General features: G+C 39.6%; 4 protein-coding genes across 7 annotated transcripts; 1 reads left to right on the top strand and 3 right to left on the bottom strand.

Moving 5' to 3' along the window:
• Positions 1 to 1,521: 1,521 nt before the first annotated feature.
• LOC125990123 (centrosomal protein of 128 kDa) lies at positions 1,522 to 19,004 on the bottom strand. 3 transcript variants are annotated; one of them, XM_049756873.2, is made up of 24 exons: positions 18,367 to 19,003; positions 17,995 to 18,081; positions 17,631 to 17,760; positions 17,348 to 17,466; positions 17,091 to 17,182; positions 16,306 to 16,378; positions 15,512 to 15,592; positions 15,360 to 15,434; positions 15,083 to 15,209; positions 14,231 to 14,370; positions 14,043 to 14,114; positions 13,743 to 13,928; positions 12,290 to 12,478; positions 11,754 to 12,212; positions 11,064 to 11,225; positions 9,661 to 9,804; positions 9,468 to 9,524; positions 9,159 to 9,351; positions 7,347 to 7,396; positions 6,672 to 6,695; positions 4,821 to 4,898; positions 4,610 to 4,723; positions 4,404 to 4,512; positions 1,522 to 3,669 (listed from the first exon to the last, which is right to left on the bottom strand). In XM_049756873.2, the coding sequence occupies exons 1-24, from the start codon at positions 18,538 to 18,540 to the stop codon at positions 3,593 to 3,595; spliced, it is 3,012 nt and encodes a 1,003-aa protein (XP_049612830.1). In that variant the 5' UTR covers positions 18,541 to 19,003; the 3' UTR covers positions 1,522 to 3,592. The 3 variants fall into 3 exon arrangements, 2 of the variants coding, with proteins under 2 accessions (XP_049612830.1, XP_049612829.1); XM_049756872.2 differs by having other exon boundaries at positions 9,468 to 9,527; XR_007488820.2 differs by lacking the exons at positions 1,522 to 3,669; positions 4,404 to 4,512; positions 4,610 to 4,723 and having other exon boundaries at positions 4,844 to 4,898; positions 9,146 to 9,351; positions 9,468 to 9,527; positions 18,367 to 19,004.
• Positions 19,005 to 19,746: 742 nt separating this feature from the next.
• tshr (thyroid stimulating hormone receptor) lies at positions 19,747 to 31,016 on the top strand. The gene is made up of 10 exons (XM_049756886.2): positions 19,747 to 20,014; positions 21,647 to 21,718; positions 22,708 to 22,782; positions 24,662 to 24,736; positions 25,042 to 25,116; positions 25,756 to 25,833; positions 26,978 to 27,046; positions 27,720 to 27,797; positions 27,894 to 28,082; positions 28,550 to 31,016. Exons 1-10 carry the CDS (start codon positions 19,854 to 19,856, stop codon positions 29,976 to 29,978), a joined length of 2,301 nt encoding a protein of 766 aa, XP_049612843.1. The 5' UTR covers positions 19,747 to 19,853; the 3' UTR covers positions 29,979 to 31,016.
• A 1,910-nt stretch (positions 31,017 to 32,926) lies between these two features.
• On the bottom strand, positions 32,927 to 39,011 carry gtf2a1 (general transcription factor IIA, 1). 2 transcript variants are annotated; one of them, XM_049756931.2, is made up of 10 exons: positions 38,834 to 39,011; positions 37,252 to 37,353; positions 36,968 to 37,160; positions 36,832 to 36,896; positions 36,506 to 36,581; positions 36,297 to 36,421; positions 36,095 to 36,199; positions 35,696 to 35,968; positions 35,527 to 35,616; positions 32,927 to 34,611 (listed from the first exon to the last, which is right to left on the bottom strand). In XM_049756931.2, the coding sequence occupies exons 1-10, from the start codon at positions 38,861 to 38,863 to the stop codon at positions 34,504 to 34,506; spliced, it is 1,167 nt and encodes a 388-aa protein (XP_049612888.1). In that variant the 5' UTR covers positions 38,864 to 39,011; the 3' UTR covers positions 32,927 to 34,503. The 2 variants fall into 2 exon arrangements, with proteins under 2 accessions (XP_049612888.1, XP_049612889.1); XM_049756932.2 differs by having other exon boundaries at positions 38,793 to 38,919.
• Positions 39,012 to 40,711: 1,700 nt separating this feature from the next.
• ches1 (checkpoint suppressor 1) lies at positions 40,712 to 85,281 on the bottom strand. Its single transcript, XM_049756920.1, has 6 exons — positions 84,825 to 85,281; positions 65,634 to 66,233; positions 57,052 to 57,203; positions 51,357 to 51,415; positions 46,027 to 46,135; positions 40,712 to 44,709 (listed from the first exon to the last, which is right to left on the bottom strand). Exons 2-6 carry the CDS (start codon positions 66,213 to 66,215, stop codon positions 44,160 to 44,162), a joined length of 1,452 nt encoding a protein of 483 aa, XP_049612877.1. The 5' UTR covers positions 66,216 to 66,233; positions 84,825 to 85,281; the 3' UTR covers positions 40,712 to 44,159.
• Between the last annotated feature and the right edge of the window lie 30,861 nt (positions 85,282 to 116,142).

Consider the following 116,142-nt stretch of genomic DNA (forward strand, 5'->3'; position numbering starts at 1 on the left):
TTTGACCATGATTTTTCCCTAATGAACTGGCCTGTGATTAGGTACACCTGAAAATGGCGGTGTACCTAATGGAGTGTCCATGTGACGTCACAGAGCAACCAGCCAATGAGGAGGTGGGGGTGAGGGCGACCTCCAGTTCTCGAGGGGCCGCGTTCCAATATGTTTTCCAAGTGACCCTCGTTAAGTGCAGGTGCGTGAAAAGTTTTAGCCACTTTCACGTTCAAAAAGAGCTAAAAGTTTTCACGCACCTGCACTTAACGAGGCACTCACACGGACACTCCATTAGGTACACCGCCATTTTCAAGTGTACCTAATAACAGGCCACTTTATTAGGGAAATATCCTGGTCAAAGGTCACGTGTCAAGCTCCAGTCCTCGAGGGGCCGCGTTCCAACATGTTTTCCAAGTGACCCTCGTTAAGTGCAGGTGCGTGAAAAGTTTTAGCCACTTTCACGTTCAAAAAGAGCTAAAAGTTTTCACGCACCTGCACTTAACGAGGCACTCACACGGACACTCCATTAGGTACACCGCCATTTTCAAGTGTACCTAATAACAGGCCACTTTATTAGGGAAATATCATGGTCAAAGGTCACGTGTCAAGCTCCAGTCCTCGAGGGGCCGCGTTCCAATATGTTTTCCAAGTGACCCTCGTTAAGTGCAGGTGCGTGAAAACTTTTAGCCACTTTCACGTTCAAAAGGAGCTAAAAGTTTTCACGCACCTGCACTTAACGAGGGAATCACACGGACACTCCATTAGGTACACCGCCATTTTCAAGTGTACCTAATAACAGGCCACTTTATTAGGGAAATATGGTCAAAGGTCACAGGTGTCAAGCTCCAGTCCTCGAGGGGCCGCGTTCCAATATGTTTTCCAAGTGACCCTCGTTAAGTGCAGGTGCGTGAAAACTTTTAGCCACTTTCACGTTCAAAAGGAGCTAAAAGTTTTCACGCACCTGCACTTAACGAGGGAATCACACGGACACTCCATTAGGTACACCGCCATTTTCAAGTGTACCTAATAACAGGCCACTTTATTAGGGAAATATGGTCAAAGGTCACAGGTGTCAAGCTCCAGTCCTCGAGGGGCCGCGTTCCAATATGTTTTCCAAGTGACCCTCGTTAAGTGCAGGTGCGTGAAAACTTTTAGCCACTTTCACGTTCAAAAGGAGCTAAAAGTTTTCACGCACCTGCACTTAACGAGGGAATCACACGGACACTCCATTAGGTACACCGCCATTTTCAAGTGTACCTAATAACAGGCCACTTTATTAGGGAAATATGGTCAAAGGTCACAGGTGTCAAGCTCCAGTCCTCGAGGGGCCGCGTTCCAATATGTTTTCCAAGTGACCCTCGTTAAGTGCAGGTGCGTGAAAACTTTTAGCCACTTTCACGTTCAAAAGGAGCTAAAAGTTTTCACGCACCTGCACTTAACGAGGTAATTTTTTTTTGGGTTGATTGTGTTTTGTTCTTGTACAAGGTGAACATACAGTATAAGTGCAGCTGGAAACCACAAATAAATCAATCAAAGTCAAAGTCTGCTTTATTGTCAATTTCTTCACGTCAAGACATACAAAGAGATCAAAATTGCATTTCCTACTATCCCACGGTGACAAGACATATTACACATCCAAGTAAACAATACAAAAAGTAAAAATAAGAAGGCACATACAATGAATAAATAATGCTGTCCTGATTGATAAGACTTGTCACAGATGAAACAGCCAATCAGGAGGTGAGGGTGGGTGTGGCACTTTTTACTTTCAAATCAAAACAAAAATATTTGTACGACAATTGTACTCAAATGTATTATGTTTGTAAGCAGGGGAAAAATGATGCTGAGACTTTGCACTTATTGAATGGCTTTGGCTGGATGCACTTGCAGCCCTCTGGGCTTAAAGAAAAAATCAGAGCATGGTTGCCTGATTGAATGGCTTGTAACACAAGCCAAATAGGTTTGCCCTAATGGGAATGCACTTGGCGACGAAGGCTTGCACCTCGGTGGAGGTAAGTAGCTGTGGACAACACTTTTTGTGATTGGCTACAGGGCTGTAGATGTTCTGGGGGATTTGCATTTAATGGCTGTTTTAGTGAGGAGATATTCAATGAGCCCTGACAATGTATTCATGAGACTGTCTTTATGGGAGTGTTTGCATAGTATGCACCCGATTTATTTTGAACCCTCTCGTGTCTTCACGGGGGCACAGTGGGTTTGAAAATACAAAACCTGTTGTAATGGACACTGAGCATATGGAAGCACTGCTGTGACTAGAATATCCAAATTTTAGGGGACTGATGATAAATCATCCTTTTAAAAAAGGCTGTGAAATATTAATAAAAAAAAAGTCTGCCTGTGTTTCATGAAATAATCCAATTTTGTCAAAGTTTCTCTCCAATTTCAATTTTTTAACTAAGCTTTTTTTTTGTTTTATTAATAAGCATTATTTCCTCTATGGTAAGGAGGATTGCAAATCTGCGAATGCATTCATTTTCATCCGTCACCTGACGAGCTGAACTAAAGCTGGACTAATGACAGGGTGGGAAAACGAGTGTGCTGGGACCAGCAGGATGAATCTGTGTGTTAAAATGTGTTTTTGCTACCTAACACAGTGAAAATAAGCAGGCGAAAAACCACGTTAGGGAGCCAATGCCGTCTCCGAGGGGAAAATAAATGCTAAACCCACCAAATGTGATTTATTCAGAAAAGTGCAAATATCAACGTAAACGTAATCTGTTGGGAAATAGATTAGCCACCCTCACAGGCTTTTATCAGATTGCAAAAAAATAATATTTTTGCGAAGCTGTTGGAGCTCAAGCTTCAAGAAGGAAGTTGTCATCTTGCATACATTAAAATACAGATCAGGATCTATAATGTACATTAAAACATATGAAAAATATGCAGAAGATGAAGCAAAACACTACAACGGTGAAATAAGGAACGTTATTTGTAACACTGTCAACATAAAGATTGTAAACTAAAAGTGCATGCGGCTCAAAAGAGATAATGTACAGAAGAATATTTACACAGCAGGCTCAACAACAAGGAACTTCTCTTTGTTTGATTTAGTCAATGAAAAAGTACGAATAAATATCTCTCGGAGAGAAGCTGCAGTCTCTTGCCGCAAAGCAAATCCTTAGCAAACAAAATTAAATGAATCGGCACCATGGGTTCCTTGGAAAACAAACATTCGGCCCCATCAGGATTTATTTCAAGAGCTTCACAGTTCATAAAAAAAAAAAAAAAAAAAAAATACAAGACTGATGACACAAAGAAAATACTCTCATGATGACACATTGTTTTAAAAAATGCAAAAGGCACTGAGGTGAGCTCTTCAGTCATGTTTGTTGTGTTACACCGTGGCAGCTTTGAACACATTGGCTGATATACTCTATAAATAAATTAAAATCCCTTTTTTGTTACAGTTGTAAATTTGCACCTTTTGAAGGGTGGCGACATCAGTGGTTGTGTGTTTGAGGTAGTCGGGGGAGATTACTGCTGATTCTTTTAAGTGGAGTAGTTCTTTGTTGGGGTTGAGCACCAGTTGGGTGTAACAAAAAAAATAAAATAATAATAATAATCACTTGTAGTAGAGCTGTCAAAGATCTGTGAGGAATTTGGCCATGTTGACTGCGGGGTCGTCCAAGTCGGAAGTGGTCAGGCGTTTGTGTGGAGCTGCGGGGAAAAAAAAAATCAAATGATTTTACAACAGTGGGTCTTAGGTTAAACGGTCTTGAATTTTTTTTCCATCTGAATGGATTTAAAAAAAAACAAAAACATCAGGGATGTGTCAGAAACAATTTCACAGGAATTGTGAGGATACATGTATTTTTACTTTTTGTACATTTGTCGAAAAAAGCAGCTGTTGAAACATTGAACGGCTTGAAAGCTTTCGAAAAGGTCAATCTCAGTTCACCTCTAAAGGTAAGAGGAAATTTTATGTTCCTCCTGAAATCCAAGCAAAAAAATTTACACCTTTTCAAATCTGATAGAGACATGTGCCTTTCCTGGTATGCTTATGTATTTGATGTCCATTTTCAATCTAGCATAAATGTTCTCGGACAAATAACACGTAAACGATTTAGTATCAAATGACTTTCTTCTCCAAGTATACGATAATTCCTGAAAGTCCAGTAGAAATTATGTCTGCGAGAATTTTGAAAACAATACGTATTGATTTGATCTTTAGCCTTGGGTATGCGAGCAATCATGTGTCACATAAGATTATAAAATAAATTAAAAAATAAATATTAATAAAATAATAAAATATAAATAAAATACAAAAAAACATATAAATAATAATAATAATAAATAAAATAATAGAACAAAAAAAATATATTGTTATGCCTTTGATATGGGATTGTAAAGTAATTTTTTTTTCTTTGTTAATATCAAAAATACAAACTCACACAGTGTATCGGATCTCACAGAGCTGTTAAAAAATGCACTGGGGCTCTTCATAGAGGAAGCCAGAACAGCAAGTTTCATACTTCTGGTAGTGGCGTCTAATTTCTCCTCCTGAAAGACAGGATGACGTTGTAAGAAAAGGCTGCACACCACAAGCACCTTTTGACTTTCTGCAATGCAAATTTTTAGCAAATCGTGTGTATCCTACCCTGCACTCATGGATTTTACGTTTCGACTCATCAAGCTGGTGCTGCAGGTCCCAGACGATTTCTTTGTGTTTAGTGTAGCACTGCTCGACCACCTCTTTTTGCCGTTGTGATTCCTGATGGCACCAGATGGAAAGCATGTAACATCTGAATATCAACTTTTGTTTTTTAATAAATAAGCACAAATAAAAAAAAAAAATCGAGCAGCCTTACCTCTAAGTCTTTGAAATTGTCTGTCAGATATTGCTTCTCTGGGATGAACTTCAAGTAGTCCGTTGCTGCTCTTGATTCCTAGTAACAGGCAGAGAAAAAAAATTCATGTAACAGTAGCGATGGGGAAAATGAAGCTTCAAATTAGTTTCATGAACCACTTGTATTTGGCACTTTGTTTAAAACTGCATACTGACTTATCATTTCTTAAACCTTTTTTAAACCCCAGACTCAAAAAATAAACTGGTTCATGAAGCAAATTTGAATCTTCCCATTATGTAACAGTAAACAAGTGACAATCAAAGCCACAAAATAATGAGCTTCCCTCCCTTAATGGTTCCTCCTTAAATACTGTTTACAGACTCCCTCCAAATCAAAAAAAAATAATTCCAAGTGAAATGAGGCATCATTTCCAGTCCAAGGCTCATGTGAAGCCATGATTACATGCGACGGGGCTGCAGGCCTGCATGAGTTCTCTGCGGATAATAACAGCTCTGGATCATGTGACAGCGTATTTGTATTTCCACAGATGATGGAAGAAGCTGTCCAGTAACAATGGTGCCACAGTTGCCACCATTATTGTTCCTTTCATGGCAAATCCGAATAGGACCTTTTTCCTATTCATTATCTCCTGACACCCACATGCACTGCATTGACTTTGGGTCACTGTTGAATCTATGCAGATTCTAATGATGCTGGCAGGATTCGAATTGGGCCGATTGAGCTTTTGGCATTCAGCGGTTGTAAATGGTCAAGAAAAGAGTCTGCTTGAGCGGCAACGGGCATAATGTGCCACCGTTGGCCAATACAAAAACTAATTGTGGATCTCTGTCAGCTTGCTGTCATTGCATTTTTTAATGAAGAGACCTCTTAAACAGTAGCGTGTTCCATTTCTCTTGCGTCTTTTAATAGCCTCCTGACCCAAGTCAGATGGAGACGTTTTGTCTAAAAAGATGCAGTTGTTACATTGCTCGACTCTTGGATGACACACTCGCATAGTGGGATGACACCCGGCCAGGCGGGGGAGAAATTGGGTCGATGGATACTATTGTTGCAGAAATGATTTAACTTGATGGTGGTCCGCAGTCGCTGGCTAACTAACGAGAGACTGGAGGGAGCAAGTGAGCTGCATAATTCAAAGTGATAGACAGCTTTTGTGAAAAAAAAAAAAAGAAAAAGCTGGAGTCTTGAATTAATTCTCAGTTAGTTCAGGGCTAAAATTTACAGTAGATTTATATTTTGGGTATTAATTTTATTTTAACTTCTGAATTTGTTATGAGTATTACCGTATTTTCCAGACTATAAGGCGCACCCAAAAAGCCGACAGTGCGCCTTGTAGTCCGATGCGCCTTATATATGGACCAAATTCCTAAATTTAAACTGGCCCGAAGCATTGTGTCATGAAATCAATCATAAGTGGCCCGCTGAAGACTATGAATCATGAATCAAAAAAACTATGGATCATTATTTTGTGATTATAAAGTAATTTGTTGCATCTGAAGTTAAAATAAAAAAGATAAAATGCAGAATGATTTGGATTAAAAATCTGACATGATGCATTAATGGTGCGCCTATATAGTCCGGTGCGCCTTATATAAGGACAAAGTTTTAAAACGGGCCATTGATTGAAGGTGAGCCTTATAGTCCGGAAAATACAGTACACGCTATCTTTACACTGGACGACAATAACATCATTATTTACCTCATTTCTAAACAAGAGCCATGATCGCCATAGCAATTTTTTAGAATCGATTATTCCATCTATTAATCGAATAACCATTAAAAAGACAACATAATAGATATAATTGCACCTAAACTTGCATTTTAATGTCTAGCTCATCTGTATCACCTTACCATCTCAAGATCCAAAACACGATCCTGCAAAGACAAAAGATGGCAGATGATCACAAAACCGCCATTGGCAAATTACCCGAATACACATCTGTGCAGAGAGACATTTAAACCAGGTAATCTGCTCGAACACGAAAAGTGGATTCCGTGCGATGACAGAAGAGGACTCATAATGGGAAACAAGGGAAATAAATGTTAACGTTTTGACAGACAAATGGCTTCTTATTTCAAACACACCGAAGCAAATTTTCCCGACTGCTCATCAAGCTCCTGACTGATATGCCCCCGGTAACGATGCATGTAAGTGATGCTATGATTCTTAAATCCCCCTCTAACACCCCCCCCCCCCATCTGTTTTGCATGCATTGTCAGTTTCTAACAAGGGTTTCTTTACCTCTGAAACTTTACCCCTACTTGTCTTTCTAATTTACTTTCCGCAGCGCTCATCCTTCATAATTAATGACTCGACTGGGTACGGGACAGCTGAATAATTGCGCACACGTTTTTGCCAGGTGTCGTCGAGTCCAAGCAGATGGATCTCGGGGATTTGACTCTTGGCAAGTGAGTGGAGGTGCTTCGTTGGAGCAGTCCGACACCAGTAAAGGTGATGGCGGATGTTGTCGCACAGTGGGAAGGAGACAAGTGGCATAATGAAAGTGAAGAACAATGAATACTAACCTGCAGGCTTCTCATTTCTTCATCCTTCTTGCGATTCCTCTCCAGCAGCTCTAAGAGGAAAATTTGGATATGTGATTAAATTCTAGAATGGCCGTTCAAGTATTGTTTCAGCTTGCAGATCATTACGGCAGCAAATTGTTTTCAGTTGCAATTACTGATTGTTTGTCTAATTACATTGTTATTTGGTAACTGATTATATTGCACACTACCCCACAATATTTACACATTTTACTTTGCATGATAATGTGCTAAATTAACCTAGCAAGCTGTGTCAATTAACTCCCAGCAAGACATTCAAGCGCGAATCAAAATGCAAGAGGCGATGTTCAAACACATTTTAAATGGCGATTGTGAAATTGTTCCAGTGATTACTTTGCCACGTTGCTTGATATTAGTCGTAGGGTTGAGTAAATGCTCGCAGGATGGGAAATGCTTTGAAATTGAAATGCATCTTCACTGAGCCTTAAGTGCATCCTGATGCAAGAACTGCTCCCCTGATAAATAAACAGAAAACACTTGATGTCTCCAGCTACTTTTCGCAAACCATTTGCGCTTGGAAATGCTCCATAAAAATTACTTGTTAAGCGTACAAAATCTTTATGTGCTCATCTGAAATTCAAACATCGGCCTGGGGATGACTGCACACCTCCATCTCTTCAACCACAGAAAACAAATATACCGTATTTTCCGCATTATAAGGCGCACCTAAAAGCCTCCAATTTTCTCAAAAGCCGACAGTGCGCCTTATAATCAGGTGCGCCTTATATATGGACCAATATTGAGCCACTACAGCAGAGTCCAAAGTCCAGACCGCGGGCCAAGTGTATACATTTTACACATATATGGACAAAGTTTTAAAATGTGTTGAAGGTGCGCCTTATAATCCGGTGCGCCTTATATATGGACAAAGTTTTAAAATGGGCCATTCATTGAAGGTGCGCCTTATAGTGCGGAAAATACGGTACTTCAAATGACCAAAATATTAATTTAGAGCTGAATTATGGATCTTTATTTTTAGCTCTTATATTTTAGAGTCCTCGCATAACTTCTTTGCATCAAGTCAAACAATGTTACAGGCATTAGAAAACCAAAAATGAATAATAAATAAGTGTGTGGGAAAGTTCTGCTGACTGCTGCCATTAACAAGCAGTTGCCTGAGGTGAGCAATTAAGTGGCTTTAATAAAAACATCGCTCACATTAGAATTTGATGGACGAGTCCACGACCATAATCTCGCAAAGGTTATAAGTGTTCAACTACGGCAATTGGAATGTCACCTTGTTGAGAAGATGTTAAGTCACTGTATACACTACAAAATCAGTAATTCCATTTCCTGTCTAAAAAGATGGAAGCTATTTTTTGTATTAATGGCTGATTGGTTCCAGCCATACTGATCTTGTCTGCCCTGAACGTCTATCGAAATGAGCTGACCTGCTGATGACACGACTTGATGATCTAGACATCACATTACTGGATGAGAGGTGAGGGAAGTGGATGAAGAGATGAAGCGTGCGGTATGCTGAGGAGGAGCTTCTGCGAAATCAACTGATAAGATCGGAGGCGAAGGGAACACAATCTGAGACGCTGACACTATTTAAAAGGATCACAGAAGCTATTAAAAAGGGGTCAAATTACTAGTGACATTTTTTTATTACTGCTGTTAGATTAGATTAAGTATTTGTACATCTGCTGATGTTTATCAGGAATGGATGAAATCCCTTAAGTTTGCACTTTGTTAATTCTGAATTTAATGAGGTCAAATCAAAATGTCACCATGTGCTCGTATGCTAACAAACATACCAAATCGATGTACCTTTTTTTTCAGCGCTGATCGAGAGCAGCAGTTTTTCTTGTTCGTCCAGCCGTCGCAAGAGAGCATCTCGGTCTGTGGCCCGAGTCTGCATGAGAGCCTTCAGCTCATCCCTAGTGTGCTTGTGCTGCATCCTAAGTCGTTCTCCTCTTGTGTCATGCTCCTGCACCTCCTCACGCAGCCAGCGTATCTTGGACTAGTTCATCAGAATAGGAAAAATACACAATGAATGGATTGGCGAGTGTTTTCTTATGTTGTAGAAATAAATTTGCGGGAAAAAAATCTCTAGATAGAGTCACACAATAATCATACCTTTGTCTCCGCTAGCCAAAGGGAGGAGTCTTTTACTGGTCCAGCTTTTTTAGTTGCCTGCTAAAACAAAAGTAGCCAATTGTAAGCAAAATGAAAATTAATGCAATTCAAATTAAATCCATTAAACTACATGTTTTGGTGTCATTTGATGAAGATGGACGCATTGAAAAAGAAAGGGCAGAAAGTCGCATACCTGGAAGTCATTCCTTGGGAGACCTTGGAGAGCTCCATCTAGTTCATAACTAATGGAAGAAAGAATGGCCTCATGTTCTGTTTCCATCTGGGCCACTTTCTCTTCCAGTCTGACAAGTTCTGCTACTGTCATATCTGACTTGACCTTTGGAGAATATAAAAGTTGATCAGGATATACTTTTTGGAACAAAAATGCTAAATGCAGTGGAAAAACACAACCAACTTTAGGCATTAAAGTGTCATTTGCTTTCCTCCTACACAAACAGAACCTGGTTAACTGGTCTGCTCTGTCAATAGTTTCAGGGTCTCTTCCAGGGCACAGTCAATCAATATGTCAGGGATGCAGGAAGTAACTGAACAGTGTAGCCACGGGGACTGTGGCTCATCATTCTGTCTCTTCATGAAAAACTACCCACGGTACATGAATAACAGTCTCCTTTTTTTTTTTTTTCCTTCAGCCGGTTTAGAGTCAATACATGGATACCCTGAAGAGATCCTCCTCCCTGTCAGAGAGGAGAGTGAAGACTCCATCTGTTGTTGTAAAACACCTACCATTTAAAGTACTTGAAATAGTGCTGACAAAGCAAAAACCTTCTCACCATGTTTTAATTGTGTGTAATAAATAAATGGATCTGATCACCTTCTGATTTGTTCCTGTAATGCACAGGTGTCAAAGTCAAGGCCCGGGGGCCCAGATACGGCCCGCCACATCATTTTAGGTGGCCCGCGAAGACAAATTGTGCATCGAATTCATGTCAATTCCAAAATTTAAAATTGTTTTCACTTTTAAAAAATAGAGATACTGTAAGCAATTTTAATTATCATTCTTTTTTTTTAAATAATTTTTATTTTTAAATATTTGATTTGATTTCAGTATTTCATTTTTAAACATTTGAAGAGTTTTTAACTAGTCTCTGTTTTGAAAACTCGTAACCGTATTTTCCAGACTATAAGGCGCACCTTCAATGAATGGCCCATTTTAAAACATTGTCCTCATATAAGGCGCACCGGACTATGGCGCACCATTAATGCATCATGTCAGATTTTTAATCCAAATCAAATCATTCTCCATTTTATCTTTTTTATTTCAACTTCAGACGCAACATTTGACTTTATAATCACAAAATAATGATCTATAGTCTTTTTAATTCATGATTAAATAGTCTTCAGCGGGCCACTTATGATTGATTTCATGACACAATACTTCGGGCCAGTTTGAATTTAGGAATTTGGTCCATATATAAGGCGCACCGGACTATAAGGCGCACCGTCAGCTTTTGAGAAAATTTTAGGTTTTTAGTTGCGGCTTATAGTCCGGAAAATACGGTATTCATCAGTTTGTTGTGTAGCCTATACTATACATACAATATAATTTTTTACCATTTAAATAGAGATTCCACTCACTTCATCCAGTTCCAGTTGAAGCAGCTGGTATTTTTTATCGAGGAGTGCGTGTGCATCCTCTTTTGCGTTGAGCTGTGCAGCCAGCTTGTCACACTCATCCTTCATCCTGTCCAACTTGACGCGTAGCACCTCGCATAACTTCTTCTCCGACACCGCGCCTTCCTAATGGAGAGCAGGTGTGTTGACGAACGAGAACTACATCATGAACTGCATCGAGTAATTATTATAGAGTAATTAACATTGACTGAGAACTTGGAATGAACTGTGTGCCGCTGAGGAAAAATACAAGGGATAAAAAGATGCAAGGAAAAAGAAGTCAAATGAAAAATTAAAGCTGGAGGGAGGCGACAAGGGAAGGGATTACGAGGAAAACGGATAATACAGTGGAGGGGAAACCAAGAAAGGACAAGGACAAGGAAAAAGAGCTATTTTAAGCGTTTCTTATAATTCCTCAATGATGGCTGAGGCTGAACGGGAATATACGCTTCTGGCTCTGCTATTTGAATATTGGGTGGGCTTGCAGAGGACCCATGGGGCAGAACTTTCTAGAACACGTCCTTGTCCTCACTGATAATGCCAATGAGGACAGCTAATGTCCTACATTCATCCATATCAGGGAGGAACGTGCACCTTCATAGCCTTAAATGGGGGTTAGTGGTTCATGCTTTCAAAAAAAAAAATAATTATAACCTGAACGTCATTTAGATGTGACTGGATTTCATCTCGCTGCTGACGGCAGAGTCGGAGCATGTCGTGCACTTCTTTGTTCTTCGTCTTGCCTTCTTCAATCGTGGCCTTCAGGTTGTCCAGCTCCTTCTGATGAACCTCTCTCTCGAGCCGCAGCTGTTTCCTCAACGTGTCCGGCTCTTCCTGAACCACGGCCAGCTTGGCCTGCAATTCTGCTGTGACCTTCTGAAGCTCCTTCTTGGAAGCTTCCGCCTCAGTCAAACGGTGTGCTAGCTGAGCATGAGTTGAGGTCATTTGACTCAGCGTAACCTGGAGCTCCGCCTGTTTATTCTGGTGTCTCTGACTGAGACTTATTTGCGTGTCGGCTTGTTCTACAAGCCTCCGATTCTCTTCCTCCAGTCTTGCCAGGTTGTCCGACTGCCGCCGAACTTCTCTTTGAAGACCAGCCGAGGTCTCCTTCACCTATGATTCAATTTTCAGTTAACAGAGTGTCAAAATGGCCACCTCCTGAGATGTACACATTATTGAGGGATGTTCACCTCCCGGGTTTCCTGCTCTAGAGCCAGTTGGCGCTGGCAGCTCTCGGAGAGCGCCACATCCTTGCGGTGAAGCTCCTCTTCACACAGGGCCAAACGTTGTAGGCTTTCAGCCAGCTCTCTGCGGGCAGCTCCAACTTGCTGGCTCAGCGCCTTTAGCTGGGTGTGGGAACCCTCCTTTTCTTTGGCTACCTGGAGAGAAGAACAGAAAGAGTGGGGGAGAGACGGACGGGGAAAAAAGAATCACAGGAGACGACGGGGAGGGAAAGCTCTGCCAACATCTGACGAGGGAAGGAGGAAGTGTCGGCAGTTCTTGTACTGACAGAAAACTGCTTGGCAATGAGGCAGATCACGTCTAATACTTCGACATTTTCAGGACTTTACTGTCGCTAAGGAACTAATAATTCATTTGAGCTCTTTGTAATACATCCTGATTCAATAAAAGGGTGGAAATTAATTCATAATTCATTCACATCACAGCAAATATTCCAGGTGGGAGTCTCCTGCCGTTTTCACACTAACTAGTAAATTGGCTCATCATCTCAAATGCATCTGGAGAAAACGGAAAAGTATCCCACCGTCCTCTTATTTCACAAGGCATTTCTAACTGTGAAAAACCATCATGGAGAAATTGCAGCAAATATAAAAGCATAAATAATTCAGCCACTGTAGTTTTATGCAAATCGGAGAACGCTTGAGTGTCGAACCACTAGGCTAGGTATGAGATGTTCTGCTTCTTTTCTCACCTCTTGGAAGTTTCTTCATGAATGCTAATGATGCTAGTAATGGCAAAGACTTTAAGAGATGTTCTCCATTTTTTAAATCTTATCTTTTTTAACAGTGAACATGGGTTCCTCTTTGCTGTGTAATTGTATATCGACGTCTCGGTTGAAAATTAGGTTTCTCAAGTTACCACGTTAAGTCGCTTACGCTTAAACGTGATGAAGCTATCAATTCAATTACACAATAAGAAGTCACTGTACTTGGGAAGATTTAGTTCACTGTGTGTTTTGATACACACAAGTTTTTTGTTGTATAGCAACTAGTGATAAGAAAATGAAGCTTCAAACTTGCTTCATGAACCAGTTGTATTTTTTGACTTCCTCTAGATGGCACTGTTGGTTTAAATAAAAGGGTTCATGAAAGATAGACTTCTTTCAGCCCACTTTTGTGGGCCATCCAAAGAAATGGGGTGAAAAACTATAAAACTGGTTCATGAGGCAAAACTGAAGCTTCATTTTCATTAATGATTAGCAACACTAAATCAAAGCATCAAAACGTGAACCTGTGTGTTATTTTCACGTACTGTATGTTTGACAGCATAATAATGAACATGAATTACTCAAGCGTGGGGGAGAGCTACCTCAATTTTCACACCGAGTCTGACACAGACGCAGAGAAAAACTAGTCAGTAAGTACTTTTCATGTCATTTAACAAATGCCTGCCCTGACTGACCTGTGCTGCTTTGTCAGTGTGCATCTGAATGTGAACCCGAGCTTCCTCCAGTTCCTTCTGGAGTCGATTGCACTTTGCCCTCCATTGACGCACGGCCTTTTGGGCCTTGGCCCTTAGTTCTTCTCTGCTCCTTGTGCTCTCCTGGAGTAACTCCTCAGTCTCAGTCCTCTCTGTCTGCTGTCGGCTCTGAAAAGAAAGGCAAATTTGTATATTTGGAAAAATAGACTTTATGATGCTAATTAAAGAAACAATACTAATCAATCATTGATTACAGCACGAGCTGATGAAACTGAGAAATACCTGTAAATCCCTCAGCTGTTCAAGCATTCGCACTTGTTGTTGCTCCCGTCTTGCCAAGTCTGCAGACAAGCCCTAGTGTAAAGAGGTCAGAGAAAGGTCAGATTCAGCAACTTCAAATTGGAATACCCTTTAAACAAGTGGAAAAAACAACACCGAAAACAAAAAAAACTAAAATAAGATAGACACACCTCCAATTGGATACTCAGCTGGATCCGTTCTCTCTCCTTGCGGTCCAATGAATTCTTGAGCTCCTCAACCTCACTGTTGACTGATACCTTACGCAGTTGAGCTCGGAGTTCCGCCAACTCTTTCTCCATGTCTGAATCGTCTACATATATTCAAAATAGATAAACACACAGGAAATCATTGTGGTATAAACATGTTCTGAGCTCATAACAAAAGTAGTTGTCAACAGTATTTTATGTAACGAGAGGGTTTAATTTAACAAGTTCTGGTCTGTTTATAAACCCCAAAAAATCCAGCGAAGTAGGTCCTGATCCACTGAGGCTTTCTAAAATTAAACCCATGTTGTTTTCTAAATTTCCAATTTATTCTTGCTACTATTTTTTCCCCCCACTAATTTAGTTTGGTTTTAAAAAAGATGTCAACTGTTAAATAGTTCTTCATGCACCAAAAGCTAGCACAAATAAATGTTTTATTTTCAAATTACCATTTTTTTCTTTTGCCTTGGAGATTTTTTCCCCCTCTCAACACAAAAAAAAAAAAAAAAAAACACTGCAGATTTTTGGTTGATTTCTCAGTGTACTTTGTTTTTTTCCACCCCAGAAAATAATCGTAAAAGTCTCGTTTTACAACTAATGTTCCCACTTCGGTGTACTAAAAATGACATTTTCTCACTATTGCTCAAACTGTTCTCCATAATTTTTAACTTCCCTCGCAGGATGTATTAACTTTCTACCTACCTACCTTTTCTGTTTTTCCATTATTCATTCATTACAAAAAAACATTAATTAAATAGTTTCGCAATAAAATAAAAACTAATTGCCGAATCACACTCCTGACACCCCTACATTGCGCACCTCGTAATCTTCCCTCCTCCCTGCCTGCAGAGTTGCCAGGAATAGGCTGACTAGACTGCAGCCAGACCTTCTGAAGCTCCATCTTCTCCATCCTGGTCCGCTGCAGCTCGCCTCGCATCGTCTCCACCTGTGAATCATCATCCGCACGTGGCAGAAGCGTCGGAATATTAAACAACTGGGATTTCCTTCGGGGGAGTTTGCAGGGAAGACTCCAGGTTTCCTGTGTGCATTCACATTTACGCCCAGCATAGTTCATCCAGATCAAATAAATACAAACCTGTTGAACCAGCGACTCTCTGCTGTCCTCCGACTGAGTCAGTTGTCGTTGAACTCTCTCAAGCTCATACTCTATCTGAAGAGTTGATGTTATTCAATGTCAGAAAATTTTAACACCTATAAATCTACAATATATTAAAAATCTGTACTCACCTTGGTCTTTTCCTTTTCTGCGTTCAGTAGTCTGGACGTCACGGCGTCCTCTCTCTCGCTGAAACTGTGTCGCTCCAAAGTCTATAGAACACATATAAGAAAGTTGTTCTTACAGGACGGGTGCTTTAGTATGACATCATCCAGACTCCACATCTCTTTTAAATAAGCCACTGTGTGGATTTGTAAGGGGGGCTTCACATCCCACTCGATCCCGAACATTATAAGCAAGCTATAGTGATGAATTGTCGGGTGCTAGCAATAACAGCTACCCAAGTGACTCATCATCTATTTGATTCACATCACAGCGGGAATAAATGTGCCCTGCGCTTCCCCTCATCTACTTAACTTTTGAGATAAAATAGATTCATTTCCTCTTCATCATTTTCTTATGCGTTTATTTGTTTTTGTTTTTTGAGGGGGTGGATTTTTTTTCCTCACCCTTGGGTGTGTCATTCTCCCATTAGGACACTATGGTGGCGAGGGATATAAATTGAATTAGAAGCTGCTTCATATTCAGAAATGTGAGCTCATCTCTAGGTGAACGGTATTATGAAATATTATAGTAAAGCATCACAGTGCCCTCTTGTGGTCTACAGTAAAACTACAGTATGGAAAATGCAGACAACTTTGGCTCATAGAAGTTTTTTTTAAGACAATATTTAGGATGAGCATATAAGCTGATGTAAGGGCATCCGAAGTTTATTTAATTTTTTTTACAATTAGCAGATACATAAGTCAAATAATTGCGATAGCTTAACGTGGGACAAAGTGTACACAGATACACAATCACTTACAGAGTCATGCCGCTGTATAGGGGTCACATGATCAGAGAGGCTCTCGATCACAATCCTGGTGTCGACATCAGCCCTGTCCAGAAAAGAAAAAGTGAAAATGTTACACAACACACTCTAAAACAATTATACAGCCTTCAAGTGGCAAAATACGTTCTCGGTTTGACCCAGTCAAGTGTGTTTAATAGGTTTGTCAAACTTTTTAATTATACTGAGAGACAAATAGCCTTTTTGACTTTTCAATGTGGCCTTCAACAGCTCTCCAGAACATCATTATCTTTTCCCTCTAGGTCACTAATCTCGTTAAATCTTGAAAATAGGTGACTATCCACATGCAACATACCCTGGACTCTGTATTTTTTTTTAAAGTATTTTATAACATTGTGGCGTAAAACCGTACAGCAAGATAATTCAAGCCAATAATATTTTCTATCTTGATTAGCTAAATAATGTAACCAAGATCATTTTGTGATGTGTTAAAGCATGGCCCCTTGTTCCTGTGTTGATCAACTGATTTAAATATACCCAATGAAGTGAGAGTGGATTTTTTTTTTCTTCAATATGTGGACATTGAGATAGTTCACGAAAGATTTTCCTGTGGGTTTAGATACACACTAGAGACACCTACTGGTCAGAAAGAAATAACTTGTGACAGTAAAAATATCTCTGTGCTGTGATTCTAACCAACATAAACACACCCAGTGAGGCGCTTTATCGAATACTTACTGGACACGCACCACAACAAAACTTCTTCTAATGCTCACATACAGTAGAAGATCAAATATTACCTATTTCTCCTGACGATTTCTCGTTCCAGGTCCACTGACAGTCTCCGCTGGTCGCAGCGCAGATCCCTCAAGGACTGGTGCAGTGTGTGGATCTGTAATGGTTGGTATTATAAGACATACAAAAGTGGGATCTCGTCTTTAAAGCACAATATGCTGTCTTAATTACATTCCAATCAGATTTCGATGCAGCCTAAATAAATGGAAATCCAAGAATTGTGTAATTAAAAAAAATAAAAAAGCATTTCTGGGATTCTTACATCTTCTCCTGACAAGCTGCTATTCTTGAAGCGAACACAAGCCGAGTGAGACCTCCTCCTGCTCCCTGGCGTTCCTGCGTAGTCTTTTCGTGGGGAAGTCGACTTGATATGTTTGCCATCTGTAATTCCATATTGTGGTTACATTGGAATTAATGAATAAAAAGTGAGCAGTGGAAAACTCCACCAAACACTTAGTCACATTCAGCTTTATTACTCTGCATATTTAATCTCTTTTAGTCATATTATTAACCCAGACAAGATTTTGGATGCTCGGGTTCCCTACCTGATCTAGGGCAACCGTCCAGGTCACTGGAGTGCAGGCTGGAGGCAGAAACACTGCTATGAACACCATTGGTTCTTATCAGCCTCTGTGCCTGCAACTGACTGATGGACTCCTCCAGGTTATCACGAAGCTAGACAACAGAAAAAAAAAAGATGGCTGAAGCAACAAACAACCTGGCTTGAGAAAGGACCTCAGTCTAATTTGAGTTTAATTTCAGGAAGCACAATATTAGATTTCAAGGGTAGGTTTCAATTGAAAGTGTACTAAAATAAAAATGAAGTGACCCTGACCTTGTGTAAAAGCCATCTGTGTAACGTGTAATATAATTTCATTACACTGGGAATGGATTGAACAGGTGTCTCACCAAAGCCATGGCCTCAGCCTGGTCGTCGGTATGCTCCCTGTACTGGCCCAGCATCTGGTCCACCTTGGTCAAGTTCCGATTAGTATCCTGCCAAAGAGAGAGAACAAATCGTGTGACCGCTGAAAGTCAAGCATTCACACAGATGCTACAGTAGATCATAAAATGCTTCCGTATTAAAGATATTGTGCAGTTAGTCATGTGGTAATGAAAATATGCAGTAATATTAGATATTTTCAAAAAATGTATCTTAATGGAACTATTATAGTTCTTTATTTATTCATGAGGGTGACAAGACAATTAGTGTAGTTGAATTGCAAACATTTAATCTTCTATTTGATCTATTTTAAATATAAAAGGAATGACTACTTGTACCTGCAAAGTGCTGCACAGTGTGCTGATCTTCTCTGACATCTCAGCTGTTCGGCCATCACCTGCTCGCCCACTAGCTCGGCCTCTTTCCCGTGCAAATCTACGGTGGGCTTCGTGACCCTGCGACTTGTGTCCACGCAATCTGTCGCACGAATCCGATCCACTGGATGTGTCCATATTTTGGAATTATAGCTCGGCAACGCAAATTTTTAGAACCTGAGTAACTCCCAATGACAAAAGAATTGCATTGCGCATTCGCGACAAAATTGGGAAGCTTTTGTTTTGCTAAGAAAACCCCTCTATGAAATAATTAGACTTATAAAATACATATATTTTCGCCTGTCCATTCAACGCTCTCATTGCGTTGTTTGGGATGCTCCGCTTGATAGCAACAGGTGGCAAACACTAAAAGCTAGCTAGCTAACCTAAAGCTGACACTCATGTAATTGTATAACGGTCGCACAACCTTAAATATGGCCAGCGGAAAAAGATCAAATATATCGCACTAAAGTGTCGTCCGCGTCACACAAAAGATTTTTACTTAAAAGAAAACAACGGAGATTGTGCATCCACCTACTATGGCAACTTGAACTAGCCGCGTCTGCAGAAAAAAAAAAAAAAAAGAAACGCACTCCAGTCGCAAGGAAAAAGCACGCTGGGATTTGTAGTCCTTTTAGGATAGTGAACTCAGGGAAAGTGCTACTTGTGAACTACAATATCCAAAAGGAGGTTTATGCGCCTGTAGGGCCGCGACTTAAAAAAAAAAAAAAAAAAAAAACTACACAAATTTTAATTAAAAAGTTATTTTCACTCATTTATCATATCTGTTCTTGAGAAAAACTAAAATGACAAAAGAGTGGTTCAGAAAATGACTGGATCGATAATAATAATAATAATAATTTCGAACAGTGATATATATTGTTTGTTTGTTTTTTAGTTTTTATTCTTTTATTTTTTAATCATGTTCGAAATAAAGATTCATTCATTCATAATAATAATAATAATAATAATAATAATAATAATAATAATAATAAACAGAGATCAGGTTTGCATTCTGCATTCACAAATTAGATAAAAACAGCTGTCAGATCTACCTCAATGAAAATTGTGTTTTCCAGTGTTATATTGTAGCCCACCAATTTTACGTAATCATCTCCTGCATTACACAACGCTTTGTCTTTTTCCGACGTAGAAAGTAACATAACACCCAAAATAATGAGTGAGGGGTTGGGAGTTATTCTCCAATCTAACACAAGAGTGCCTCCTAAGTCCACCCTCAAGATGAAGACCACCTCCAAAAGCTACTAAAGAGCTCCAGCTGCCCCGTCCTCCAGCATCCCTATACCTTCACAGCGTCACATAGAACCTCCTGGGACCCTTAGGAGAAAAGTGAGTGCTTTCTGCAAGGATTTGGGCAATGCTATCCTGCAAATATTTTTACTAAGATCACCAAGAGGACAAAAAAGACAAGAAGAAAGAAGAACTGGAATATGCAATTGATAGTATGCGTCCTGTTTATCCTCCACATGAGCACCGCGTCCAATGCTGACTCCTGTCCTGATGCCTGTAAGTGCTCAGAATGGAAGAGTCGCACCATCTCTTGTATTGGCATTGATATGATCCCCAATTTCCCAGCTAGCACAGAGACACTGTAAGTACATTTTCATCTGTAGCTACAAGTATTTTATTATTTTTTTTAAATGGATGTTGAATACAAAAACTGTCTCCTCTGCCATGAATTTCCCAGCACACTTTGCTGGGAAAATCATTATAATGCAATGGTTATTCCAATAAAAGTGCTCCCACATGGAACTCATATTCTGTCAAGTAGTCACATTATCACTCTATTTGCTGTAATAGTATTCTCCATTCAATAGATTTTTTTTACTTTATTCTTAATTTAAATGTAATAGAAATAGACTAAATGGCAACCATGACATATGATAATATGCAACTGCTGCAACGTAAATAGGAGACATGTACCAAATGAGTATAGGAGGGTAAAAAAGATGCCAATTATATTTTTGTCGAATACTATTCTAAAGGAGAAATGATAAAACAATTGAATAAATTATTCATTTTTTTCAATTTTGCATTGTTTGTTATAACAGTAGTCAATATTGAAAATAAAAATGACGTTAATGGTAGTTAATAGTCCCCCAATGACATAATTGACACAAAAGTCCTAACTTTGATGCCATGTAGGACTAATTTGGAGTTATTTTAATCTATTTTTATTCAACTGTGTCCTTAGTTTCCCTGTATGCTTCGAGTTTCCTATCAAAAGAAAAATACAGTGCAAATAAAAGTAGTAAGAGGTAAAAAGTGTAATCACAGGTGTACACTTAGCTCGGGGGTCTTTGAGTGTAAAAAGGTGAAGGGGAGTCAGAGAAGTGGAAAGGAACACAAAGACACACTTTAAAAGCCTGCGGAGCGTAACACTTGACTCATCGAAGGTCTCGCGTTCAAATTCAACGTTTACATTTTGCAACTTCAGATAGCTGAGAATTATTCCGAGAGGAAAAAAGACTCAACGAAAAAAACATCTATGACGGAAATTTCACCAAGGCAACGGTAAAAACAACTACCTTAGTACAAGCTAGGGTACCATTCAAATTATTTTGGAGTTGCTCATTTAGGGTAAAAGAATTACATATGCAAGTAACTGCACGGGCAGGAGGCCACGGGGTTGTTAAGACATTTTTAATAAACCTCAGTGGAACATGTGCAGGTTGATATACCACAGAGTCACTCGTTTCCAGTCAGCGCAAAATGAGATGTAGTCCATGGTAAACACAACGATGATGTTTTCTCTAGTTTTTGGTCCAAGAAGACTCAGTGAGAGTGCAATTTTCTCCTGAAGTGTGTGAGATGGGCTAATTGGTCTTCATCCTGCTTATTTGGGATTGTACCAAGTTTTGACGGGTGGGAAGAAAAATGTCAGGTGCCAAGGTCTGCTCTGTGTCGTTGTGTTTGTTTGAGTTTGTCGAAGCATCGTGCGTTATGTGTCCGCTGAATGATCTCGTGATCCAGCCACATCATATGTTTCTGAATTATTATTGTTTCTTCTCGCTGGATACAAGGAATGACATCAGCGGAGTTTTTAGATTTGGCTGGTTTTGATTTCAAAGTTAAATTGAGTTAAGTAAACACAGTTTTGTCAACTAAGACAGGTTTACAGAAATCTGCAAAAAATCAATATCATGTGATGTATTACAATAAATGTCTTTCACCATCAAAAGTACCTCAACTAGTAAAAATTTTCAATTTTCTTTTCAAGCAGATGGCTTTTTGAGACTCGTCTGTCATCTGTGCCATCAGATGCTTTTGCCAGCGTGGTTAACATCTCAAGGATGTGAGTAACAAGTTTGTTTTTTGTGATTACATCTCGAAAACAAATAAATATGGGCTACTCTCTTCCACCTGTTCCTTTTTTTACTACTTCTCTTCTTTCCAGCTGAGTCACACTTAAGGGATTGACTTGTTCTCTGCTTAATATCATCACCAGACTGAACAGCTGGAAATATGAATGCATTTCTTGAATACCAATAGTAGTCCTTTTAAATGCTGCTATTTTGTTCAAAATTAAAGAGGTACTCCCTGCAGAATAGTCTGAGGAGTAAAATAAAATATATTTGAGAAAGTTTTCTCGTATTCTATTATTCAAATCATGTAGTGTTCTCCATCTGAATGATGTAATATGGAGAATTAGCTAACTGCTAATAGCTTCTGACAACCGGCACGTTTGATTGTCCAATTAAAGAAATAGGTTATTATTAATTATTATTATTATTATTAATAGTTGTTATTTTTAAGTAGACCAGGCCATATTGCATTTATTTGTCAAAATGTGTTTGATCTATAATTTTTAATGTTTTAAAATACAGATATTTCTTTCAATTTTGCTGTGTTGGTAACTAATAAGAAAGGGATGGACATTTATCAACTAAAGAGTAAAGATAAATTTGAGTGATTATTGTATTCATGTTTCAAATCTCTATTACCATATACAGGTTGTCTAAATTTTTATTTATTTATTTATTTATGCATCTGCAGGATACCAACCAACCACACTTTAGCCCGCTGATTGTTCGACAAAGAATTTTTTTTGTCGTAACATATTGATCAATTGCTTGGTTGGAAGTTTATTTAAATAGTATCGTACTTGTTTCCAATGACAAATTGAACCTGCATAAGTGTTGACCTGCTAGTGTATACATCCAGCAGATGCCTGCAAAATTACCACCGAATTTAGAGGCTTTGAGACAAGTAATCTAAATAAACCAGGAAATAGGTCTAGATTTGGAAAAACTATTGTAAATCAATCTTGTTTATTTCTTTTAGATATATATCTGTGGATGTGACTCTGTGGAGACTAGAGAGGAACGCATTTCACAACCTGAGGCAAATCACCCACATGTGAGTATCTGAAACAAAGGCCACATTCTTTATTGATCCTGGTTGAATAAATTGTTCTACTGTATTCGCTCCCTGGCGAGATAAATTTCCGTTACGGCCTTGAAAGTGCCTCATTGTAAAGTTTAGCTTTACAGTGATCCCTCGCTACTTCGCGTTTCGTTTATCGAGGCTTCGCTACATCGCAGATTTTTTCTTCCAAATTAAAAAAAATATTTAAAAGTCAAAATAAAACTTCTAAATTGAGGAAACTTGTGTCTAACCTTTAGGAAAATGTAGTATTGCTCCAAATGTTTGTTTACATTCCAAGTCCGTTTTCGCGTGTTAGCACGACCGCATCTTTCCGCTAACTCGTTAGCCTACCCAGTACTTCTTGTTGGTAACCGTACTTCGGGGATTTAATTAATCACGGGTGGATTTTGGAACCAATTATCCGCGATAAACGAGGGATTACTGTATTTCGATGTGCGTACAATCTGAAACTAGATATTGATAATAGTATACTAATGCTGATATTTGTTCTTGCAACTATAATTAACAGCAAAACTTGAATTGAGTACTGTAAATACTCCTCAATTGCCGCCTGAATTTTTGTCGTGACTAACTAGCGGACTTATGCCGGATAACAAAAATACAGACAGAAGCAATCATTCCAACCAGCCGAGGTTGGTATCTGGTATCTTTCCGGGGGTGTTATTTTATACATCTCGGGCCTATTTGCCTCTGATTGGTGCGGTATAAGAGATAATAGCATTTCACTCAGGTTTCCTTCAGGGTCAGACACAAATGAATGCCCTGCTTCCTTTTGGCTGCCAACAGCAGCTATACATGGGAGGCGAACGAATGATTTGGGAGGTCTTGACTAAATTGAAACCACATCGTTACATACATAGTTCTTACTGGGAATTAGGAGGACACTAAGGATGAAAGTAAGACAAATTCCTCAATACAGAGTCTTGTTACATACAGAAAGAGAAATTGGTCACGGGCATTAATACGAGGTGGTATTTGGTCTTTGGGAAAGACAGTTGTGTATTTTTATTTCAAGAAGCCTGTCAAGCAGAACAAAATGGCTGAAATCAACTGAATTTAAAATACAAAATGGAAGCAGATTATAGCTGCATGTGAACGTTTGTCATAATAGTTACTTTTGTCCAAGTTTATTAGGGAAATATTGTACTAAATATAATAACTAAGGCACTCATAAGGCAAGCACTGAAATGAAAGATTTTTTTAATCATTGGAAAAAAGTGCAAACCACTGGTTTATTACAGAGAAAAATTGAAATTACCGTATTTTCCGCACTAAAAGGCACACCTAAATCCTCCAATTTTCTCAAAAGCCACTTTATAATCCGGTGCGCCTTATTTATGGACAAAGTTTTAAAATGGGCCATTCATTGAAGGTGCGCCATATAATCCGGTTCGCCTTATAGTGCGGAAAATACGGTAAAAGAATTTAACTCCACCAATTAGGCATACAGACTGGCAACAGTTCTTAATGTATCAGCTCGTAAAACAGTCTGCCCGAATAGCATCAGGAAGTGAGTTGCCTGCTAGGCCGTTAGCCAAGATGTGAATATAGCCAAAACACATTTGACCTTAGACACAACACAACTGTTCTGTCCAGCCAGGGTGAACCAAAATAAACATATTAATGAAACACTTTTTTCCCCCCCCCGTCTCATTCCTACTTCTGGTTTTGGCTGTCAGCATCAAATTTCCCTTCACTGACCTGCACCTTGTTCAGATGTTCCAGCAGGTTTTAATGAAATATTGCCGTATTCCACTGATTCCATATATTCGCTTTCACATGGAAACCAAAAGTTTTCTCTTGATAAGATTGTAAATTTCAACACAATATTGTCTCTTTTTTCAATCAGAGAAATACGGAATGCAAAGAATTTAACCTACATTGACCCGGAAGCCTTTAAGAATCTCCCGAACCTGAAATACCTGTGAGTACTTGTCATTCAATTTTTTAAAAACAACTTTCCTACATTATTAAAACGTTTTATTATTTTTAGCATCCATTTCATAAGTCACATATCTTGAGAAACATTTAGTTGACATTGGCTCACTTTACAGCCATTAAAGTTTTGATCAAACACTTAAAAAAATGTGAGTCAGATAATGTAGTGTACACATTGCTTTAATGTGTATTTTATTTTGAAAGGATAACTTAAATTCAATTGCTGATATTGGAAAATGTGTGGAATTTTATTTACTGTATCTTGTCTAACAGTTTCTGTTTATCCATCAGGGGGATTTTCAATACAGGCCTTAACAGCTTTCCTGATTTGAGCAGCGTCCACTCAAATGAAAACAATTTCATTCTGTAAGTTATTTTTAAACGCTGTAAAAAGTGCATCGATTTGGTTAAACATAACAAAACTAATAATAAATAGTAATGGAAAAAAATGTCAAAGAGAAAGTTATTTTTCAGTGCTAATATTTTTTTCTGCAATATTTTGGAATTTTGATGTTTCGTACAAAGAATAATTTCAGGTTTTACTGGTTTTTATCCATTTTGAAGCATGGCTGGGCTTATGCGGCTCACTACTTTTCCATCTGACATATTCTCAATGTGACAAGACAATTTGGAACAGACTGGCAGACAAATTAGTGACTTCCTGCTTGGAGTGACTGCTTTGGTCCACTTCCAACCAAAATGCGGCCGTGGTCAGAGCTCTCAAATGGCATTAATTGAAGTGTACCGAGCAAAACACTACACAAGCACTTATTATGTGGCCGTTTGCACTTGTTATGAGTACATGTTCTCAAGATGTTGTGAGTCATCAAGCGTGTGGTTTTTCTGCCATTGAGTCATTCCTTCAATCAACATCTCTACCCACTTTCATTTTCCAGCTAAAAAGTTGAGAAGGCATCAATCTTCCATTGCATCTCTGCCACTTTCCAGAGAAGAGTATACAATGTACTTAAAGCTTTCCTTGTTGGGCTTCTTCTCTCTTTGCAGGGAAATTGTAGATCATCCTCACATTACTGTCATTCCACCCAACTCCTTCCGTGGCATCACCAGTGATTTGTTGACAGTGTGAGCTATTGGCATGACACGTACAGTTCACACACAAATGTACACTGTTCCATACGTTTTAATGCACCGTATTTTCCGGACTATAAGGCGCACCTAAAAACCTAACATTTTCTCAAAAGCTGACAGTACGCCTTATATATGGACCAAATTCCTAAATATGAACTGGCCCGAAGCATTGTGTCATGAAATCAATCATAAGCGGCCCGCTGAAGACTATAAAGCATGAATCAAAAAGACTATGGATCATTATTTTGTGATTATAAAGTAATTTGTTGCATCTGAAGTTGAAATAAAAAAGATAAAATGGAGAATGATTTGATTTGGATTAAAAAATCTGACATGATGCATTAATGGTGCGCCTTATAGTCCGGTGCGCCTTACATAAGGACACATTTTTAAAATGGGCCATTCATTGAAGGTGCGCCTTATAGTCTGGTGCGCCTTATAATCCGGAAAATACGGTAATTTATCAATTTTGGAATGATACTGACAAAATATATATCATTCTTTAATTAATTCTAAATCCTGATGAGGTGATATTAGGAACTATGCTTGCAAAGTCATTTAGCCCCGCCCACGAATGTACTTCCATTTACTGTACTTTGTTTATCAGACTATTTCCATGTGCTCTTCCATGACTGGAAACTTGGTAAGCCATTGATCAAGTGTTCCAGGTTCTCCAGGATGCATGGAAACGCTCCCGTACATTCAATCATAACATTGGTGCAGCTGATCAGAAGATCATAAACCACTACACAAAAATAAAGAACCACAAAAGGCTTGCTCCATAAATAGTAGAAATGTAATTAAGTCCATATTAAAACCTTGAGCAGATTGCCTTTTAATGAGAAACAAATACTAAGCCTTGAATAATTTGAAGAGCTGCAGACAGGTCAGAATGAGCTCACTTGAAGAACATGTTGTGCGTATGTATTAGCACACAAACACACAACAGGCACTCATGGACATGTGGTCAGGGGGGATTGTAAATTTAATACACGGCGCTGCATTTATAGGAAATGTAAACCACAAAATTGCACAGACAAGACAAGACGTCACTGTGTTCATGGAGATGCCGTGTTCGAACGTAAGCGATTCAAAACAATGCAATTTTGTTCGATACTTTTTTTTGGTTTTTTTTCAGGATGCTTTATGGAAATGGCTTCAGAGAAATCCAACATCATGCCTTCAACGGGACCAAGCTGGATCAAGTGTACGTCAAAACTTGTTGAATCAAACTGACGACAGTTAGAAAGGAAATGTTTAAACGATGGAAAATGAGACTTCTCACCTCCGGGGCGACTAAGTACATTTCTTCCACTTTTTTTTTTTTTTTGACAACTTTGCTCAGCACTTTCAGACCTCACAACTCGTAGGATTAAACTATTGCTGACATGTGTCGTGTTTTTTCTGCTGCAAATGGATCTTCTCATATTCGCTTCAGCCAAGCTTTTGATTAGCCCACTCAAGTTCTCATGGGAAAATATTGTGCCTCTAAATTGAGGAGCAGGAAGTTCTTGCATTTACTCAAGGGACACTGGATTCTTTATGACCATCTCCAAACTCAACATTGCATTTTGTTTTTAATTTCTTTGCATATGTTCACTTTACAAGAGCTTACATTGGTGAGCGACCAGAGTCGGAGCACGTTAGTTTTGGCGTGTTACATCCAGTCAAGTGTTAAATGAAGCCAGTGCAGCTCGACCAAACCAAACACAACTCCTGATTTGTAGAAAGATGTGTGGTGAGGGAACAGTGTTTTTAAGAAGTTCTCCGTTGTGTCATTTGTCTAATTTTACAAAACTGAGCAGGGATGAGGCCCGTGGGATTTTAATATTTCTCACTCAAATGTGAACGATGATTTGACGATTTGTTTGCCTGTGCAGTGATCTTCACAGGAATAAATATTTGACCAAACTGGACGAAAGAGCTTTTGACGGCGCCATCAGCGGGCCCATGCTTTTGTAAGATCCTCACACATATTTACTTACCAATAATCAGGCCAAAATTGATCATGTGTTCCTTATCGATGTGATGCTTCTAATTTCTCTGTCCCTCAGAGACATATCCCAGACGGGGATCACCTCCCTGCCCACCAGCGGTATGGAGTCCCTCAGAGAGCTGAAGGCCCGTAATACTTGGGCCCTTAAGAAATTACCACCTATCAAAACTTTCAAGCACCTCACCACGGCTAATCTTACCTACCCCAGCCACTGCTGCGGCTTCAAAAATCTCAAAAAGAAACGAGGGTGGGTTTTATACGTGATTTTTGTATTGGTCCAACTAAATAGAGGAAGTGTGTTGAGTTATATTTTTAAAGAGAATCTATTTTTCTAGCATAATTTAGATCATAGGTTTAGATCAGTGGTCCCCAACTTTTTTACGCCACGGACCGGTTACGTGTCAGAAATATTTTTGCGGACCGGCCTTTATATAGATAAATAATACATTTATAATAAATAAATACGATGAAAACAAATGACTGGCATAAAAACAAGTATAAACAACATATTTTTTTATTTATTTATTCATTTGACCTGAATTAATTTATCGTCGATAAAAAAAAAATTTTTTAAATTCCTGTGCAGCTTGGCGGCCCAGTACCAAATGACCCATGGACCGGTACCGGTCCGCAGTCCGGTGGTTGGGGACCACTGGTTTAGATCATAGGTCATGCTCGTAGATCTGGTTTGTAACCCCCCCATGTGTTTTTCAGATTTAGGGAGTACATCCTCTGCAACCTGACGGCATTGCTCCAGAACGATGCTGACCAGCATCAGAAGCGTTCCGTGGCGTCGCTCCACGCAGCTTCCCTTCAAGGCGCCGTAGACATCCCAGAGGAACCCAACGACGACCGAGACGGCTTTCACGGCAGTTTGCACTACCACGCCTACTTTGGTGGCCATCCGGATGAGGATGTGGGTTTTGGAGATACGCTTATGAACCCTCAGGAGGATCCAAGCGAAGATTTTGATAATCGTTACGATTACGTGGTGTTGTGCGACGAGGGGGAGGAGGTGATGTGTGCGCCGGTGCCTGATGAGTTCAACCCTTGTGAGGACATCATGGGCTTTGCCTTCCTGCGGGTGTCTGTTTGGTTTGTAAGCCTGCTGGCAGTTCTGGGGAACGTGGTGGTGCTCCTGGTCCTGCTCACCAGCCACTACAAACTCTCCGTGTCACGTTTCCTCATGTGCCACCTGGCCTTCGCCGATCTCTGCATGGGGATTTACTTGCTGCTCATCGCCTCGGTGGACCTCCACACGCGAGCGGAGTACTTCAACCACGCCATCGACTGGCAGACGGGCCCTGGCTGCGCTCTCGCTGGGTTCTTCACCGTGTTTGCTAGCGAGCTGTCTGTCTACACGTTGACTGTGATAACCCTCGAGAGGTGGTACGCCATCACGTTCGCGATGCGGCTGGATCGTAAACTGCATCTTCACCACGCGGCTGCGGTTATGCTAGGGGGTTGGATCTTCTGCTTCCTGCTGGCGCTGCTCCCACTCGTAGGAGTTAGCAGCTACCAGAAAGTCAGCATCTGTCTCCCAATGGACATCCAAACCACAGAAGCTCTGGTTTATGTCATATCTGTGCTTGTCCTCAACGTCATGGCTTTTCTCGTTATCTGCGCTTGCTACGTGAAGATTTACTGCGCCGTTCACAATCCGCAATATCGTTCCGGATCTAAAGATACCAACATAGCCAAACGCATGGCGGTCCTCATCTTTACTGACTTTCTCTGCATGGCACCGATTTCCTTCTACGCCATGTCGGCAGTGTTGGACCAGCCGCTCATCACCGTCTCCAACTCGAAGATATTGTTGGTGCTCTTCTACCCACTCAACTCATGTGCCAACCCATTTCTTTACGCCATCTTCACCAAAGCCTTCAGAGGGGATGTGTTTATTCTCCTAAGTAAAATCGGTCTGTGCCAACGTCAGGCTCAACTGTTCAGAGGTCAGACGGTTTCTTCTAAAGGCAGCAGTGGGACATCCCAAATCCGAAAAGACAAAGACAAGTTGCGAAATGGAAGAAGTCCAGGTCAGAAAAATGCTACTATTCTCCAGAAGAAATCCTCCTCGTGTTCATACCATCCGGTGGTCGGCCAGCAGGAAAACCTTGAAGACAACCAGAACCTGAAGACGTGAGCTAAACACCAGCCGGAGCTCTCAAAGGAAGAGACGTCGAGGCCTTGAAGCGTTTTCCGGCGGATCTGTTTGAATATTTAACAGAATGCTCCGGCGGGCTTCCATTCCAACTTCAGCTGTTTTCACAATTTGAGCTGCGAGGATTTTACGGTTCCAGTTGGTGGAGAATATCAAATGTCACTGAAGTATGACTTTGACCTCAGCTCTTTGACTGTGAGACCTTGTTATTGAGGCACATTCAGCAGAAGGAGAATTCAAATGATCGGGACTCATTGTATTTTCCAACCATAATGTTGGCTAATGCAATTTCTGTCACAATTGCACTTTTTATTGTGTTCAATATTGATCACTGTAACAGGCAAGATTAATGATTTTAAACGCCTATTCTCATAGAATCTATTTTTTAAGATTGTTTCGCATGATTCTTCTGAAATAACTACTCGCTTCTTATGATACAGTAATCCCTCGTTTTTCGCGGAAAATTGGTTCCATAAACCACCCGCGATAAGTGAAATCCGCGAAATACGGGCACCAACAAGAAGTACTGGGCAGGCTAACGAGTTAGCGGAAAGATGCTAATTCATAATCGTGCTAACACGCGGAAACGGACTTCTAAAGGAATGTAAACGGACATTTGGAGCAATACTACATTGTCCTAAAGGTTAGACACATGTTTCCTCAATTTCGAAGTTTTATTTTGACTTTTAAATTGTTTTTTAATTTGGAAAAATAATCCGCGATGTAGTGAAGCCGCGATAAACGAAACGCGAAGTAACGAGGGATCACTGTATTACAAATATAAATCTTTGTTTGGTGTCATATTGTATTTTTGTTCAGATATGTATTGCAAATATAGTATTTTCTGACATTATAGTAAAAAAAAATACATTCTTTAAATTCATTCCCATGAATTATTATTGATTATTTATTTCCGTGGTAATACAACTTCCAGATTTAAGATAGTTAGTACCATGAACTTCATCCATTACATAATATGACAGATACAGTTTATATCTGCGTGGTAAACAAATGCAATTGTTAATCCAGTCATCCATTTTTTATAATGATTATCCTGATTATTAGCCATTTTCTTGTCATTGCACACAGGTCAAAAAAAAAAAAACACCAACATATTATGTCAGGGCCTCTACTTTAGAATGTTATGGTTGTTTTTCCAGTATATGATATTTTCCCATCTTCTTACAAGTGACCGAAACAAATCTAGTTCTACTGACTAGATTTGCACTTACTGAGAGCGCTCAAAATTATTACTACAGTGCCAGACGGGAGCAGCCTAACATCTGGTTAGCATTTCATTTGCAAGGTGACATTTTTTCAGCTTTCCTGGAAAGGACGACCAATCCAGATATTTATGGAATTTCAATTATTCACAAAGATATTTGACGACTGATTCCATTTCACCACTGATTCCGTTAGCATTTCTTTCGTTCATGATGTCAATCAATTGCATGTTTGTTTCTTTTCAAATCCTGCAAACAAACAAACCACACTCAAATATCCGCCCAATAATAACTGGATTTATTTTCACTTTGGCTTCCTCTCTGATTTTCTAAATCTATCCGAGCCTTTCCTTCAAATGATTGGGTCAGAAACTGGACTATGTTGATCCCCTGACACCAGATTACTTTCCTGCAGAGAAGTTGGAGTGCTTTCAAACCAATCAGTACTGGGAGATTTACTCTCGCCGTGATGGCTCCAAAAGCGGTTGTGATTTTTTGACTAACCATGCAGCTCTTGTTCCTTGGGAACATCAAATCCCTCTATTTATGACGTCATTCCCTTGCACTACTCCACGGGCCAACAGGCATGGACAACACTCTTGCAGGGTCAAGTTGCTGCCTCTTTACAAAGTGGAGGAGCAAACCACAAAGTGGATATCAGGCCTTTGGAAGACGAAGAAGTAAAAAACTTTGGATTTTACATCTACTGTTTTACCTGGCAGCTTCAAAGTTTATATATGGAGTTCTGTACATCTGGTTCTTAAAGTGAGGCCCACCCAGAGTCGTCAGGTAGGCCAGGTAAGCAGAAAATTTCTCTGATACCCATGAGGCCTCAATCTAAGACCAGCAGACTTAGCCACAAATAACATAAGGACCCACACTTCATCACAAGGACTCTTCAGACATTTTTCCTTCAGCAAACCTGAATAAAAAGCCTTTGTGATACCATACTTGATATAGCGGAGAAGTGACAGCCAACCTCAAGACCTATTATATAAGCGAGGACCGTAGTTCCTGATTCAGCTGTAATCCCAGACGGTACCACACCTTCAGGCAATGATTACCCACAAAGAAATACGCAAGGGATTTTATCAGGGGGTTTGGATTGGGAATTAGGAGGTGGGGGGGAGGCCCACATGGCATGCAGACAGACAAGCCTGCAGACGGTGGATTAGTTGGTAAGAAATGTGGATTTGATGGGAGGTTGGAGGCGAGCATGGAGTTGTTTGGAGTCCAGGAGTGACGAGAAATAAATATAAATATGGATAATGGATACAATCCAATGTTACAAAATGTTTGCACTGTTCTGGTATGTTTTGTGTGTTTTTTATTTTTTATTTTAAAGTACAATAATTATTAAGGCAGATCATTGCTAAAATGGGCCTATTTTACTATGACAGGAAATATGCTTTATAAATGATTCTTTTTTTTATCCTGAGGATTTTAACGAAAGCATGCCACAGAAATGTAAAAGATTGAGAAGCATTAAAAATTGTGAAAAAATAATTAACCACATTGCCTTCATACTTCAATATAAATTTGTTATTCTGCTGAATTCTTAATTCAGTTGAAAGTGTATGGAGTGGAACTTCAGTGCTATTTAATATTATATTATAAATAAAAGGCAAAAAAAAAAAAAATGGACCATTAAATGCAATTCTATGCACACCCCAAAATATAATTTGGGAAAAATTTGCAAAATCAAAATTTCTGTATTTGGTTCCAAAGGTAATTTATTATAAAATGTTTTATTGAACAATACATTTCAACAGCTATTAGAAGTCAAAACAGAGCAAAGGTGACATAACATTTTTGGGTAGTACAAGAAAAGCAGGAGTACAAATCAAAAAGGCACACTCAACACTCAAGTTACATTATGTGGGAACAACCATGAATCTCCTCTTGGAGCCGTAATCCACACAGAGCTACTGAATAAAATCAATTACTTGATTTTTGTTGCAACAAACCGTTTTTTGGACTTGCTTAAATAGTGAAAGACATCAAGGTTGCTCACATGAACACAAAAATAAGAACATTGTCTTGCTTCCTTCTTAAGGTTGTATTCACAATATAAATTTGTGGAGCCCACTAAGAAGCCAATTAAGATCGAAGGCCCCCGACCCACCCAAAAAACATTAATTAGGCAAAAGGTCACTAAAAACATTTTACAAGAACGCATTCCCCCTTCCTTCTCACCAAATTTGAAATCCTCTCAATCAAAAACATGCTTGCTTAAAAGTCAAGACTAAAAACACAAACGAGACATCATATTGATTGGGAACAATGTCACGCAAACTTTGTTCAGCCAACAGAAAATAAAAGGAACACTTATTTGATTGTAAGAGCACAGTTTGGCGCGGATCAGAAAAAAACAACTTCTACTTTTATGAATAAATAGAAAATAGCGTCACTGATGAACTAAACGGTGGCAACTGACTTTTTGGGGAGCTCAGTGATGCAATTGACAAACGCACATGTAGACTGGATGAACTTGACTGCTTTAAGCATACACACACACGCTTATCAATAAACTGAAGGCTGCTCAATTTACAAAACAGGACAGATGCAATTACTTCAGCCATGGCTCTGTTTCTATTTTTGTGGAATGACGCTACAAAAAAAAAATATATATATGAAAAAAAGGGGGATGGAAGAAAAGATTTGGAATCATTGTTGGATTTAAAATAATGCCTTTTTATACAGCTATAAATTATTTGAATCATTTGAACTTCTTCGTTATAACCCTTCAATTTAAAAGAAATGTTTTAAAACAATGACAGGTGAAGCACCTTTTTCCCCCAAAAACCTGTGACAGAAATTCCAAGAATGACTAAAAAAGAAAAAGTGAGGCCAAAAAGTTAATTCTGGTAAATGTAAAGGCAACAATCTTAAGTTTGGACTTCAGTGCAGACAAGCTGAAGCTGTCTATCAACTTAGCAGTGCATCGACACACTTTTCCATGTCAGCACACTTCTGACACGTGCATCTTGTGAAATGATGTGTGGGAAATTCACTCGGGGGGGGGAAATCGAAAAAGGCTGAGAAACAAAAAGGAGGGCAAACGTTCCCTTTCGCTGTCGGTTTCTCATCCCGCTTGCCGAGTGCGACCAGTGACATCCGGTTTGTAGCAAAGAACCTCGCGGTCCTATGTTGGGAGTTCTTAAAGACTCTATAAGCTTCCTGCAATCAAATCCAGTCACAGGTTATGGAAGGATATTGATATTGTCCATTAACTGGATAGGAGGAGTAACAGAGTTCCTGGCTCCTGTCGCTCGGCTTTGTCTTCACCACTCGGCGTCCCCGATGGCTTTGGAGAAGACGTAGTCTCTCCCGTTCAGATTCATGATTCCGTCCTTCAGGTGAAATTTCCATTTGTTCTTACTTCTGTGAATCTGCGGAATAAGTCGAGGGAGGTTGTCGAGACTGCGATGGGGATGTCACGAGAACTGTGACCGCATTTGTAAACCGCCCGTCGGTTTTTCAGTTTGTCATCTTTCATTTCAATTCCTTCCTAGTTACTCTCCTAACTGTTCAAAAAACACAGTACTTTAGATATCTCTACAAATAATTACTAATTAGAAACTAATTAATTAGAAAAAATCCGATTAAAGGGACAGTGTTCAATCATTTCAAATATTCAAAAAATATATAGATATATGATCTATATTCACATCGACATACATTCATAAATAAAATAGTAGGCATAGTAATTATATAACCCACTCACAAATTTGCCGGCTCAATGACTACAACATGTGTAACAAAATCTATGCACTTACTTCGACACTTGAATACTAGCAGTTGCGAGTGATGTAATTTTGCTTGCACGTCTGCAGAAGAAACTGGTGGTAGGCTTGCCAAGTGTGGTCGCTTTGAACGGAGCTTGTTGCATTCTTTTAGATCACCATTCGATGGCAAAAAAAAATTCTACAAAATTCTATTTGCTGTACTGGTTGGCTTTCCTTAATGTGCAGTAATGCAACCTGGTGTACCCGATGGATATATCCAAAACCAAAGCTGTTCATTGAGACTGCGCCTTATGGTCCGGAAATTACGGTAAAAATTCCCCAAGATTTGAAAGGACCAAACGAACAAAATTCATCAGTTATGGTATGCTAGTGGTCAATATTGACTTGTGCATTTGCGTTCCCACTATGAGCACTTCAAATAATACTCCACACCAGTTAGCATTCTAATATTTGACAGACTACCGTGGCCAGCCGTGCAAATTATTGTTTGATATTTGTACGATTATTCAGTCGAATGCTGGCATGTGTTGGTTACTGCAAGCCCCGATGATCACTCACCTTGTCATACTGGCACACAACTACATTCTCCGTGTCAAACAGCTCGTGGTCTTCCGCGTCACTGACATCGTCGTCGCTGTTCAGTGATTTCTAAAAAGGCAAAAAAAAAAAAAAATCATGAGCAACCAGTAATGGACTGCCACAAAAGGCGACGGGGTACTTCGCTCACCTCCTCAACTTGCCCATCTTCTCCCCCGTCCTTGTCTTTCTCCTCTTCAAGGTCATCATCATACTCCTCTTCATCATCCTCGTCTTCATCTGACGAGGTGTCTCCAGCGCCGTCCACTTGCAGCATCATGGGAGGCTGAGGTTGCCCCGGGGCTGCCTGCTGAGGTTGGCTCTGCACCTGAGCCTGTGGCACTGCTGCACCCTGGGCCTGCTGAACCTGTTGAATCTGTGCTGCTTGACCTTGTTGAGGCGCCATCGTGGCAGCCTGCGTCACCTAACAGGACGGGAAGACCCAACAAGGACAGCACTTGAGCTGAGATCAAAGTACGCTAATGCCGCTAAAGAAACCAGGAACCTGAATTACAAAGAGGAGAAAAAAAAAAACTTTCAGCATGCTGACCTGCGTGTTGCCTTGAACTTTATTTCCAGGAGCTAAGACAATCTGCGGCTGCTGGATGATGACTCCTGTTTGCTGAGGAATGCCTCCTTGTAGAGGAGCCAAGACCTTGGATATAGTGAATCCAACAAATCAGGTTGATAAAAATCAATAATTTAATTGCATACAGCGAGAACTAGCACAAGCAGCGAGTCATTTGATGTACCTGCTGTATGACTGGAGCCTGCACTGAGCCTGGTTGCATCTGCTGCTGCAGGAGGATGGGCTGCGGTGGCTGCTGGATGATATACTGAGCTCCGTTGGGTGTACGCAAAACTTGCACAAACTGACCTGAAGAACCACAACACCAGAAGACATTTGTATGATTCATGATGCATCCCATATGGATGAAAACATGTGACCTGTGGCGCTTACCTGAACTAGTGATGAGCTGTGGGTATGGTGTGACCCCAGTTGGCAAAGCAAGGGCAGCTTGAGTAGCTGCCGCACTCTAAAAAAACATTTAACAGTTAGAAACAACCAAACGATAGGATCATTTTAGAATTCAGAAAAACAACAAGTGACAAATGTGCTGCTCTTAATTGTGTGCCAAAACGAAAAGCCACAAATGCATGCCACTCCCTTAGTAACTAATTTAGCTGCCTACTTAGCACAGAACATGGGTGCAGTGTTTTGTGAAGATCCACACACACCTCTTTAATACACTAATCTGTCTTTTCACTTGTGTGTTTACTACTTACCATGCCCGTTGTTGTCATATGCTGCAGAATCTTGGAATCGGATACAATGACTTGCTGCTGGGGAGCTGCAGAAGACAATTGAGGTCAAAAGACGATCTGATATTTCTACCCGAAGTCGTAATTCTACTGAACCAACCTTGCTGCTGCTGGGGAGGCAGAATGACTTGCTGGGCTTGTGTCTGCTGTGTCACCTGCTGACCCTGTTGAACTTGATGCTGGGATGATTGTTGCTGCTGCTGCTGTTGCTGCTGCACGGCCTGGAGGGCTGCCTGTTCCTCAGTATGGAAACCCTCCACTGCCTTGGATTGCAACAGTTTGCTTTCCCAAAGCTGAAATGTGTGAAACAATCATTATTCAAAGAAATATACCTTTTGAATACACTTTTTTAGTTGTTATTGCGGCATGCAAAAATACTGTTACCGTTTTTAGCTCCAGAAGAACTTGTTCATCCACGCCCTCATCCAAGAACAACTCTCGCACCTCATTGATCACATCCTCAATCACAGTCTTGTACAGTTTAGGCTGAAAGGAAGCAAAAACAAAAATGACACACTGCAACCACACTATTAGACTCTATGATAGATATTAGAAGAGCTTTATTTGGATTTCTGGCTTTACAAAGACCACAACCTGAGCACATGTGATGTTATTTTCAGTCCACAAGTGGCAATGTTTTATTTAGAATAATTATTTGATCACAGACAAATTAAATTTAATGTTGAAATTTGCGGAAGAACTATTCCTTGCATTGTAGTACATATATTCCGTTGACATGTTAAAGTTATAGTGTATTTTAGGTTCATCCTCAAACATCACCCCAAATTAAAATAAAAAACATCGACAAAGGTGATTGCACATTGCATTAACTTTCCAAATATTCACTTTGGCACCCACAACTCAATGAAATCGTTAGTCAACTGCAGTAACGGCGTCTTCGTAAACGGTTCGTAAACGTTCGTTTTGATATATGGCCACCGCGCTGATAACAAAAGCATTCAAAATGGCCGCGTTCCTTTTTTGGTATAAACACAACAGCGAATCTACGAGGGCGACAACACGGGCCGTCGGAACTCTCCTTCCCTCCCCTCCTCGGCCCGGGCTGCTCCTCCACTATTTAAAGCAGTCTGGCGTTTATAAGCTTAGTCGGTGACGTAGCGTCGGGTAGCACCTTCCCATCCCGGCCAGTCTATATAGAGAGCCAATATGGCGGTATAAAACCAGCAGCAGCGAGGGAGGAGGGACAGAAGAGGAGACGCAGAGGGGAGACGTGGAAGCCATTTTACGGAGCAGCTCGACAGCCTTGAAAATTTCACGTTTGATATATTGTCGCTCGATTATCGTTTAGTTGGCTATTTTTGCACAAGGCATGGTAGATTTGTCGATGGGAGTAGGAATATCTACGTTTAAAATGGAGTGAAAGTGTTTTGGGGGGGCAGATTTTTAACATTCAAGTCGTGGAATGGTGGAAAATGATGGGACAGGGAACATTGACGTCGCGACTTTCGCCTACTTTATTTCATCATAAAAGAATAAAATTTGCTTCGCGGTGTTAATGCAAGGTGCTTTGCGTACATTTAAGGTCTTAAACTAAATAGTTACCTCGGCCCTTTCTCTTTGTCTCTGCTTACATGTGTTGAAGTCAAAATATTACTCGACTACACTCAACGCCATAAACGAAGACTGATTTTTTTTTTCCCGCCCCAGTTAAATCGTCCAAGTGCATGAAAAAAAAATTGCAAACCAGATCCAAACATGTCACAACTATTCAAATACTTGTCCAGTTTTGAGTCGCAACACAACCTACAGTCACAATTCAAAATATTGGGAATAAGACTCTTAATTCAATCGTCCAATTGATTGAAGCTAATTGAATTTTCTTTGGTGTGATGCTGGGATGTGTGTAAATCTTAAATGAATGTGATTCGATTAAAAAGTGTTCAACAGTTTTACGTCAACTTTACCCCCATTTCCCCCGTTGACAATCCTTGAGATTGATCCTTACCACTGGGTTCGAGTTAGCCGAGCTCGCCATTATACGCGCAGTCTAAAAACCACACGGAAATGGGCGAGAAATAAAGAGCCAAAAATGATCAAAAAACCTGTTAAAACAACTGGGAACGGTATTCTAAAACAGCCGGCATCACTTTTGTAAATAAAACAGTTTTGGCGGTCTTATTTACAATCCCGGGCTGCGAATCCCCAGCCGTCCTCCGTCCGTCGTTGTTCTGCTTTATATACTGAGCGAAGGAGCTGCGAGTGCGCGAGACATAGGGCAGGGTCAAACCGCCAACATCGCGAGATCTTAAGCGGAAACGACACACGAGTTTAGGGGCATCCTGGGAAATGTAGTTAATTTACGTTGTAATACTAAATAGTAAATGGAGTGCACTTATATATAGCGCTTTCATTCACACGAAAGCGCTTTATAAGTTTTACTACTGCACGAAATTATATTATTATAAACCGAACAGCTGTGTTTTCTTATCTCACCTGTCTTCCTATATTACTATGTTGAAACAACTGACTTAAAGCACAAACATACATACAGGATTATACAAAATATTTGCATGCATACAGGTATTCATTCTGTACCTATGTACAGGTTCAAAGTTATGTCGACAATGCAGACTCGGTCGTAAACCGAGGAGAAGTATTTAATGTAACGACACAAAACTACCACAAGAGATTGCTCACACTCCATTTGACTTATTTCAAGCGTGTTCAACACGCGGTCTTTATGAGCGCTCAAAACACACAATCCCCAATCCAATCACTTTAGGATGCAACTATTTTCCCACACACTAGCAGGGAGGTGTGAGCCTTGTCTTCTGCATTTAATCAAATATGCACTTGTCCTGATCACCGATGGGATCTCCCTTTTAACAAGAACGCTTTGCAATAGATGAGAACTGACAAGAATGCAGCTCTGCTTCCGTTTCCATGGAAACTTGCCTCACTGGTCATTGTGTGGCTATGGATGATAGTATATACCAGAGACATACAACTCAATCTGCTCTCACAATCTGATATACAAGTTGTTGAGATGACAAATTCGATCAGTTTATGCATATTTGGATTTATAAGTACTGTACTGACAAAATAAACCAGAGGTACTGTTAAAAAAACACGTGCACTTGATATTAAGCTCGAATGTATGTAACTTTACAGAAAAAACATTTGAGTTGTCGACTGCACATTTTGAGAACGTGTAATGATTCCCTTGCTGACACATTTGTCACTCCAAAACGAAAAGATGCTATCGGAATTTTATATCTCGTCCTTAAAATGAGATGTGATTAAACAGAACGCTGTTTAATGCAAGCCAATTGAGTCCTCCACTCTTAGTAACTGATGATGCCCTCTAAAGATCTTGTGAATGCACCCCCCCCCCCCCCCCTTCCATCTTTAGTTGCATAGCAACAGAGAAACTGCAAGCTCCAGTTGTGTTGATGGTGGGAGCGTGCCGCACGCACAGAAGCACTGGATGGAGATTAAGCCCATTTCAGCTTCAATTATGAATGGACTTCCACCACCATATGGTTTTGAAATGGCACCTTCACTGCCCCTTTAGATTGAGAAGGCCTTGACCAATGCCAGCTTTTTACTTTGTTGCCTAAAGGGAGAGCTAAGTTTGATCTTTAATCAGAAGTATTGAACTAAGATGATTAGAGGATGTAAATGAATAATTAACTGTCAGAGGAGGCACAGTTATGATAAGACCCTTGTTGATGGGAATGTGTGAGGTTAATGGTTTGGGGTCAGGGAATTAAACACCCTCTGGTTTCACAAAAAAAAAAAAATGTATATATATATATATATATATATATATATATATATATATATATATATGTGACTTTTCCTAAAAGAACAGTAGAACTAATCCTCTGCAACTTGGATTTTTTTTTATTATTGCAACCAACTGGAAGACAATACATCACATAAACATCGTTGCAGTTTCTCAGAAAATGGAAAACAAAATAAAACAACATTTATATATATATTTTTTTGCCACGGTATTGGACAACGTTGATATTTACATGTAGTGATGAAACAGGTCTGGAACTCATTCTTTGGCAATATGATTGCACAATAAGGAAGAGGAAGAGGAAGGAGTTGAACATTTACTGGAAAAAAAAAAACAACGCACCTGGGTGTACTCTCTGTCACGTCTCGCCGATCGATAACCGTTTTGCATTTTTGACATCACTAACCTATGGCTTTCCAATACTCAGCTTCGACAGTCAGCAAATACAATGGCAGTACTATTTTGCTCGGGAGAGCAGAACAAGAGAAAAGAAATTGGCAACTTTTTTTTAAGCTTTTTGTCAGTTTGCTTGGCAGCTTTAAACGAAATACTTTTTAGGCAGTGAAGTATACCACTTGCTTTCTCAGGAGTTCCTGAATGCAAATGAGCTAGACAGGGGAAATTACATACAATATATTTTTTTATGATTATTTAAAGCCACATATTTTGCCTCTTACCAAACCAACATGACATTTTGGCAGTACGTGAGTGGGTTGTTTCTGTAAATACAGCAGAGGGCCTGACCTTACACAGATATCGCACAAGAGAGACGGGTGGCACTTAACAAGACACTTGACTGACTGCCTCCCTTGAGCCTTAGTTTTTTGTCAGCATGGATACCATACAAAATGCAAAAAAAAAAAAAAAAAAACAGCCAGTGATGCATGCTACAGTTGGCAAAAAGGATTTCACCAGTGTGGATGGGACATGCATACGTTCAGATACTTGGCTCACTGCTCCAGTGCGTGTTTGTACTGCAGCTTCCAAGCAAATAAAAGCCACGTTCGAAGCCAAAGCACAAACGCCGGCACAATATCAAAAATCGCTTCGGAATGAAAGAACGTCTGCTTCATGAATTCCCAATTAAGTCGTTCTTTCATTCAAAGCTGGAAGAGATAAACTTAACAACCATGAAAGTGAGCGGAATTAGCTTACCTTTAGCAACTTATACAGTAGATTGAAAAAATGCTTAATACTGTTTGAACTTTTTTAAATTTAAAACTGCAAATCAACATTTCAATTAAGGATGGGCAATACAATTGATTTGCAGATTGTTTAAAACTCTCGTGGAATATTTAAGTCAAACATTTAATTTCATATTTTAATGCAGTGTTAATGTTGAAATGTTGAAATTATTAATTTATAAAGTGGCTTGCAATATTACAGACACCTTAAAAGGACTTTGGCCACATTTTAAATGAACACTAATTTGCTTCTGTATATTATTTTTTTTATTATAGTGGACAGCTATTATTTTAAGACACACTGGGTGTATAAAGTTGGAGAACAAATGGTTAGTTCAGAACTTTGTGAGAAATTTGCCCATCTCATCAAAAATAATATTTTAAAAACAATTACTCATTTGATTTTTTTTTGTAAAATGCCCATCCCTAATTTTAACAAGCATGTATATTTAGACCTATTTTTTTTTGTGTACAATGCCATTGATTGCATTCCTTGTTCTCTTCAATACCTTTCTAAAATAAAAAAAATAAAAAAAACCTTTGTATGTGGACATATGAGGTTCTTTTAGGACACTGACAACATGTCCATCTGTTTGGTACATTTCCATAAAACAATGCTGATGGAAACAACACACACACACATGTGCACGCACACACGCTGGAGGGCAAATAAAAAAAAAACAATACTGTCATGATAAATCAAATGTCTGTCAACACATGTCCGAGACATGACAACAGAGGTACTGAGGGCAGGCAGGCACAATGTTAAACAATGTGCACACACACACACACACACACACACACACCACAGATGTATTGTGGGTTAACACAAGGGTTAACACTCATCACCTAAAGTCCTAAACCACTGCATGAGCCGAAGACAAGAAGCCAACTTTTAGGGGTGGCACCCTCGGGCGTCGAGTTGCAGAGTTACGTCCCCACGTTGCTCCCTGAAGGTGTGTCTTTGAAAGCCCGCTCAAGAATCCCAAAAGGATTCGAATAAACGCAGGAAAAGGGACAAAAAAAAAAAAAAATCCAATAAATTCACGGGTATAAGAATTGGCGCAAAACTTTTTTTTTTCCTTTCCTCTAGGATCAAGGTTTATATGAAAATAAGTCATGCTTCATGCTAAATACATCATTTATCTTACATGTTCTTTGAATAAAAAAGATTTGCTTTTTATCTTATTTACAAGCACCCATGCAATATAACTGAGAAAGTCCTGCAGGTCAAATTGCTTCAATTAAGAAAAGGAAAAAAAAATAATAAAATATTTTCTAACTTTTTACAGAGTCGCCTGCGTGGGACAAATTGCTTATATCTTTATGAGGGTAGAGTGAGGAGGAAATCGACACAAACATGACCCCTAACACAGTTCTTGGACATTGTCAAATGAATATGGTAGCCATGGGAAGCTACAATGTCTTTTCCAGGTGTCTCAAGACAGGAAGTACTGGGTAAAGTTTCGGGGACGTTTACATGATGCAACAACAACAACAAAATGAAGGAGATATTGCCTCACACCCGGCACACTATCCATCTCTATGGTGAGAAACATGAGATTTTTTTTTTTTCAATATTTTAATATATCTATTCTTAAATACTATGAGTGCTCTTGAAATAAACCATGTTGCTTTTTTTTTTATAAGTGGCATAAAATAATATCAAGAATGAGTATATAATCACGTTGGGTTTTACAATTATTTTGACATTTAAGGTCGTCCTCGTCAAGCTTAACTACCGTTGCCTTCGAGTGTATTTTTTTATTTTTATTTTTTTAAAGTGTATTTTTTTTTGTCAGCTGTCATATTGGCTACATGAAGCAACCTGGTCACTTCTCTTTGGCACAGACTCACATTTGTGCTCGTGGATGTAAGGAGAGTGATGCCAGTTAGGCCCCGCCCCCTCCTTTCCCCTCGCCCGAGTTTCGTAGGCTCTGCCGCCTTTGCTGGCATCACTGCAAGATTGCTACAGGTTACGCACGCAAACAAACAAATATGCAAAACAAACAGCCATCTCGTGTCCTTGTACTGATTCACTTTTGCCCACTTGTCCGAATGAATGCTTTACTATGGCTTTCATCCCCTTTGAAAAAAATAAAATAAAACAACAACAAAAGACACATGAGAAGTACCCATTAGTGTTGCTGAACATGTAGGAAAACATAGATTTTTGATATTGCCACAAATAAGTAGGATTCACCTAATGCCCTGCAGATAGATAGAGGGAAATGAGACGTGTCCGTAGAGACTAAAACATGTCACCTGTTGATCTAGTTGTGTGTTGTACAGTGTGTATGCGTGCTAACGTGTTCACGTGATTATGTACTATGTGTCTTTTAGTTTCTCAGGGCCTCTTTCTGCTCCTTCTGGCCCTTAGCCGTGCGGTTTGTGATGTTGTTGAGGCAGGCTCGGACCCCGGCTAGGTGGAGCAGCGACCCCGCCGCCTCCTTCATCTCCTCGTCATCGCTCTCCGGCGGCTTTTCCACCGCGCGCCGCTTCTTCAGAGGCAGCGTGTCGCTAATGCCCCTCGCTCGGTTTTTGGTCCACGTGAAGCTGCTTCCCGCCAGGGTCCCGGGTCCCGCCCCCAACGTACGTCTCTGTCCGCGCAGGGGTTGCTGGGAAAGGTAGGTGGCTGCGGCGGTCGTGACGTGGGAATCCAGCGGGATTTCCCGGGGCTCGGGTTTGATGTCGGATTGGATTTCCACGGCGATGATGTCGTCGTCGTTCGTCGGAGACGAAGGGGCAGAGGCCTGCGATGACCCCAGCCTGTTCGGGGATTTGGCGGTGCTGTAATTGTGGTCTTCCTGAAGTTCCTCGGCGCAAGGCGGAGGAGAGTAGCAGGAAGGGCTGTCTTGGCCTCGTTTTAGATAATCTCCTATGGACGATCTGTGGAAGACAATGTCATAATTTGCAGATCGATTCTTGATGTCATTGATCGGATCCGCAAAATAAAACAATAAAATCTCGTTCACTCCCGAGATATTCTGCGGAGCTATCGTTAATAATCCGAGGTTTCTACACATATAGAATCAGATTAAAATGATCAAAATCCAAAATGGCGGCATTACTAAGCAACTATGTTAAAGTACGTTGAGGAGCTTCATGTAATTCTTCCCTGTTTTACTTTTCAGGGCTCAGTCTATTTCCTGGAGAACACTTTGCATTTCTCCATCGGCTTAGCATTCATCCGGTGACTGTCAATCAAATAATCATGTGGGCTCTAATTATTAGATTACCTTGTTCACATTGCTGTCTCCTTACTCTTGGCAATGTAATTATTTTATGTATTACATCACAACTCTGTCAGTAAAGCATTGATGATAGCAAATCATACAGCAGTATGGACATTTCTTCCCTCCAGGGTAAGAGAGTTAGAATATTTATATATTATATGACAAAAATGCACTCTTTGAATGATGAAATATTTACTGCATACCTTTAGTGAATGTTTAATTTAGTATACAGTAAAGGCCATCTTTTGCTTTTATGTTGCATGTCCAGGCATGCTCTGAATGTTTCGGACTCACAAGATTTAATAAACGTGCATGTGAATGTGGGACATTTATGTAATCGCCCGGGTAGAATGTTGCCAAGTGTTTCAACCATGGTCGGGATGAGTAAACTATTTGTGACTCATGTTGTGTTAGGAGCTCTCCGTTGGGCGACCGCAACACGAGGGGACTGTAAAAAAGGATTGATGGATGGATTCATTTTTTTTCCCCCCGACTCAAACTGTCTAAGGTAAACGAAAGTAAAGGTGTTTTCTGAGCGGTATTGTCACCTGGTGGTGGTTTATTGGGTCTGCTGTAACTAATAAACCTGTTGGGACTCTGGAGGCAGCATAAGAACATATTATGAGTTTTGTGGCTATCTCGTGGGTATATATATGAGGAACGAGATCTGGTTATTACATGTTTCAACCTTCCTGAGGTGGTATTATACATAAAAAAGCCCCCCCAAAAAAGTCAAACAGACTTTTACTCATTTACGTTTTGTTGAGGCACATTTTTCCAGATCATTTTGGTTGAACTCCATTTGACTTTGAATTTATCATGTGACTCTTTCCCTGGACATAAATGCCAAGCCATTTAAGTGTCTAAGCAGTGAGCCTCTCTTTGTCAAAATGGAACCGCATTATGCATAAGACCCCTGACTAGCACTAAATATATATGGTCGAAAGTGGCAGTCATAAAATTGACTTACCTTATGGCCGAGGTTCTGCTTCCTACTGGGCTTACAGGAACGGGTCTTATCACAGGGAAGAGCGCCTGGCTCCTTACACGGGCGCCATTTTGAATCACACCGCGAGGAACTAAAAAAACAATAGCAAATATACACAGTTAGACAAAAGAAACAACATACCGTATTTTCCGCACTATAAGGCGCACTTAAAAATTTAAAATTCCAGATTAAATGAACAAGATGGACGTTGGAAAACTGATGGATGGAAGGAAGAGGAAAAAGATAGCTCAATGAGACTCTGCCGACCATCTGAGGAGCTATTGATGAGCAAGGTAATGTTAAATTGAGCGGGAAAGCGTCATAAATGAGTTAAGGGCGCTGTGAATCATTCAATTACCAACGACTGTTCGGCCTCTTCTAAATCTAGCCTGTACTATGCGGACAAGCTTTTCTAACTTAAGATGAGCCAATTTGATTTACTTTATTCTGTATTCTATTGTAGTAAATAATTAAAAAGTCAAATAAATGCAATAAATGGAATTTAGTTTTGATGTGTAAAACAAAGGGAAGCTTGTGGTTGTGTTCCCACTTGAATAAAAACAATTCCACTCTGCAAACAGTAATTTAGCTAAGTAATGTTTAATCAAATAAAAGCCAAAGACATATGACAAAGCCTACCTGGAATGTTTAATCTGATCAAAGAGTGGGGAAATAGATCACTTGTCAACAAACTATTATATTGGGACCATCATTGGGAGCCAAATATAGAAATTCTCTGAAAGTGGAAACTTCCTGCAAATGGGACAAACGTTGAGCTTGCAGCATCCCGATACCCTGAACCACCGCACAGTCGGGATGATGGAATGGCTTTGGAACAAATCCCCATCTGTCCTCGAGTGACCCACAAAAGCTTGGACTCCCAAACCTTTTGAAAATCTATGTTGAAAGCTCAAGATCCCGCTTTACTCACACTGCTGATCCAACGTGATGTGTTCTACGCCAGATTTATAGCTCTCACCCACTTAACATGGCATAGCAGTGAATAAAAGAAAGCACATGGCTGCAATGTGAACTCAAGCTTTACCATTTCAAGGTCACCACTTGAGGTAGTGTAAAACCAAGTGAGTGGAAAAATCCAACACAAAAACATGCAATTTATATTATGATGCATAGTGTGAATAAAAAACCAAAATAGACGAGACACACATAAAGATAAAGAAATATCAAGGATAAATGGGAATAAAATTGAAAATTTAATTCAGAGGTTTTCAACTGCTTTTGTCCAAGGGACCACCATTATAACCAAGAAGCAATTTGGGGAATATCGAATGTTATTTTATTTTGCACCAAAGGAGGATATTTATTTTCTATTTTGGGAATCTCAGCTACATTTGACATAATTTAAATGGGTAAATGATTCACAAGATTACCTAAAAAATGAATCAATTTTATTTTTAAGAATGTTACATTTATTTTCCATTTCCAATTTCGCGGACCATCTACAATTACGCCACGGACCACTAGAGGGCCGCGGCCCACCAGTTGACAACCCCTGATTTGTTTGACGCTTTGTGTAGTGGTGACACGAGTGCCAAGCGCAAAATAAAAAATGTGCTGACACAAGAATTGATTTTCAATACGTAGTTACAGTCCGCTTGCATTGGGAGCAAAAGAGGGGATTGACCGGCCATATCCAGTAGATGGCGCTACACCAGCAGGGATGAAATATAGCCTTACAGTCATAATCAATGATAACAAATAAATTGCCCCAAAACGTTTCTAATTTGAAAAACAAACAGAGACAATGACTGAGAATGGATTTTTCACTTTCCTGAAACTACCTCTTGTAAATCAATTATACCACAGTTGAGACAACACTACCAATTTCCTGCCCTGGCCAATTTCACAAACACATTGAGGACTTCAAGCATAGGTGAATTGTATATTTAAATCTTTCTTGCCTCAAAGCTGGTGGTTGGTTCGCCGCAACACTTTCCCCGACGCAGCTGTCATCTTCTCACTCAGTTCACATTTCAAAAACTACCTGCTGTTTGCGCTGTATGCTGCCCAAGCTTGCTGAAAGATGCTACAAACACTAAGCCCCCACATCAATACAGCTTTGTTACCTCCACCGAGGAGGTTACCGTGTGTTTTTGTGGGTTTATTTGTTGGTTGGTTGTGTGCAATTTCTAGTTTTTGATATATACATTTTTCTTCTTGAATCATAATTAAATCAAATTAATTCAGCAAAAGTTAATATTTTAACTATCATGACCTAAGCCTAATGTCATAATATTTCATGAACAGTATATTTTTCCGCTTGCAATCGAGTGATGACATCACATACTCCCTCAGGTAGCGACCAATCACAGCGCAGCTTTCGAAAGTCACATGACTGGTTGTTACCTGGGCATGTGATGTTGACAGCAAGTGGGAAAATGCATTTTAAAAGGCGTTTCTTGTATTTGACAAATAATAAATTATTGACAAATATTAATTTTTTTACCATTCAACACTTAGCAGTGGAAAATTTCATTAAATCGTGTAATTCCTCAAAATTGTCTGGGACATACAAAATCTGTTATCCTATCCTCTAGTTTTCTTGTTTCCCATGCCATTTTTTTTTTTTTTACTGAAATTTCATCCCAGCTTTTATAGATCGGCTCAGTTTTTGTCCAGCTTTCTTTCCCCTTTTTTCAGTCTCATGATCAGTTTTATGGGGAGAAATTTCATTCAGTCCAGGAACCATAAGCTCATTAAAACACACTCAGTATCCCAAAGTGCCCCCTAACGAAATGTCCCGGCGACATTTATTTGGATCCAAATCATCTTGCAAAGATGACAAATTCAGTATATGTTTGAGCTATGTCACTGTTAGCTGTTCACTTTCTTTGCCCGCAGTAATCTTATTGAGTCCAGTTAGCGTGGCTCTGCCCCTGATATCTGCCGCTGTGCTCTCCATAACCTTATAAGTAAGTCCCTGCACAGTCTCTTTTTTTAATCTTGATCACTCACTGCAATGCGTGTGTATGTGCTCAGTGCATTAGGTCTCCCCGGGTTGACACGACTCCTCTCGCCTCCCAAAGCGCCCCACCTCCAACTCCAGCCAGGCTTTAGGTCACCATAGCAACGGCTCCCCTTCCACATGCCACAGTGTAGTAGATCATGCATCAGCAGAGAAAGTGACAGAAGAGATCGAGAACGAGGAGGGGGGAAAAAGGGGCTGGATAGGAAATACCAGGCTTTATTTGACCTGGACTCTCTCTGAGCTCAGTGGCACACTCCTGACCACTACTGTTTGTCCTTGACACACACACACGGAGCTCAATTCCAAGTTGTACGGAAAATTTTCATGTAATGCTATCTGCTCCTCTTTGCTTTCTCTTCATTCCTCATCATCGATCGGTCTTTCTATGTATAGTGATGACTCATATCTCCATGCCGGCTCTGCAGCAAATAAGTATGGGATGTATACTATGTAGTAAGAGAGATAAACTGTCTGTTTTTGGAATCACAAGTATTTTTTTTATTGTGTACAGAAAATGATCTACTTGTCTTCCTACATCAGGTCAACTCTTCAGGCTTTCCGACTGCATCGTCTCCCTGTCTGCCTGTTTTCCAGGGAAAGTGAAGCCCTGACATCCCCCCCCCCCCCCCCCCCCCCCCCCCATTTTGCTTTCATGTGCCGTATCCACATGCAGACTCCTCCAGCCTCCTGTTAAATGAGTTCCACATGGCCCCGCGGGCAGCCGTCTCCACGCAGCCGGCGGAAGAGTGCAGCAGACAGGCAAAAGTACACACAAAAGCGCGTGCTGCACATGCTCGCCGTGCTCAGTCACACAGTCAAACAGGTTCAAAGGTCACTCCCTACAGACCTTGACAACGCAACTGTTTGAAAGTGGCCCCTCTTCCTCCCCCTGTCTCGCTGCTAGTGTGTGTTTAAGTGTGTGCAGCAGGTCTGAAGGCAATGTTGTCTGACTAACCCGACTGGGAAGCCGGTAGGCTGAAAACGCTGGCTGTTAAACTCAACAGCTAACCGGCTTGTCTATTTGACAATCCAGCTGAGTGTCTAAGTGGTTGGGCTGACTGACATGTGCTGTTACTTACTGAAGGGGCACGACAAAGCACAAAAAAAGCGACACTCAATCACTGCAACCCGAGTCTATTGAACACACCCACATGCACGACTCATATTAAGCTGCAATGCTAATCAACAGAATTGCCTCATGTGGCTGAATAAATCTGCCGACTCAGCATGCCATGTACTTTTCTAATATACTTGGACAGGAGTACCGTATTGGCCTGAATATAAGACGACCCTGATTATAAGACGACCCAAGACTCAAGTTTGAAAATAGACTTTTAAAACACCAAATTTAATTACGTGCTAACGCTATTTTTATTTTTATTCTTCGTGACAGGGGTTCGCTTTGGCCTGGGGAGTTAAGTTTAGCATTCGCTTTAAAGATATCTGGCACCATCTAGCATTGTGAATAATGTCTAGACCCCGAAGACGACCCCCACTTTTTCACTATTTCAATGCAAAAAAACCACCGTCTTATATTCGGGCCAATACGGTAATTTGATTTATAGATTATTTCTAGGTTTTACCCTAAAAAATGCATTCCAATCAAATGTGATTATTAGTTAAAGTTATATAGCATTGATGTGGCTAATAATGAGCATGTGACATTGAAGTCATAATAAATCATTGATGACAAGGTTAAATGGGCCTCTAGCTCCACCTTGTCACTTCTTCGCAATCTCCCTCCATGAGTTCAGAGACATCCCCTCTCAGACTATGCGTCCAGAGGGAGTCCAGGTTTCCAGACACTCTCCAACCTTGGCTCCTTGACCATTACTACTCCATTATCAGCGGCGATGGAGGCCACGCCGCAGACGCCTAATGTATCCATTTCCCTCTCCATTTAGGACTCGGCAGCCCGGCGAGCTCCTGGAGTGCTCCCTGATTGGGATTGAATGTCCATTTAAACTGCCTAGCAGCCACCAGGGAAGGGAGAGGATGGGAGGGAAGCTGGGAAAAGGGGAATAATGGTAAGTATAGGGAAAAAGGGGGGACAGGGAAAATGCATGTTGCGTGTTGAATGTAAAAAAGGAGACAAGGGGATTGCTCGCCAATCTCGATAAGATTCTTTCTCCATTCCTTCTCAAATGAGGTGTCGCTATTGGTTAGTTTTTTATTTATTTATTTATTTTAACTTTCAAAATCACCACTCTAGGAAAGAATTCCCTCACTGGTTTAACATTTGGTATTCTCAAGGTGCGCTTTTAAAAAAAAGACGGCTTTGGAATTGAGATAATTCGGCACCTTCAGGTAGCAAAAATCGTACCTTGTAGGAGGACTCCGCCATTCTTCCTGAAGAGGGGACTCCCCGACCACAATGGAGGACTGCGTAAATGGGGAAGGGTAGAGAAAAAAAAAAAGTGGTCAACCATTTGATCACGTCAACCAGCCCAACAGCTTTCATTGTAAAGCAAGATAGCAAGGCAGAAATTTCAACCCATAAGCCCGCGCTTTTGATTATAGTGATTAAATTCCCGGGTGTCCCACTGTTGCCATTATTCCCTGTGATTACCTCGGAGAATTACAGCCTCGCCGCCATAAGTCCATGGGAGTAATTTCTCATGACAACCCCCCACCGCTTGCCACGGGTCCGCACACATCCAACGAAAAAAAAAAAAAAAAAAAAAAAGTCATCAACGCATTCACAGTTAACACATGTCACAAAGGCATGTTTGGGGTGACACTTTAAAACACGAGCGTCTAGCACACACAAAGCCGGGATCTCAGTTTAGGTGATCATTGCACCACTAATGAGGAAGGTAATGACGGCATTCCTCACATAGATGGAGACATCTTCCCTAACACAGGAACACGACAATACTACGAGATGAATTCAAAGTCATTGGAGAAAAGATGGAGCGGGAAAAGAAAAGGAGGAGAGCATTGATAACATAGCCCTCTCTCCAAAAAATAAACAAACGCACACAGGCGGGCTAGACAAAGAACACCCGCAGACGTTGCAAAGTCAGAAAAAGCAGCCCACTCGCTTTCCACTCATCAGGAGAGTCTCCTTTGTAATGTGAGGCCTGTTTTATGTAGCGCTAAGCTGCTGAATGAGAGGATTTGGACGTCTGCACTTGTGATGTGGCTCTCACCTCGCCAGATGCAGGGGAAAGATGGACCGGAGGCTGGTGCAAACACACACACACACACACACACACTGCACAAAATGCAAAAGCTGCACATTTCAGCCCTGAGCCACCTGCTGTTGCCATGGAGAGTTGCCACATTGCGTTGCCACGGCGATAACATATTTTTCCTGCGCTAACAGCCTGTCTGTTTTCCCTACCACCCCGCCCCCCCACCATTCTCACCCCCCCTTCTCTTTCTTTCTTCCCTTCTTTCTTCTCTTCTCTTTGCTGTCTCTCACTCGCTCAACAAATGGCCTTGCAGTGCGACAGCACCTGCCGTACATGTGTTGCCATGGTGGCGTTCCCGTTGCCAAGGCGATGCGCTGTGCATTTAATACAGTGGGCGAGGGGCTAAACTTGTGGTAGACGCTCATTCCTCAACACCCCCCCCCCTCCCTCTATTTGTTTCCTCCGAGGGAAGGGAGGGAGAAAGAAAGGGAGATGGAAAGAGAGCAAGCTCCTCTACATCCCCCTTGAGACATCCATCCTCCGCTCCTCCTCCTCTTCCTCTCATCCAGATGCTGATGGGGTGTGAAGGAATGCACCACGGAGCTGACCTCCTACCCGGCATACTCCTGCTCTCCCTCCCTTTTGCAGGCACACCCATTTAATCGAGAATACAGAAAAAAAATGGGTGGACTTCAACTGCAAACAGAAAAAAGGCGGCGAGCCCCTTACCGGTGGGGGTCGCCCGGTACGGCGTGAATTATTACAAGCGGAGAGGTGTGTGAGCGACATTAAGAGTAGAGAACAAAGCGTCGTCATGCCCTCGTCTCAGTCAGACCCCCTTTTCTTCATCCGTCTCCTGCTCCGAGTTGTGTTGAACTGCTTGAGACAGTCCTTGACCTTAACACAATGGAGCCGCTGTGAAACCATTCACCATCATTACACTTCATAACATAATAGTCTTGAGAATGAGAGCTCTTGAGAGCCACATATTGTGTTGTATTGAGCCGACCTACTGAGCTCTGTGTACAATAGAAAGCTAGCGGAGAGTTTTTATTTTATTCACTAAACAATACGAAGGAAAATAACAAAGCCTCTCAAATAACCACAACAGATCTGATGATAATTGCATGAGAAATCCTTGAAAGCCTCACTTGCGGTCTTTTGCTATCTAAGAATCTGAATTAACTCTAGGTAGTTTCATGCCACTAAGTGATGTGTTCTGATTGCTATGATTAATATTAATTGCCTTTTTCAGTGAACCCTGTTTTCTCCTTGAATTCACTTGGTGGCTATAATGATTAAACAGATGATATTCCCTTTGCGGTATTCATACCGAGTGAAAGTGACTAAAGGTATTAAAAGCCCAGGAAGCATTATAAAGAGTATCATGAAGCCGTGATAAAATTGTTTTATGGAGACTTTTTTTTTTTCCTAAATTAAATGTGGAATGTGGGATATTTAATGCTTAATATTGTCTAATGTCTCGTGAACTCGTTTTTGCTGTCTTTGGAATCTTTGACAGAATAACATGGTCGAGTAAAATTTGAAGATTCGAAATGCAGCTAGCATGATGTTTCGAGTTTTCACACTGCACTTAGCAGGGCGGAGCATGTCCCCCCCCCCCCCCCCCCCCACACTTAAATCTGTGCAGTCCATAATCAACCTGAACAGATTTTCTTATAATCTTTATTTATTTAAAACCATCACCAAAAAAAAAAAAAAGCCTACAAGCTGTTTCAAAATTTTTTTTTTTGCTACACTGTTGAAGAATATTCTGGTAGTGAGTCAAAAAAAAGTGTTGCTTTTTTCCCCGAGCCAGAAAGACATAATGAGCAGCCATGGAAGTTAGCAAAAGGCTAATGTAAAGTGGGTCAGCGTTTGCATTAAAAGTTTTGTTTAGCTCTTTGGTGTTTGAAGCTGGTCCTTAAAATCAGTGCTTCACTCCGCCAGCAGTTATCATGATAAAAGAACAACAACTAAAATATCAATAGTGACAGATGTCAGGTTCCCGGAGGTCTATTTAATCCTCTCTTTCCTCTCTTGGCATTTGTTTTGAGAATAAATGAATGAAAACAAAATATGTATCAATTAACTTAATATCAAATCAGTCAAAGAAAAAGCTTTAAACCGAGTGATTTGCATAATGAGCAATTATTCATCAATTAAGTAAGCAATTTGTGTCATTTAACAGCGTAATGAAAATTCAAAGTCATCTGTAATGATGGCAGATCTAATAATAAAAAATGTAGAAATTCAAAACTCTTGCCTGAGCTTCAATAATTGAATGATGCTTGAACCCAATTAAGCAAAAGATGCAAATGTGCTGTTGTAACTTCAACCAACACTAATAATGTCGAATATAATCCAATTTCAAAATCACAAGCTGACATATTCATTTAATAAAACACTGGACCTTTTCAACTAAAAGTGAAAAGAAAAATGAAACACTGAAAGACTAAAAAAAAAAAAGAGGTTATGAAATAGAGACAGAAATATATCGTATTGGAAAGATCAGTTGTATAAAATAATGCTGTCTTAATGTCCGAGCCAGTAAATTGTTTCTCTCTAACCCACAGGTGTCAAACTCAAGGCCCGGGGGCCAGTTATGGCCCACCACATCATTTTATGTGGCCCGCAAAGAAAAATTAGGAATGGACTACATGTGTCAATACTAAAATTACAGATTGTATTCACTTAAAAAAAAATGTTGAAATTGCTAGCAATTTGTATTACTATTCATCTTTTAATTTATTTTTTTACTAGTTTTTACTAGTCTATGATTTCAAAACAGTCGTAATGGCCCTTTAAAGGAAAATAGTTTCCTTTGTCATAGGACAATGATGCGGCCCGCGACACAAATGAGTTTGACACCCCTGCTCTAACCTCAAAATGAACTGTCCTCACTTCCCACTGTGGGTCACCATGTAAATGACTCCGCCCCCAACCCCCAACATCTCCCTTACAGCACCCAATCTGCCCTCCAATTTGTTCCACTTCCCCATACCTCATTGTTCAAAATGACACTTTTACATTTTACGGTGAACCAATTATTCTGTTTTACACAGTCCGCTAGCTCTGCAAGCCAACCTGCTCGGATCAAGTCGGCAGCGGGGTGGCGGGGTGGCACGGCGGCGGGATTTTCTTCCAAAGGGGGGGGGGGGGGGGGGTTGAGAAAGAGGGAAAGCGGACAAAAGGGAAAAAGATGACTAATAGTACCTCTCGATGACATATCCACAGGGATGCGAAGAAGAGCCAAGGACTGAGAAGTTGGAGTGGCTGAAAGGAGGAGCAGGAGAGGTCGAGGAGGGAAAGGGTAAGTGCTTCAAATAAAACAGGTAGAAGAAGTGAGACAGCATCCAAAAAGATGGAAATAAGTGAAGACAAAGGAGAAATTCATTGAATGATAAAGTGGAGGGTTGAGAGGAACCGAGAGAAAGAAAGAATAAAAATAAAAGGACACCTTCTGTGTATATATATATATATATATATATATATATAAAAGTATAATATAGGCCTGGGGATAAGCGGAAGCATAAATTGGATATTAAAAGAAGCGGAGGAGTGCGTTAGGTTGCTGGTGCTGAAGAAAAAGAGGAACGGACAGAGCAAGAGGATGAATTAAGAGATCAGGGGGAAAAAAAAAAAGTGTTCGAAAGCTTGCTGAAAGGAGAGGGAGGGAAACACGATTGAGGCCTAAAGGGAAGGAGATAGTGGCGAGGCGGTAAGAGGGGGGGGGGGGGGGGGGGGGGGGGTTGAATCCACGAATGTGGAAAAAAGGCTAGCGCTGCTTTTACCTGTGATGTGCCTGAGGATGCGGGAGATAGGAAGTAGGGTGGGAGTGTTGTTGCATGAAAACAGCGTGCAAACAGATTTAAGGAAAGATGGGGCGGGATTGCTATTCATCGCCTGAGGAAGCGCCAAATGAAGAAACAAAGGACAGAGATGAAGAAAAGGGGACGCTAATATTTAAGATAAGCAATGTTGATCAGTTGATTCGATTTGTATAGCAAGCAATTTTTCAGTATGAATTATATCAATTAGGTTTGCTGATTAATCAACTCCCGAGATGCAAGTGTCGAATCAAAGTGGTGGAATTGCAGTACGAGCGGTATACTTTTATTTTTCTTGGGCAGACGTCATAAATATAGTTAGCCTTTGCAAAATGTTGCATTATGCATGAGGTTATATCAGGAAAATATATGTGACAGATAAAGGAGAACCAATTCCATCTGCTATTTGTTCCTCCAGAAAGTACGGGAACCACAATGTACCATTTTGTCCCCCCCCCCCCAAAAAAAAAAAGAGTCAGCATACACATTGAAACACAAGTGAGAGTTGAAACATTTGAAATATTTTCAAACTTTGTGTGTTGAAAAAAGATTTCCCTAATGTAACCTCCATCTTCCTTTCTACAGAAATTCCAACTAAAGAATGAAAATAAAGACGACTGGCGAAATTGAGCAGAAAGTTTCTTTTCTGAATTGATGAATGTAAGGCAAATTTTCGTAAAAATTATTAAAATATTTTACTGATCACTTCAACTGAGCCCCCCTGGCTAAGACCTTTGGTCAGCTGTTTTAGTTTTAAAACGTCGTAACTAGGACAGACGTCAACAGTTATATTATTCTATGGTTATCATCACATTTTTGGGATTTTGTCATTATATTTCTATTATGGCATCACTTGAAAAACAGAAACAAAAACCTTGCTCATATTATAAAATAAAATAAAATAAAATAAAATAAAATAAAATAAAATAAAATAAAATAAAATAAAATAAAATAAAATAAAATATTTAAAATCTAACTGCTGATTGAATTCCGAATCGTACTTTGGAGGTTGTCGTGCATTTTCAAAAACATGCCTCCGAGTTGCCTTTACCTGTGGTGAAATGTCTGAGACAGGGTAGGTGGGGAAGTTGAGGGGCTGGCCAGGCCTGTCGAGTAGGGATGGTAGGGTGTTTTCTTCAGTGCTTGGATCAGGTTGTGTCTATACTCTGGGTCTATTGACCATAGAGATCCTTTTCCTATGCTCTGAAAGAAAGAAGAAGGGATAAAGAGAGACATAAATGGAAGTATATAAAAAAAACAGTATATAAAAGACAATATGCATCCCATCAGATAATAATGTTGCGCTGTTGTCATTAGTGGTAATTATTCGACCCACTTAAATACTTTTGAGATGATTTATAACAAAGATGGTGATCCAACAGGCGCCACACAAATGTTCCTCAGCACACACAAAATCTTGTAGAACGTCTTCCAAAAAGAGCAAATGCTGTGAAAGCAACTTTAAATGTTGCTTTTTCTATTTCTTTCCCATTTCATTTATCCAAATAAATCACTTGAAGCACACCAACGTCTTATACACTCAAAGGTGACCTCTCTCAATATTTTTCAGTCTGCATCTCCTTTTTGAAGCGTTTTCTGATTAAAACATTGGGAAACTCTTGAACTTTTTTTTTTTCCCCCGTTTCAACGGCTGCTACAGTGCGTATTTTTAGATCAAAAGCGCCCTGCCTCTGTCCTAATGAATCTGTCGCTCTCAATCTGAGTGAAACCAGCCTATAGATTATAGAACGCCGGGATCTCAAACAGGTCGCCATGAAAATACTTGGGCTGTCTCGAGCTCTCTCTGCTCCCACCGCGCTTTCATCTGCCTTGTCATCTGAACGTGGTGAAATCTCAGGTTTGTATACGGCAGAGACCGAGTACGAATAAATTTGAAATGAAATGCGTCTTGCCTTATGTTCAGCTCACTTTGTAGTGCTCTGTGATATGATATAGATACAGGATTTGGGGTGGGGGAGATGTCAGAGCGGCAGACACCCCCCATTTTCCCCGAATACGAGAAGGAATCCATTAAGAGGGAAATATCAGACACGTTGAGTGCTGTTTAAAGAAAGTAATTGGGACAAATATTCCAAAAGTGTGTTGTAGTTTGAATAAAAGTGATTTCTTCAACCACCATTGGTTCCTCATGTCAAGACCCTAATCAGGATAATCAGTATCAAAAAAAGATGGATGGATGGATGGATGGATGGATGGATGGATGGATGGATGGATGGATGGATGGATGGATGGATGGATGGATGGATGGATGGATGGATGGATGGATGGATGGATGGATGGATGGATGGATGGATGGATGGTTGGGTGGGTGGGTGGATGGATGGATGGACGGATGATGTTCTGATTGGCTGATGTCCAGTTCAGGGTGTAAATATGCTTACACAAAAATATAATTATCTATGGAAATTCAAATCGGAGTTTAAAAACAATACATCGGAATTATCATAAGCTAAATGCAGAGAAAGAGAGACGCAAGAACATAGGCAGGGTCTGAGGTAATTACTATTATTCCCTTGAGGGGGGGAAAAAAAAAAAAAAAAAAAGGAGGCATCTACTTGAAGGGAGGCACTTATTTGTATTAAGTGTATGGAGCTCCATGTGATTAATTAAGACACACTGCAATTAGAGTTGAGGATCTAACGTACATAAAAGTTTAATCACAGAATCAAATGCAACAAAATTGCAGGCCAGTTTGTAAAATGAATTCCTGTCATTTCTGGACTATAAGCCGCACTCCAATATAAGCCGCACCAGCTAAAATTCGGGGAAAATCCTGTTTTAGTCCTATACAACCCGCTCTGGACTATTAGCCGCAGGTGTTTTAATATTTAATTCCCATATATAAGAGAATATGCACAAATTATCATAAAAATCATGAAAAATCCTTAGATAAGCCACATAAGAGCTTGTGCAAAAAGTAGCGGCTTATAGTCTAGAAAATACGGTACTTAAAAAAATATGAAGTCTTACTAGGACAATGTAAATATTTGTAAGATTTTTTTCCCCTTGTTATATGAAAATAATGACACCACTGTTCATTTATTTATTGTGCAGTTAGCTCAATTTGAACTTTTTTGGTGACCTTATTAGAATGCACATCAACTTCATCATCTGAATCTCTGAATTATTAGTCTACATGTCAGTGTGGTGGTACACAGGCCATATGTGCCAAGCGTGTTTTGCCGAGTGTGTACGGCGAGCTCCCTGGAGAGTGTGATATTACCCAGCATGGTCTGCTCTTGGGAGTGCTTCTATTACTGCCAGCAACACCTCTCCTGGAGAGCATGATATTACACACACATACGCTCACTCCCACAGAGGTGACCTCCCGCTGGGCCAAATTTCCCCGAGCACCTCCAGACCGTCAACCGTTTGTGTATATATAGAAATATGTGTGTGAGGGCCCGACTAGCTGCCCGTCTGGCGGCCCATTAAATCAATATTCACTACAGAAGCGCCGTCTGCCTCTGCCAAGCAGCCAACCAATCAAATTGCCCGATCTCCAGACCGCCCTCGGTCGATAGGCCAATCATAGGGCGTGACTCACAGAAAGGGTGTGACACCTAGGTTATTGCGGTCACCTTGGCAACAGGCATCATCTGGAGGCAAGAGAAGGTGAAATGGAATTTTTTCGAAAATGAATTCATGAAGTTGAGAGAAAGGCATCATATTTCATAATCAATAATCCTGAGCTTGAGATGTGAGATGAGCTTTGATTTGTTTTTTGTGATGTTCAACTTTGATACACTGAGACAATGGGCAAAGCAGATTTTAAAAATAGGACCTGAACAAGGTTGGATATCAGAGAACAAGACCTCAGAAAGTGTCTGTTTTCTTTTTCTGTTTTTTTTTCCAAATTTCGATCCTTTGAAGGCATCTTTTGGGAACATGTTAAGCCGTCTATTTGTTTTTTCATCTGTGTCATGGAAAAATCGCTTTGCTTCATAGTGTTTGCAGCACAAGAACACAGATTACACAACAAATAATCCGGAACTCAAAATATCCCCCACTCTAGCTGCAGAAGAAACAAACTGGACTAGACTTTTGCTACACTCTGCAAAACAACCACCCTATTAAAATAATTTCCTTCCACATATCCGTGTTAATAAAGTGGCAATGCAAAGCAGAGATTTTTCAAATGTTTTAAGCAAACTGGTTAAAAAAAAAAAAAAAACATACCAAAAGTTGCTTGGATGACTTCATTGTGTGCAGAAGGGAAAAAAAAAAAAAAGAAAAGATGAAGAAAGTGGATTCAAGGGCGGGTAGAGGGAGAGATGTTGCCAACATCTGTTTCCTGTGTTATATAAACTGCCTTGGAAATGGGAACGATGAAAAAGTCATGCTGCCACTGACCTGGCCGGTCACATTTTACTAATAAAAAAATAAATAGTGTAATTATTTTTATTTAATATTTACAAATGTCACGATAAATGCACACATAATAATTTTTAAAAAAAACATCCAAATCACGCATTTATTTGTGAAATTTAAAAAATCCAATTATAGATCTGAAAAATACATTAAAAAATCCCAAATATATTTATCAATCTAAAAAACTGCAACATTCCAAAATGTATTAATGTGAATCATTTCCGCGTAAAACTTTCCCCACACTATTAAGTTTCTTTCTTTATAGCAGACTGCAATCTTCGTAGATCACGCACAACACACGCAATAAAAAAAAAGTGAACATGCAATTTAACGCCAGCTTTTTGATATCACAGTAAATCACCCTCCCAAGAGTGCAATCACATTCTACAGAGTGCCAAAACTCACAAAAACGCGAAAATTCACACGTACAAAATCCAAAGGGTGTCTTAGCAAAAGAAAAACACCACATAGCTTATATGTGACTTTTATATCAAATTATGTACGATGTGTCGCTATCTTGCCTGACATCTATAAAGACTCTGGCCTCTATAAAATCCCAACATCGCCCATCCTTAAAACACCCTGCTGCAACCCATAATATTCCCGAGCTGCTCTCTCTGCTTGGCAGCCCTTCGTTTAGCAACGTTGTCCAGTACGTTTCTTATCAATTTTAAGTATTATAACCGTCTGTAATTCGTCAAACATCCGCAGTGTAAAAGCAAAAACCATGCCTGGTTTTTAAGCCTGATTAATGCAGGGATCTATCGTTACTTACTGTATACATCCAGATAAACAGTGGATTATCCAATCCATATTACATACTTTTGATACTTTGCGTACTGGATACGTGTCGAAATATCCATTAATATATTGAGTATATAAAAGCTAGCTTGAAGGATTGCACTGTAAAACATAATCTGCAGGTGCTTTAAAGGCAACAATAATACAAAGCTTCTCAAGTAAAGGAAATATAAGAATTGATTTTTTTGATGTTGGAGGCTGCGACCCAAACCGTCACTTTCCAGCAAACCAAAAATGAAAACGACATTTGTTTAGCCATTAACATTGTCGCATCAAAGCAACTATTTTCAACATTTTCTATTTCTATTTTCTATTTCTATAACATTTCTATTTTCTATTGATCCATGCACAGGGTATTGATATAAATAATTTGTAAAATACTCACATGGGAACTAACCAGTAGAATAAATTTGTAAAAAAATATATAAAATAAAAATAACCACATTGGGACTAACCAATAGAATGAAATTGTCCCAAAAAATAAATAAATAAAAATACTAACATTGGGACTAATTAATAGAATGAATTTGTGAAAAATATATAAAATAAAAATAACCAAATTGGGACTAACCAATAGAATCAATTTGTCCAATAAATAAATAAAAATACTCACATTGAGACTAACCAATAGAATCAATTTGTGAAAAATATATAAAATAAAAATAACCAAATTGGGACTAACCAATAGAATCAATTTGTCCAAAAAATAAATAAACAAAAATACTCACATTGGGACTAACCAATAGAATCAATTCGTGAAAAAAAGTAAAAATAACCAAAGCAGTGATTTTAAATCAACCAGCAATTTCATTCAGGATTTAACTTTTCCCTGGCTTCTTTCACTGACACCTTTTATACACGTGAATGTCCTTAAGAGTGTTACATCTGTTAAAACATGCTTCCCGCAGCTATAGTGAGTGCTACGTTGACAAGAACGTTCTCACACACACACACAAACGCACACACACTCACATTTGAAACTATATCTAAAAAATATTTCACTGAAGAGCATTACCAACGTTATTTTGCGCGACAAATTCCCGCATTTGCACACCCCGGAGACGCAATATTCTCTTTTTTTAAAGCAGTAAATAACATTACCAATGGTCATATCAGTAATTTTATATTTCTAAGGCACCAGGTTTCTCATCACACTATTTCTTGCAGCAGCAAAAAAAAAACAATAACAATAGCTAAATCATGCAGATGAAACTCGCTTAATGCACTTCATGCTCCAAATTGAAAAGAACAAAAATGGTTGCTGTTACTCCACTGTGCGCCTGTCTCATAGAAAGTTATTAGTTGGTGTATCTAAAAACACTGCACTCTATTTACTCTAAACCTTAAGTGTTGCCTCGGGGTGTCTTCAGTTAGAAAACGGAATTTATTTCAGTTAGCAGGAGGAGCCCAAGGAGAGCATAACATGGATGATTTAGCCCACTATAACAAGCTAACACATTTATTACATCCACAAAGGAGCTTATGTTTTGGAATTTGGATGTTGTGCTAGGGGAACATTTTATTTTCTTGTAGAAGTTGGAGAGCTTTTACGGAGAGAATGGAAATAAATACAACGCTGACACCTCAGACACAATTCTGATGCACTGATCCAGAAGTCTGAGGACAAGGCTTGCCATTAAGACATGTTATTGTGCAAAGAGAGGAATCTTGTTTGTAAACAAAGCCATGGCAACCTTGAGACTCTCTTGAAGTTCTCACACAAGCTTGCCCTTCCACACACAAAGCTGACACGCAGTCACACACCAAAAAACAGGCACGTGGAGCAGCAGGATTATTCTAAACGAGTCTCCATCTTGTCATCTGCCTGGATATGACCCAGAAATACAGTCACCGGAACAAATAGGCCACTGTCATATTAATCTCCACCTCTACAAATTGATGGAAATATGATTTGGTGTGTCCATGGTACGCTATCATCCTGCTGCTCTTAAAAACTTTTTTTCCAAACTCAAATTTCGTTCTTTTTCCTGCGTAACAAGCTGCACCACATAATACAATAATATAATTAAAAAATAATAATATATAAAATAATGCAATAAATAAAAATCATATAAAAAATCAAATAAATGGTAATAATATAAATAATATATATAATAATATTTAATATATAATAAGATAAAAAATATTTAAACCTCAGTAGTCATTTTTTTTTTAAAAAAGGCATAAAAATAGGTAATTTAAAAGAATACAGAGAAAATAAAAAATAAATAAATAGTAATAATATAAACAATATATATAATAATATTTAATATATAATAAGATAAAAAATATTTAAACCTCAGTAGTCATTTTTTTAAAAAGGCATAAAAATAGGTAATTTAAAAGAATACAGAGAAAATAAAAAATAAATAAATAGTAATAATATAAATAATATATATAATAATATAATAATATTTAATATATAAGATAAAAAATATTTAAACCTCAGTAGTCATTTTTCTAAAAAAGGCATAAAAATAGGTAATTTAAAAGAATTCAGAGAAAATAAAACATAAAAAAATAGTAATAATATAAATAATATATATAATAATATTTAATATATAATAAGATAAAAAATATTTAAACCTCAGTAGTTATTTAAAAAAAAAGGCATAAATATGGGTAAAAGAATACAGAGAAAATAGCAGTGAGATTCTCGGTGAAAAGCTACGAGTGGCAGAGTCAGACGGAAACGACAAAGATTCTGTAATTGCAGCTACAAATAAAGCACAGTACTTGGCAGGTAGAGTAGCAGTCTGCAGAGATGTGCCCTCATTTCTACACAGACACAGCGCTCAAGCACGTGCGCCAGTCTTTTTATGCATGCATGCATGCTTGCTCCTGAGTTTGCATTTTGCCTGCGCGCCTGTTTATTTGTGTGTCTGACACGCTAAATGTGTGTGTGACTAAAAAGTGTGTGTGAGCGAAAGGGGGGGGGGATAGGTTTGAAGGGTTAATTAGTGTGCTGTCTTGAACAGTGTGCAGTGACAGGAAGACAAGGCAGGGTGTCCTTGCCAAAATCTCCTCGACACATGGAGCGCCACATGCACACTTTTACAACATCCGTGCACACATGTGAGCCTAAAAAAAAGTGGATGAGGACGTCCACTCAGCACCTCCGCATATTTTCACAAGCCAAATCGCTTTTCCCCCCGTTGCTACAGCAAAAGTATACTTTTGTGTCAACTGCAACCTTGTTACCATGGAGATATGTATACAAGAGAAACTCAGTGCCCTTGTAGTCAAGGGCCCAGATGACAGCATAGCGTGAGTGAGTGTGCACAAAGACACGCATCAATTTGTGCTTTAACACACTAAATAGGACATCTGGTTCATTCAGTGGTCAAGAAAAAAAATGCCAATGCATTATGGAAACAGACAAATAAAAATAAGCATTGATCATCACCGTTTGTCCCCTCCGCCCCCGACAGCCTGATGAAATGGTAAAAACCGTTTGTGTTATTAAATCCTCCGGTATTAATTCAGCGCTAATTGAGTAAGGGATTCATTCCCCGTTTACCCTGAGTCTTTAATGGAGTAAAATCCAGATGGGGAAAGCCTGTATAAAAGACTATATCGAGACTTAAATCAAAAGAGAAACGCTGTTCCCACTGGGGAAACGTTAGAGTGAAAGAGAACTAAGAAGGCGAGATAGAGATCATCAACTATTGATAAGGTCGGATGTGGTACAACTGTAGACAAAATACAGAATATGTTGAATTTCAAGTTGGATATCCCTGCAAACCATTGATAACTGTCTCTTTGTGATATAAATTGTGAATAATGGGACACATTGTATATTTAACATTGTATATCTGTACGAATTATAGTACCGTATTTTCCGGACTTACAAGGCGCACCTAAAAATCTAAAATTTTCTCAAAAGCCGACAGTGCGCCTTATATATGGACCAAATTCCTAAATTTAAACTGGCCCGAAGCATTGTGTCATGAAATCAATCATAAGTGGCCCGCTGAAGACTATGACTCATGAATCAAAAAGACTATGGATCATTATTTTGTGATTATAAAGTAATTTGTTGCGTCTGAAGTTGAAATAAAAAAGATAAAATGGAGAATGATTTGATTAAAAATCTGACATGATGCATTAATGGACAAAGTTTTAAAGTGGGCCATTCATTGAAGGTCCGCCTTATAGTCCAGTGCGCCTTATAGTCCGGAAAATACGGTATTCTGAATATGGTTGTCAGACTACACATGACTACAGTAGTTTATAAAAAAAATATATATATTAATGCCATAATATAAATAATATTGAATTTCTAATCCAGTTAAGGGCAATTAAAATTTTGGAGGGAGCAACAATTTTAATAATCCAGCATGATGGAAGTAGACCTCAGTTGAGCAACCGTCAAAGGATTTAAAACGCATTCAATTCATCGAGCTAATGACTTGATCATCAAACAGTTGCTGTGGTTACCTGACTGCGGTCTTTATCCACCTTCTTGAAGCATTTGTTTAGTGACAGATTATGGCGCACTGAGTTCTTCCATCCCGTCGGGGCGCTTGCAAAGTAAGGAAAATGCTCAAGGATCCATCCGTAGATATCTTTTACCGGCAGGCGCTTGTTCGGCGCATCCTCGATAGCCATAAAGATCAAGCAGCTGAAGGAATACGGCGGTTTCCTATTGGCCCCCACTGCCAAGTCGTACGCCGAGTGTGCATCGCCCAACAGGGGGTCATCCGGGCACGGCGACGTGGAAGAAGGCGAGCGGGGGTGCTGACCGTCGGGGTCTAGCAGCGGGGAAACGCTACGTAAGCCCGAGTGGCTGAAGCTGTTGAGGAGGTCGGTGCTCTCGTGGAGCCAGGAAAGACTGGTGAGCTCTTCGTCTTCAGCTTTGGAGAAGGAGGCTGATAAGGACAAGGAGAGGTCCGCCGCCTCCGCCTCTGATGCTGCCGTCGCAGCGTCCCCTTGTCGGTACGGTGGGCTCATGCCCTGTGAAGCGCTGGCTCCACTACTGGGGCTCTGGGCCTTCTTACTGGGGGGCATGGTGGGTCCCATCCAGCCCAGGGCTCACTCCTAAAAAAAAAAAAAAAAAAGTTAATGAGAATTGAGAGAGAAGGCACAAAAACAGACAACTCAATAGAAGGAGAAAAAAAAAAATCTTGTGTTATTCATTTGTCTTTCTCATTTTCTTAAAGGCCAAAGGGTAGAGACAAACCGTACTCTTTTGACCACATTTCCAATTAGAGTGTGAAAGACATGAGAAGAGAAGTGTACATCATTTTTTTTTTTTTTTTTTTTTCTCTGAGGCTTTTTATCCATTTCTCACTGGGATGGCAAATTTAGTGCTTCACTGGTTGGGGGAAATCCGACATGTTCAACTGCCAGCCAATTACAAGCGTACCATGCAAGTATTGACATTACACAAGGCTGCTGTCACAATACAAGTATTCTGTTAAAGGCTCTCATAATTGCTGGATTACGCATTCCACCATGGCCATTCTGTAATATTTCAACAACGAGATGTACTTGGAGATCTTTGAACGTGCTCTAACTAGACTCTTAATGACTTCATTTACAATATACGCAAGCAGGCGGCAAATAAACTGCCTCAGGTTTGTATTTAAAAAAAATCTCAGATCATACATCCATTAATAATGGAAAAATATTTTCTTTACCCCTCTGCACATTAAACGTTCCACTGTATTAGATCAAGTGATTATTAGTAACCATTGGAACTGTTCTTGCTGACTAATCGGTAATATCACAATTAAGACTGAATGCATTTCCATGCATAATGTGACCTCTGCGTTTACCCCTCAAAACTGCACACACACACACACCATTAGTGACACATTAAAGAGTTGGGCAACTTCCCAGTGCCTTGCTCAAGGGGCCACAACAAATGAGCACAATCAAAATTTAATCTACTCATTATTTGTTGTCACATTCAAGTGTGGGCACAATCTCAAATCCAGTCAGGATGCTTGTAAAACCAGTGATGGATACAAATTCTGGATGTTGCGTGCAAATACAGACACGCATATGAAAGGCGCACACACATCAGAGAGCAGCACCATTAGGACACGGGGATTAAGTCCAGATATGTTCTGGCCGGCCCCTGTGTGGTGCGATCACTCTCTAATCCAAGGTGATCATCTGCCAATCTGTCCCTTCACTCTGCGTGATTGACGGGCAGCTGTCACCCATGGCAACCTACCGTGCCATGACAAGCTCGCCGGGCGCTATGTCACCATGGCAACAAAATGGAAACAACACGGTTCTCGTCTCTGTCTGCTCTTTCTACCTATCCCCGCTTTCAATTTCCTACCCACGCTGATAACTCTTGGGTTGTAGTGGAAGGACTCGGCTAAATATAGATTTGTCACGTTATAGCCTTGCGTATAGTCGCCCGTAGTCGCTCCAGCTGGCTCTCCCGACAGCAGAGGGAAACGCCAACAAGCCTTTGATCGTCCTTTTCCTCTTTTTCCGCACACTTTCTGACAGCGGCACGCTCATTCAACAAGCTGTACCTGTCCGAGGAAGAACGTTATTTCACCAATATTGACATTGAACGTAATGAATTCAAATTGCCCCGGTGACTATAAATGTGGAGCATCAAAACGATGGGCAAGCTGGAAAAAGGGTTTGACGTGTGCATGGGTGCCTTTGTTAGCGTCTTTACGTTTGACAAGCTTGTCACAGTGTGTCCGTGCTTCTCCTGGAGAAGACGCAAGGGCATCTTCCTGACATTGATCCCGGAATGTAAAGATGGATCCGAAGCTCTCCTTCTTTCCATCTCTTCTCTTCCTCCTCCTTGTTATGTTGCCATAGCGGCAAGGGGGCCATGAAACATTACGGCTGACAGTAAAGTCATCTCATTTTACTGTTGCTATGACAACAAACTCCTCACTGTTGGTTGGGGCCGGCGTGAGCTGCCGCCCAAGCCTCGTGCTTGAGTGTGTGTGTGTGTAGAAACACATATGTGTGTGTGCCATGGTGTCTCCCGTGGGTTCTAATAAAGCTTAACGCACTTGCTCAGCTCTAAACAAAACTTTCATGCAACTCCAACAGCAGCCCCCCTCAAGACCAACCGCTAAAGGACAAAGGCAGATATCGCTCAAGCTCAGACAAAATGATGCGAATACGTCGGTGTGTGCGTGAAAATATCCTCGCATTTGTATGACAGATGGGACTGTGCCATTCTCTCTGTTTTCTTCATTCTCCAGATCGCTTTTTGTGTTTGCATGCCTTGTTTTGATTTGTTTGGCATGTCCACTCTTGGCTTTGTGTCTCCCTCCCCCCCTCCCTCATGAATTTGTGTGTGCACACAAGACCCAAAGTACACTTTCTGATTATCTCACTAAGTATCGCTCAATGTTAAATCCTATGCATACCAATCTCGTATTGAAGGTATAATCTGTGAGGTCTGGCACCACCCCAGCTCTGTTTGCACTTTCTAACCTGATAACACATACCTCTAAAGAGACAATTCAATTAGAATAAATGGCTTTTCCCAGTTTGAAACACCATTGGAGAACAGTTGGTGTCTCCGATTATTCCTACGCTGCCATGAATACAGATTCCAAAAAGCAGATTATAAACATCACTGATGAAACTAGAATAGCACCCAGTCAGGAACCCCCCCCCCCCCCCCCGCCCCTTACTTGCCCCAAGGCTTAAAAATGAGAAGAAGCTCTGTATTTATTTGTTTCGCCATCTTGTTTTTCTCGTTAACGACTACTAATGTGAAACATTACTAATGGGTTGCCGATGTCATTTGGAATCGGGTATGGACAATCATACATCAGCTTTTAGTTTTGGTGATCCAACGATATTTAGATTTTCACGTATTTTCTTTTGCACAACTTGTTTTTATGCACTTGACCAAAACTATTTTTCAACACAATTTGCCAAAAGAGGTCAAAATTCAATTTTCTGAAAGATCTCGTTTACATGCCACAACAAACATTCACACATTTTAATATCCCAGATTAAAACGGCGACCCTCACAGATGTCATACCGCAAACAAATGCCATTCCAAAAATTCCTTTACTGCTCCGTCTTTGAGCTGGGCCATAATCGTTTACATCTGCTTGTGTGACTTTTACGCTAGACGTACGGATTTAAATGTATGTATATACTGTATATACACACCCTGTGTTATTTTCACCATAGAGACAGAAAATAAAATGAAAACCGTGCAAGTACATCCTGTACCACAAAAAAACTAAATTCCTTGCGGATAGAGCAAACTCATAAAGGCACTTCTATTTACAACATATGCTTGCATATGATTGGGATAGGTGGGCGGAGCAACATGTTTGGCTGTAAAAGAGTGGGAGGTGTTTTTGTCACTATGAGTGTGGTTGATTTTCTTGTGCGTGGTAGCTTTCCACTCCTGGTATTTAACATTGTATACAGATTACAAAAAAAAACAACACCTACAGGTAAATGGTATTTGTTTATTATTTATTTTATTTTTATTGGTAGCTTTCCACTCCTGGTATTTAACGTTGTATACAGATTACAAAAAACCCAATACCTACAGATACATGGTATTTTATTTTATTTTATTTTTGTTTATTTTATTTTATTTTATTGGTAGCTTTCCACTCCTGGTATTTAACATTGTCTACAGATTACAAGAAAAAACAATACCTACAGGTAAATGGTATTTGTTTATTATATAATTTAATTTAATTTAATTTAATTTAATTTAATTTAATTTAATTTAATTTAATTTAATTTAATTTAATTTATTAGATAGTAGCTAAGGCTGAGGATACACAATGTTATTCAAGCCCAATTCCAGACAACACTTTTTGAATCTGGTTCTTGTTTGCTGTTGTTGGTTGTTAGGAAGACGACGGGACCAAGGAACCCACTGGAGGGATTTTTAACATTCGGTTTTGGCAATTAGGTCATATCTGCAGACCCCCCGCCACTTTACCCTCATTATGTCTGCGACAAGTAGATGAACAGAAAGCACAAATCACTTTATGAATGATGTGTTTGGTCCTCTTTAATATTTTAGCAGGGATAAAAGGGACACGTGATAAGGGAAGCACTTTCCGTCATGGCTGCTTCAATGGATGTCATGAAAATAAAACATTTGACAATCCAAAGATGAACAAACATCGGCATGATCGAACTCCAGATATGTTAATCAGCAGCCAAACATAACCCTAATAATATTGACCTTAATGCACCCTGCTGACCTCTACTGACATCCTTAAGCAGCCTTGCGAAAAAAAATCTTCTCTGGATAATATTAATTCCTATTATCTAATTGACAGAGTAATCATCTTACAATGTATTCACGCTCTCGTCTATACGAGTCTAAATCACATGTCAAATTTACCTAATCCTCGGAAGATCTTCATTCCCTGTTGGCTGGCGCTTCTGATTTTGGAATGTTTTGCACGCCATAGCCAGAAGAAACATTTCAATAATATGCTTCACATCACAACTCTGTTCCCTACTGGCTGTTATATTCCACCCCCCGCCCAAACCACATCAGTGGAGGAATATTAAAATAAAACCAATATAGTCTTATGACATGCCGTCAACGTTTCGGCTTTACTCTGGGCCCTTAGTGGACTGAAACGACTATTACAACTTTGTCAGTTTGATCCCCGCTTATGATATACGTTGCATGCCACATCCACACTTTCCTGTCAGTCTCCACGACACAGTCAAATAAAGACTGTGCTAACATTCCCCCTCCCCCTGACCTCGCGCTAAAATTACCGTATTTTCCGCACTATAAGGCGCACCGGATTGATTATAATGAATGGCCCATTGTAAAATTTTGTCCATATATAAGGCGCACCGGATTATAAGGCGCACCTTCAATGAATGGCCCATTTTAAAACTTTGTACATATATAAGATATATACATTTGGCCCGCGAGCCGGACTTTGGACACACCTGCTATAATGTCTCAATATTAGTCCATATATAAGGCGCACCTAATTATAAGGCGCACTGTCGGCTTTTGAGAAAATTTCACGTTTTTAGGTGTGCCTTATAGTGCGGAAAATACGGTATGTGGTAATGCTACTAGTGTTTGAGTTAATACAAAAGACTAGTAGGAGTTATTACCTTGCAGAGAGGTTAGCTAAACCTTGTGGCACACTCTGGTCCCAGTGATAAAGCAAACAGTCAGATGCACCGAGGCAAAACTAATCTGTACTTTTTGATGACAAAAGACGACCTTTATCACTCCTGCACATAGTCAGGTTGGCCGGGAAGGGAGACCGATCATAGGCAGAAAATGAAAAAAAAAAAAAAAAATGTGAGTGTGGAATATAATAACTTCTGCTACATATGTCAACAAGGAAGGAAACCTAGTTATGGTGTCCATTTTCAAGCTCTGGACTATCACCCCACCGCATTTCCTGTTTCCACTGGGCTTTAAGCAAGCTGAGCAAGACCAATCACATCCTGTAAGGTCGGTTTATGTCTTCCTCCATGTCACCCATGGTGGCAAAGAATTATGGGATAGAGGTCAAGGGGTCAGGGGTGTGCTGTGGGGATTGCTGTTGACCCCCTGATCCCAGCCCAATGCTCTATGGAAACCACTATAGCCTGAAATATTCACACAAGCAGAGACGGAAAATAAATACATTTTTACTGTACATTTGACTTTTTAAATATATAACAGAGTGCAAGTTTAGCGAAATAAACAATGCAAGCGGAGAGTAAAAATAAAAATATCCGCAATACAAAAAGCCAGCAACAAACAAGCGTCATGTAGAGTGCAGACTGACTGTCTGCAACTATTTTGACTGCCATTCAAACTATATTTATAATTTTATCATTGCCAGGAGATCCCACAAGATTTTTTTTTTCTTCTCACCTGTTTCTCTTTTTTTTTTTTATTCTCCACAGACAGAGACATAATAACGATGGCAGCTAAGGTAAATCCGCTTTTTCCTTGACAATCGGACTATGTTGTTTGTGACTCCATAAAATAATATAGCTTCAAATCGTTGTTCGCCAGGGGGCTGCATTTTTTTTTTTTTTATTGCAGCGAGTTGGTTGGTGTGCGAAGGTCCTGCAGTGACTGGAATTTGCTCGAGTTTCTCCATTTTTTTTTTTCTATTTCAGCCTTGTTATTCAATGTGCAGCTGGTTTTAATCAAATGTCCAAAAGTGATTCAAATTATAATGTTGACCTATTTAACAGCACATACCTGATTTTTTTGCAAATTGTTGCCAAATTGGTACTCGAAGAGTTATTCCAGGAACTTTTTATTTTGACTAATTAGCCTCATTACGTCGTTTCAGTTTCACAGTTGCTCACCAAAATTTGACCCTCTTGATTCTCAATTTAAGGCAACAAAGTAGGGCCTCCTGCAATTAAATATATTATGTTGACTATGAGGATATTTTTAAATCTCTCTGAATGTTTTTTTTAAAACTCCTTTAGCAATTGTGAGCAGAAAAATGCTGACCTCTGGATTTTTTAGATTGGTTGGAATTATTTAAAGATGAAGTGAATCATGCTCTACAACTTTCCCACAAGCAAAAAAATGCAGTAGAAAATAAATATTTATTTATATAATGCCCAAATAAATAATTTGGACAAGATATATACAGTAATGGCGTCCTAGAATGTAATTTCAAAGTGAAAAAAAAAAAAAAGAATCTCAAAATATTTCAAATGAGCCACAAAAACACTCAAAATGCTTCCTCCCAAAAAAAGTCTGCAACTACCTTTGAGGCAAATATCTCCGACACGACATATGTGATGTACAATAGAACCAAATCAAATACTGCCGGTGAATAATTCAAGACGGCACACGCAGACACACACAGACACGCAAGAGCCTCTGTGTTCCAAAGTAGGCTAACCAACAAAGCAAACAGACACTTGCGTCAGGCAAACAAAAGTAAGCTTGCTGTGATTCATCGGCATCCAGCAGTGGCAAAGCCACGCTCGCCCTCACCGCCTTAGGATGGAGACTGATCAGAGTCAGACGCATACAAACTATGAATGTGAACATTTGAAGGTGACATCTGTTGGGGTTATGTTTGTGTGTGAAGGACACAGCACTTGAGTCAAGCTTAAAAAAAAAAACAAGACGGTTTGACAATTACAACACTCACATGCTCACTCAGCCACTCATGTCTTTACTTTGCTGTCCTGGTGCCACTTAGAAAAAGTTCTCCTAATTGTGGCTCTACATGTGCAATCAAGTTTCATGTCCAGGGGTGTCAAACTCATTTTATTCGGGGGCCGCATTGTAGTCAGAGCTTCTTTCGAAGCGCCAACCCAAATAAATGTACGAGCACCTCATATTATACACAGTAAAAGCTACAAAACAAATTGACAACTCGTTTTCAAATCAGACGAGTAAAAACTGGTCAAATATTTAAAAAAATATATATTATTAAAAGTGAAAACAATTTGCAATTCTAATAATGACATTGATGCACAATTTGTCTTCGCGGGCCACATAAAATGATGTGGCGGGCCGTATCTGGCCCCCGGGCATTGAGTTTGACACCTGTGCCCTAACCCCCCCCCCCCCCTTTTAGAATATTTCCTAAAGACAACTCAAAATAAAAAGGGACAGGTTCTTATTTAATAGACTTAGTTTGTCTTATTAAATTTAGTTTGGTGTTATCAGCCCAAAAAGATGCTCAGCTTTCCTGTGGTTAATGAGCTGTCAACAACACAGTGCACAGCTTTACGCCCATTCTTATTTATCTACACGGAACTTATGAATGCAAGAAAATGACACCACACGCGTGTGAAAAAGTGTTTTGGTGTCATCAGTGTCGAGCAGAGCTGCTTCAAGGCAGTCCCAGTTATGTTCCTTTGCCGTGGACACCTCTGTCGATTATAGTTTTCTGCAAAAGTGATGGCTGTGCAAAAAAATAAATAAAAAATGGGGAAGCAAAATAAAAAAAAAAAAAGTCAAATATTAGACCCTTTGCTAATTCTGGTGCATCTAGAGAAATGTTCAGTGATGTACACTGTCCCTGTCAAATAAACAAATACATATATGAATACATATATAAAAAATAAATAAATAAATAAATAAATAAATATAATTCCCTTATATATATTTATAATTTCAAGATGTCATTTTTATGAATTAAGCAACAGTCTAAGGCTTAATAGAGAATATTGTATTTTATGTATTGTATATTAGACAATACCGTATTTTTCAAATTATAAGGCGCATTTAAAATCCAGTAATTTTCTCAAATCTCAACAGGTGCGGATTACATATCGATGACAAATTGAAGTTGAATAAAGTTTGTTTCCCTCAATGGAATTTCCCCGTGTGGGACAAATAAATTCTCTTAATGTGCAGTTATGCGCCTTATAATCACCAATCTTGCATATAATTTTAATTTTGGCAACACGTACTCGTGTTCAGCACTTCTACCTCACAGTCAGCAGATCTAAGTTTGAATCTCCACAGGAACATCTCTGCGTGGAATTTCTAGGTTCTAAACTTAATCCCGTGATATGCCAGTGGTAATTTATGAGAAGTACTAGTAGAAGCAGGTAGCTCGCAAAAAATAAGGTGTGCCAAAAAAAGGCAAGTCAGGACTGCACTTAACCTGGCACGCCAGATGTTTTGCGTCACAAGACTTTATTTAACCAATCTGGGAAAGAACCTACAAGAAGTATTTAGAGAAGAACAATTTCACCATCAGATTGAGGTATTTGAAACATGTTCTTGTCCATTTTTTGGATCGCCCACTCTCCTCTCAGCTTGAAAAAATGGATTACATTTGTCTATCTTCACGAATCCTCCCGCCTCACAGGATTAAACTACAACGAATTGAAATTTGACGACATAATAAATCGAGATTCACAAAACACGCACCTGGTATCAAACCCCTCCCCTTCGTCTTCAACCCTTCCCTCGCTCCCTCAAAGGCGTTCTCTGCTTGACAGTGAGCGGGGGTCCCTGTCGGCAGTCTGTGCTCTTTTACAATATTGAGGGAAAGGCGAACAAGACGGAGTGAGACACTGAGAAAGAGTGTTCAAAACACTATTGGGTATCAAAGCGCACAGTCACAGCCAAGAGAGCTTTGATAGCAACCGAGGAAGGGTTCAGGTCAAAAAAAGTGCCAGGAGAAAGGTTTGCTGGACTGTATCAAGAAAAAAAAAAAACGGGATCTACTGAGGATAGTGTTGAGACGAAGTTCTGAAGACAGATGTTTTTTTTTTTTTCCATCGGGATGTCCGACCCCCCCAACAACAACCCCAAAAAAATCACTATTTTCAAATAAATAAGCAGGACTCTGTCTGTGCCCTTTTTCTTTTCCCCCCTCTGGCTTCTTGACTTATCTGTAACAAACAGCAGCAGAGGCTCTCAGCCACTGGCCGACAGTTTGTGACAGACCACCAAAAAAAAAAAAAAAAAAAAAAAAAAAATGGCACAAAAACTGGAAGAGAACGTCCGGTTACATAAGCGTGCCCTCTATGGTTAATTTAGCATGTTTTTCAAATTCACAAAAACTGTACATGGGAATCATGAAAGGTATTGAGACAATAAATCTGATGGTGAAGAAAATTTGAGATTTAATTTAATAAAATAATATTTTCCGATTGCAATATTTCTATTGTAAGGAAAAGTGAGCTCCTTTAAGATTTTATTTTAAAGCACAGGTCATCGCTGCTATTTTAATGCTTCTACTTTATTAAGATTATGTTTATCATTTCCACGGCGCCACTTTTTATCCGAGTCACTGCATCACTAAACTGTCTGTAAGTTTGTGTATGTGTCAGTATCACCTTCTTTGTGTCCAACATTAACACACTTTTTTGTCTTCTTACAACTCTAGAAAAAGGAAGGTAGTAAATTACTGTTTACAGTCACAGAATTTGTTTTTATTATCTCTGCCCGTAAGATAAGAGCTGAATTAGGCAAAAGTGCCTTTATGTGCTCGTCTCCCTCTTATAGCGCTTGCTGTAAAATTATTTAAAGCTGGAAAAACTCTCCCGCTAAGTTTATACGGTTAATGAAGGTGCTTGTGACAGACTCAATAAGGATTTGTCTTTTTTTTTTCTGTTTAGACAAGATTTAAATAGGTTTGGCAATGAGCCTGCTGTTTTGAAACTTAAGCCTTGCTTAGTGGAGTGGTTAATAAGCAGTCTCTTGGCAATGTGACATTTATCTGCTTTTGATATTCTGTGTTTTTTTGGTTACATTTGTGTTTGTCAAGTTTCTTACACTCCGTCAATTTTGGCTTTTCCCTCCAAGCCACTGCCCAGTGCAACTCAATTAACGATCAGCCATTTTTTTTTATACTCGGGTTTTTAAATAATAAAAATAATACAAGGTTCTTCTATCTTTAACCTTGATCTGGAATCTTCTAATCACAAAATACAAAGAAGGAGTGACGAAGAAAAATAAGAAGGACGAGAAAGAGGGTAAATAGGAAGTGGATGTCAAGAAGAGACATTTCATTAGCATTAGCAACTTTAGCAACATTTCAGCGTATGCTAGCTGACGAGTCCTGCTAACAGAATTAGCGATGAGGGACACCATTCTTACATGCAGGGGTGCCATCACAGTTTTTGGGCTACCATGAAGAAAGTCTCCATTTTGTCACTCCCGGACTAACAAAAACACATCATCACTTTTTCTTTCATTTATACTCCTGGGCGTCATGGTCCGGAATGGATCAAGAAATCAGATGAGGTCGTCCATTGATTAGATAATTCCTGAAGCACTCACATCTGATAAACACCACAAGCTCCCCTGGATCTTAAAATCCCAAATTACCCGGATTTAGATAAGATACCTGGATAAATTGGCACTCTTTATACATCTTGAATCTTTTTGTAGATATTCATCTCGGGGTGTTCACTCCGGTGAACACAGAAGAACAACACACAATGTGGTTTATATTTTTAGTCTCTGATCTATCTTGAGCTTTTCCGACTCCATTCCTTTAGCCATGGGTGATGTGTCAGAAAGTAAGGAAGCATCCTTTTTTTAAAAGTGAAGCCTCTGTAATACAGTAACCGCATCATAAGTTTGAGCTAAAAGGAAAAACTGCTCTTTTGGAACCCCCTGCGGCCTTATCTGATGTTTTCTGCCCGACTCAGAAGCAAAGTCCGACATATCCATCTGCCTGGTGCCAAGTGTACGCCACTGACAGTAGTGTTTGTTGGATAAACTGAGAAAGGTCCATCTGTTGGCACACACACACTCCCACTCGAATGTTTACCCTAAATACAGACACAGTGGTAGAGTGCTTGTGTTGAGATCTCTGTGGGTGCCCCGGCTCGTTCCCAAAGACTAAGAACAAACAACACGAATTTCTCTGTAGGTTTTAAAACGTGAGATTTTTACAATATATTTGTCTGTTAATTAATGTTAGAGTGATTCTCACTCTAACTTATTTGCAAGAACCAGACAGTATGCCTTTTGAACACTTGCAAGTGGAGAAAATCGTTCGTCACTTTGCGATGTTCGAACGAATTAACAATCCTTAACTGATGTCAACACATTGATGACTGCAGGAATGTGTGAAGTATTTTTTTTTTTTGCTGATTCAAATCAGGATAGTTCAGGCTTGGAAGGCTGCAATCTACTAAATGCCATTCTGGTTTATAGCATTGCAGAGGGTTATGCTAATGGGAGTTCTGTGAAGCTGCTCTCTCAATGATGAAGCTAGATTTTTTTTTTTTTAATTCAGTTTGTTGCAATGCAATAGGAAAATTATAATCCACACCGTCCTGGAACTTTTCTGACACACCCCTGTAAAAGAATCCATGAATTTCGGTGCTTTGCCAATATGATTGGAAAACATTATTTCTGAATTTAGATATGGTAGAAAGTGACTAATGGCAATCAATATCATCGAATAAAAATGGCCTAGGGATAAGGAGTCGGCAAATTGATGTTCACAGTCACCGAAGAGCATTCTTGCATGTAAACGCATTTAGGTCAACTGGATCTTCCATATTTGTTTGCATTCCCAGACACATGTTCCCTTTCTGCTTTGCTCTTTGACTGTGGTTTCCTGTGCTCGCCGCCTGCCTCGCGCTACATCCAGAGCATAAACACTCAGACTCAGCAAGTCTTGACAGAGCTGCTAAAAATTCACCTCTGTGCTCTCCCTCTCTCTCCTTTCTTCTTCTCGCACGCTTTGTCCCCCACCTTAAACTCTTTTCAATTCCCCTCTTTTTTTTTCCTTTTTTTCCTAGCTCTCCACAGCTTCACCAATGCCTGCACTCTCTGAGCTCCACTTTCATTAAGGGGCTCTCCTCTGATAGCCCTTCATATACCACTTAATCATCATAACAGCAAGAGCACTCTCTCTGCGACGAATCACCTCGAGGGGCCGGTCCTAAAGACTCTTCGTTAACTGATGTCATTATCCACACGATTCGTCATTGGTCTGAACGCCACGTGAAAGCCCGCCCCGGGTGTTTGACGAAGGGTTCAGCGGTAGCGCGAAGGTCGGAAAGGCCAAGGACATTCCTCTTATGAAAACGAGGGTTGGAATTGTGTAAATGGCTCACATGGTTTGCAGTCAAGGAAGAGATGAATAAGAGGGGGAGCAGAGTGTTTGATTTCATGAATGGATCTTGAACAGGGGTGTCAAACTCTTTTTTTTCAAGGGCCGCATTGTAGTCATAGCTTCTTTTGGAGGGCCGTTATGACTGTCAATCCAAATAAATGTACGAGCACCTCATATTATATACAGTAAAAGCTACAAAACAAACTGACAAATAACTCGTTTTCAAATCAGACGAGGAAAAACTGGTCAAATATAAAAAAAAAATATTAAAAGTGAAGACAATTTGCAATTCTAGTAATGACACACATGCACAATTTTTTCCAGCTTCTATGGCAAAAACTAGACTGAAATTAACCTGTACAAATTCCTTCATGTCAATTGGTGTGTAGTTTTTTAATTCAAATGGTTTTTTTTGCCGTGCTGCTGAACAGCTCAAATAATCAGGCCCTGTCCCAGAGGGAGGAAATTCATTATATTAAAGAGCAAGCAAGAAACTAATTCCAGAAAGCCATATAAGGAAGGATGCATGTGGCCAACAGAATTAAAAATGAACAGGAAGGAAATGGGAAAAAAAAATTGACCAAGTGATGTGGAAAGTGATGAATAAATGATTTTATTACAGTTAATTATGAGTTGGACAAATCGGCAGAAAATATTGGCGTCTGTTTGCATCATGACGTCGGATATTTAAATGCGGGAGTGACTCTCTTCTTTCAGGCACCCTATCTCCGAGAATGACCATCACACACTTACACAAGCTTGCAATTATGCACACACGCACTTGGGTGCTTACATCATATGGGAAGGTATTTTTTCCCCCTAACATTGCCAGGGAACAGGCCCACGCATGGACACACAGACGCTGACTAAGGCTCAAAGACTCCTGGTGGTGGGGGTGCATCATATTGCGTATATAGAATTTGCTTTATCTTTTACCGCATTTCATAAAATGGAACCTGGAGTTTGGTACGCGATCCGTTTCTGGGAAATTGGTCAATCTCCAGTTGGTTCAGATTTAGAAGAAGCGAGATTATGTAATCTATTTTAGTGTGAATAGTCATATTCACAGAATTAAATGTCATTTAAGCATTAAAAACAATTAAAAGTCAGAAAATTTCATTGTGTACCATGTTTTTTTTTTTTTTTTTAAGTCTGAGCCACCAGGAAAAATAACCTACATTATTATTTTTGGCTATAAACAAACAAAAGTGCAAATGTGTGTGTAGTTTGAGGTTAAAGCAAAAAGTGGGACAAACAAGATGTTTGTTTTGTGAGTATGTGTGGGTAAATATCTTTTAAACTCGCCATCCTCTTAACGGGTTATGTGCTGAGTTTGGACATGACCGCCCCAAAAAAAAGACACAAACAGATCCACATTTCACAGCTTCAACTGGAAAAGTTATTTTGGTAGATTGCCATAAAAGGCTAACCAACTCTGTGACGCTGTGTGTTGTTTTGCTAAAATAAGAACCGGATGGTGTCATATGTGTGAAGTCAACACCGCATCTTCTCCATCTCCCTTCGCATTGTTGGCTTTCACAGAATGAGAATCAACAAAAGGTCAAACGGTCACAGATTGAAGGGCAATCCGGGGGATGGAGTTACCAGTTGGGAGACAACAGGGGTATCAATTTCAAACAGTAGCCACTTGAAGGGGGGCTGGATGAATGTGAAACAAATCTGCTAATAACTTTCACCCAAAAAAGTCAAATTTAATGGAGCCATTGCAGGGGAGGAATAAACAGATTAAGCAAATCAGAAGGTTCCTGAGGTCATTTTTGTCCTTACACGTGATAATTCAAAGCAACACACAAACACCACTGTGTATGGCTGCCTCCATTTGTGACATCACTGTAGCTAGCCAGAAAGAATATAAGAGCGCCATACTGACGTCATCCCATTCACTCAATGTCAATTACGTAATGGTGGGGTCCGACGCCTGCAGGATAGACACGCCATATGTGTGTGATTGCTTACAGAGTAAGAACACATAATTGCAATCTCATGTGAGAGAAGATATTAAAAAAAAAAAAAACAGGCATGCTGATGACATCATCAGCACAGAGGCTGGCTGGACTGAGCACAGTTGCTATGTCACAGTGCAGGAGCGTTTGAGGTTATGCAACACACATCCAAACTGTACAGACCAGATTTTTTTTTTTTTTCCCAGCCATTTTTCCTCTCATGTTTACACAAGGTCTTTTGTAACTTTTTTTTATGCTTATAGTTGAGGCAAAGAGTAAATTAAAAGCGTAATACTGAAATGCACACTCAAATTTTTTTCCCCACACACACAAACTCATAAACAGTGCTTCCTAAGGACAGGAAATCCTTCCGCCCACGTCCCAGCGTTGCTTGGCAACCGCAGCAGCGTCATTCTGTGCATGCCTCCGCCACGAAAAACAATGCACGTAAACAACATTTCCGTGAACTCTGCAGCTCTTTTAAGGGCACATAAAAAGTAGGCCAAAGCGAAGGAAACTGATACCTCAATTTGTCTGTTATGGATTTTATACCAAACATGACATCAACTTCCTGTAAATATAAAACCCCCTATTTGTTTGTGAGCTCTATTTTTACACATAGCTCTTTTAACGTGTGGGTCCGTGTTGATGCATGTGTGTATTTGTTTTTCTCTATGTGAGTTTGCGGCTGGCAGCACCTTAGGAAGTTGAAGTGGAAAGGTAATTTTTGGGCACTGTGGCTTGTCACTGTCTACTTCATGTCTTATCGAAGACTATTAGAACCTGGCGGATACAAAGAGCCATTATTCTTTAAAACTATCTCGATCAATTGGCCACATTGTTTTTCCACTCTTGTGCTAAAACATCGATTTAACTCGAAGCTTGTTTTGGGGGTTACAGTAAATATTTGTGTAAATTTCAAGCCATAGGTAGAAAAGATCCATCCAGTATAAACTGTTCAAATATTTTAAAAAGATGAATTATAAAAGTAACTGCTAGCAGTATCACTATTTTTTTAAAGGTGAATACAATTTGTAATTTTAGTATTGACACATAAAGTCGATGCACAATTTGTCTTCGCGGGCCACATAAAATGATAAGTTGGACCATATCTGGCCCCCAGGCCTTGGGTTTGACACCAATAGTTTAGGGCATTTATTTTGAAACCCTCTGATAAAGGAAATACAATAAAATGCATCCCATAGTCAACATGAATTCTGCCTGGCAATGAAGATCACACTACAGAAGACCACAAGCCAGGTCTGAAAAACTACCGTATTTTCCGTACTATAAGGCGCACCGGATTATAAGGCGCACCTTCAATGAATGGCCCATTTTAAAACTTTGTCCATATATAAGATATATACATTTGACATGCGAGCCGGACTTTGGACACACCTGCTGTAGTGGCTCAATATTGGTCCATATATAAAGGCGCACCTGATTATAAGGCGCACTGTCGGCTTTTGAGAAAATTAGAGGTTTTTAGGTGCGCCTTATAGTGCGGAAAATACGGTAATTCTGGGCCATTCTGATAATATATGAGATGGGAAGTTCCAAATTAGTCGACAATCTGTTTTAGAAGACACCCTTTTGTCTCAAACCAGCAGTTCATTGTACTCCCGGGCTGTTGTGTATGAATAGACTTAAGCTGACCCACTCAGTTGTCATAGCAACCAAGGTCATAGCACAGACGCTCGGATTTACACTTGTGAAAATAAGAGGTGGAAGTATGTAAGGTATGGATAGATTTAAATGTCGTTAGCATTACACTGTGATTGCTCTTTTCGGTTCTCTTCAAACATCTGAGCCTCAATAATTGCTTCTACTGATGCCAATTGGGAGTTATGAAAACTATCCCATCAAGAGCAAGGCACCTCATGAGATTTCCATCAAAACGCACAATGCAATTTTTTTTTTTTTTCTGATGGGTGTGAACCACGTCTTTAATTAGTTTTGCTATATTTGGTATGCTCGGAGTCGTAAGGGAATCAAACCCTTGACAACAGCACAGGCTGAGTCCTGATCAGGAATTCTGAAGGAAAAGGCTCGCACTCTTTTGGATGGAAGAACCGTGTCTGGTTTTTTGCTTTTACTGTGGAGCGCTATCGCAGCTGTCAGCATAGCAAATGCAAGCTTGACTTGTGAGTGACTCACTTGAGAATTTTCAAAACAAATTTCAAAAACACGGGGAGCCATAGACAAAACAGTCGAATTTCTTTTGGAGCCGCAAGATCGCATGGATCAAACACACAACCACCCACTTAGTGTTTCTACTCAACATTTTCAGTGGTCACTCCAGGAAATCCCAAAAAAATTCAGGAAAAGAAAAAGATGGAGGCGTACTGTCCTTGCCATCTGCTCAAAATAGTTGATGATGAAAAAAAAAAAACACAGCGGGAAATACTGTCCAATTTATTATTATTTTTCTATTTTATAACATTATTTTCAGCTGAGAATCACATTTTTGTTCCGAGAAAACCTAATAAATCCCTTTCGTACAAACGTAAAATTCCTTCAAACCTATAAAATATTCATGGTTATTAATTAATATATTTTTTCCAGACAATCTATCATAGATCACGTCGGACTACACCACAGTGCAGTCCAAGTCACAAACGATACAATCAAAAACATCAAAACAGCCATTTTTGAGTATTTACTCTGAATAAATCATGCCCTGGCATCCAAGACGCCATCTAACGCCTTTTATCCAAACACAGACGATTCAATTCATTCACACATGAATTATAGATCCATAATAGGCTGCTTTAGCTGTGTTAGGGGAATCCGACAAACAACACTTGTAGTGAGAGTGCTAACCCTCCGAGCCATCCATAGCAATTATCTGTGTCTAGGGTGGAGTCTGAATTCAATATTCAATTTACACAACTTAATCTCACATCGGAGATTCCGGGTGAGAAAGTGCTGCCGTCTGAAGAATCATAAAAAAAAAGCTTTTCGGAGGATCTGAAAAAGAGGAGTCGGTGCTAAGTGAACACCGCGCCACAGGGGTGTCCATTGAGAGACACCAAGAGGTGGAGGGGTTGAGAGCTCCATTGAGCGCAGCCATGGGGGGGGGGGGGTCAATATGTGAATGAACGCTTGCCACAGAGGTGAATTATGAATGAGCGGCACTCTGAGCACTCCTGGAGGGAGCACGTCAGGCCCTGTCTCCTTCGCTCCATCTCCGCCTTGCATTTCATCTCCTCCTCCTGTCCTAAAATCTCAACCCTCCCTTCTGTTCTCATCACCAAGAGGAGGAGGGGGGGGGGGGATTACTCTTCTCATCTGCCTTATTCTTTGGTCATCGGATCGCTTTTCTTTCTGGGAAGCCCTCCTTCTTTCTTTCCTCCTTTCCACCAGAAGGGAGATCCACGAAACGACATAAGAGTCATCGCCGACATACATCTCGCGTGGAGACACAAAAGGCACAGAAGCAAAAAGATAATGCAAAAGCAAACAGTCCTGCACGTGCAGAGGCAGGGGGGCATGCATCAAGTGAAACGCACACACACATTTTTCCCAGCTGTTCTGCTGGCGACGGAGCTGGAGAGAATGTGTGTATTCATTCGTGTGTGTGTGTGTGTGTGTGTGTAATGCAATGTGCTGCTGCTCAGCCTGTGCCACGCTTTTGCTCCTCTGTTGCTGTGCGTTTGATCGGATCTGCCTCCCTCAACCTGTTTGCTGTCTGACACGCGCGTGCACGCGCGCGCGCGCGCACAAAAAGGGATGCTCCCTTTAACTTTTCAAGCCGCGTTCACTGTCACTCAAGTTTCCCCGGAGAAAAGAACATTCTTTCAAGGGTCGTTTAACCGACCAGGCACCCCAGAACACATGGATAAACCTCCCCGACCTTCTTTTAAGGGTATTATTTATACCTGAATCGTCTAATGCACAAATAAATAACTTCCCAGCAGGGAAGTGCGTGTTTGTAGTTTGTTGTGGAAAGTATCCGCTCCTTTGGACCCCTTCACTCCAGTTTGCAGTGGTCAGCTCTCTTTACACTTTAGCCCCCCTCTTTTTAGAGTGTATGGAAATAACAACTATACACGCATGCATTGCACACACTTTGAGACCCCCCCCCCACACACACACACACACACCTTGACTGTTCCCTTTAAGTGCGGTCACAGCGCATGTCAACAACGCACGTCCAGTCACGCACCAAATAAAAGAGCCATAAAGTCACCTTAGAATCCTGCTGCGTTCCAGACGAGCCGCTTTCACTCTCTTCCAATCCTCTGTCAGACTTTTCTCGCCGCCCTCCTTCCTTCCTTCCTTCCTTCCGTGCGTCCTTCTCTCCTCCCGTATTTCCTCTCCGTCCTTGCAGGATTCTCTCTCTTCGCGTCAGTGCTCGGTCAATTCCCAGCGTTTTTCCCGAATCGCTCCATGTCCGCCCCGTCAGTCGTTTCTAGCGCCGAGTGAGAGCGTACACACACACACACGCACACACACACACGCATACACACACACGCATGCACACACGCGCGCACAAGCCGCTGCGTTCCGATGCTCTCTCTCTTTCTCCGTCAGTCTCTCTCTCTCTCTCTGCGCTCTCCACAGCCGAGCACAGTGAGTGTTTGTGCGCGCGTGTACGTGCACGCGTGGCTGTGTGCGTGTTGGTTTCTCTGCTGTGCCTTGCCCCGCCAGCAGCAGCAGCGGACTTACCACCAAAGTCAACGCCGGGTCCTAACGCCGGTGAAGTTCACTGAAAGAATGCGATTGTTTTGCCCAAGATCGTGTATTTTTGCGTCAGAAAGACTAACAAGATAATAATAATAATAATAATAATAATAATAATAATAATAATAATAATAATAATAATTAAATAAATATTGGCACAGAGCGTTGCTTTTCTAATCTAGATTTGATTTGATTTCATCCCATTTTTCCAAGTTTTCAAACTAGTATCGTAAATAAATAAATTCATTTTTACTCTTGAGTACACTTCAGAATTCAAAATGGTTTTATTATTACTGAAATAAAAGAATTTAATCAGTACTTCTACCTCTACTTTTTTCATTTAAAATGTAATTTGTGTTGAAAATTAAGATAGTCAGGTAACAAGTTACCCCTATAATATAAAAATAATAATATACCCCGACTGAATTTCACTTCCCTCCAGCTGCCACCATCCATTTACCACCCCAAAAAATTTAAATTATTAAACCAACTTGTTTTGAATACTACCCGGTGGTTGCTATGGTAACAGAAGAACCTGGGATAGGAAATCATATAAAAGTTTTAATATCGATAGACGATACCATTACATTTCAGCTGTGTCTTGTACAACTGTCAACTCTGCTCTCTGTGGAAATGACATGAATAAAATTTTTAACAAAATGAATGTTAAGAGTGGAATATTTACCGATACTTTACATCTTTTTATTAAACAGGTCGTCTACACTCTAACTAAATCTCTCTTTCTATTATTTTAAAGCTATTTAAACTGTCTTCTTGTGTAGCTTTTCCTTATTTAATATTTGATATTAGAGTGAGTCATCATCTCTCTTGAGCCAATCTTTGGTGCAGCTAACCTCTTCCTCATTTCTCCCACCCGCCCTTCTTCTCTCCCTCCCTTCTCCCACAGAGCGTCATCAAGTTGCCATAGTAACGGCCTGCCTATGGGAGACAGAGAACAGATCATTATGAACCATGGGACCCAGAAATTGAAGGACATATTTTTTTCCTTGAGAACGCAGGAAGTGGGAAAAGCTTGACCACTTTCTGTGTGTTAAACAGCCAGAGCAGCTCAAGTGAGCGAAAGAGTCTTTGGAGAGGAAACAAGAGTCCTCGTGGTCCATTTAAGCCCTTGAAAAGTATATATTATGCATATCAACTATCCAAGCATGTTACTAAAAATACACATGATTTGATTATAAATACAGGATCTAAACAATTGCCTCGGGAAATTGCTCACTCGAAATTCCTCAGCATTGCTTGAGTTTCACCTTCACTTAATATTAGTGAGCTTGAGTGTTATTTGTGTGTTTGTAATGTCAGGTTAGAGGCTGTGGATAACACTCATACAAATATTTTAGTTGTATGAAAAAATAAAAGAACATAAATGCTCTGGTGGGGGTCAAATGGGATTGAGTCTCTATCAGCCAGGGCCGTATAGGGGGGGGGGGGGGGGGAGGTGACCCCCTGAATCTCCTGGTATAAATATATGAACCCAAACTAGAACTTTTTGTCTACCTTAAGTCTATAATAAAGTTATAAGCTGCTGATTTAATGCTTTAAAGACCATAATGGTTAAGAAAAAAACAAAATGTAACATTCATTTAAAAGCATAGACGATCAGGCAGCCCTTAAGGGGCATCCAGCTGGGATTGAGGTGGCATAAAATTGGGAAAACTGCCCCAAAAAATATTTGAATGTAGAACACTGACTGTTCTAATGTCACTAGTAATTGTATATTTGTGCCTTATTGATCACAGAGAGGCTTAATCATGAATATATCTATTCAGAGACTAGGGACAAGATTCATAACAGCAGTAGCTGCAGGCAAGGTCTAACAAATGAGATTCTGTTCTGTGTGCCTGTGGTACAGTATGTTATTTATCACTTTTTTTTTTACTAGCTCGGGTTATATAAAAGTCTGTGCTCACAAATATTCTCAAGTTGAACCACGGTGGTGCTCAAAAGTCCCATTTCTGTCAAGCAGTAAAGTTTGGGTTAGTTTTGTGTAGTACAAAGTGGTTAACGTTTACTTTGTCAAGTGATGGCATGTTTTTTAAGGACAGGGTTGAAATGTGTTGCTTTGATATATCGACATAGCTGCCACATAACCTTGCCAACTATAGATTCTGTCATTGAAACTCTATCCGGATCAGGATTTAGTGATCCGAAACTTCTCGAGGGGCTGAAATGTAGCCCTGAACATCTTGGAAATATTGCTAAAGGTAGTCACAGTATGTTTATTTTATTTACATGCACTAAAGAAAAATAATCTTTGCATTAAATAGTTGACTTTCACCTCGACTACTTTTAGCTTTTAGCTCAAAAATCATTTAAAAGTCAAAATAAAACTTCTAAATTGAGGAAACGTGTCGAATCTTTAGGACAATGTAGTGTTGCTCCAAATATTTGTTTACATTCCTTTAGAAGTCCGTTTTCGCGTGTTAGCACGATCAGGAATTAGCATCTTTCCGCTAACTCGTTAGCCTGCCCAGTACTTCTTGTTGGTGACCGTACTTCGCGGATTTCACTTGGTTTTTGGAACCAATTATCGGCGATAAACGAGGGATTACTGTAACAAATACAGAGACAAATTCATCCCATCGGAACCAAACCCACAATGCCTGCACAGAGGTCAGGCAAGTGAACCATTACGTTGGTTTTCTTAAATGGGCAGCCAAAATATTTTTCTAAACCTCTGAGCTGAAACCATCATGCTCATCAATGAAGATTAATGAGACCATCTCCAAAGAAGTCAAGCGAGCGAAAACCATGTCGATCATGCCACTGGGTTTTACAGATGAACTTTTATACTTGGGAGCATGACCAGACCCAAAAAAAAATTCAGGAAAACAATTTATTTTGGAACAAAAATGATTGTTTCAATTATGCTAGCTACACTTTGTATGCTAACACAAACTACAGTAGTCACTCTGCAAGGATTAAGATTTAGAGATTAAGGCTAATGCTAACCGGTTGAAATGGACTAAAAGTGTATCACTCGCTTATGCACTTAATGTAAAACAACACAGAAAAAAATCCGCGCAGCTCACAAATAAGTTAGTGACCTGCCATCGCCGTCTGTCTACCCAGAATTTTCCAGTCTATAATCACATTCTGCATGTGACAGGAACCAGGCAGGCGTATTGGACTGTCAATCAAACGAGCTCTTTATGTGATCTTATTTGTGTGTTTTTATTCCTACCTTCAAGTCTTCACGTTTGATTTTCACTCCAGGAGGTGGAAAATTGTAAGCGTCTCATTTTCCATACCTGGTGGTGATTTGTCCCTTTAATTTAAACGGACTGTACTTCCAAAGCTTACTTACACTTTTTAAGTAGACATGCAGGCGTTCATCAGAAAAGAAGATTGTTTTCCAAATGCAGCTGAGCACCACCATGGATCGATAGTAATCCTCAGCGGGAGCTGTTTCTTTTAGAATGCTTGTGTGACCTAGTGAGTGACATTTGCACTCACACATGCATGCAACGTTATACATTTTACTGCAGCTGGAGTCGCTCGCACACGACAGCAACTCATTCGCACGCACTGGTGCAGACCGAGTGACACACAAACTTAAACAAACGGACAAGAACACACTTGAACAACACGCTCAGGGCCTGACAAGAAAAGTCTCCTGTTGGGCCGAGCTCCCTTCTCTCCTTCGTTGAGCACAACTCACAGGGCTTCGGGCTCGATTTAGGAGAGGGGGGGGTGGGGGGTAGGGTTCCAGGGTGATTCAACTCTGTCCCCTGCCAAGGTCTCTGTTTTTGGGGATGGAAGATCTCAGCAGCTGTGTGATGACTCTAACAATAATTTCAGAAATCATCTTTTTTTATTCACCAACTTGGGTTCTATTTGAGGAAGAAGGGAGATAACAATAATCAAATCCTGAATAACTCAAGCAGCGCATCACAAGTGTCCTCTACCTGCCATTGTCATCTTGAGCTAAAATGACCAAAGGGATGACTTGAAAAATGTGTTCAACTCACATAAAGGCACCATATATAAAAAATTAACCAATATTCGTCTCTCGATTTATACCGTATTCTCCGCACTATAAGGCGCACCTAAAAAAAACCTCAAATTTTCTCAAAAGCCGACAGTGCGCCTTATAATCAGGTGCGCCTTATATATGGACCAATATTGAGCAACTACAGCAGGCGTGTTCAAAGTCCGGCCCACGGGCCAAATGTATATAACTTATACTATATGGACAAAGTTTTAAAATGGACCATTCATTGAAGTTGCGCCTTATAATCCGGTGCGCCTTATATATGGACAAAGTTTTTAAATGGGCCATTCATTGAAGGCGCGCCTTATAGTGCGGAAAATACGGTAATTATCTTGATCAATATACTTATTAGCATGCATTCCGTTGCTTCACCTTTCATAATAATTCAGACTAACCTTGTCAGTTGTGTAGCTTTTATAATAAGCTATGAGAAACCTTATTACAGTTCTGGATGGGGGGGGGGGATAAAATGGTGCAGTATAGGCATATCCTGCATGTATAGACACATGGGATCTGACCACTTAACTATCTGGGCTCTTTGCAGCCGTCAGCAATTCACAATGCACCTCAGCAATACCCTCTTATCCTTGACGATGGAGTCAGCGGTGTCATATAGCAGAATCATCTTTTAACAGCCTCCATTTGTTCTTTCTGCTTCCTGAAACAAGCTCATAAGTGTTGACAAACTGTGAGAGAAAGTGGCAGTCATTTAATGCCCAGGAAGTTTGGATAGCATCCAGATGAGCGCCAAATTGTGGTAAAGATGCATGTGGTTGGGATAAACTGTTGTAAATCATACAAGCAATCGGATTAAGTCTTAGGAATGAAAGGTCAGTGGGGAAAAAAAAGACTTCCACTTCACTGTCGTGCATCCTCGTTTAGTTTCATCTATCTTCCTCCTTTCTCGTTGTCCCCGGGTGGGATGAGTCATCCGACGGAAGAACAGAAAGGAAAGGAGTCGTGCATGTGTGTGTGTGTTAGTTGTATACATGTGTGTTTGTGCGCATATGTTGTGTCATTCCTCCTGAGGTGCTGTGCCCTTCACACTCAGCATCTTAGTCAAACGGCAAAACAAAATAATACGCTCCAAAGGTATGCAGATGTTACGCCAAAATAATCACACACATCTGGAACTCACAGATCTCTTTGGAAATATTCGAATAAAAACCACACCAGAAATTTTGGCTCAGTTTTCGGCAGAACCACGAAACCATTTGAATGTATTTTTGGTATCTTGACAGACATTTGTCTAATTTTTTTAACATGCATCATTTTTAAATTGAATTGTCCAAAATCCCAAAAATTCACTCAGAATTTTGCTGTCCCATAGAATAATAATTGATTGATATCTTTATTTCGAACACAAAAAACAAAAAAAGAGAAGTAAAAAAAAAAAAAAACACTTTAAAGTGCCATAATGATTGATGATTTGGTGAAACACTAAACATTGAAAAAAAAAAACATCTTAAGGGATAAAGCATATCTATACAACTCGGGAAGTCATCTATATATTTTTTTTCTTTTAATGTCTCGCTCTTTTTCACCAAAAACTAGCATGACGGTTTAATAATTGGCTTCCATATGCAGTGACAGGTGTGTGTCTAATCTAAACTCTTTAGTGCCACTCGTCATTCCTAAATAATAAAACAAAACCTTTTAGACGTCACATCACACATAGACATAAATTCATAGAGTGCACGTCTAATCACATATTTATGTCGGTTGCCCTTGGCGCCACACACAGAGACATTCAAACGTGTACACAAGCAGACGTCACACAACTAACCAGTAGTCCTCCTGAGTGCATTACTGTCAATTCCATAAATACTCTTAAAAGGTGCAGCCAAAACCCGTAGCAGGGTGCGATTGCCTCTCGGCTAAGAGATGCACACACACAAAAAAAAAAGCTTTTCTTCCAAGAGCGGATGACCCACTTAATCGAACAATTTGGAGCGCTGGTATATGTGTGTGTGCGTGCATAAAGGCCTCCCAGTGCCTGGAGATAAACAATAAACAAAAACAACAAGCTTATAGTATTGCAGAGATGTGTCATGATGGCCGTCTTGCAAGATTTATGTGTGAGTGTGCTTGTGTGTCTTCCAATTAATGAGTCTCTTTTTTTTTTTTTTAAATATCTTCATCAACTTGATATTTTGGCTATTCTTTATTTGGTTTTATAGCGTTTGTGTTTTAGCTGGAATTAAAGCATTTTGTGGTTTCAGGTTTGATAAAGTGTAAGTGCTCCAACTCCATGCAAAATGCAAACTAGAAATTGACCGTTTATTTTTTTTTAGTTTATTTAATTTAGAATATGCCTCGGAAAAGATGCGTTGTAATTTTTATACCAGGTTTTATTTTATTTTTTTTGTCTTTCGTCATAAACATACACCTTTAAAAAGCTGGGTTAAAAACAACCCAATTTGGGTTAAATATATGACCAACCCAGGAAGTTGGGTCAATTTGCCCCAAGTTTGAGTTATTTAAAAAAAAAAACGTTGGGTCAAATTGACCGTTGTAATTTTTATACCAGATTTTATTATTATTTTTTTTTTGTCTTTCCTCATAAACATACACCTTTAAAAAAAACTGCATTAAAAACAACCCAATTTGGGTTAAATATATGACCAACCCAGGAAGTTGGGTCAATTTGACCCAAATTTGGGTTATAAAAAAAATTGTTGGGTCAAATTGACCCAGTTTGGGGTTATTTAAAAAAATAATAATTTGGTTGGGTCAAATTGACTAACTTCCTGGGTTGGTCCAATTTTTAACCCAGCCCTTTTAACCATCATATCAGACACATTTATGTCCTGCAGAAATGACCCATCAATTTCATTCCAAAGTAATGAAAAGTTGAAAATTCTGTCTCCTTCAGTTTTATTTTCTTTCTCTCTATCCCCCCCATCACTGGCACTCTCCCTCTTTCCCCGCTGCCATTGAGAGCTACTTTCATCTTCCTTTATAAAGCCATGAAACATCAAGCGGTGTCATAAATCCCGCAATGGATTGCTGTAATGACCATGAGTTGAGTGACGAATGGACGGCAACGGGAGCTGGACAAATGTGGGCACTCGCACAACAAATGCAGGGTCAAGGCTGCTGCTGTGTTTGGTATGCAGTGCCACAAAGCTGCGTGAAAATACAGTCGTAGTGAAATTGAGCTCATCTCACCTGAACACGCTGACATTCATAGTGTGCAAGGCATATTTCAGATGGTACACAAACCAAAGACAGGCTGAAACCAGCACTAATGGGGTTCAATTTTCTAAGTCCTGCAAAGCTCTGATAAGTCATACAGCTAGACATAAATATCACTTGTGCAGCAACACACCACAAAAAAGGAAGTATGGAGGATGAAATAGCAGTACAGACTTGCTTGGTTTTCACTCACGGGGGAGGACATTGAGGTTTTTTTTGGGGGGTAGAGCTGTTTGTTGCAAAAAAATAAATCTTAATTTTAGAAAAAGGGATTGTCATTCCAAGCCTATTATTGTATAGAACCGAGATTTTGAAAATTTACATTCCAGTTTTTGGGATTACAGTAATCCCTCGGATAATTGGTTCCAAAAACCACCCGCCGTAAGTGAAATCCGCGAAGTACGGTCACCAACAAGCAGTACTGGGCAGGCTAATGAATTAGCGGAAATATGCTAATTTGCGATCGTGCTAACACGCGAAAACGGACTTCTAAATAAAGGAATGTAAACGAACATTTGGAGCAATACTACATTGTCCTAAAGGTTAGACACATGTTTCCTCAATTTAGAAGTTTTATTTTGACTATTAAATGTTATTTTAATTTGGAAAAAACTCCGCGATGTAGTGAAGCCACGATAAACGAAACGCGAAGTAGCGAGGGATCACTGTATTTCATTTTTGAGGGTAATATTTTTATGCATGTATAAAAGATCCAGTATCCTAACCCAATAAAGGGTTTTAGGCAACAAAAATAACCACATTTAAAAAAAATAAAAATGTCCTCCCAGTGCAAATGGCTCACTTGCAAAAAAATCACCATTGAAGGACTGCTGAACAAAACATTAAGTGCAAGAACACATTTTTTTCATAAAAATCAATTCATTCTAAATTTTTATCCATCTATCCATTTTCTGTTCATTCAATATTATTATTTTATATTACTATGTTTGGCCCAGGAATGTTTATCAATGCGGGATTATGGGGGGTGATTCGTTGGAAACTTTCTGCAATCTGTTTCGGGTATTGTTGTCTTGTTAAAGGGCATAACTGTACTAAAACCCGCCTAAATGTCATACTTTAGACCCCCTATAAAGTTCAAGCATGACACAGCAGAAGAAAATGGTGTTCAATATATCAAATATAAGATAAAAAAAATAAGAAAAAGAAGAAAATTTTTTTTCATCCCGCTCGTTGGTAGACAAGTGCAACTTTGTGATTAGCGAAAGTCAATTTGAAGGTTTTAATGAATATATAGTTTGTTAATTGGTATTTTAGAGATTCAATGTTTGTTTTGAATTTCATCTGGCACAGTTCTTCTTTGCTCCAATGACCTTCATATTTTAGCAGAGACAAAAATCTCTTTTCCAGAGAGCCTTCATAATAGCAATTTATAAATCAACTGCAGACAGTATTACTGTTATAGGCCTCTAAAAAACTCATCTGCGCATAAAATATTCCAATTACGCGGCTTTTTTTTTTTTTTTTTAATGTTTGCAACTATTTTTACGAGTTTACCAACTCTAATGAAAATGACGATTAAAAGTGACACTTTCAGCTGCTTGTTGTAAATCACCATTCGGAAATTGTTGATTGTAGTCAAACTCAGAAATGCTTTTGGGTCGTCAAGTGTGTCACCATTGAAAAAAAAAAAAGCAAGACCCTATCGACAGTGCCCTCGGGGGTTGTACATCGCTGTGACCTTTCTGAGCACCACTGCAGCCTTTGTTCAGCTAACGGGCTCCACACAAAGACACTTTTGACCAAGAACACAAGAAGGAGGACAGAAGATGCAGAGATAGCGGCAAAAGTGGTGGGGAATGAATGGATTAAGGACTGGCGGTCCGCTCTAATGGCCCCTGTGTGTTTTGTAATTAGGAGCAGTGTCAAGAGATGCGGGGATCACGGGATGGGGGGTTGGTCAGACAGCTGAGAACGAGGCCATGAGAGAAAGGAAGTGAGAGTGAGGACAGATATCCAGACAGATGGAATGAAGCCAAGAGGAGAGAGGAGGGGAGGGGGGTGGGGGGATGCAGAAAAAGAATAGATTATGGGCAGATTAAGAAGGGTTGACTTCTAAAGGAATTCAAACTAACCCAGCAATGGTGCACATATTGTACGTTTCCTGCCAACTTCAGGAGATCATCTACCCTGTGGTCTTTTTCTTTTTTTTTTTTTTTCATCAACAGCTCATCACTTTGTTTGCATGGTTTGCCCGAGATGCTTTTTTGTAATCTCGACAGATCCACGGGACACCAGGGAAAGGAGACGGCAATGTCACCGACGTGGCAAATGGGAATCATTCGCTGTCAACCTGATTGCTTTGCGCACATTTGTGCCCTGATGGCAGATGTTACTAAGCGAGGTGTGCCAACCTAAATAACACTTCAACTGTGAGTCTGCGGCACATCGCTTTGTGAAAGAAAAATACGTGGACTTTTATTTCTAAGCCCAGTAGATGCCTGGAGAAGTTCTCATGCTGCAGCTGAGAATGGAATCATGGCGACAATGCTTCCCAGTTACCAATATTTCCAATACAACCTTTACAACAGACTTTAACAATTTATACTTTCTATGTGGGTTAACATTAGCATGTACATACATGTGTGCAGAAGAAGGGATGGACATGACCAGGGCAAGCGAGGCAGATCAGTCAGAGACTTTAAGCTCGTCTTCCCAACGGAGGCAGCGGTCAGACTTTGATGTTGATGTGAATAAATAGAAGGGAGCCAAAATGAGGAGAATGGATGATTATCTGCTGTGGAGAGGCCCTCTCATGCAATTGTGCTTGCTTGTCTGTTTTGCTTCCAATTGGGGAGGGTGATGAGGGATTGAGGAAGATGGTGTTTGGGATCTTCACCAAAAAACTTGGGGTGATGGAGAGGAGAAGTCGTGATTATTTAGCTTTTGTGCTCCATCTATATACTAACAAGAGCTAAATCTTCCTTGTGTACTGCTAAATTCAGTTCAGGTGACTTAACGTCCAATAATAGAGTTGCCCGTGCAAAAAAAATAAAATAATCCAGGGGCCAGGGTCTTTTTCTCTCGTGAACGTTGGGAGTGCTGGCTGCTAAAAAGTTGTAATTAGTTTGCAATACCACATCTGCTGAAGGGCAGTCATCATTAATGAACATCAGCAGCCCTAATGGAGCATAAAATGACACTTGGAATTACAAGATGTCGTGACCAACAAGGGATGGGCACATTGTAACTTTCTTCTTCTCAAGTTTGGAAAGACAATGGCTGAATATGTTCTTTGATTATGTATGATGTATTTTCAGTTGAAATATCCAAGCTGTCGATTTGGGAAATGAATGTTGTGATCAATGAAGCCCAGTTATTGTTTACTTTCTTTCCTTTCTTGGTTCTTTTTGCCTTGATTTCAAACCACTTTGAATACTTTTCCCAGGTTGTTCTGTTGTTGACTCACTATGTGGAACACTGAAGCTGGTCCAAAGCTTTGATTTATTCATACGGTTCAATGAGGAAGGCCTTTGATGTCCATGAATAATTTAAAAGTAACAGTTTTTGAATAATTCGTCTCTTTGCGAAAATTTTTCCCTCCGCGCCCTTACCGGCTGTGGATCAACGTTGAAGGCGAGTGATGATGACGATGATAATGATGATGATGATGAGAAGACACATCGGTAGAAGTCACAATGGCAGTTGGAGCTGTAAAGAGTGAGCAGTAGTCAGATATTAGCCACGGGTATCATTAAACTGTAAATAAATGAAGGAATTAAATAAATAAATAAATAAATAAATAAATAAATAAATAAATAAATAAATAAATCTGTTCATTAATTAATAAATACAATTCTAGACCAAGTGATTATTTTTTGGGGTTACATCTTGCTTGCTACTCTTTTAGTTTAAATAAATAAATAAATAATTAGAAATCTGTTCATTAATTAATAAATACAATTCTAGACCAAGTGATTATTTTTTTTGGGTTACATCTTGCTTGCTACTCTTTTAGTTTATATATATATATATATATATATATATATATATATATATATATATATATACATATTTTTTGTGTCTTTTCATTTGTGTACAGTAATCTTATTTTTTTTTCACGTTTGAAATAAACGAATAAACTAAACTAAAACTAAACAAAAATTTTCATCAAGTTTGTTCAAAGAAATTTTCCCATCCAATGTCAGCTTGAGTGAAGGTTCCTTCAGATAAATTTCCCTGCTATCTGAGATTTTTTTTCTTATTAGTTGTGATTTAAGGGTCATTTTCTTAACAATTCTCTATAAATATTCATTTATAATTAATCAATAAAATCATTATCATCATTGTGGTATCTTTGTATTTATATTTGATGAACGGCAATTAGCAGCCCCTTACTGGCACGAGCATTTCCGCCCGTTTGCCCCTCTTGTACTTCTGTTCTGATATTAGCATCATCTCTGCAGCGTGTAAAGCACGCGGGCAGCTCCTCCTTTGCTGTGTCTCGTATTTCATCGGCATACAAGTGCAACGGAGCCCACATGCACTGATTCCCTCTTTCCGTCTTACCCCTTGTCTTTGATATCATACAAGAGCATGGCATAATGTGACACGAGGGCAGCGGGCAGAGCAGTGACAAGACTGCTCGCTTGGCCACGCTCTGCTGTTTTACCCCATGCGGCGGCACCCGACGCATGCAGGAGTGATATAATTAGAATGGAAATTACAGAAAGTTACAGGCGAGCTAACCCCCCCCCCCCTCCTTTCTCCTTCCTCCCCCCCCGACTCGCCTAGCCACAGTCCCCCCACCCACCCCGTGTATCGCGTGGCTAAAAATGTCCCGGGCAACGCCAGTGGATGTATCACCATAGCAACAGCCTTCTTCTGCACTCTATTTTCAGACTGAAAAGGGAGAACCATCCAGAGAGAGCACGAGAGAGAGCGCAGGAAAGAGGGAGGGAGGCAGAGAAATGCAAACATTGCCATTTCTGTAGAAATTGATACATTATTCAAGTCAAGGAAAACATCTCAGTGGGAGACCAGGCAGGCAGGAGGCTGGGTGGGTTTTGTCTGCGACTGTCTTGAGGGCATCCGTGTGACGGTCGTACAAGGACAATGGGGTGCTGTGGGGCTGACTTCCACATTTCAGCAGAGGTCAATGCTGAGAACGTTCACCGGCCGCCAGAGATGTTAACATCAATGCATTAAACGTGATGACTCTTCCAAGCCATCACAGCGCCGGCTTCTATTTTAATCAATCACACATGGAATGGTTTGACGATGAAGCGCCTTGAAAAGTGAGTCATCTTATGGAGGAAAGAAAGTCATTTGGACATCAGAAGAAGGAGGGGGGCTTCAATGAATCTGGATTGTGTCAAGGGCAAAATGGGCTACCAAATTATGAGTCAAACCTTGCTTGTTTAAAAGTCTTAAAAATGCTTATGAACAAATTTATAGAAAATGCTCCACTTGGGAGTCGGGTGGATTCTAATTCTTGGCTTGATAGATGAGAATAAAATGCCAAGTATGAAGACAAAAGCTCCACATGTCCCTTTTTTGGGCCACACACACACGCTTTCTCACACGCCATTTCGTAATGTTCCTTTCAGCCCCCCCCTCTACCCCGAGGGTCTGATTGAGCCGACTGGGAGGGATGGATCTTTCTTTATTGATCTGCCTCCTGAATCACTTATCCTTTTTCCGATGGACCTTCATCACCACGTTGAGGTTTTAGCACTCACAGCATGCACTTATTTGCCGACTTGTGCCGCCAAAAAGGCTAAAGTTCGAAAATGCAAATGATTCAAGTCGAATCGTTTGACAGCGAAGAACTTAAGTGGAACACTTCAATTTTGTCAGACAGGAAATGACAGAGATCAGAGGAGGGAAAAAGGTGATGATCTAGATGAACCCAATTTCCTCGTGCAATTAATACAATTACTAGCAATCAATAGGATTCCAAAAGGAAATTAGGTTCATTGGTGTATGTAGTAGAAGCAAGAAAAGGAAAGATCTGGGCTAATGGACATTATAAAAAATATATATATATATATATATATATATATATATATATATATATATATATATATATATATATATATATATATATATATATATATAATTATAATTAAATTATATTATACTAAATATTTTATTTATTATATTAGAATAATTAAGAAATTATATATATATATTATTATTATTAAATTATATTATATATAATAATTTATTTTAATATATTATAATAATTAAGACATTTTATACATATATATTTATTTATATTTTTTTTAATTAGGTTTTCATTTTGCTGGAATGTTTGGCGACACTCACTTCCAAGAATGGATTCAAAAGATCAATTGGAAACAATTTAGGATTACATAGAGCTCCGAATAATTCCAAATTGCCTAATATTTTTTAATCATGGGATTAAACAGCAAGCCATGAAGTTTAAACAATACATGTTTTGGCATTCATGCTTGTGAAACCAGAATCCCGCTAACTGGGCTGTGACATAAGGAGACATTTTATGTAGGTTAACGAAGATTAGCTCGTTACTGCAGTGTCCTATACAAACCTATTATTATCATCATCATCATCCATCGAGTCATCTTGCATGTTTCTCTGCTGAGGAAACATCCATCCATCCATCCATTTTCTGAACCGCTTAGTCCCCACGGGGGTCGCGGGCGTGCTGGAGCCTATCCCAGCCGTCATCGGGCAGTAGGCGGGGGACACCCTGAACTGGTTGCCAGCCAATCGCAGGGCACACAGAGACAGACAACCAATCGCACTCACACTCACACCTAGGGACAATTTGGAGTCTTCAATCGGCCTACCAAGCATGTTTTTGGAATGTGGGAGGAAACCGGAGTGCCCGGAGAAAACCCACGCGGGCCCGGGGAGAACATGCAAACTCCACACAGGGAGGGCCGGAGGTGGAATCGAACCCGCACCCTCCTAACTGTGAGGCGGACGTGCTACCCAGTGCGCCACCGAGCCGCCTGCTGAGGAAACAAATGAGTAAAAAAAAAAAAAAAAAAAAAATAGAATCACCTAATTGTTTTATAATGACACTGGGCTACTTTGCATAAAAGAACCATCCGAGTCATATGTGAGCTAAAGTTAACATAAATGCTGGTTTACATCATTAAAAACAAACTTGTGTGGTTTTGTGGGGAAAATGTGATTATTGGATTACAGTTAACCAGCTGGCAAGTCCTCCATTATTTTTATTTTCTTGCGCATCTGGAATTATGTGCCAAAACATGGAAAACAAGCAGGATGAGAGACAGATGTCATAAAGACCAAGTCCCTGGCGGTCATGACGGCTTTTTGCAAAGTCATGGAGATGCCTGTGGGCTGATACAGATGTTTTTATTCTCCAAGTGTGACTCAATAAGCCTGCCAACCTATGTCCGGGGCCAAAAACATGTCCCAGCGTGCAGCCACACAATGGCTGTCTGACTAGCTCCGTCTCCGACTCTCTCTAGATCGCTTTATCCTACAGCTTCTCACGCTTTTTGTCCCTCCCGTTTTAACTCGCACTGTCTCTTCCATGTCCTTTAATCTCATCATTCTTTCTGACACTTGGCTGTCGAGTTATTAACACAAGAACAAAAAGACACTGACAAAAAGTATTTGGAAAGGAGTTGAAAGTCAGATAAAAGTCAGAGTTGGACTAAGACTGGAAAAAGAGCATTGTGATTATTTGATATTATTAGTATTATTATTTCCTAGATTTTACATTAAGCCTTAATGTAAAATTTATGATTAAACGGTGCTGAGGTTGCAATTTACCTATACTGAATAAATATTCCATAGTCCATTTTTCAAAATGAAGAAAGCTGAAGACGATCTTGGTCTTCTTAAGCATGGTCAACAACATCAGGATTCTTGGTTTATTTGTACTTTTGATTTTAACAATAATTGGGCCACCACTGATCCAGAAAATCAGAATGTAGAAATGCAGTTTGGTTGTAGACCAAGGTGCTTCAAATCAACCAACAGGTAAAAATCCCAAGGCCACACCTACCTTGCTCAGGTGTTCCTTGCTGTCTCATCAGTTTCCTTGTTTCTGGTTTCTTCCTGTTGGTGCTAATGGGACTTTTCTCAAATGACGTCACGTTCGCTCATAAATATTCAGTGGAGCTCTCAGTCGGACAAAGTTGGAAAGGACTCGTTTTGGAAGAAGGCGACGTACTGGGGACGAAATTCCAAGATTATGTTATTGCCAAACATCGTGTGGAACAACTCAAACGTTGGCTGACATGCAGAGGCCTCAAAGTCAGCAGGAAGGAAGTCATTTTAGTCGATTGGTAAGTTTGATTGTGAAATAGCGGCTCTTGTGTTTGTCCGATTACGGCGCAGTTCGCTGTTCTAAAAATAGTAACTTTGGGGTAATTGTGAAAGCCCCATTGTCATACTTCCTTCTATGATGAGTCATTTTCGTCTTTGTGTTGATGTGATACTTTCAATTTTGACTTTATGAATGAACTCTTTGTACCTAGTTTACATTTTTATTTTGGAAAATATGAGTTTTAAGACACCTTGCCTCCCTACGCTCAAGTCCTTCAAGATGTTTATTTAAAAAGCCATACAACAGAATTCTTATTAATAAAAATACAAATTCTATTTCATTTTCAATTTATTTGATTCATCATTTTGTGCTGGGCACAATGTTAATGAATCACAGTTTTAAGGTCTTGGCCTGTGTGGAGTTAGTGTGTTCTCCTTGTGCTTGGATGGGATTACAAACTTCCTCCCACATTCCAAAAACATTTAATGAAAAACTTTATTGTCCGTAAGTGCGAGTAGGAATGCTTGTCTACGAATAACTGTTAATAATGTACCTTGCGTCTTAATCATAATCAGTAATGAGGATAAAGAAGATGGACCTTCCCATCTGTCGTCTCTTCTCAAGGTTTCTCATTTCCCCTAGCTGGAGTTTTGAGTTTTTCCTTGCCCTCTTAGTTTAAGATCAGGGGATGTTTGAGAATATCTTCCATTTTTCACATGTCCTGAGTGTTGTTGTTAGTCACCTAAATGTTGAACAGAGGCTGTGATTTACCGAAGTCAAATTCCTTGTTTGGCACGCTCGAACATGGCGAATAAAAAACTCTTGAATCTTGAATCTAAACAATATAGAAAATGAATAGATTATTGCGCACCTGCAATATGGATGCAAATAGAGGAGCAATGTAAAACATATCAAGCGTAGGACGGTTACACGTGACAAACAAACTACATACTTATCTTTGCATGTATGAATCGGCCTGGTGTCACAGCTGTCAGTCAATTACAGATGTAGGTCAAATGGGCAGATGGTCGGGCTGTTTAGTCAAGTCAGCGGACTCCTCTGCTATCTCCAGCTTCTAACATAGTCCATATAAAGAGATTTACTGAGGCAAAGTGATATGAAAGATATGGATGAGAGAAATAAAATAAAAAGTTGAAAGAACCCGATCGCATGCAGATAGATTTATTCTGATGGTTGGAGCAGGAAAATTATAGTCTTGCTGCTACTGAGCTTGGGTTTGACGGAATTGCTGTAAAGTTCTATATCAAAATAATTTAATTCTTACTAGGGATGGATGGCATGTATTCATCCATTTCTCTACCGATTTTCCTGAAGTGAGCTCACGGCTAACCTCAAAATGCAAATGACACACTGAACTGGTCACCACTCAGTCACATATAGATACGGACGTCTACTGAGTGAGAAATTATTTCACCAAGTCGGGCGAAATGTACCATCAGCGACCATCAAACATCAAATATTCATGTGCAAATAACATACAACAATGACTCTGGGATGACAGACTGACTTTCCTGATGCTGTTTGTATTTTTATGCAAATTATAGATGTGTTTACCTTTTTTTTCTATCATTTTATACCATACATAATTTATTATTCATGAATAGATTTTTCCAAGAGATTTTAATAGTATATATTCAAGATGATTGCTGTATTGTGATACTATTGTCAGGGGAATGTTTTAGAGTTTGGAGTCTGGTAATCTCATTTGTTTTTGGTCGGTCTTAATCTTGTTTTTTTGACAATATTCTGAACAGTCACAGCAATCCACATTACGGAAAACCATTACAAAGATTGGTCAGCTGCTTTTTTTTTGGGCAAAATCTTAACCTCTGGCCTCTCATGTTTAAGTATATGTTTTCGGAAGGGACTTTTTTGGAACTTTCATAGCGGGTTCCCGGAACTGGACTGAAACCAGAACTGAGAAGAGAAAATAAGAGGAACAAGCAAACTTGTTTTTGCCACCAGTGGCAGCAAACCAACTTTTTCTTTTTACTACATGACACTATTGTCAAACAATTGCTAGCATGTCTGTTTGGTTAGTTATCTTCATACGTCATTTCTTGTTTATGATTCGAAAAAAATGTGGTTAATTGTTTTCATATGTCACTTCTTTATTATGTGGAAAAAAATAGTTGGCATGAATTGGGTCTAAAATATTTGTCTGTACCCAAATCCTATCCCAGAGACAAAAGATTTATAAATACAAAACAATTCCTCTCCCAAACACCTGTTGACTCATCATCTGTTTGCCGTTAATGTAAATGTGTAACTTTATGATTAGCAGGAGCAGAGTGAGGCTCCGACTAAAGAGAGATGGCGGATGTTGCGAAGGCAGCAGACAGAAAAGACAAAACGAACAAGTCGTCACTTGGAGTGACTCCATATTGACAGTAGAGGTCATGTTGACAAATTGAACACACCTGCAGCTGCGAGAGTTCAACAATGAGGGCGAGACCAAAAGATTGGTCGACAGACACGACAAGCCCTTCTGTTACAATATCTGCGCTTCTTAATTAAATTTGACATTATGAGCAAACAACAGACAGGACTAGAACAGGATTTAGATCGTATACTTCACAATAAGCAGCAGTTTACATTTGTAAATATGCTTGCCTGTCTGTTATGAATGAATGAATGTTTATTTCGAACATTAAAAAAAGGAAATACAAGAAAAAAGTCAAATACGGAAAATGATAACTCAATAGTACAATAGAACATAAAAAAGAATGTTACATTATAATTTTCCCCTTTATAATAAACTCAAAAAGGAGTAGAAAGAAGCTTGAGTTACCGTATTTTCCGGACTATAAGGCGCACCTAAAAACCTAAAATTTTCTCAAAAGCGCCCTATATATGGACCAAATTCCTAAATTTAAACTGGCCCAAAGCATTGTGTCATGAAATCAATCATAAGTGGCCCGCTGAAGACTATGAATCATGAATCAAAACGACTATGGATCATTATTTTGTGATTATAAAGTAATTTGTTGCATCTGAAGTTGAAATAAAAAAGATAAAATGGAGAATGATTTGATTTGGATTAAAAATCTGACATGATGCAGTAATGGTGTGCCTTATACTCCGGTGCGCCTTATATAAGGACAACGTTTTTAAATGGGCCATTCATTGAAGGTGCGCCTTATAGTCTGGAAAATACGGTACTATTCATAGGTAGGTGAACATTATTATTTGCAGTTATAACTTCTAAAGAAAGGAAGTGTACAGTGTTTAATACACTTGTGGATTATTTGACGCGCCACATCTCTCATGGCACAATAATATACGACTTCACACGAGTGGAATCATTTGTTCTTGTATGCAAATGAGTTGAGATTTTTACCACTCTTGTGCAAATCGTATAGATACCCCTCTGCCAGCGTGCTGCAATTCATTACCACTTGTGAAGAAGACCAAACACGCCCACAGTAGCAGACATGCACACACAATTTGCCTGCAGCAGAAGATTTGTGATATGGAAATGTAGCTCCATCCAAGCCTGAGGTAATAGGGACAACAAAGGCATGATAAAGGTGCCATTTTAGTCCATTTAGCTGCAGGATATGATTAGTAACAACCCACAGCAGGTGAGACGTTCACTGCTCGGCTACACCGGTTGATGGCAATGGATGTGGAGAGCGCTAAAGGCGCAAGAGCGGGACGAAAGACGTTGAACAAGTGGGAAATTAGAGCACAATAACAAAAGGCAGGGATGATTAAGATGCAATCACACATAGCTTCAATATTAAATCATTCAACAAACCCAAGGAGTTTCTAAGTAGATGACGAAAAGACGACGGAGAAGAAGCAAGGAATGCAGGTGAAGAAAGGAGATAGCTCTCCGCCAGGCACAGCAGGTTAATTTGCTCTTGTAAGAACGAGGGGCTTTCCTTCTACATGGCCTTATCTTTGTTGTCCTCCAGGATGTCGGTGTCAAACCGAGAAACGGCGTGTGAATTCGCTGTCAACTTCCCGGTTGCAACCCAGAACTGGCTTTGTGGAGTAATCCTCTAATTATGTCAATTAAAAGGTTGGAGAAAGGAGGAGGGGGCAAAGATATTTTGTATGGGGGGGGGGGGTAAGTTATTATTATTATTCGGACAATTGGTACACAAAATGGATACAAAATATTGTTATGTTGTCTTTAGTGTAAAAGTTGACAAGCAAGAAGAATAGTCTAAATATCGAAAAGAAAGGCATCACTGCAAATTGAGGATGAGTGTCGGAGAGGGAGATTTAGAAAGACTTAAAGTGCTGTACATTACCTCAAATAGGATTTGTAGTAGCTATAACTGTGGGAGATTACACAATAACAGTACACAGTCACGTTGTATTTGTTAAAACCCTGCAAGGGAATGACATTTGATTCTTGTTATTTTGAGGCTTACCACAATCATGGAATTTTTACCCAATCCTGCAGTTGATCATTAACTTTAATACAAATTGAATCTGTGTAGATTCGGTCAGCCATTATTGAATTAAGTAGCATTTTGTTTGGCTACTTTTAAGCTACCTGACTCAAGAAAGATGTGAAATGCGAGGGCATATTTCTGGAAAGCAATGTGTGAAGTGACTCAGAAGACAAAGCACATTTATTTATATGAGAGTCACTTTGTTAGATTCAAATGAACTCTTCAGCAAATAAATAACAAGTGATAAAACGCTTCTCACACTCTATAGGTCACGCAAAAATTGGGAGGAGTGCAAGGAACGAACCAACTGTTCTGTATTACTTCGAAAGTCAATTATTCAAATGATTTGTGACAGGATGTGTGCGTAAACACATCAGTGATGCAAAGTCATTTATATTTCCCCCGGACCGGTCAGCGGACTCCTCACCTCACTGATTCTGATCCATGTTAGCTATCAGCAACAATCCCCCCAGGACGTGTGCCGTCGTTGATGACATCGTCTCTCAGCGAGGGCACTTGATTGATCCCTTGCCAGTTTGGTGCTCGCCGTTTTGATGAAGTGGTATGCAGGTAACGAGGGGAGGATGACTGCCAAAAAACACCCGTAGTGCTTTGTCAATGTCAGGAGGACGCGCTCAGGGTCCCCGTGCTGTGCAGACAGAGATTAAGAGCAGGAAAGATTGTGGAATTGTGTGATTTTTGTGTGCGTTTGTGTGTGTATGTGTGCACAACTATGCATCATCAGCTCTATTGGGTTATCTTGTAACACTATCATTTATTATATAATGAAATATCTCCACATGACTAACTACTCAGGGGACACACAAACCTTCACGCACACACACGTGAGGAGACATAGTCATCCCACGTAACCTTTCCCCTAAGATCAAAGGTCAAGAGGGAAGTTAAATGAAGTGGCATGAGGATGTGTGTTGCACAAAGTGAGTCTTTTTCTACAAATGGTGGCCAGCAGGGGGCCTCGGGAAGTAACTTGAACGTGTGACTACAATAATGTAGGTATCGTATACGAGGTGTGTTTCCGTCAAGGGCGAAGCGAAGCTGTCAGAAAGCATCACGCCGTGCTGCCGTGGCAACGACATTAGCACCCGGCGAAGGTCACGAGATGCCCCTCCTGCTGCGAGGCTGTCATGAATGACACACGGCTAAAAGCCACAGCAACACACACAAATTCAATCCGCCCCCTGAGTAGTGTTGATTACCAAGTTTTTTTTTTTACGGTTGCTGGGAAGCAGGCAGGATTTTGCGTTGCCACGGGAAACGGCTGATGCTGCCGGCTCAGACGGAGTTGATTTCATTTGGCATTATATTTAGGGAATAAGAAAAGCTGGCGAGCGGGGGGGGGGAGTTTGAAGCCGTGAGAGATGTATCGCGCCAAAAATTTTCCGTTTTTATTGAGTCCGGGGAATTTAAAAGCGCGCGTTTGTGTACTTACTCACAGCCAGATGTGCGCGTACGCTCTTCTCAGCAGGTTCACAGGCTCATTAGATTTTCCCCATCTGTCTGGAGAGGATCTGTGGGACGTCGACATCACTTACTTCAACTACCGTATTTTCCACACTATAAGGCGCACTGGATTATAAGGCGCACTTTCAATGAATGGCCCATTTTAAAACTTTGTCCATATATAAGGCGCAGCGGATTATAAGGCGCATCTTCAATGAATGGCCCATTTTAAAAACTTTGTCCATATATAAGATATATACATTTGGCCCGTGGGCCGGACTTTGGACACGCCTGCTGTAGTGGCTCAATATTGGTCCATATATAAGGCGCACCTGATTATAAGGCGCACTGTCGGCTTTTGAGACAATTGGAGTTTTTTGGTGCGCCTTATAGTGCGGAAAATACGGTACACAGGGATCTACCACCATCTCATTACACACAAACATCGAGTGTTGATAAAATGACAAATGTCCCGCTCGGCCGGGTGGCTTCCTATTTTGTTAATAAAATGATCGAGCCACAGTGGCAACCTCTGACTTTTCCGTTCATACCAACATTGGATTATAAAGCAGGAGGTTGTCTTATCGGCCTTAGTCCCTACAGAGTGCCCTTCTAGTTGATGCGGTGTCTGCGCTTGATCCCTGAGAGTGTCGCTTTATGGGCCAGGTGTTTAAGCATCAAGGTAACAGAGTCCTCATTGAGGTGAAGGGAGGGAGGATAAGTACCCATCCGTCACTTCACTCCTCCTTGATCTGTCAATTGATTCTCACCGACTTTTCTTCCACAGTCCACATTTGGCCTTGTCTCCAAAAGGTGGAACAATATTGGAATTGTAGACCCTTATCGTGGTTGTTCATAACCTCTATTAGAGCGAAACACACTGTAACTTGTTCATTTAATTATTAAAGAAGACGTTGACATGAGTAACATTAATTAGGAGGCTGGACAAGGAATGAACAACATTTTTTTTTTTTTTGTCGGGGGCGGGCTTGTCATCATCATGTCAAAATCAATCCTCACCATAAACAAAGTAATTTGTAAACCTGCAAAGAGCTGATTCACTTGTGTAAGACACGGCCATTTTAAATTTAGCAGAAAGGCATGAAATATATTGAAGTGACAGCTGTTGTGAAAATGCTGGATCAATAAAGATATATGTATTTACAATATAATATATATGCTATTGTATGGCTGATATAAAATCTGTTTGCTGTAACTAAGATTTTATTTATTAATAATGTAGGCCTACTTAGTAGTCAACATGTTTAAAAATCCAATATCTAAATCCAATTGGACGGAAATGGAACCAGCAAAGTAGGAGCTATGGGGTCACCATGGCAACGAGAGTGAGACTGTTCTCCCCATTAGAAGCCAATGTGCCATCAAAATGATCTAGAGGATGTTATTTTGGGTTCAGTTACAGAAAATTGCTCGGCTAATAGCATCGGAAATAACTTTACCAATACGACTGTTTACATTGTCAGATTCGGTTCGGGACAAGGAAAAAAAATAAAAGAATCAAAGGAAATATTTGTCTTATTTATTGCAAGGTGAGCAACAAGTGTTATTACAAAACAAAAAAAAGGCCTCTACAAGATACCCATTTATCGATTTTACACCATTTCTTTTAAAGCAAGCTATATTTCCCAAAACATTTATCAACACAGGCGGGAAGTCATTTTTGACAGTCAATTATATGCTAGCGGAAATAGAATCGTATGACAAAGGCAAATAGGATGTGTCAACAATTGTATTCCGAGACTTTCTATTAGTGCGCTTCTACCAGTGTTGTCAGTACGCCGCATCGACTCAGCAATGGAATAGTCAGTTATGATCTTTTATCAGCGTGCGGTGCCAAGTTGTGTGTGTATGTGTGTGACACACTTTCATCGGGTGTCAGTTAAGTGTATTCCCCCCTGCATGAAGCAAACAAACTTGCTCAGCCTCAGGGGTTTCTAATGTCATAAACACAAACAACACAGGCTCCCTCTGATCGGAACTCGATTTCCCACAGTGCCACTTTGCTTTTTTGTAAATAGAATTTGATTTAATTAAAAAGGTATACTATGTAATATTCAGCCAAGTAGGAATTCAATTTAATTTGACGTGCGATTATAGGACATGCCGGGCGAGCACACCCACTGTTGTATTCACAATTCAACTATTCGTATTTAATATTTTGTTTAAGTTCAGCTGCAGGCGGCATGATGTGGCTGATCACGCTGACTAAATATTTACATCTACAGGTCCAATAGTCATTATGTTAAATGACCTGTCAAGTATTACGGCAATGAATCAAATATGCAGTTGTTGAATAACGGCGGCAGCAAAGTGAGAAATTAACTTGTGAAGAGAAATTTTTTAATGAGAAGAAAAAATCTACTTCGGGTCAAAATGTTTGGGTTTAGGGAATTTAGGTCAGATAGCAGACTAATAATGCTGACGAAAAGTTTTCACTTTTTATATTATGAAAACCTGGGTTTGTGTGTGTGTGTGTGTATATATATATATTTATATATTTATTCATTTATTTGTTTATATATATGTATGTATGCATTTTTTTCAATTATTTATTTGTTTTATATATATATATATATATATATATTTATATATTTATTCATTTATTTGTTTATATATGTATGTATGCATTTTTTTCAATTATTTATTTATTTGTTTTATATATATATATTTATATATTTATTCATTTTTGTTTATATATATGTATGTATGCATTTTTTTTCAATTATTTATTTATTTGTTTTATATATATATATATATTTATATATTTATTTATTGATTCATTTGTTTTATATATATATATATTTTTTTAATTCATTTATTTATTTGTTTCTTTTTTTGTTTACTATATTACATTTATTTATTTTAAATTTATATTTATACTTACTGTTAGCCTATTAGTGTTTGGAGCTCCATTGATTGTTTTCATTTGAAAATTCTGCATACAGTCATTTTAAGAGCCTTGAGCCAGCGTTATTAAATCACACCTAGAGAGTTCGATTTATTGCATCATTTCCCTCATATCATTAATCTCAAATGCACTGACATACTCTCATCCAACAAATTTGCACGCTGTAAACAGTCGCGTCTCCCCCTTCATGGACCTCCTCCTCTTATTTATGTCATATCAGTAGAGGAGCCCGGGCTTTTGGCCGTGGCAGCTGCTGCCACTCCAGTGATGTCAATGTAAATTTGACACTGCTCTGAAGTGATCGCTAGGCAAAACATGACAACACGCCACAGAGGTGATCATTTAGCACCAACGTGTTGCCAAAATAAAAAAAGAAAATCACATCACACTCACACTTGAGACCCTGTTGGGCCAAAGTATGTGACACTTGCAGCCAGCTGTTGGCTAAGACCCCCTGGATCAAAATCTCACAACGCCCTTAGCATGACAGTAAGCCAAAAGAGATTCAATACAACACTTGTTTTTTTCTTATTTTTTTTTTTAGGATGAAAACAAACACAAATAGACACAACAAAAGCACACACATGAGCTCCGAGATCAGGCAGGCCTCCTAGTAAACAAAGTTTGCATCATGTAGTGTTTGTAACCTCACTGCTGCCAGCATCTCTGTTTTATTTACACTTGATTTAAACAGATGTCAACCATGACACAAACAACAATGGAAGTAGCTGAAAAAGCTTTTCAGCATGAGGGTGTTTGACACATATACCGTATTTTCTGCACTATAAGGCGTACCTAAAAACCTCCAATTTTCTCAAAAGTGCGCCTTATAATCCGGTGCGCCTTATATATGGACCAATATGGATTCATGGATGAGGACTAACTCATTAAAGTAAGCTTTACGTGTTTATATTGTGTGTTGTGTGATATTAACGTTTGAGCAACGTTGAGTTATTTATTCTATGCACTTTATAATACGCCTTATATATGAACAAAGTTTTAAAAAGGGCCATTCATTAAAGGTGCGCCTTATAATCCGGTGCGCCTTATAGTGCGGAAAATACGGTACACACAAATGCTTAAGAGCAGCAAACATCTTCACTTCATGAACAAATGTAATTATAAGGTTAGGAATGCTTTATTCTGTCCAAGCTGCTGAGGAATGTAAAATCAAGTAATTTTTGATGAGATGTTATTTGATTGGCCATTTAATTGGTCTGTGAAAGCGATTGCTCCGAGGCACAAGGCTGTCACCACGTCAAGACGTATGATGACATGTCCATGCATTATCAATGACCTTCTTGAAAATGATGGCCTGCTCTCCAAAATGATGTCATGGGGATACGGACATTAAATGACTCGACCACTTACTGTGATTTATTTTCTATATGAAATGTGCTCTTATTCCAAAAAGTGTGTTAGTAATTTGGAATTTACACTGAATTAATTTGCTGTGCAATGCTTTAAAAAAAAATTAAAAAATTTGATAGTATCCTAAAAACACTTTAAAAACAAAGCAAAGAAGGAGCCAAACGTCCTTAATGTTAGTAGGAGTGTTTTTTTTTTTTTTTTTAGTATATGTATATATTTTTTTCAACAACCGCATCGATTGTTGTTGAGTCCGAATCTAATCCCATTCAACATAAATGTCAATTTCAGTCACAGGTGAAATGTCAGCATTGCCGCTACATTGTCGGCGAGCCTCGACAGATGCGTCAAGCTTACCCGCCAAATTTATTGATTGTTTTTCCAGACCAATTACCGCCACGTCAGAAATCTCACTCACAAGTTGCGCGCAGCGGAGGGATTCTCTGACTTTAATCACATATCAATGCTCAACCCTTGGAGCAATCTCTACTGTTTATCCTCGGCTCCAACGCTTTGCCCACTGCGTATTGATTGCTACACAGCTTTAGCACTGTTCTGCGATCTGTCGCAATCTCTGTCCAGTCGCCAGGAAGGAAAGAAAAAAAAAAAGTCAGCCCGGTCATAGGAAATGGAAAATGGTGAGCGAGCGGGAGTGATGATTTCCTTATGAAACTGCTATTGATTTTGTGACATGCTGATGCAATCTCTTTCTCTATCAGGAGCCAGTGAGCAAATGATCAGATTTTGAGAATGGGAATGACTCAAGTGAGCAAAGGCCTTGTGTTAAATTTCATCTTGCTTAAATTTGGTGATTAACTAATTTGTTATATATTTTTTTATACAAATATTAGCTCATTTGTAAAATATATACTGTATTTTCCGCACTATAAGGCGCACCTAAAAACCTCCAATTTACTCAAAAGCCGACAGTGCGCCTTATAATCAGGTGCGCCTTAAATATGGACCAATATTGAGCCACTACAGCAGGCGTGTCTAAAGTCCGGCCTGCGGGCCAAATGTATATATCTTATATATGGACAAAGTTTTAAAATGGGCCATTCGTTGAAGGTGCGCCTTATAATCCGGTGCGCCTTATATATGGACAAAGTTTTAAAATGGGCCATTAATTGAAGGTGCGCCTTATAATCCAGTGCGTCTTATAGTGCGGAAAATACGGTACCTTTAAAGACAAGAGGCCCTATTTTCTCTCTGGCTGTACCTCAAACAAATACACCACCTGCGCCACAAGTTTGACCTGCTTTTAGGTGCTCTAAAAATGTGTCTTTTTTTTTTTATCACCAAATAGTGAGATGCGCCGAGGGCCAACGTCAGCCGGAACTCCCAGCATAGATTTCAAAATCACAAATACGTTTGACTACACTGCCAAGTCTGCCTTCCAAAATAGTGCCCAGGGAGTTCAAATCATCATCGCAGCAAATCTCACCTTCCAGTGCGCTAAAGGTTTAGTAAAACCAAAAAATAGGTCATAATAATAATCTGCTATAATTTGTGATCCTCGTGGTATTTCAGTGAAACTATGTCATGTTCATCAAAACATGAAAACTGTTTTAAAGTATGAAAAAAAATGCTTCTTTAAAAATAAGAAGAGCCCATTTCTACTCTATAGCATCCCACTCAGCAGCTACCTCATAACATAAAAGCAACCATATGCATCCCCCGCCACACCAACAGGATTTTAAAAAGCTAAATCCACTTAACCAACTTTTGAATTCCGCTTACTCAAAACTGCATCAACATAAATTAACACGTAATTAGGTCAGCTCTCTGCATTAACTTAGGTTATGTTTTAGAAACAAGACTGATTTTACCCAAATGGTAGAATGTACGATAAATAATTTCTTCATCATAGGGTCCTTCCAGGACATAATCACACTAGCTACTATTACCTGCATGTTTGTATGCTGCTGTGCATCCCTGGATTATAGGTTCTTCACATCTTAAAAAAAAAAAAAAGCAGAAGAAATACTGCACCATTGACATTAGCGAGTGCAGCAGACATCTTATGCTCAGCAGTTAAAGGTGTGATTTGTACCTCAGAGAGCAAGCTAACCCAGATCCTGCTGAAACTACTAATTTGTACCCCGAGAAATAAAAAGTCACTGTAGCATGAAAGAGCAGCACAGCTTTGACTGTGGGAGCCTCTCGCCCTATTGAAGAATCCTTCTGGGAGGAATGCATTTGTGCTTATTGTGATTCAAAGATCTTAAGACATATTTTTGATCACCTTGATGGATCTCATTTTGCTGAGTGTTATATTTGACGGGTTTAAATGGGCAGTATTTTCATTTTGGCGGGAAATATAAATATAAAAGCTGAACCTATTATATTTATTATATTTATTATATTTATTTATTATATTGATTATATTGATTATATTTATTATTATTATTATTATTATTATTATTATTATTATTATTATATTTATTATTATATTTATTATTATTATTATTATTATTATTATTATTGACACATTATTTAACACTATACTAGTTTTGTGAAAGTGAATTATTTTTGGCTAACGCTGATATCTCATTCCTCAAATAATATGGGTGAGCGTTAGTTTACTAGTTTTGCGCACACACACACACATACACACACACACATACACACACACACACAGGGTTATTATCACCCACATGCACCTCCATGGCGCTGAGCAGATGGGAGAACAGGAGACAAGGTTCCGATGTTAACTCCTCCACCTGATCCAAACTCGATCCATCTCAGACCAGCCTACGTCGACCTTGCCAGAACCAGTGAATCATCCAAATTAAACACACACACACATACTGTATCTACACACACTCATTCCTGTGAGCCACAGATGGCAGAGAGAAGGGGGTGTGGCTTCCTGAGGTCAGGTGCTTGAGCATCCTGCAGCAACATCTCCTCAGCCAAATTTTATTGTCCTCCCTCCTGACATGACACCAATTCATCACTCAAAAGCAATATCGTTTCGTTTTAGCGATTAAAATGCAGATGGTGTGTTAGTCTCACTTTGGATGAAGGTTTGCCTCCTGGATGGAAGTTGCAATGCAGGTAGAGATTTTTTTTTCAGCCACTCTCACCTCAATTTCCCTTTAGATGTTATTGTGTGTTTAGCAACATGATAATACAGTTGAAGCTTTAAAGGTCAAACAGAATCAATGGTTGGATTGGCTTCCAATATTTGGGGGATGGGGAGGTCGTCTATACTGTCCAGCGACCAAGACAAACAAATTTCTCCCATGATCCAACCTCTCCCGAGTATCCCCAAACAGGTGATATCCTTTGTCGGGAATAATCGCATGTAACAGATGGGTCATTTTTCACAAGCTTGCCAGCAAGACCAGCACCGCTCTGCGGGTGTTTCGTGGCAGAGGAAACACTACCCAAGCCAAAATATTGGTCCAATTCTCACGGCCGTGCCCGCCAATTCCGTGCAAACGTTGACCCATGAGTACGGCCATCTTTATCAGGTTGCAGATTTTGCAGAACCCACTGGAAAGAACAGCAATTGATATTCTCAAAATGAAGTCAGGTGTCGATGACTTTTGAGGGTTTCACCCTAGTTGCAAACCACTAAAGTAATAAAAAAAAAAAATAGCCATACTTTATGGCTATAGATTTAAAAGATTAACATATCAATCAAATAATTTAATTAAGTTTCCCTCACCAGATCATTGGTTTTCTCCGGAAAATAATATACATTATGTGAGCAAAATTTAAAACTCCTCATCCCTTTTGAAAGCCTAATTTAAAATATATAAAATAAAATAAAATAAATAATATAAAAAATACATATAAAAAACTAAAAAAATAAAAAAGAAATCATATTAAAAACAATTAAAACTCCTCAATCCTTTTGAAAGCCTAATTTAAAATATATATGAAGGAAAAAATAAAAAAAATTAAAAAAAAAGTACATATATATAATATATATAATATATATATATATATATATATGTACACACATACCCACACACGCACACACACACACACATCAGTGATCCTACCCCTTATGTACACTGCACAGTGGACAGAAAACGCCAATCAAAATCCAATCACACATCTAGTTTGTGTCCTACACAATAGTGACACAATGGAGTGCTGCATGTTTTGAAGCCCAGTCGAGCATGACACTGAAGAGCAGTAGCCTTGTTAAGAGCTCAAGCAACTCTGTGCCTCCTGCTAATGGATGGGTAAATTTAGAAATAGATTTAAAAGAGAAGAGCCAGGGAAGAAGGTCTTTCAGCCCGCTGACTCTTTTCTTACAGCAAAGGATTGTAAAGAGATTTTCCTTGGTACGCTAGATGGGGTTTTAAAAAAGAACAACCTGCTCAAAGTGGTTTAATCGTGAACAAAAAGACTTTTCTATCTCGTGTGTTGTCATAGGAACAATACCTGCTCCGGGCTTTTAAAATCCAACAACAAAGTAGAGTGGAAATATGATCAGATGAAAATGACCGACGATGAAAAGGACCGGTGGGGAATGACATCACCGTAATGATCTTCATCCTAATGCACCATCTGGTGTAATGGCGTTCGGCTCGGGCCATGACCAAGCCCCTGGCTGTAATGATTTATTCTCTTATTGACAGCGACTCCCCTTTATGGATTTATGACAAAATAAAAGTTTACTATTACACCATTCCGAGGTAATTATTTCATGCATGCTAGTTAGCTGCCTGCACTTCATTTTAACTGGAAACAAAACGGGGTATTCCGATCCAAGACAATCACAATCCTGGATGGTCACCACTCTAAAATTTTACTCTCAGGCATAAAGAATTTCTTATTGGTAGGACTAAATTAGAAAATCCCGGGCCAACTAAATGGCCTTTTAAAGTAACTCGATAATGATTCAAATTATATTGCTTGTGCAAAATCTTACTAAAGTCATGGGCGAGAAGATTGAAACTGGATGCTGAGTCATTTGAGACAATTTCATGCCTTTTTGTTGCTGCAAAGAGTTGTCCATTTTCAATCTCTATAAAAAAAAAAAAAAAGTTAAGCTAAATAGCTAGCGGCTACTTATAAAACCTGTTTAACGCACTGTCAGTCATCACCACTGTCTCCTCACAAAACTTAACGACCGCATTGCTTTAAAAATCTCCTAGAAGATTTTTTTTTCTACAATTCTTACTTTGGAGGATTCAGCTTGTGGAG

Source organism: Syngnathus scovelli, chromosome 20 (assembly GCF_024217435.2).
Source record: "Syngnathus scovelli strain Florida chromosome 20, RoL_Ssco_1.2, whole genome shotgun sequence".
In the NCBI taxonomy this organism is placed as follows: Eukaryota; Metazoa; Chordata; class Actinopteri; order Syngnathiformes; family Syngnathidae; genus Syngnathus; species Syngnathus scovelli.

What these genes read in the sequence shown, in the direction of transcription:
- ches1 (XM_049756920.1), bottom strand. Translation starts at nt 66,215, where the DNA reads ATGGGACCCACCATGCCCCCCAGTAAGAAGGCCCAGAGCCCCAGTAGT. An exon ending in TGGCGGAGTCCTCCTACAAG is followed by an intron (nt 46,136 to 51,356) that starts GTACGATTTTTG and finishes TTGTTTTTTTAG; the next exon opens with TTCCTCGCGGTGTGATTCAA. An exon ending in AGCAGAACCTCGGCCATAAG is followed by an intron (nt 44,710 to 46,026) that starts GTAAGTCAATTT and finishes TGTCTTCCACAG; the next exon opens with ATCGTCCATAGGAGATTATC.
- LOC125990123 (XM_049756872.2), bottom strand. Translation starts at nt 18,540, where the DNA reads ATGGACACATCCAGTGGATCGGATTCGTGCGACAGATTGCGTGGACAC. An exon ending in AACAGCTGAGGGATTTACAG is followed by an intron (nt 13,929 to 14,042) that starts GTATTTCTCAGT and finishes CTTTCTTTTCAG; the next exon opens with AGCCGACAGCAGACAGAGAG. An exon ending in GATCAGCGCTGAAAAAAAAG is followed by an intron (nt 7,397 to 9,158) that starts GTACATCGATTT and finishes TTTTCCTCTTAG; the next exon opens with AGCTGCTGGAGAGGAATCGC.
- gtf2a1 (XM_049756931.2), bottom strand. Translation starts at nt 38,863, where the DNA reads ATGGCGAGCTCGGCTAACTCGAACCCAGTG. An exon ending in CGGCTAACTCGAACCCAGTG is followed by an intron (nt 37,354 to 38,833) that starts GTAAGGATCAAT and finishes GCTTCCTTTCAG; the next exon opens with CCTAAACTGTACAAGACTGT. An exon ending in AAGATGGGCAAGTTGAGGAG is followed by an intron (nt 35,617 to 35,695) that starts GTGAGCGAAGTA and finishes TTGCCTTTTTAG; the next exon opens with AAATCACTGAACAGCGACGA.
- tshr (XM_049756886.2), top strand. Translation starts at nt 19,854, where the DNA reads ATGCAATTGATAGTATGCGTCCTGTTTATCCTCCACATGAGCACCGCG. An exon ending in CTCCCGAACCTGAAATACCT is followed by an intron (nt 24,737 to 25,041) that starts GTGAGTACTTGT and finishes TTTATCCATCAG; the next exon opens with GGGGATTTTCAATACAGGCC. An exon ending in AATGAAAACAATTTCATTCT is followed by an intron (nt 25,117 to 25,755) that starts GTAAGTTATTTT and finishes CTCTCTTTGCAG; the next exon opens with GGAAATTGTAGATCATCCTC.